Raw genomic sequence first — 144,179 nt, forward strand, 5'->3', positions numbered from 1 at the left:
GGAAAGATAACAGAACCAAGATCCTGTACTGAGATAGGATGAGAATCTGACCAACAAACAACTTCCCAATAGGTTTAGTGTACTCTTCATCTTATAAAGAAGGTAAATAAATAAAGTCAGTTCTTCCCAAGACTCACTCAATTAGGCACTGCTATTTTCAATCTTCCTAAAATAGTTAAATTAGTTATGCCTTGAGAAATAAATGCTCAGAAGCCAAGAAAGGCTCACCAGTCGAGACCATCAGTTTAGGCAAACTGACATACCTCTCTGTAAGCTGATTTGTTTCAGGACTGGAAAGATGTCTTTTTCATAGAATCATAGAATGGTTTTGTTTAGAAGGGACCTTCAAAGATCATCTTGTTCCATCTTCTCTGACATGGGCAGGAATATCTTTCACTAGACCAGGTTGCTCCAAGCCCTAACCAACCTGGCCTTGAATTCTTCCAGTGATGCGGCATCCACTGTTTCTCTGGGCAACCTGTTTCAGTGTCTCACCACCAGCATTGTAAAAAATGTCTTCCTTTTATCTAACCTAAATCTACCTGCGTTCAGTTTAAACCTGTTGCTCCTTGTCCTGTCACTACAGACCTCAGTAATAAGTCTCTCTTCATCTTGCTTTTTTATAAGCCACATCTCTATACTAAAAGGCTACTATATATGGCATCCCCAGGCTGAACAACCCTAACGCTCTTAGCCTGTCTTCATAAGCAAGGTGATTCAGTCCTCTGATCATTTTTGTGGCCCTCCTCTGGACCTGCTCCAAAAGGTCCACGTCTTTCTCGTGCTGAGGACCCCAGAGCTGGACAGAGTGCTCCAGGTGGTGTCTCACAAGAACACAGTAGAGGAGCAGAATTGTCCAGGATGCAGCTGGCTGTCTGGGCTGCAAGTGCATGTTCAGCAAAGAAACTGTCACTCACCTTGGTGTCACACCAGAAAACTTTCTAAGAGTGCATTCATCCTACTGTCTGTGTCATTAATAAAGATATTAAGCAGTACAGGTCAGAATAGGGACCCTTGAGGGACACCCCTTGCTACTGATCATGATTTGGACACTGAGCTGTTGACAGCAACTCTTTGGATTTCACCCTTGGGAAAGCCATGTTGGCTGTTTCTAATTACCATATGCCCTGACATATCTTCCAGAAGGATGCATCAGATATGTTTATGTAATCCACACAGAAAACCTTTTGCAGAATTTACATACAAAACTTTCCAAACATAACTGTCTGATAAGCAAAATAAAACCAGTATGTGTTAATGATATCAAATATTTCCTTGCTAATAGCAAGCTAAGAATGAAGACTTGGTTGCAAATGTGAGGGTATTTATTTTAGAAACATCCTGCCCCCTTATTAGGCATTTATGTTTGGACATCAGATACAGCAAAGCACTGCTGTAGATATCTCTGAGGGATAGATGCCTTAACTATTCTGTTTTTCTATGTGATCTCAACTAATATAACTCACAAGTCTGAACCTGCCTCTCTTATCAGAAGACCTTTGTCAGGTTTCTGTGTCCTGCTAGAAGTAGATCTCACTGTGGAGAAGTTAGACAATCCAACTGTTTCTATTCTTCCCTTGTTCCTTTTTGAATAAAAATGACAAACTCTATTTCCAATGTGCTTAATACTCCCCTCTAAAACATTCTCTCTAATGCAAAGATGCAGAGAGGTTATTTGTTGTTTACTGTGTATATATTTTTCAGTGAAAACAAAGTAGTAGATAATTAAAATCCTAGACGTAGGGATAGAAGAATTCTTCTACCAGTTCTTTATTACCTTCATCGGTGTCCCACTTTTTATGTAATTCACATTTGCATTATGAAGGCAATATTGACTGCTATTTTAATTAAGCCTTTGAATACACCTTATAACACCATGTATAACACCAAATTCTTTTCTAATGTAAATTATGAAAATTCACCTTGGGATTTGAAAGAGGAGGTCTTCTCTGGTATTTTTTCCATCAGATATTGAAGTTCCACAAAGAAAATTACCTGTCTCTGTGACAGCCATTCAAATTCAGGGATGGTTATTAAGACAAAGATGCTATACACTAGATGAAAAAGAACTATCAGATCAAGGTATATAGGACAGTTAGGAATTATATCTACTTGTAAAATAGTCAACCTAGATATGATGACCAAGACATAATGAATCTAGAACTCCCTTATGCTATTTTTGGAAAGAAAGCTTTAAAGACATCACTGCCACACTAGCTATTTTTTATGAGATGCATAGTAAAATAGCTCCAAAATTTCTGCTGACATGTTCCGCTCTTACATTACGTTCGACAGTGTTCCCCTTTGTGAATGATTTACAGGGACTTCTCCCTTGCCAAAGACAGAAGGCAAATGACAGATTTTTGAAAGCTATTCATTCCTCTCCCATTATACATAATGTCCATAATCTCAAAACAGCCTGATGAATGTCTCAATTCAAAACTAACTGTTCTCTCAAGTCTTTCTTAGCTTGGACTTACTAGTTCTGTTTTTTTGCTTTTGTGCAAAATATGCAGAAGGAAAGACTAATTTTGGAGTGCTGCCACAGCAAAGACATGCCTGTGTATAGAAATGTCCAGCCAGGTTTTTTTGAGTTTTTCATGATAATGTCTCCTCAGTATTCAAAATCTTCAATAAAATTAGGTAGTTGTGTCTGAGATGGTGGGCAGTTCTTTAGCGTGTGCTCTGCTTGTAATGACAATTCAGGACTGAACTTCTCTAAGCAATAAAGTACTGTTTACACATGTATTGTACTAATCTAATTTGAATTTTATTAACCTTGCTAAATGAAATTAACTAGTCCCTATCATAGGCATCAATGCACAGATAATGGGCTTTTTAGTTCGAATGTCTTGGATTTCTATTCCTTTGTACATGTCATCTGACAACTTTCTGAAATCAAAACAAACATACCTGCTTATATTGCTGATACTAAGCTTTGCACACACAAAGACAATAATTAGGGAAGATTTCATTACAGATGATCATATGTAAGAAAAGAATTAACTCTGACAGAGTTTCAAATCTGACTGAAATTGCAATAGCTGCATATTTATCTATTTATATCACATTTTGAGAAATCTCACTTTTATAGAAATCTTGGAAGACAAACAGAAACAAATAGAAAAGTTAGAAAAAATATTAAGAGATGAAACACACTATAAATTCAAGAAATTAGAGGGGTTTTGTTTAATTTTCACTACGCTGTTTTAAAGTCTAGGTTCAAGAAAGAAACTACGCCACTGCATCCCGTGAAGCCACTCATATTCAGATTTAACAACATGTCAATGCTCAAGGTTTAAAAAATATTGCTATTAAAACCTTATTGCAAATCCATGATTTGACAAAAAGTCCATTGACATCAGAAGGCTTTGTCTTCAGCTCTCACACAAGAAAACAGTAACAGCTGTCTCAGGTCCTGTAAATGCTTTTCTTCACAATGCTGTCAGATCCTGAAGAGATAGACAAATGTGGTTAATTTACTTCATTTGGTATAGGTATGTGAAATTCAGCAGTCCTAAACGTGATGTATAAGACAAAGCAACCACAAACTACTACTGTCATACACACAGATAAACCCAAAATATTAGATAGGGGACAGGTGGCCACTAATTTTGAATCAACATTACCTGCTAATAAAATTCTAATAATCTTCTTTTTTTCAACAAATTGTCAAGTACTTTGAATCAACAAAAATCTATTTGTTCCTTTATAAATTCAGATCAGAAAACAAAATGTCTGAAAGTTTCCTTTTGCTTTGGTAGTGGGAAGTTGCCTGATTAGAGACTTCAAAATCAGACATACACAGGGTAACTAAATTTAACTAGAAAATTAACTTTTGTAAAAATAAATTCTTACAGCCTGCTTCAAAGACTACTGATGTCAGAAAAAGTCTACAACTCTTGTCTCTAATTAAGTTGGTTTGTTAAAAAAAAATCTCATTACAGACCTGAATCAGAAAATACTCAGAGTTCTTAGTTTCTAGTGAAGTTTACATCCTGTAAAGAATACTTTTACATCTTAATGCCAACTATTAAGGAAAATTCATTATAATTAGGATCCTTTTAATCCAATGCACTGACAAGTGAGTTTCTAAATAAAAATACCTGAACCTTATGTAAAATATGCTTCAGAAAAATCCAGTGTTCTGATTGCAACAAAATTACATATTTTTCAATGTTTGAATGCAAAAAATGACAAGCTATAAAATCTGTTTTAAGTAAGATCTACAGAACAAGATAAATTTGAATAATCTAGTTGCAACTCAATGTTTATGGGAACAGAAGAATCAGAGCGAGTACTTTGTCTACTCAAGCATAAATCAGATGAGTATACTGAATTTTTCTCAGACACAAAAAGCTGAAACCAACCCCTACTTTTTGAGATTTTTCTAATAGTCACTCCTCAATAACCAACCCTTCAATCCCAAATGAATAACAACCAGCTTATAAATATACTTAACACATATTAAGTTTGTTTAGCTTCCTCTTAGGATTTTAGAAAATTATTTATATTTCTTGTTTTACATATGTGACTTTAGCTACCAATTTATGACTAAACAAGAACACAAATTAGCCATCCCACAACAACAGAATTGATATTACTTCAAAAATAATATTAAAAGTAATAAATAATGTGATTCATGTAAACTGCCATTTAAAAATATTTCACTTTTTCTACACTAAATACAAATTACCTCCTTATCTCAGGTTTTGAGACTTTACTGCAATTACTTACTGATATCTCCTTCAATTAGTGTAATTTTTTAGTGAAGGAAATTTTACTCCTCAGCTGATACAGACTGTATTTATTTCTGCAGGTGGCAGAAATCAAAATCCCTAGTGAAACAAATACCCAGGCATACCAGTCATTCCACCCAAAAAAGAAAGGGTTGGGCAAATGCTTCAGTAACCAAGCTAACTATGATCCAGTATCAGAACTGGGCTTTACAAAGAAGCTGTACTGACCTCGTGAGAAAGTTTAATATCAGAGTGCTTGACAGTTTCTAGGGCATTTTTAAAGCAATCACAGTACTTGACTTGCTTACAAGACTTTTTAAAGTATTGCAGAAATGTTCACCTCCACACCTCGGGTCACAGAGTTGGACTTTTTGATGGTCTAGACAGACTCGTGATGTAAAAACTTGGTATAAATGGGCAACCTGTGAGGAAAGGACAGTAGTTAAATGGACATAGGCACCTAATGCTAAGTAAAGGATTTGACTCTCTAGGGGTGCTGATGGTGGTCTGCAGGCATTATGAAAAATAAATTAATTAACAAATAAAACTGGTACTATGGAAAAAATGACAAACAACATGAATGACTGACAGATGGGTGAGAATACTAGTCTCAAATATGCTTTCTCCAGTTTCATGAAAAATAGTAACTTAATCAGGCAGGAAAAAAAAATGGCTAGGATCCCACTGTGTGGAAACATTGTCTAATATCACACATTGGGCAACAACCTGCTATTTGTAACACTAGTAAGATTTAGAGGAAGATTAGAAAGACAGAAACCTCATTCCTTCAGTGTTGCATTTTCCCTAACTTCAACCTTTCCATTTTACTCAGTCTTAGTCACTGATTGTTCCAGGCAAACCCTTAAATGGAGAATAATATTTTCAAAGCCACAATGAGAAAGATCAGAGGAGATGAGAAGCCTGCAAATATGATGAATAAGAGAGCCCAAACCCAGTCACCTCTGTAGAAGGCTGCCCAACCCTAACTAGCTCCAAACTGGACCATCATGCACAATCTGCTTGTGGAAAGACACCAGTTATTGTTCCAGTTGGGGGCCCGGTCCAGCAGATGTTCCCTACCAGCCTGGTGCTGGCTTGCAATGATAACAAGCACCCACTTTGCTATTGGATGGATTCTCAAGTAAGAAGACTTTGCTGTCTTTGATGTGCACCTCCCTGTGTTCCTCAGTATTCTCCAGATCGAGAATTTTTTCAGTTAACTGCTGATTTCCCAGTGATTTTAATCCTCCTGGTTGTTTGGGTGACTGCAGGGAAATGAAGTCCACAGGACTGCACACTTGTCTCCTAAGGTGGAGACCAGAGCAAGCAAGCCTGGTCCGCTGAGCAGCTGGTGCCAGGCACTGGTCACTGCCAATAGCCCACCTGTTTGCAGGAAGAACTTTGACGCTCAGGGTGGCATCACTGATTTCAGGGTGGTAAAAGTGCTTTCAAGACAAGTGCTAACACTAACAATTCAACAACAGTGTAAATCAGCATTCACAGTCCATCACAGCTACAATGTAGGACTGCATTTTGCTGGTTTTCAATTATTAAATGTGAACCATTTAAAGTAATATGCAATTAAAATAAACTACAATACAACAAATGACAGGAGAACAACAAAATGTAGTGGCAGATATCCACCTGGCCAATAACAGATAGTTTATTAACCTGATCTGGGGAGGCCGGCAGTTGGAAGGTGCCTTGAATCTACCTGAGTAGCGTAAAAACCTCCAACCCCGGGCTGATCATCTCTGACAGGAATCACTTAAGAAATATCCTCACCACCACACTTCTGGTGAAGGAGAACTTTTGTGTATTTTTCTCAGTTCCTGTGCAAGGATTCATAAGCAAACTGCCCTTGGAAAAATACAACCAAAAGGAGTTCTGGCGGAAATCCATGGACCTTAATTCTTTTGCCTTGGTGGGTGATTGGACTTATCAAAACATAGCCTTGATGAACTCTTGTAAAAGCAGGAAGGGAGGGAGAGGCTTTCAGGCCACAGTCTGCTCTTCTTCCCCAGCACGATTTTGGGGAGACACTGCCCGAACTCGGTTTATTTGTTCTGGTGACGGGGCTAAGCCTCTCCCATGTGAAATTTCACTTTTCAATGAAAACTTACTCCGGGAGGAGCATCGCCAGTATATTTCTCGTGTGACTCATACGCACAAAATCCAAAAGTCAATAGTCAAGAGTTTATTTGATGGAGGTTTTCTTCTAATTAAGAGGTCATTAAGGGGATCCGACCGTTACTCAGCGCTGAGACGAAGGTCCCCAGCAGCTGCTCCAGCCCGGGAGATGTGCCGGCCAGCACATTTTCCAGAAACATGTTTCCTCTCTCGCCAGCGGCCCCTTCCCCCTCCCCGTCACCCCGTTTTTAGTCTCTCCAGCGCTGATGAGCTAATAGCATTTTTCCTTTGCATACTTTGGCGCTGCCCCACGGCATACTCTGGCAGCCTACGTGTGTCTGAGCGCGCCCGCCCGCCGCAGGCTCGGCTCGGCACGGCTCGGCGCGGCTCGGGGCGCGGGGGGAGACAGGCAGGGAGGGAGGGGGGAGGTAGGCAAGGAGGGGGGGAGGCAGGCAGGGAGGGAGGATGGGGAGCCCCCGCCGACGCGCCGGCCCGAGCCGCTCCGTTCCCCCGGGCCGCCCCCGCACGGGGCAGGCGGGCGGGGGGCGGCCGTGGGGGGAACTGTCAGGGCCGCACGTTTCCAGCCGCATTACGTGAACAAATGGCGGGGGCGCAGCCAGCCCAGCCAGCGGGGCTTGTGTAACTTTGCGAGCGTGCCAGCAAGTTTAAAGTCCCTGGTCTCTCCTCCTCCTCCTCCTCCTCCTCCTCCTTCCCTCGCTCCAGACACCAGCGCGGGCCGAAGGACGATGAGAGGCTGATTGTTTGCTCCGGCTCCCATTCGCATCCCCTCGCCTATAAATACTGGGGAGAAGAAAAGCTGCTCCCGCCGCCTCCCCCGGGCCGCGTTTCCTTTCCGACGGCCCGACCTGCCCGATGGCACCGCCCGGGTGCCGCAGCGCCTGAGACCCCGCTACCCGCCTGACCCTTCCAAAGGTGCAGCCCGCACTCCCCGTCCTCCCGCACCACCCCGCCCCATCTCCAGCAGGAAAGGAGCCCCTCTCTCTCCGCTCGGCCCCCTCTCCCCCGGTTTCTCCCGTATCTCTCTTCCCGCCGGCTCCTAGGAAAGAGGAGAAGATGCGATTCGCGCCGCCAGGGCTCCGGCTCGCCCAGCTCCTCGCGTGTATCTACTGGAGCTGCCTGTGGCCTGCCGGCTGCCAGCAACAGCAGCCGCTGCGCCGGGATCCCCCGCCGCCCCCCGCCGGCTGGAGGCAGCGGATCCAGTGGGAGAACAACGGGCAGGTGTACAGCCTGCTCAGCCTGGGCTCCCAGTACCAGCCCCCGCGGCGCAGGCAGGCGGCGGAGGCGGCGGGCAGCCCCATCCTGCTGCTGCGGAACAACGGGACGGCGCTGCCCCGCAGAGCCGCCACCCGCGCCGCCGCCGCGCAGCCACAGCCCCCGCCCGCCGCCGGCACCCGGGGCGGCTCCGGTGCTCGGCACTGGTTCCAGGCCGGCTACCAGCCTTCCTCCGGAGGCCGCGCCGCCGCCGGGCAGCGGAGCCAAGCGCTCGCCACCCCCGCGGCCAGGAGCGCCTCCTCGGGGGCGCCGCGACCCAGCGCCCCCGCCAGCCCCGCCGGCGGCACCGGCACCGACGGCAACGGGAGCAGCACCAGGGCCGGCGGGCTGCCGCCCCTCGGCAGCTTCAGGCCCGGGCGGGAAGATGTCATGGTAGGAGACGACCCCTACAACCCCTACAAGTACACAGACGATAACCCCTACTACAACTATTATGACACCTACGAGAGGCCCCGCCAGGGCAGCAGGTACAGACCCGGCTACGGCACTGGCTACTTCCAGTACGGTAAGAGCCCTCCTTCCCGCCCGTCCCGTCCCGTCCCGTCCCTCTCGGCCCCGCCGCGCCGCCCCGCTCGCTCCCGAGCACGCCGGTCCCGGCGGGATGCGCTGCGGGGGTCGCCGTCGCTGCCAGCCCCTCTGTTGGGGCAAAACCCGACCAGACGGGCGATCGCCCGGCTCCTGACCCGCGGGAATCCCGGCGGAAAGCCCGGTGGGAATCCCAGTGGCCCGCGGTCCCCGCGGCTGGAAGAGCGGGGAGCTGCGGAGGGCACGTCCATTAGCCCACCGCGGGATTCTGGGTGTCGTGCTTGCGATGTGATCTTTGGGAAAAGCCGAAGAGCCTGAGCAAAGGGGAGGAGAGCGAGGTTAACGGAGGGCAGGGGTCCGTAACAAAACGACGGCTCCTAACGATTGGGATGGTAGCCAAATATCTGCAAACGTGTCCTGGGTTGATCTTGCTGTTATGTGGTTGGTTTGATGAACTGCAGGTCTCCCTGACTTAGTCCCGGATCCCTATTACATCCAGGCGTCCACATATGTCCAGAGAATGTCCATGTATAACTTGAGATGTGCTGCCGAGGAGAACTGCTTGGCAAGGTAGGCATCACCTCAGGCTTTTGCCCATCCACTGTAAGTTCTTGTGTTCCTGTGTCCACTGTGGAGTACCTGTGAACATGGTGAAGAGTGGAGAAGAGTGAGGTTGGAGGCCCAGGGAAACACAACCCAGTTTGAAACCTTCTTCCAAGCTTGTGGCAGATGGTGGGGTATACACATCAGAAAGCAACATTGCCATACTAGAGAGACAAGCTACGGATCTTTTGAAAAACCTACACCTTGTGAAAAGTTATATTACACATTTGTATTGTCGGGCTCATTTGAACATATCTGAATTTTGTGAAATGGAGGCATCCAAAAAAACTATTTGAATCTGGTGGTTTTCATCTCCCTTCTCTAATCTCATAAGATCATATGCAACTCCACTAAGAAAAGACGAAACAAAAACCTATTCTTAACCAGCACAAGTTACTATTAAAATTATAACAAGCTAATTGTTTCTGGGCCTATGCCTTGTAATGTCTCTTAAAACTAAAATCTCCCTGAAAAGTGTTTCAAAGTCTCTTAAGGGGTTGAAATAACAGCTTTGCTATGAAGTTTGGTCTTGTCCAGTTGGCAGAGAGGGATTTTTCCTGTTTTGTTTGGAAAGAAATCAACATAGCTGTTTTTAACCGTTTTAACTTGTTTGATACCTTATCATTTAAAACAGATTTATGTATTTACCAGCATCATTAATTGATATCAGACTTTTTCCAGGGTCGTACTCTTTGTTCACTTGCTGGAAAAAGAAAACATGACATAGGAAGCAGTATTTTTCTGCTAGATTCTCAGTGAATACTAATTGAGATGTTCTTGCTAGCTATCAGTTGACTAAAATATTCCAGTATTTAAAAGATAATAGCTATGTGAAAGAGGATAATACAGCCTGTTCATATATATATGTATTTTTTACAACAGAATCAAACAACTGTTGTGTGATCTTACATACACAGGGAGTTATTTTTGTTAACAGCAACTAATGAATTGTAGTTTTGGTACCAGAGTAATTTTACAGTTTAGCAGTGATCTGCTTTATAGATGAACTCAGTCAGTGGTCCAACTTCCATTTAGAATATTGGAAGTAGATTGGAATCTTACTCAGGTCTTGGTCTGACACCAGGAATTTCCACACCATACGGAATTCCTGTGAACCTCCAATGCATGAAGTTTAAGGGGGCTGAAAAGACCTCTGCTGTCAGTTACTTCTGAGACAATAGAAAGTGTTTTTTTAAAGTGTTTCTTGAATATACTTACACATTTTTCTTTTTTTCCATTATTGCAGTTCAGCTTATCGAGCAGATGTCAGAGACTATGACAATCGGGTGCTCCTGAGATTCCCCCAAAGAGTGAAAAATCAAGGCACATCAGATTTTCTGCCCAGCAGACCCCGTTATTCATGGGAGTGGCATAGCTGTCACCAGTGAGTAAACTGCTCAGTATGAAATCTATGTTTTTCACTAACAAATTGTCACTTATAAGATGACATTTTCTAAAACTGCAGTGAAGCAGAGAAAAGCCATGACGAAACTTTAGCCTCTTACTGTCTGATACATTTTATGTAGCAGTAATTACTCTTTCTATATTCACATGAAACCAAAAGGGATATGAAGCTTATGTAAAAAACTTGTACAAAGTCTAAATTATTTATAAATACAAGTCTCAAGCCAGTTTTGATGTAGATTATAGTCCAGTTACATTTAAGTGTAACCAGTTAATAAAAATCCCAATCATGTTAAAATAAATGGAAACCCTAAAATGTACATCTACTAGCATGGTCCCTATGATATAGCATTGTAAACAGTGACCCATACCTCTTGACCTGAATTTCATGAGTTAGTTCTTGACAAGGAATGCTCTGATAAATATGGAATTGAAAAGCTACTGAATTGATTGATCCTGTCATCAATAATATCCTTATCAGATAATGATACTTTGACACAGCAGCAAAGCTCTAGAAATAGCATAATTGTTGGAAACACAGAAAGGCAAATGAAGTAGGACATTTTCAACATTTTGGGAGCAAGTAACACAGCAAACCTGTATCTTTTCAGAAAACTCACATTCAGCAGTTTTCAGGTTTGTTCTGTTTTTTGCTATTTCACAGCAGAACCAGTTGTAAAATACTAGAAGTACTTAGAATAGTTACTTCCACCTTATTTAAAATACAACTCTGCTGCTACAGGTACATAAATGATAACTTAATATTATTCTTTAAAAAAAATGGCATGTAATGTGGGCTTGATCTGAAGGCCTCTGAGCCTTCAGAGGCTTTAAGCACTGAATGAAAAATCAGTATCATTAGAACAAATTCTTTCAAAACAAGACCAGTATTATTAGTTTATAAAACTTTTAAAGATAAAAAAAGCTAAAAGTAAATCAAATCATAAAACAAAGCCTCCACAAATGCTTTAGTTAACCCCCATTCCTGAAAAAAAATCAATCACCAATAACAAAAATAGCCCAACTCTAGTGCTTAAAAAGCTGATAAATAGATGAAATGGAGAGAGCAACTGAAATCTTCCATTTGTAAAAGAGCAATTTCTTACTCTGCCACAACAGCCTAGCTATTGCTGTCCAGATGTAAAGTGTCTCTGATGTTGATTCAGTTCTTGGACAGAACATACATTGCCACAAAAAAATGCATCTCTCGTGATGATTTCCATAACAGTGAAACAAGCTCATTTGGAAATGAACTACAACTGCCAACTAGTTTGGCTAGCCATCAGACTTCAGTGTTAGTCATCATCATCTGTGGACTGGTTTTAGTGTTCTTAATGCACATGCTTGTGAGACTTGTGTGCTGTTTTGTTTCACCAATACATTTGAATTCTGTTTAATTAGATTTTTTTCATACACCTCTTGAGCTGAAGACATTTGTAAGTAACAGCAGCCAAAGATATAGTGAAGGTAGATAAGACAAGTGTAGTTTGGAAAAAGTGTAATTACAAGAATAATAGGTGTTGAACTCTACAGTAAGAGCCTGAACTCACTTTGTGTGAGAGCAAAAAAAATGCATCACTTTGCCCAGATTAAAAGCATACACACTTTTGCAATAGAGATGACATTAAGTACAGACTGCAAAAAGAGTTGACATGGAATGAAATCTGCATTGCCAGTACACAGAAGCCCACTTCTTTATGCAGATTTTGTTTTCATCACTGTTATGAATGTGTTATATTGACTGAGGACCACTGAAATGTGAAAGCAAATTGTTGGGGTTTTGCTAGCAAGTAGCAAACTTCCCTGGAATTTACAGTATGTAAGGTAAGCATTCCTAGTGAAATTCTGGCTAAAGGCAGTTATAAGATGTACAATTCAAATATGAACTACTTAATACTTGCTACTATTATTGGAAAAGAGTTGAAACAGGAAATTTTGGAAAAACAGTGCTGGAATCTTTCCCATAACAAATTAAAATCTATTATTTATTTACAGAAGATGGCATGTAGTAATTGAAAATCAGAGTAATAAAAATAATTGAGTAGCCAGTAATAGGAAAGTATAATAATGCACAGATTTTGTTTAACAAATAAAATTTGGCCACATTTAATGGGAGGTAGATCAAATAGGAATATGTTAAAATGTTATTTATGTGATCTGATCCTTCTCTAATAATGTATCTCTGGTTTAACAGACATTATCACAGCATGGATGAATTCAGCCACTATGACTTGTTGGATGCGAGCTCACACAGGAAAGTTGCTGAAGGACACAAAGCAAGTTTCTGTCTTGAAGATACCTCCTGTGATTATGGATATTATAGGCGGTATGCATGTACAGCACATACACAGGTAAGAGTTGGTTTGGAGACAAGTTTTTTTCCTCCTCTAGTCTATATTTGGGTAACTTTTCTGCTTATCATCTGACTCCCTGAATTAACTGATGACCTAACTAACTTCTGAAATTCCTCTGTCAGAGGCCAGGATACCATCTTGGAGACATAATTTACCCAGGTGCTGCTAAGTGGGTTCCTCAGTAAAATGCACTGACACTCATAAGCTTAGCACCACTGCTAAATGAACTCTATTAAGACACACCACAAGTTCTCATGGCTATAAGTCCAGTCAAGTGAGCTAAAGGGAACTCAAGACAGCCAGTAAAGAAGTCGCTCCAATGTTCATCCCCCCACAACTGCTCAGTTATATCCTTGGCTGGTCCCAGAGTTCAGCACTAGTATTTTCACCCTTTCAGAGTCTGAAGCTGTAAGGTTCTGAATTCCATTAATACCTATTGCTACTGGCTGGCAGTCTGATGCAGAAATCTTACAGCATTATTTTATGCCTGTATTTAAGGCATGAAAGATATAAAGAGAATGGCAGCCATTTGAACATTATGATGGGTCATGTACAAATGTAAAGCCAGGTGCTAGGGCTTATTAAAGGAACAGATGAAAAATGGAATCAAACATTAAGATAAAAAAATCCTTGAAAGACTCCTACCTTGAATATTGCATCACCATCTCTCAAAACTGCTGCAGAAAAGCTTAAAAAATCCAAACTAGCCAACCCCAGAACAAGGATGATCAGCAATGTAGTATGGCTAAGAGACTTCATTGACTTTTTTTTCCATTTGGAAAACCAAATAAGAACGAAACTTGAGTGGTTCTGGATTGAAAGAGGAAATTGTTGATATTTATTCTTTCTTGCAATACAAGAATTTAAGACCTGCTAGACAACAGCTTTAAAACAGAAAGGAGTGCTCTTTTGACACATGAATGAAGTATTAAATGCCTTGCCTTAGGATGTTGCAGAGGTCAAAAATATTTACATGTGTTCAAGAAAAATTCAGACAAAATAATGGTCACTATTAAACACAAAATAAATCTGATGGTACTCCATGTCTTAAACACAGTTAAATGCCTGGTGGAAGGAATTTGCCTGACATTACACATCCTATTTCTTAGGTTCTTTTGTCCTCAAGCATCTGCTGCTGACCATTGTCAGAGACATGACACTGAGCTTGATGGATCTGTAGTTTAACTCAACGTGGCCATACTTACATGTACATCTGTATCCCTTATTCTGCAGCTTTTAATCTAGGAGGTAGTTATTTTATCACAGAGAAATAACAGGTATGCTTCACTGGCTGACGTGTCCACATTCGAATTTTAACTATAATGAATGATGTGCAATACATAAAGGCTTTGAAGAGGTTTTATAAATATCTTTTCTCCTTTGTAGACTATGACATCTAACTAAGCAACATACATATTTTACAGCTGGAGTATTTGTGTCACTAGAATCGTGGCTGTGTCAGCGTTTCCACTGGAAGCCCATGTTTCAGGGGTTTGTAATTGGACTGTAAAACTTTCCTCCAGCCTCAGACTTGGCACATACATGCTGGGTCAAGAGGGAATTCCTACAGGACTTGGGTTTTCTGCACTTTGTGTGTTGCCAGAACAGATTAGCTTTGCCTAGAGCAATCTGTGTTGGACACAGTTAGAGACACCAGATTTGAACCACTGATACATTCATAGTTAGGGATTCTTACTGATGTTCCCAACAACAAAGAATTTTTCAGAAAAGATTCATCTGGAAGAAAGGCTACATTTTCAGTTCCCTCAGATTCTTGTGCCACTGTATGCCTGAAGAGACACCATTTCCATGCAAAACTCAATGTGAAAATAGTCTTGAGTCTACTGTTCAAAGTTAGCACTTTGGCAGAATACATCCATAGCAAGAAGTTGCATCATTCCTAAGGGTAGAGAGAGGTTCCAGCATAGTGATAGGGTTTGTATTTAAGGACTCCAGAAGCAATTTACTTGAGATTTACAAATACTTATATTATGTAAAGAACAGGAAATAATAACAGCACCAGTCTTTACGTAAAAGGAGTACTGTAGCAAGTGATAATAAAATACAGATATCTCACAGATGAACAAATATAAATATTATAGATGTTTCCTCTTCAGTAGTAAAGTAATAAAGTGCAGTCTATCAAAATGGTATGTTTGACTTACATATTCGATTTCAGATATACAAATAAAATGCCAAGAAAAAATAAGACTAATTTTCTGAGTTAATTTTCTTAGTGAAGTGTGATGGTTAGGTGAACTTCAGTCTGAGTGTCCCTAATGTCTAGAATGTTACTATTCCTAATGACTAATTTTTTTTTTACATCCACCTTAACTTCATTTTTCAGGGTCTGAGCCCTGGCTGTTACGACACTTACAATGCTGACATAGATTGCCAGTGGATTGATATTACAGATGTAAAACCTGGAAATTACATTCTGAAGGTAAGTGTATTGGGAGTGGTGAAGTATGTTTTGGGTTTTTTTTGTTGTTGTTTGCTTTTTAAAGAAGCAAATCATAAGCATACATCCTTTTGAATGTATGTGAGCAGCTGAAACCTGGAAATAGATGAACACTATGCTTTCTCCCCTTAAGGTGAGTGTAAACCCCAGCTATTTGGTGCCTGAATCTGATTACTCCAACAATATAGTGCGCTGTGATATACGCTATACAGGCCACCATGCATATGCCTCTGGCTGCACAATTTCACCGTAAGTACTTTCCTTTGTTTTCTGTCACTGTCTTACATTCATGGTAGTGAAGTTGACAAAAAGATTTATAAAGCTTAGAGATTTACTTTATCTTGAAGAAAATAACTTCCACTATTAGTTCTACTGATAGCAATTTCTTCAGTATTTTGTTTCTGGGGTTTCAGGAATTTCAAAGTTTGTGAGAATTTTGCACTTGTGCCATCAGATTATATAGCACTTTCAAAATTGCTGTTACTGTCTGGGCTGCTAGATAACTACCTCTGGGTCACACCTTCCTTGTATTTGCACTAGAACCTTTCTGTGATCATTCACTACCCATTTATGCCGCCCACACAGAACTGTTCAGCAGTTACAGAGCTGTTAAAACATTCTGTAAAATCCCACACATGTATGTCACTGCGCTGCTGCTGCAGCTTACACAGCAGCCATCCTCCCTGAAACAGTTCTTTCACACACACTCCATCTACAGTTTAGTTCTTCAAAAGTTTAAACAAGGCCAAATGTACATCTCTTTAAAAATCTTTTCTCCAAAAAAGAAAATTAATTTAATAAATTACCTCATGATAGATCTACCGTACCTTAGTATCTGTCAAATACACACACACACACACAAAGAAGTCTTCTGTAACATAGAGGTAAGCAGTTCTCAGGATAATATATTAGTTGCTCATCCAAAATATTAATCAAGTGATTTCATTTTGATTGCATACGGAGTATTAACATTTTATAGAGGTTTATATGAAATAAATTCCAGAGAAGTAAATGAAAAGTAAAATAGATGACCAGTGTAGTCTTATATAACAGCATCAGTGAAACAAATACACTGAATTAATGTGACTAGCTTAATTAGCTTGTAAAATGTTCATTCCTTACTTTGCATTAGGAAATCAGTAGTCAAATGAGGCTAAAGGGAGGAATGTTTTTTCATGCCAGTGTGGAGATTTGTATTTGTAATCACATTTTGATCATACTCATGACAAGTAAAATGGCTTCAGCAAAGTCCTCTGTTCTTGCTGTGTATTGGTCAGACTTCATGAAAAGGAAGAAAAAAGAATAGGTGTTCTGCAGGTTGTGAGAGATTATTTTTGGTGGACCTAAGGCAGGAGCTTTTCAAGCATTTCTATGTAACAGGACTGATTTCTCCTTCTTGGAATACTGCGTGTGCTCGCATTCATGTGGAAGGGAAACTTATGCTTCATACTTTTAACTTCTAGTCTCCCCATCTTACCTCTGAAAATGTTATGGAGTACAGAGAGTAAAAGAATTATTAAGGTTGGAAAAGACTTTTAAGATCATCAAGTCCAACCATCAATCTATGACCACCACATTCATTATTAAACCATGTTCTCAAGTGCCATATTCACATTTTTTTGAACACTTTAAGTGATGATGACTACACTACATCCCTGAGCAGTCTGTTCCAATGTTTTGCAACACTTTATGTGAAATATTTTTTCCTAATATCTAATCTAAACCGCTCCTGACTCAAGTTGAGGCCATTTCCTCTTGTCCTGTGACTTGTTACCTGAGAGAAGAGAGCGACCCCCACCTCCCTATAGCCTCCTTTCAGATAGTTGTAGAGAGCAATAAGGTCTCCCCTGAGGGTCCTTTTCTCCAGGATAAACCACCCTCTCTCTCTCTCTCTCTGTGTATATATATATATATATAATGTACATATATTCGCGCAGGGTGAGGAAACAAAATTTCTCTTACTGTTCGCTGACTTGTGCCTTCGAGCTGATAAATGAGTACTTAGCAGATATTCTTTTTGTACCTGTTTGGTCACCTGCACAAAATTATTTCTTTTCTTTTGACAGATACTGAGAAATGTACAAGAAAATGGATGAGATGGTGCCAAATGTTTTGAACTGAAGTATCATTATATAAACTTCAATAGGATGCGAACACTATAGAAACAAAACTACAGAACATACATACATACGTACACTCACACACCTTATGTGATTTCAAAGCACTCCAGCAGCTTCTCAACCAAAACTTTACTGGAGTTTAAGAATTTAAATTGGCATTACTTGTATTACTATCGAAATGTGTGGAACTGGTGATTAATGCACAGATATTTTACATTTTGAAAACCCAACTCATTCATAAAAACCTGACTAAGTCTTAGCTCCTTGAAATTTGGAGTTTAGATGATAATAGGCTTCAGTGGTAATATAACTGGTGAATGAGTTGAACGTATTTTAAAAGGCAGAAAAAAAGTATGCAATATGAATCAAATAAAATGCAAGAGAAAGTACTAATGTCAGCTATCTCAGAAAATACCATAATGAAAACCAGCTTAAGAGTAATGATACAGTACCTTTAAAAATACTTGCTAGAACACATTGATATGAATGAGAGAAGTATGTTCAGTTTTCAAGGAATATTAACGTATAGCAGAGAAATACATATATATTATATATATCAGTTATACCCCTGCAAGAAAAGTTACGTTTACATTTTTAATACATTAGAAGTTTTTCCATTTTCTTAAGTGAAAAACAGATGGGGTTTTGAAATACACCTTTCCTTTGTGAAAATTAATTAAAAAACTTACCCACCTTTCTATGTTCAAGAGATTTTTCAAGGTGGGGCTTTTAAAAGACTTCCGCAAAATTAATGCGGATAAAAATAATAGCTGTCAAGAAATGGGCTCTTGGAGATGAAGAAGAGCCCTTGATGTGGTCATCTGTGAAAAAAATTCAACTTGAACAGATTAACCATCAAAATAATACTGGCAATTAACTCAGGTGGCACCACAAAGAGAAGTAGGTCAGAATCTTAATGAAGTACTTTTAGTGTGAAAAAGCCTACTACCTGCTTCCCCCTTAAGTACTGTAGTTGACTTTAAAAATGTGTATCTCAGTATTCAAAATAACAAAGTTGAAAATACACTATATAGAGAGGGAGAACAAAAGTCAGTGTAATAACTTCCTACTTTAGGCTATTCAGGAACCAAATGCAACATTGTTAAGGGGAAAAACTTCAAGCTCAAATTAATGTTTTCGTTGAACTGCTTAACTGGTGCTGGGTACACTACTCCTCCTCCTCCCATCCCAAAATTATTTTGCTTTTGCAGTGCACCCTGCTGTAAGCTACAGTAGCTGTGATTTTCGTTTTAAACTGTGAAATGACATATCACAAGGGGATCTGGTGTTTTTTTCAGAAGATTTCTGATCATGTAAAATAAGGATCTACCTTTGAAACAATGGAACCTAGAAATATTGATTGGCATTGGTTAAATGTGATCAGTTCAAAACACCTAATAAAACATGGAAAGCTCAATATATTAAAAAAAAATTGAAAAATAGCTGTGCTATTGAAAATAGTTAAAAATTTAAAAATCTGAGGAGTATGGAGTATTTTTTGTTATCACTACATTATCACTGAGAATATTTCAGGCAGTATTTGGAAATATTTTATGCATTGGAACCCTATAGATTTAATTTGGATGCTTGATGAATCGCCATAATATCGTTTAAGGATCAGCTGTTCTTTAGTACATATATTTATTTCCTGATTATAAAGTATTTCCACCTTAATCATAACTCGGTTACAAATTTGCACAACTAGAATTTAAAAAGGACCTAAGAACCAGCAACCTGGTGATTACTACCCACCAGTGGGAGAGGGTGTAGAATGAATACCATTTATACCTGCAGGTCCCTTTTTGTTTGGTGCGAGATCCATTTTGGCAATTAGTAACCAGTATGAACAATGAACAGGAGCAAAATTCAGAAACTCGATTTATTAGAAAGCCATTTGTTACATATGTCTGCAAAAACGAGGGCGTGTTCAAAGTCTAGGCTTCTGAAATCTCAGCCCAAAGAGCTTTTAAGTTTAAGAGGTGTTGAGGGATGCAAGCGCATTCATCTTTCTATAGACTTAGCAGCTTGGGCAATAGACACAAAAGCTAGTGAATGGAAACTAAGCTGTGGGCATGAGCTGCTTCCTGGCAAGAGGTTGTGTGCTCGTACCTCACTGTGCCTGATGCTGAATGTGGGATATGAGAGCACTAACAGGAAACAGAGCAGCTGCAGAAAGTGAGGTTATCCCCTGGCTCATGAGACAGGAACCTGCTTACATGTCTGTACCCAAACTACTTGCAGAACTCCACTGAAGTCAGCAAGCAGCCAGAAGGCCTTGAGCATCTGTGTAGGTGGAGTAAGTGGAAATGGCCTGGTTCAGAAAGGTGTTGAACGCTGTAACTTTGAATCTTGGGGATATTGTAGCTACAAAAATGTAGCTTTTTTTTCCGTAGCAAAATATTGTATTTGTTTTTAAATGTGTGTTAAGCAACATTACATTGATGTACAATAGCACAAAAACTGCCTAAGATAACATGAACAGTCTATTTAGAAAAACAGGGGATTTTAGGATTAAAAAAAAAAAAAAAAGGAATGTGACTTTAACCCTGTCTATGGTAAATCACAACGCAGTAGAAGAGTTTATTATATAGCATGTACAGAAGTAGTTCTAAATAGGGGAGCACCAACCAGTATTTTCAGTATCTTGGCTCTGCAGATTTGACCCAGACACCTTAACTTACTTTTTTCATACTGGAAAATAATTATGGGATTATGTGCATTTTTGTTGAAAAAAAGTCTATAAACCTGTTTTGATAAAAGCTTTTATTTTTACAGCAAATTATATTTGGATTCCATTTCACAAGACATTGGGTTGATTCCCATCATCTTTGAAAGGCATCTTGCCATTGGTAGGAGAAAAATCAGATTTAGATTTTGAGAGATTTCTAGTATAAATTTGCTGTCTTGCAGTCTCAAATTTCTTCTGAAAAGTCAGACTGTAAAAATGTATGTGAACCAATTACCTCCCACATTTCAAATCTTAACATAAAAATTACATATAAGGAATATGTTGTATGTCGGGTTCATTACAGGAGGGGTTTGTTATATATATTTTTTTTAATCCTGAAACACATTTGATATTTGCATATTTCTAGACAAAAGTGTAACAAAAATGACAGATTGGTCACCAATGGAACCAACATATTGTGTAGATTATGTTTTTGTGTTACTAAAGTCTACTCATTTTCTCTCTGCTCCAGAGTTTACTGTGCAGTGTTGAATGAGTGCAAACACCAAATGTACCTTCTTATAGTCATTCATGCATTGTTTGCAGTGTGCTCATTCAAAAACAGCGGGGTGAGTTTCATAAATGAGACATTGAAAAGTGGTTTATCCTGTGTCTCACACTTATGCCGACAAGGCATTTTCATTTTCTCCAAATCCTAAAAGGTGCTGAAAGATTTTAACTTGAATTAAAACCAAAGAGTATGTTATTGGGAGGTTTTTATTATGCAACTAATGCTACAGATACAGTGAAATGCCACTTGTTTTTGCAACTTTTTAGAAGGTTTTTCGTTATTTCCTTCACCTTTCTTCCAAGAGTCTTAATTTCAGTAACTTTGCATCTTTACCTGAAGAGCTCTAATTTATAATATTCAGGCACTAGCTTTGTATTCTTCATTGCACTTTCATATTCTTGTGTTACATGCCTGTATTATGGTTGCAAGTCTATGTGAAAATGACTTGAATAAAATGTTTCAAGCGTTCTACTTGTCGAAGTATTATACTTACTGTATAGGCCAGATCCATCTCTCTATGAGATTTAAGGTTGTTATATCTATAGGAAAACGAGGAAGATTTTGTCGTGCTGACATGGTCTCAGAAAAAAAGTCACAAGTTAGAAACAAGAAAGAAAAATTACTCCTCACACTACACAAAGGATTAACATGTGAAAGCTAAACAGGACAAGGCATTTGGTTCATCTGGATACAGGATTTCCTTACCATATTGTCTGTATCTGTAAAAGCAGGAACTCAGAAATCACTTTCAGAATTTCTGCTCCAAAAATTATACTTTCATGGGAAGAACATTTGAACAGTACAGAAAGTCTGTGTACTCTAGAAAATTGACTAACGCATTAAATATGCAATTACCCAAAAAATATTTTATCCTGTTATTTACATTCTCTGAGTACAGACTGAAGTCCTGCTGCCTCTTCACTCTGTATGCTAAACTGATGAAATGGTCTGAGTTGTGAAGCAACTCTTGTCCCTTCACTGAGGGACTAATACAGAAAAGCATGGTTAAAAACTTTGGAGTGTTGCTCTAGTAAGAGGTTGTTAAACACTTAAATATAAACTAATGGCACTCTTGGTTTTGAATAAATGGAGACAATACCAATGTAATATCTTTTAACATTCATAAAATAAATGTAGAAATATTTCAGATATGAACCACTTTGAGTAATGTTTCTATAATTTATTTAAAAAAATTGTTCCTATTCTACTACTTATTAGAATTGAGAGCTTCAAATTGAGAATTTCTTCAAGTACTATTCCTAGCACATAGAATTTGGTGTGGATCAAAATCCAGGCAAATACAAAAACGCAGTAAAAAATGCATACAATAATTGCAGAAAGTATATTCAAATCTGTTGAAAATAAAGTATGTCCTAGTTCCAAAATATCTTCTACGGACTATTCTACTGTCTCATTTTCACATTAGATCATCTATCTAGTATCACAAAATGATCTATCACCAGTACACACTTACAAAGCAGCTCAACACATTTGGTGAAGAAAGTATTGCTGTAACTGAATTTTCATTCAAGCCCTCTTTCTCCTGATCTAATCATTCCATAAAAACTGATGTAAGAAATATTTATGCCTCTTCAGAAGCCTTCAAGCTGCTGCTATCAACAGTACACCTTTTTTTTTTTTTAAAAAAACCACCAAATTTAAACTAGCAATGACCATCTTAAAAGACATCGAAAAATATGAGATTGTTTTGCTGGTAATTCTTAAGTGAAAAATAGTGCACCTGAAGCAGCCTAGTAGTATCCAACAGAAGGTACCTGGCTGAAGACATTTCTTTTGTGGTATGGTACTGAACTGGAAAGCATGGTTCAACATTTTTAAATCTAATCATCACAGAATGAAAAAACTTTCCACATCGCTATAAAAATAAATTGGTAGTACTTTGTGAGAAGTCTCTGTCTAAACAGTACTACAGATAACCGAGTTATGTTAAAGTCACGTATATACTCAACATGTTATGTTGTTACAATGAACATAATGTTGATAAACTTTATCAACAACCTCCAGGCAAGTTCATTGGATTTATCAGTTCACAAATAAATTGCCCAGTTACATGTAAAAAATATTATCAAGTCTCCACCATCACTACTCCTTTGTACAGTGTATTAAGGCTGTGATCCAGGTGAGTCACTAAGTATCAACTAAAAGTGGTAGTAACCCATTAAAATATGAAGCAATGCCAGTAACCTAAACTCTCTTCTCTCATGCATGTTTAGTGTATGTTATCTTTTCCCTTTTCTTTAAAATAAGAGCTCAGAAGTGTTTTTGAAGACAAAAAAAAGAGATGTTTTGATAAGTCAGGCTTCCTTCAGGAAGAATTCTGTGGCCACGAATTACAGTTGTAATAATGCAGTAAGAAACTTGCTCAAGTGCCAAGATAAACTAATGCTCCTAGATCTCTAAGCACATGCAAAAAAGCATTTTAGAACATAAGCTTCTTAGCATCTTGGACTTTTTCCAAACTGCAGTCATTAACTTTTTGATCTTTAATGTGAATAACTCTTAAAATAGGGTCCATTTGCTAAAAGAAAGGTAAGCTGCCCATGAAAAATTGTGTTATAGCTGAAAACATCTACCAAAAGTAATTTTCCTCGCCTTTGACTGGAACCAGAGAAGTCTATGGCATTCAGCTAGAATTTATTTACTTATTTTATTTAAAGCACTAAGGGTTAACATCTGCATCTGGAAATCTCGAAGTCTGTATATAACAGGTAAATGCATGGTTTTTTTCTATGAAATACAATCCTTCACTATAAAACCACAGTACACATGTTTCTGTGTTTTATTCTGATGCTTCTGGCCTTAAATATTGTTGCACATAGTACAGTGAGAATAACAGCAACAAAACCCACTGGAAAATGGAAGTTTTTCCGAATTTTGCATTCCTCTGAGAGGCAATGCCATTCAAGAAAGATAGTATCACATACACTGACATTTGCTCAAGATCCAGAAAAGAAAGCCTAACTAAGCGGGGCAAAACATGCCTAGATACTCATACAAAAATTGATGAACTGGGATGTTTAGTCTTCAAGAACTTAACACAGGATGGGAGAACGGGTCTGTTTTTATATGAACCTATCTGAGACTAGATCATGGTGAGCATTTTATCTTTCTACCTGCATTTAGCAAAATAAACAACTCTAGATAAGTCCAACTATAATTCCACTCCTAAAATAATTCCATTCCTCCTTGTAGCCTATTTATTCCATTCTTCCTTGTAGCCTGTTTTATACTTGGAAATCTGGGCTCATTGTCTGGATGATATTGCCTATCTACATATTTGGAGACCAGAGAATACCATTGTGATATTTGCTGGGACTTTAGGGAAAAAAATCCCCGAACGCCCATTAAGACATAAAGCCTGCAGGAGAAGGAGACAGAGGTGGCCATACCAGTAACAGAGTAACATAACATTAAAAAAACTGAAGTTGTTCCTGACATTCGACTCTAATGCCATCACAAGTGGTATTACATCATCACTCTGAGGAATTAAAGAATGACTACATGTTTTAGACAGCTTCCAGTACCTGCCCTATGGTCAGGAATAGATGTGGCAGGAAGAGACTTCTAAACATAATTTAGTTCAAACCCACTGACCAAGCACCCACCCTGAAATGGCTACCCAGGAATAACTCAGTCAAGTTCTGAATGTCTCCAAGGATAGAGACTCCACAACCTTTCTGGGCATCTGTGTACTGGGGAGCCCAGAACTAGATCCAAGACTTCAGAAGTAGCCTGATCTGTGCTTAGTACAGGGCAAGAATCACATCTCTCATACTGCTGGCTATGCTCTTTCTAATGCAGACCAGGAGGCTGCTGGGCTTCTTTGATAAGACATAGAAAAATATTGTTTTTCGTAAGACTGTAATATGTAGGAAGGCCTTCAACACTTAAAGGGACTACATATTCTAAAAGTTTGCATAGATTTAAGAGCAGAAAATCTGCAGAAAGGAAATCCATACGATTATTAAAAGCAATAATCTACAGTATCACAAAATGTCCTGGAGCTGGAAAACTAGAAGCTTGAAGATATCAATGTTGCATGATGTATGACTGTGTGCTCCCTCTATCCTATGCTTAAAACATCCCTTTTTGACTGCTTTACAATACACTAGGCAAATGGTCCTTTGGTCTGATGCAGGACTTTCCTTAGGCATGTAGCGGGTTTACCCTGGCCAGATGCCAGGTACCCACTGAAGCCACTCTCTCACTCTCCCTCTGCAACTGGACAGAGGACAGAAAATAAAACAGCCAAGGCTTCATGAGTTGAGATAACAGCTGGGAGAGGTGAGATACTGATTACCTTCATGGGCAAAACAGACTCAAAGTGGGGATAGTACTTAAATTTATTACTAATAGCATAAGAGCCAAAGAGCGAGAAATAAAACTCTTAAAAAACACCTCTCCCCCACCTCTCCTTCCACATTCTCCCTCCTCCCCCTCAGAGGTGCAGTGGGACAGGGAATGGGGATTACGGTCAGTTGTTGTTTCTGCCACTGCTCAGAGAGAGGAGTCCTTCCCCTGCTCCCGTGGGGTCCCACCCACGGGAAACAGGCCCTGGATGGACCTCTCCGGCGTGAGTCCACCCCTCGGGCAACAGCTCTTCCCAAACTGCTGTCCCGTGGGTCACTCCTCCATGGGGTGCAGTCCTTCATGAATGAGCTGACCTGATGTGGGTCCCCCACAGGGGCCACAAGTCCTACCTGGGAAAAACCTGCTCCAGTGTGGGCTTCCCTCTCCATGGGCTGCAGGTCTCTGGCAGGAACCTGCTCCATCCTAGGCCTCCCATGGGGTCACAGCCTCCTTCAGGCATCCACCTGCTCCAGCATGGGCTCCTCCATGGGCTGCAGGGGCACAGCTGCCCCACCATGGTCTGCACCAGGGGCTGCAGGGCCTCAGCTCCAGCACCTGGAGCACCTCCTGCCCCTCCTTCTGCACTGACCTTGGTGTCTGCATTGTCGTTCCCATGTTCTCATCTGCTCTTCCCTGGTTGGAATTATTTCTGCGCAACAACCTTCTGTTCTTAAATGTGTTATCACAGAGGTGTTACTGTTACTCCTAATTGGCTCCGCCTTGGCCAGGGGCAGGAAGTCCATCCTGGAGCTGGCTGGCATTGGCTCCACGGGACAGGGGAAGCTTCTGGCAGCTTCTAACAGAAGCCACCCTGGTAGCCCCTCCCGCTACCAAAACCCAGCCACAGAAACTCACTATAAGGCATTACAAAATGCTGTATGAATAGTAGAGTGTATTATCTTACATCCACTAGAGTCATTTACCAAGTTTCTGAATTAACTTGATTATGTAAGATAACTATAATTAAATAAACACTGCTAAAAATTAATTACAAGTTCAGAACTCATTTCAATTAAGTAGTATGAAAAGCACTTGAAGAAAAATTCAATGAACCTTTTATGTCACAGCCCAATCAAATGAACTCTCAATGTCAGACAGGCACTTAAAAGTCAAATGTTTCTTAATGTACAAAGACCCTTTAATTTTTCATATTCTTTCACAAAGTACAAGCTGCACATGAAAAGGACTCAGCTGTAACTACCAGAACAAAGTATTAAAGACACTCTTTTGGTTCTTCAAATTGGCAGTATAATCAGAGGACAGAGATCACAGTTTAAAAGGACAATATTTAATTGATCTTCAGAAATTTTCATATCATGCTTACCAGGTGATCAGCTTTTCCAGCTACTTGATACATTCATGAATTTTTGAGGTCTGTTCAAGTTCAAGAATCTCTTACTTTTCCTCAGTTGAGATTTATTTGACAATCCAAATCCACATATAAAATACATTTTTACATTAGAAAAAAAAAGCTCCAAAAAAATCTGTACTATTCCTATAGGGCAAAAATGATGTTCCTAAAAACCATTAATTTGTTAGAGTGTATTTCATAAATGGGGGGACTACGCTATGGAACTTATGAACCAACACCACATGGCCATTACATTTATCCACAGACAGCACACAGAATAAATGAAGCAATCTTGATTATTCTAAGACGGTAAGATATAGCAGTTGCAGTTTTATAGGCTGCAAAGGATATGGACAGTAAAACAAAAATGTTCAAACAGCAGTTGCAAAAATCTTTTTTTTTTTTTAAAACCTGAATTTTCATATAATCTAGTCATCAAATTTAATCTTTTTTCCCTGGAATGCTGTAATTTGAGACACTTGTTCTTTGCGTCTCCTGCTTGCTTCCCATGAAGGATGAAGAGGCTGCTCCAAACATGCTTTCTTATTGTCACATTTAATACCTGAAGCTTTTGCAAATGGTTGTTTCTTCAGCTGTGATTCACTTTTAAGAAAACCTGTGCAAGTACAAAATGAAGCATTAACTACATCATGAACTTTCATAAATAGATGCAAACTACTTTGGGATTGCAGATATTTTCAAAAATTTAATAATAACCCATGGGGAACACAGTCATCTGAGCATTCACAGCAAGATTTCCTCATCTTGCAGCCCAGTAAATTGCCATTCAGTGGACTGCAGATAGTTAGATTTATTATTACAGACCACACTCAAAATTTGTGTAGACAAATATTCAGCACAGTCTAAACTTTTTTCTTCACAATAAACCAATGAGATATTACACAATATAACTCAATATGACTGAAATTATATCCTTGATCAAATGAATTCCAAAATGGTATCATATAGTACAAATGGAATAAAATACTACATTTTCAGGAGCTACTGGAGGAATTACTTAAGACACAAAGTACTAGGTACATATCGAAATCTGTACCTTTACCTGTGTACAAGTAAAACTAACTGCTTGACAGATGGAAAAGCCCTTTCCTCTGTAAACCGTACTTTAAGTATTTCTAATACTAAAAAAATAGAAAAGAGCAGATAATATCCATGATTAAAATGAAAGTTCAACAATTTGACCATTTTAACAACAAATGTTAATATATGTTCCACAAATTTGAAAAGAAAAAAAGTACAGCTTATCGTAACTGCAGAGGCAACAAAATCTCAAGATGATTTTACTCTTGTAATTTTACCAGGTTAAGTAATACATACCTGTTCTTCCATTTTTGAGTGGCTGGTCTTTAGGATTTCTAAAAATAAAAAGAGAATTTAGGATTTTTCAAGAAATTTGTAAGATTACAAAAACCTGTGAATAAAGAATCATTACCACCAAAACACCCATGCAATAACTTTTCAAGCTTATCGTGCGAACCCCTTAAATGCTGTTTCACCTTTGTTAATAAAGAATTAGAAATAGAAGTATTCAGAAGTGACTGAATTTGGATGCAGGTCTAGATAGGAATCTTATTAGCATCAATTTTAGGTAGAAAATTTCAGTTTCAAGAGAACAAGAGAGAACCTAAAAAACCAGGAAAGACACCCTAAAGATTCTGGGGACAGTTTTCAAGGAAGATTTAGAAAGTAATTTGTAAAACCTTTTAGATGCCTTTGGAAACCCAGCTGTAATGATCCTTTTACATTCCCATTTAATTAAAAAATTAGCACATCAGTGCTAATGTTAATCTGAAAAATACTTAATGTCAAGAAAGCGCAAGAAGACTGACAGGTAGTTTCTGTGAACATGTTCTAAGCTTTAATGAACTCAAATTCTCTTTGTTTGGTAAGGACTACTGAAAATCACAACAATTTCCATTACTGAGAAGGAGAGAAGGAATGCAGAACATAACATGGGGAAAAGGTTTACCTTTTTCTGGTTTGAGATTTCTGATTAGAGGTCGACAAGGAACTGCAGAACACTGATTCTAGCCTGATTGCTTTTGCAGGTGGCTTTCTTTCTTCCATGATCAAATCTTGTGCTGTCCCAGGAACTGTGTTCTTTTCTTTCTTCACTACATTTTTCTGAAGTCTATCTTTATCTTTTGTTGAAGAAGGATTAGTTACTGCTGCTGTTTTTTTCTTTCTTTTTACTTTGCCAATGAAGAAATCATCATTGCTGTCACTGTCAGAATCTGATGACTCATTATAAAACCTTTCTTCAGTACTATCATCGAAGTATTCCTTTTCACTAGGATGCTCCTGGTCACTATCACCAATTTTCTCTATTATTGCATTTAATTTGTTGATACTCGTATTTTCTTTCCTTTTTTGATAGCTATGTTTGTTTTCTGTTTTGTTCTCAGTGACTATTTGCATTTCTACTGCCTGAAATGAAGATTTTTCTGGAGCATATGCTCTCTCCATTTCCAAAGTTTTCTGCTCAGATGCACTCTCACAAAGTTCTTCAGCCACCCTGTCAGTCTCTATTTTCATACTCAGTTTTGTTTTGTGTCCACATCCTTGCTGGTTTTGAGCTAGTTTAGGAGCTTGGTCATCCAAGTTGCTATTGAAATGTTGCGCTGCTTTAGGCTGTTCTTCTGACTTAGCCTTTTTCAAAGGAGTCGCTTTGTCTGGGTTCTTTCTTGCATCCTTAAAAGCTTTTACAGCAGCTGTGCAAGGGGCAGAGGAAATATTTTGTTGCAGCTACATGTCAATTTATATAAGTTATTTTTATATAATAAAACACCTTTGCAAGTTAAATATGTTGTTTTGAGTAAGCATATTTTGAATGTCCTTATCAATCATTTACTGAACACATGGGGCAAGACCATAGAGTACAGTATCAACAAAAGCGAGAGAAAGAAATTATTATCAATGAAATACAATGTGAAACTTGGGTTTAACTGTGAACTTTAAGCAAATAATCTGCAGCTGATAATCATGTTCACTTAGGGCATTACTTTGAGTGTAAAACTGCAAACTAATAATAAATTGCACATATATAATTAAATGAGTATTTGATATGCTCTGTTATTAATCGAGTAACTTTGACATTATTACTAGGACTTCACTCTTTTTAGCATCAATTTTAGGTAGAAAATTTCAGTTTCAAGAGAACAAGAGAGAACCTATAAAACCAGGAAAGACACCCTAAAGATTCTGGGGACAGTTTTCGAGGAAGATTTAGAAAGTAATTTATAAAACCTTTTAGTTGCCTTTGGAAACCCAGCTGTAATGATCCTTTCACATTCCCATTTAATTAAAAAATATTCCATTACATTCATTTGATTTTTAGAGTTCCCATTACAAACCCTGTTCGTTCAACACCCTATTTGTTCTTAAATGTCATATTGCACACAGTCACATATGAGACCACTTCAACCAACGTAAATGATTACAAGTTTGTGGCACTTGGTTCACTGCAGCTAGTTAGGGTAACTACAGAAGCTTTTAGGGTTTTTTTTGTTTGTGCAGAAATATACAGGAACAAAGTACCACGCCAGTAAGCTACTGAAGTAATAAACAAGTTAAAATATTTCATACCTTTAAGTTCAACAAATCTGGGCTTTAAGGTTGGATGTGTTGCAAGTCGTGCCATCGCTCGCTCAGTTGCAGTACAATTTGGCTATACAAGAAAAATTCAGGGCATGAAGTCAATTGAATGGTGATTACTTACAGGATTCTGTGTCAGTTATGCTACAATGCATATTAATGTGATTCTGCACCATGAACTGAACAAGAGGAAAGCTTATGATACTGTAATAATTTTATTTTTGCCTGTATTATCATCATTCTAAATGCAGAAAGCTCTGACTGTCTAACCATGATACAAACATAACAGACATGCAGATCATATGATATTTCTCTGGTACTGAATAGGTATAACATGATTTATTTTTTAAAGCATACCAGACACATCTTTTAGTGCTAGCACACTGATTTTACATTTACTATTTCTTACACATGAAAAGCAAATTCATGAACCCACTGAATAAAAGACATCATATTGGTAGAAGGCATCTGCTTGAAGAAATACAGCAGATTGCAAGAAGTGCAGTATGGATGTCATAAAATTTGGCAAAATGACATAGCAGGAAGGAATATGCATTAAATGTGGCTGAGATGCAAGGTCTAACTTGACCATAAAGACTAATAACCTTGAATTTGATGCAGTAGAATACTGGAACTCTGCCAATTGATTCAAAGAAGAAATCTGATCTTGCTTTAATTTTAAGGAAAAAAAGGGAAGAGAAGGAATTCCTTCCTTTCTGACTTTCCCTTTTATATCTTGGAAATAATGTATGACACTTTGTAAAAGCTCTTATTTTCAGGTTCTTGTCTTCTTGTTAGCACTCTTCTTGAAGAACAAAATGAGAGATACCTAAGACTTCAAAAGGCAGCTTTGTCTTCTGGGTTTTTGTTTGTTTGTTTGTTTGTGGGGGCTTTTTGTTTGTTTGATTTTAATGGAGGAAAATGAGGCGTAATACATTTGTAAACCACAAATTTAGCAGGAAGATTTCTTAAAGCCTGCTTTGGGAGAGAGTAGATGAGACATAAATTTCTCTCTTCTCTCTTACAGAGCCTTCCTCTGGCTCTGTAATGGATACATGTTTAAATTGTTGCTATCTGTGATTTGAGCTATAAGCTACAGGAAGTATCACAGCAGAAACCACCTGAATCAACAGATGATAATACTTGTAAAGAACCGGGCAAGTGCCCTGTGACCCAATCTGTACTGATTTTGGTGCCCCTCAACTCAAGAAAATCTGTGGCCTCTCCTGTCCTCAGCAACCACCGCAACAGATGGAGCCCAAGCCACAGGTGTGTAACTGGTAGAGAATAAGGGATGGAGGTACTGGCTCTGCCCTAGGATGGAGTTAACATTCTCCATAGCAGGCAAGATGGTGCTGTGCTTTGGATCTCTGACTAAAACATCTTAGTGTTGGTAACACACCAATATTTTAGTCATTGATGAGCAGTGCTTACACTGCATCAAGGCCTTCTCTGTTTCTCGCTCTGCCCTCCCAACAGGCAGGTGGGGAGTGGACAAGAGGTTGGAAAGGAAACACATCTGGTACAGCTGATCCACAAGGACCAAAAGGACATTCCATTCCATATCAAGTTGTGCTTAGCAATAAGAGCTCGAGGTAAGGAAAAGGAATGGGGAAATGTGTGCGGTTATGGCATTTGTCTTCCCAAGTAACATTTTAGCGGAATGAAGCCCTGCTGTCTGGGTTGTGGCTAAACATTTGCCTGTTGAAGGGAAATAGCAAATAAAATCCTTATTCTCTTTTGCTTGCACATACAGCTTTGATTCACTTATTGAACTGTCTTTATCTCAAGATAGAGTTTTTCTCACTTTTTCTCACTGGATGCTATCCCCATCTTGCAGGGGAGGTGAGCGAGCAGTTGTTGGGTGCTTAGCTGCTGGCTGGGGTCCAATCACCACAACACAAACCCTACCTAATACATCAGCAATGCACATTAAACATAGCTGACTGAATTCACATAAGAGTGCTCAGTGGCAAATGTTACTTGTTTGTGTGTACCTGCTCTTCCAACAGAATCATGTGACTCAGAGTATAAACAATTATATATTCATTGCATAAGGATAGATGGACACTTCCCACCAACTACTAGAGCAGAAGAGTCAGTTTCAGTGCTTTGGTCTGAAGGAAACAGAGCACAAGAAGGCACTACAACTACAGCAGAGTCAGTACTTCTAAATGAAGAAATATTTAATTGGTTTGCAAAATGTAAATCTTATTCCTCAACCAATGCAAAGCAAATCCCATTTTGTATTTCTTTTGCCATAGTTTTATACAAAATATACTTTAGGCACATCAGAGCATATTTCATGTTTGAAGTGCAGAGCATCTGGGAATTCTAGCACTTTCCTTTTTCCTCAAGTCTCAGTTACTACAACATTAGTTCTCTAGGCCAAGAAAAAACTGGAAAAATCTTTTCTCTGAACACTGTCTATAGAACTGTGAACACAGGTCAGAGCAGACAGGACAAAAGATGGGTCCATTTCCAAGGGCCACAGACTGGCTTACTTTCAGGCTAGCCTAGGTCTGAGAACTTGAAATCTGAATTCTAATCCCCATGTGACAATGCTGCATGCTGACACCAGATTCTTGGGACAGAGAGCTCACATTTCTGAAGATCATATGCTATTTTCTTTGGAGATTTTTCTATAGCTGGAAAATCTATTTCTGAACTTAATTAATACACTTTTTCCCTCAGCTACTTCCTGTGGGTTTTGAAAGAATATACCATGAAGTTCAGAAAGCAGCAGCAGCTTCTGTGCAACATCTGGTGTCCTTTAATTCAAATATTTATAGAAAGGGTTTAAGCATGTACAGGCCAATCCATATGGAATAACCACATTTTTTCCTTATAGCAAAATACTTCACAAACACAATTCACACTGATAGACAGTAGCTAACAAACAATATGGCATTCACATTCTTTAAGATTTCCCATTTTTCTGTGTAGTTTGTTTTGGGTTTTTTTTGGCATAGGCAATGCTTGATTTATTTTTCCTCAAGTATTTTCCAGTATATAAAACCTTATAGAAACATAGAGAATAGAGAAAATAAAACTTAAAAGAAAAATGTCAGCTGTCTTTACAAGCAAGAATACCCTCTCCCCACTTCTGCTGTCCACTTTATGTTTAATTAGATACTAGAATTGTACACTTTTATTCTGACATATTCCTGCTACTTCTTGTACTATGTTGCACTACTTATTTTTTTATGCAAGAATGTGCTAGTACTTTCTATATGAACACTCTCCCTCCTTCAGTGCAACTGAGGTGCTGCACAGTGAACAAAGAAATGGAGCAGTACATAGTCACACTTCTTGGTGAGAAGTTGTAAGTTACTGTGATGGTTTTGGCTGGGGTAGAGTTAATTCTCTTCACAGTGGGTTGTATGGGGCTGTGTTTTGGATTTATGCTGAACACAGGGTTGATAGTATGGAGATATTTTTGTTATTGCTAAAGGCCTTTTGTGCTTTTCCTATTGCCACGCTGGCGAGGAAATTGGGGCTGCATGGGAGGTTGACAGGAGAGACAGCTGGGACAGGTGACCCAAATTGACCAAAGGGATATTCCAGGCCATATGTCATCATGCTCAGTGTATAAATCTGTGGGGAAGAAGGGCAGATGTTTAGAGTGATGATGTTTGTCTTCCCAAGTAACTGTTACATGTGATGGGGCCCTGCCCTCCTGGAGAGGTAGAACACCTGCCTGCCTATGGGAAGCAGTGAATTAATTCCTTGTTTTGCTTTACTTGTGTGCACAGCTTTTGCTTTCCCTATTAAACTTTGTCTCAACCCATGAGTATTATGGCTTTTAGCCTTCCAATTCTCTTCCCAAGTATCCTGCTGGTGGGGGAGTGAACGAGCGGCTGCCTGGGGCTTGGCTCTGCCTGGGGTGAAACCACGACAGTTAAATACAAAATCACCTGAAAGTCAGTCTCCTCAATCTTTTTATCTTGGCAAGTATTTCCATATATAATATTGAAACTGTCTATCACCACTGACGTCATGCATGCCCCATAAAAGGGAGACAAACTTTGCACCAAGTGGCAATGACTGGAAATAGAATGGACATTATAAGCTTGCTAAAATAAAAGCAGATTCACAACAGCAAGTTTTGAGATGTGATGGAACAGGGGTCAGAAGCATGGAACGGCTCCAAAAGCTGGCACTACAGGGTAAAACAAAACAACCCAACAGTATAACGTAAACATCAGGCATAAACTGTGTGAATTAAAACTGCTTCATACAACGCAGGTAATAGAGAGAATGAGAAACTGAGCGTCTCACAGTCTCGGAACAGATGGGACTACAGGAGCTGAAAGGCATGCCTTGATAGTACACCTGAAACAGTAGAGCTTCAGGATGAATTAAAGGGCAGAAACCTGTGATTAACTCAGGAGCATGAAATGGAGACTTCTGACCATCGCTTCATTCTGATTAATCTTCCCATTTCAAGACTAATTTTGTTTGTACCCTCTCTGCTGTAGTTATAATTGATAATGGGAAAGAAAGAGCTCATACTTTTAATTTTTCATCTGCATTTTGTGCAAAAGGGAATTGCCTTGTGACAGGTCTCATCAGAAACAAAACTGCTACTAGAAGACTGTACTACTAAAAAGACGACTACTAGAATTTCAGCTGGGTGACAGTGCTGCCAAACTGATAAAGTGTAGCAGTGCTGCATCTCTCATTTCAGGTCATCTGTTATTTAAAATAATGACACTGAAATGGAGACAGTCAGAAACCCCACTAACAAGTATGCAGTACACGGTAAAAACCATGACACAAAAAGCAATCTTGAAGTATGTCATACTAGCTTCTAAACTATCCAGAAGTACACTTTAATGTCAAATGTTAACAACCTGATTTTAAGCAAAAAATGGCAGAGACAATGCTAACCAGAGTAAGCATAAAAAAAGTAAGACCTAATTCTGGGCCAAACCAAGATGTCATTGCAATAGCCTTTGTAGCAGCTTAGGAGAAGAGTTCTCTACTGAAAAAAACCCCAAAACCCCAAACAACTACAAAACCTGTTAATCCACATGTTCTTTGCAGAGCTCTAAGTAATTACAGTTGGCCTTCATAACAGTAGATGTGATTAATGTGAAGTCACAGAGTGGCTGAAGATGCCATATCATGGCTGCCACCCAAGTCCATACTATGTCCTCGTACTACTTTGGAATAAGATGCTTGAGAGAAGTTACTTTCTGACTGTGAAATACAGCTAGTTCTCGTTCTCCCTCTTTCTTTATGTCTGTAAGAAATACAGTATGTGATCTGTGATCATCAAACATGGTGAAGATTTTGGTATGAGAGGCAACTGGTTAATAGTACCATTCATGACAGCATTGCTCTCTCAGCTCCTGACAACAAGAGGTTGTTTATTGACTGTGTCTCAGCTTAATAATTGGACAACAAGTCAACTAAGGGATGTAGAAAACAGGTTACATGTGGCAAGACTTTATAAGAGTGGTTCTCCCAAACACAGAAGTAACAGGAAGTAATCCCATTATAATCAAAGATACTTTAGACTCTGGAAATGGATAGCCAAAACCTGTCAGATCTATAGTGATCTATTACTTTGTTTTCACTCAAGCTATACCAATGTTGCACGTAACATCAAAATGATGGTACAGGTGTTATGAAGTAGCAGTTACACCAGCTTAATAAATAAGACAGGTGAGAAGTTCTTATAGAAATCAGTTCTGTATGGATCTCAGGAAATCATCCAAGCTCCAGCATAATTTTTTTTTAATTGGATGATAAATGATTTTTAAAACAGGCTGATGAAAAATTTTGAATTGAAGCTAAAATACATGTCTTAATAGATCTAAAACCTTTGCAAAAACTCGTCATGAAAATGTCTTGTGGTAGAACAAGAGAAGAAAAACTGAACAATTTCCTACAAAACATCAAGATATACAAGTAAACCTGTTTATTATTGTTTTCAATGCTTGCCACAGTTCATATGAATTTACATGTTTTTCTGTTATTGTGGTAATTCAACCATGAAAATATTTGGATATTTACTTTATTTATCTTGCAAGCTGTGGTGGGTTGACCTTGGCTGGATGCCAGGTGCCCAGTGAAGCTGCTTTATCACTCCCCTCCTCAGCAGAACAAGGGAGAGAAAATACAACAGAAGGTCATGGGTCCAGATAAGGACAGGGAGAGACCATTCAGCAATTAATGTGACAGGCAAACAGATCTGACTTGGGGAAAAATTAATTAAATTTATTGCCAATCAAATTAGATCAGGGTAAAAACAAAATCTTAAATCACCTTCCCTCCACCCCTCCCTTCTTCCCAGGTTCAACTTCACTCCCAGTTTTCTCTTCCCTCCACCCCAAGGGTACAGTAGGACAGAAAATAGGGGCTGTAGTCGATTCATCACATGTTGTCTTTGTCATTTCTTCCTCCTCAGGAGGAGGACTCCTCACACTCTTCCCCGGCTCCATTGTGGGGTCCCTCCCATGTGAGGCAGTCCTCCACGAACTTCTCCAACACGACTCCTTTTCACAGGCTGCAGTTCATCATGAACTGCTCCCACGTGAGTCCCTTGTGGGGTCACAAGTCCTGTCAACAAACCTGCTCCCCCATGGGCTCCTCTTTCCATGGGGTCACAGGTCCTGCCAGAAGCCTGCTCCAGCATAGGCTTCTCATGGATCACAGACTCTTTTGGGTACATCCACCTGCTCTGGCATAGGTCCTCCATGGGCTGCAGGTGGATCTCTCTTCCACCATGGACCTCCAGGGGCTGCAGGGGCACAGCTGCCTCACCATGGCCTTCATCACAGGCTGCAGGGGAATCTCTGTTGCAGCTCCTGGAGCATTTTCCCTTCTACTTCTTCACTGATTTTGCTGTCTGTAGGGCTGTTTCTCCTACACATCCTCACTCCTCTCTTCTCTGGTTGCAATTGTTCCTGTGCATTTGCCCCCCATTCCTTCTTAACGATGTTATCCCAGAGATCCTGGCACCATTGCTAGTAGGCTCAGCCTTGGCCAGTGGTGAGTCTGTCATGGAGCTAGCTGGCTCTGGCTTCCAGCAGCTTCTCACAGAAGTCACACCTGTAGCCAACCCCACTACCAAACCCTTGTCATGCAAACCCAACACACAAACGTTATGAAGAACATTATGAAGCTGAAGACTTGTGGCAACATGGGGTATCCTGGGCAGTCTTGCTGCTCATCTGCAAAGCTGCACACAACAGAAGGCAGAAGTCTGGAAAATCTAGCTGACCTTGTGCTACCGGCAATAACATTGACTCAACTCATCACTGCCTTCCACAGACTCTTGGATCAAGAATCAGGGAGGAGCATGAGATTCTTCTAAATACTATGAAGGTACTTACACTGCCCTAATTTCATTTGAATGTCTGGACCACAGCTATTCTTTTCCCCATAAATTTGTTCACTTACATTCACATTCAGTTCCACATTAAATGTGGTTTGTCTTTTATCAAAAAGAAGTATGATGTATAAACATTGCTCCTCTTTTAAAATAAAAGTTTCAAAATAGGTTACAAATTCAAACAAAAATGGATTTCTTGCTATTCTTTGCTGCATACATGATAAAAACACCTACTATCCAAGCATTTGGAAAAGTTTAAAGGCCCTTTCAAAAGCCTAGAGCTTTGTAAGTGCTAGATGACAATATTTAACTGGAGTATAAAAGGGTCTATAATAGAGTTTCTTTAGATTAATCTGTCACAACTAATTAAGCCAATCATACAAGTGTGAGGTAAATGCTTATTTTTCACATTAGGAAATGGTCAAATAAAAAATGGAGTGTTTCATCTCAAACTTCCAGAGTGATCTACAGCAGAGATTGGCATAAACCCCAGACCTGCCTGAGTACAAATTATGTACTTAATCTTCTACAATTCTTTCTTTCTTCTCTTTATGCAAAGAATAATTCCCATGATTGTTTCAATAAAGAAAAGTCAGAGCAAAAAATTCCAGAATGAAGTAGGCATGGATCCTTAATTATTTCCTCATGGAGAACAGGGTGAACTCTAGGTGTAAGCAGAAACAGCAAGACTGTGGGAAAACTCAAATGCTGCTTCTCCTTTTTTTCCAAGGCTATAGTACTCTCAGTTTGGCATCCAACAAGGAAAAAAATAACTTCTTAAGGTTATGAAAGAAGACATAAAGTGAGCACTGTGACAACTCCTCCCCCAGTTATGGTGGTCTAATTCATTGTGACCGTGTCACTATAAAATATATGCGTCTCACCAAACTGAGTAAAAAATTTTGGGACACAGCACAGTAAAATACATGCCACTAGAAAAACACCCAAACCCCACAAAAGAAAACCAAGTAAATATCCCAACCCAAATAAGGCAAGAAACTAAACTGCATAGCAAAATACAATGAACTAGAAATCTGGAAACAAAATACATACTTCAGGGGGAACAGAATCAAAACACATCTCAGGTAACAGACAGCAGCTGTGAACAATATAGAGAAAAAGTTCTTTGCCACAAAATTCACATAGTCTTAAGAGAAGATAATGAAGTTTGGAGGAAATGTCATACATAAATTAGTTTGACATCCACAAGATATCAGATCTGAGACCAGAACTGACCTTTACAGAAAAGTGAAATCAACAGATCATTTGTCTGTAACTGGCCATCTAGAATGAGGATCTGAAAACTGAAAATAGGCAATTGTTCATTAATGGTGAATAGAGAATTAAGCAGGTTAATATCAGAATGAAATTTGAAAGATAACTTTTGGGAAAAAAAATTAAAAACTGATTATTTATACTTATTTGTTATAGAAAAGAGAGCAGAAACACAAGGGAGACCAACAACATCCAGCCAGCGCTGTAAACAGAGCAGTAAACAGAATTCTCTGACTTCACTGCAACCTGAATGCACCTGAGCTCCCAAGGTTTAGCTGTAAACCCTGGGCATGTCCAAAGATTGAGTGAAAGCACATGGTAGCACTGAATTGGTGTGACAGAGGGATGAGCTCTGTATTATTAAAACTATTAATGGACCAAAAGTTCACAGTATTCTGTTCTGGATGAACCAAAGAAGTTTCGGAATTGAGATACTGTTCTCCTTATGATGTAAATCTGCTGACAAAACTCTGGACTGAACTACCGGGGATGTAGTCTTGATACAGCCTTACAATATTTCACTATAAAACAAATGCTCAAACCTCAAGTTACCACTTGTCAGATGAAGCCCGACACAGTACCATATGTATAAGCACATACAAAATTAAGTTTACAGCAGAGACATTCGACATAGTTGAGATCTTCAAATTTAAACAATCTCCAATTTAATCAGGTATATTTCAGATAATTTACAATGCAAAGGAAAAAAGGTTACCCTTGCCAACAAACCCCATCTTGCTCAGACCTCCACATTTATAAGCATTACTACCAGGGAACATATCTATATATAACTAAAGTACTGTCAGGTCAATGTTTTCAGATAAAACTCTTGGGAGAGACATATTTCTGCTCAGAGCACTGTTGATGGAAATAAATATGAGAGCCAGGGATTTGGAGGCACAGATGACTTAAAGACTTCATGAACAATGCACGCACTAACGAGGGGTAGGCCATGTTATCATATCCTACTCAAAACAAGACAGCCTTTCTTGGCATACCACACTGCAATTTATGTGCACAATTGAAAACAGATTTGGTTTTTTTTAAATATATATGTTTTTCAGACTTTTTCTGAAAAAGACAATGGAAATACAAATTCAGTTCACTAAAAAACTATTAAAACATCTGAGATAGACACACCAGTTCTTTGGCACCAAAATGTAGCTTTTCCATCATTAAGTCTATTGACAATGCCTTTGAAACCTGCTCTAATGATAAACACATGTCCGATATATATGTAAGCCCCGATATTACTTGAGCCTATCCACAGACGATGGATGTAAATTAAATGGCAATCCTGGATGTTCAGATTTTATAGCAGGTATTTCACTATATGGCACACTGAATCTTTATGCTTAGAGGCTCCTGGGTAGCTTCTAGGCCATTACATTATTATTACTTAACTCTGGCATCCCGAGTTTTCCTAATGTGAAATGACCACAAAATCATTCCAATCAGTTTGGCAATTATTCATGTTCCAAACCCAAGAAAAAACTAGACCATCATCTTTTAAATGTAATGCCATTACTAAATGACTGTTTACCTCCCATTTTCTCTTATCTACCAATATTACCATAGAGGGGCAAAGTCCTGTAACCTTATGCTCTCATTTTACCAAGCTCAAACTTTTTAATATTGATGGTCTTAGCAGCTACATTCATTGACATCCCAATAGATGAGATTTTTAAGAACAGAATTCCAGTAATTCAAGAACATAAAATTTTTCTCCTTCTAAAGTTAAATTTTTAAAAGTTCAAGCACTAGTAACTTTTCATTTAGTTTTCCACTGTTAACAAACTGATGGGCTTCATATTGAGTTGAAAGAAGCCTCCTAATTCCTTAACTTCCTTTTTTTAAAATTTTTTTAACTATCAATTTCTTAATTCTGAGTTGCAGCACTTTAAAAACTGATCTGCATAGAAAAGAGAGGAAGAAATCAGAATGATATTGCACTTTATTTCTATATGATACACAATGAAAAACTGATAGAATTTAATTTATAAAAATAAAAGGAGCAAAAGACAATACCAGCTGTTTTTAATTTTTAGAAACATCAGGAATGTCAGATTTATTTTTTTTTCTGATTTTCCAATGCAATTCTGAGCCACACCACAAAGCAAATATACAGAAAGAGCCTTTCCTGAAGTAATGTATGAGTAAGTGTCAGTCTTTAACATAAATAATTACAATTGCTTATATAACATTAAAGACATCTTAACGTTTTAAGTTCTCTAAGCAACCAAAATAATGTTTCAACTCATGTAAATTCTGCCTTATGTTCTCTCTCCTTGTACTTAATTTCTAGATACAAGTGCATTCACTTAGTACACTATCATAGAGTGCCAACTATATGGTGCTTCTCAAAACAAGATCAAGAGGTAATAAAATATGGCTGTTCTTCCCTCAGGGGTACACTGATCTTTGTTTCTTACATGAACACACACAAAAAAGCCCTGCTGGAAGTTAATGCTAAAACAGCTTCATGAACCTTAGTCAAAATTGTTCCATGAGTACCAATACTTACAGGATTTATAGATAGATCACAGAATATGCTGTGTTGAAAGAGACCCACACAGATCATCCTGTCTAACCCTTAGCTCTGCACAGGACACCATGTGCCTGAGAGTATCATCCAAACACTTCTTGAACTCTTGTCAGGCTTGGTGCTGTGACCACTTCCCTGGGGAGCCTGTTCAAATGCCCAACCACCCGCTTTGAGGAAACATTTTGCTTTCTCGTTTGGTTGCACATATCCTTCTCCCTGTCCCTTCATGTGGATCAACTTTACAAACTGATTACTTTCCCGGTGGATACATAAAGGATGTAATTCAAAGATTCTGTCTTAAGTAGCCATATGAATTAAGGGTAATTGAAAACTTTCACTATTATTATCTGTCCTAAATTTGTAGCTTCTCTAATCTCATTTAACATTTTCTGTTCACCAGCATCATTCTGACTGGAGGCTGTAGGACATGCAAGTACCAAACTTTTACGCCAGTTGGAAATTCCAATCAAAATGCTTCTTAGGGATTTTCTTTTCCATTAATATGACTGAGCTGTTAAGACTTAAAATACAGTGCTTCACAGAACAGCACTACTCTCATGCATGTACCTCATATCCCATTATTCCTGTAAAGATGGTAAATTTCATTAATTATCTTGAAGACCTGGTGGAAGGAGAATATCTATTTTATATGTGATGGTATTATATGTCAAATATTCTAGTTTCCCTCCACTATTTTTTTTGGTGCAAGGATTAGTATGGAAGCATTCATAATATACACCCTTTCCCTGTAGCTTAGTATTGGAGGTGTCAATCAACTAGCACTGTAGGCAGTCTGATTTACCTTCATTATTTATCGGATCAAGCTGTTTCATTCTTGGTCTTTCCCTGTATGTCATGTCATTGTGAATATGATATTTCTCCAAGCATATCACCTTCCCCGTGCTTTAAAATATTCCTTTATGTCCTTTAAAGTTTTCAGTGCAATTTTGATTATGCTGCTGGTCATCCTTCCTGTCCAGCTTTCTCTGGCCCCACAAGTACTCCAAATACCTAAATGTTTCATTTTGATAACATACTCTCACCCATGCACTGAGATTCTGCCTCTTAGGCATTGTATGCAAGCCTGAACAATATTTTGGAGAAGAAGATAGTGGACGTCAGTAACTTGGCCTTCCTGAATTTAAAAAAACCCTAAGTTGCCAAACCAACCACCACGAGAATCTTGCCATGCCACATTTTTTGTCCTGCATTTTTTTTCAAGGAAAGCACAGAAACAAGACTACTTCTAATATTTTCCTCCATTGTTCCACTGACAGCTCGTATCCAGAAAGATATTTATATGCATCACTCAAATACTCATTTAAAATAAAAATGAAAGTTGTGAGTTGCTTGTCTTTCATGAGTCCCGTGATATAAATACAAGTAGTACAGCCATGTGCATGTGCAGCACTATGCATCACATCGTCACTACCACAGGCATATCCAACCTCAAAAGCACAGCTCTTCCCACCCACCTTTTCATCCATTTCTAGTCTCTCAAGCATGTTTATTGTATTTGAATTACCTAGATGATCAAAGACAAATATTACTCACAAAAATTTGAATCAAATTCCTCTGAGCTTTACTGACAATAATATGCCTGCCCACATTCTGGTCTGACACACCAAGTAAGTGAAATGAGCATATTCAAATCAAAGGCAATCATATCACTTTTGAGTTTGAGCCTGGTCTAGGGACGGGGCTGTACTTTAATAAACTTGAACAGTCTGTTCATCTAGGCAACAAAATTAAGAAATACAGCTTCATGGGAATGCAAATGAATGGTAGAAAGATTCTTGGACTAGCACTTTAAAATTTGAAAGGAGACAGGCCTTTTGTATCAAAGATAAACAACACCTCTGTGGAAAACTAGCAGTTTATTTCAACACTGAACTTAAAAAATATTCTTTCCAGAATGAACAAAATCAAAGCTGTAGTTAAAATGAGATTGCTGCAACTTCTACTCTGCTATTGGAGATGATGCTAACTTTGGTCTAGTTTACCTCCTTGCTCTCAAACAGTGGTACTACAGCGGCATGTGTGTGGTAGCCTAGTTTGAATGCAAAGGGGCTAATGGAGAAGTGATCTACAAATTGTTCCAGAGACAGTAAGGGGAAGAGTGCGGTGGGGGAAGGAATGGCTGTCCACAGGTGGGAGTGTGACAGACAGAACCTAATATACAGGATATGTACTTTTTCACTGGAAGTCTGGGGATGGATTGATACTGGCTGGGCTGGCAGACAGATGGACAGTCAGGTAGAGAAGTAGGTGGAAGAAGACTAGAGAAAGATTTGTCAAAAACTGACACTTTTATACTAACATAAAACTTCATTTGCAACCATAGCAATGGACTCTAGGCTCTAAAATACAGACTAGTATACACAAAAGCCATGCTAAACAGCAGTTCAGGTGAACAAATTTGTAAGATGAGGAACCTTCAGGAAAAGAAAACAACAAACAATCAGTACCACAGAGAAAGTATTTACGCCTCAATGTGATATTCATCAATAAATGTAAAATTCTTCACTTCATCAGTAATCTAAGGAAGACCACAAACATTCCTGTTTAACATTAACATCTGGTGTTTGACATGGAAAATTCTCAGAAAACAGTGGCTTCATACATTCAGTGTAACTGAATTCAAACAGAGTCAAAATACTCAGGACAAAAAGAATTTAACTCTGTAGTACTGATTCCCAGCACCAAGCCAATTATTTTAGTCTGTGATGCCAGAAATTTTACTATTAAATCAATGCATCACATTTCCAATAAATATTAACATGTTGACAGATACAACTACTACAGAGAGAAAAGCATATCTGGCATCTGATATGCAAATGAACATCTATCGTTCCATATTGAAGTAAGAAGGGAAGATAACACTATAACATGTAGGAAAATAAACTGAATATAATTATTTTACTATTCTCAGAATTCTCAACATTGTTGGAGAACAGAAACATACGTGTACCTATAAGGTAACCTATTCCTTCTGGAGCAAAAGGAAGTAAGATAACAATGTTTCCAATAATTAATACTTATAAAGAAGGGGGAGAGGAGTGAGATGGAGACTGTCAACCATGTCCAGATAGGCAATCATTAAACTATTAAATCATCAGTGTAACAACAGAATTTAGATAAAAAGGAGAATGAAGTTTTTCATGGGTTCCTCAAAAACACCAGCCATTTGCCACCGTATAGCCAAAACTGAACCACAAAACTGCAAAGTATTAATGATAAGCATATTATACCAAGCTTATGGACTATCACATCATGATTCAGTAGTTTTCTCCCTATGGTTTATGGACTGCAAACAAAATATTTCCATAAGCAATGTTAAAAATCCAGGTACATAATTGTCTCCTATTACATGCAGTAAGAACAGAAACAGAAGTTTTATATCAATAATAACATCTATCCTAATCAGTATGTTATATAGTGGAGGGCTGGGGGGAGGAGAAGGGGAGTGGACTGTGAAGAAATCCCCCAAACCTCAAACAAGAGACAGTAACTATTTTGTGCCCGATCCAAAGCCTTTGAAGCTAACAGCAAGTCTTCAATTAAAATACAAAAGGCTTTTTTTAGGGGCCCTTTTTATGATTTAGTGCATTTCCTCAGATTAAATCTACAGTGAGTACAGAGGGGTTATTTTAGATATTTTCCACCAGGGCATACACTTTTAAAATAAATGAAGGCAAAGATCATAAGTGTACAGTTAGGATTTTCAGTTAAAATAGAAACATTTATATTTTTCAAAGTTAGAAAATACAAATATGACTGTTCCTCTATGGATGCAGATGTGTTTAATCAAAAATTCTACTTGATTCCGAAAATACATCTATCTCTGCCACACAGTTCAAGAGTACTAGCAGTATCAAGTTTAAAATTTCCTTAATAAATAAATGTATTCATTAGAACAATGTCTTGTAATCAAAGATTATCATCTAGTGAGATGCTTTGGGAAACCTGATGCTCCAATTATTTACTTACTCACTGTCAATTAATGCCTCAAAGCTAGCAGCCTTTCATAAATCGCCTTTCACAAACTGTTGGTGTGAAAAATGTTTTCAATATAAATCTACAAAGAAGAACAAAAAACAAAGCAAGCACTGTGACTACTCCACCCTTGTTCTTTTTTTGGCTGGTGATGAGAGAGGGGTTGTGGATTGATATACTAATCTCAGGCCATCATTTGCATGGTTTAAAAATTATATGAATCTGAGAAATGCTATTTTGATAATGTGACTGAAAGACTCCTTTGAAAGAAATGAAGTTAATACATAATCAGCCTGTAAAGTTCATCCTTCTTCTTCTTCCTGTCTGTCCTGAACAGAAGCACATTTCTGCCTCTTCCTCAAACCCTTTTTGCCCAAGGACGTCCTTAGTCCTGCACCAGAGATCCAGTGAATTCAAGTAGTTTTGGAGATGAAACAGGGTCTTTTCATATGTGAATCAGTAAAAATCTCATCTGATAAATCATCAAAAACCTTTTCTTATTACTCTTAGTAATTTAATTGGTTCCCCAATCCCAAGTTCACTTAAGCCATACAGGTAAAGATATTAAAATCACTCATCCATGAAAAAATCCCCAGAACTTTTAACTGCAACATATCAGTCTTTGGGCATCTATTAAAAATATCTGGACCTGAAGCCCACGGCATTAACGTACACCCTCCAAAATCATGTTAAGTCTAGCTGTCCTCATCAAGCACTTATATTTTTTAATGATCAAAATCATACTGTGCACATGGTTGCTGTGCATGAGCTGCCTGAGATCCTGTTTCTAAAGTCTTCGAATTCCTTTTAAATTCCAAACAAGACAAAGCTGGTTCCTGAACATGAAGCAATCCCAAATAAGCTTGCCAGACCTTATATTAGCAAGAGAAAAAAAAAGAAAAGAAAAAAAAAGGAAAAAAAAAGGGCTTCTAAGAGCTAGTGATGACTTACATTTCTGGTCTAAAAAAAATTTCACAACACACTTAGAAACTGTAGCAAGCTTTTCAGTAATCTTGAGACTCAGAGGGATGTGGCATTGCATGGCCCCAACAAACTTTTGCTGTGCAGAGTCCTCTTTGCAGAAAAGCATCTGCATGATTCAAACACAGCAGGATTTGAGCAACGTATGAAAATACAAGACTTAGTAGGAAAACGTGGCGTTCTTTTCAAGGATCACAGATCAGAAATCAGTGTAAAAAAAAGCAAAACTACGCTACTAAGGTTATATGAAGATTGAATCTGGAAGCAAAAAATAGAGGTGGCATTTATCATATGTGAATATTTGTTGGTATTTCCGCAAGTCAGAAGCATGTGCTCAATTCAGTCTTTGATAAAATTAATGTACACTGGTACTTTAGTCTTCACTGATAGAAAACCACAATAGTTCATTTCAATTTCAAGCCTCCCCTTGCCAAAATCTTAAAGTCACTCAATTTTGAAGCACATGGACTTTTAGGAAAAATAAGAAGTATTTTGACTTAAAGTAAGATGACACTCCATACTGCTGCTTGTACTAGAGAGTTCCATTATGCTGGAGCAGAATTCTGTTATTCTCAGTGTTTAAAAGACAGGGATTTTTTTTTTCATGTGCTTTACACCAAAAAGTTACTGGAAGAAAAGCTAAATGAGATATTAAAAATGTTAGTCAATATCTGTTATTGCTAGTGCCAAGGCAAGAAAACCGTCTCCAGTTATCATGAAGGTGTTCCCTTTTCTGGAGAAACAGCATACATTATACACAAAATTTTCTAATACTGGAAAAACATTAATAAATATTAATCTATTTATCCTGCCTATCTTAACGTATCTAAAGTACCTTAAATCGATGTTAGCAACAAGTTGAAGATAGCAGTTAAGACCTTTGTCAGTTCCAAATTCAGTTTTCTGCTTGTAATGAATAGCATTTCTAGGACTGGCTTCCAATGTATAACTTCAGTGTGCTGGAGCACAAAATGCCATCACAGCTGCAAATATGAGTTTTTAAAAAAAAATAGACAAAAGCTCTACCACATATTTTTCTAATTTTACTAAGGTCTGGCAAATAAGGTTGCAGAAAATGCACAGCTATGTACAGAAAGCGAATAAAGACTTAGTGAGAACCTAGAAAATACAGGTTCCATTTCAACAGTTGGAAATAGCACCAGCAATATAAACAACAGTCAAAGTTGCATGATACGATTTATTACAATTTTTAAAATAGAATTTTTCACCTGTTGATAACAATGGTGCTAGCTGCAGCAATATTAAAATGGATTAATGTGCTGGTTTAAAGGTAAACCAGCAGGGGAAAATGAACTCAACCCAAAAGAGAGATTATAAATCAGAATAACAATTTAATAAAATAATACAATAAGTACAATTATACAGACAAACAATTGGTTTTAACCCACAAAACCCAAATATATAACCCAGCACCCTGGGCATGAACAGAGTGGTGTTCTTTGGGCCCCCTGAGTCCAAAGAAAAGGGAGAGGGGGAAAACCTGTTGGTGAGAGTGCTGGTGCAGTCTGGTCAAAAGTGGTGACTGCAGTCCAGTCGAGAGTGGTGATCTGCAGTCTTCCTCTGGATCCCACGAGTGATTAAAAAAGTCCCAAGACTCCAAGATTATATATTCTCCAGTTCAGGCAGGAATGCTCAGTACCTCCCTCAGGGTGGGGGGTTCCTTAATGGGTGTGAGGACAAAAGCAACTCCTATCTCGAAGGCCTCTGAGCACCTAGTTTATAGCCTGAGGAGTCAGGCTCTATGTGCAGATGGTGTAAATGGTTCATTGATAACAGTTTCTGGGAAACGGCATGGAAAGCTATAGAATACACAGTTTTGGGTTATACCCATCCAGTGATGAACTGGTCCCAGTTGTTCTAACTAGGACAATTAAAAATATTTCAGCAGAGGTGCACAAAAAACTGTTCACCTGCTGCTTCTTGTCTTACAGCAATGTGGTAAACCCTGTAATGCTTTTATAAATTTGGAAAGGCAGAAGTCCAGTGTCTGGTGACTCTTGCCAACTCACTCTGCAACCATTATAAATCTGATCTGCTTATTAGCAACCATGAGTATAGCCATATTGACAGATAAATCACAAGAGTTCACAGTAAACTGCCACTCGCTAAACACTTAGCACAATTTTATTGTACTTGACTGAAATCTATGCAAACTTTTTTAAAACAGAAAAGTATGCTTATCTTATTCTGAAAAATACTGTGGAAATACAGTAATGGAACATAAAATCTCAGTGGGCAAAAGGAATTAAACAAATATCTTGACTACATGACCACTATGCAAAACTAATATTCAGCATTCCACAGTGAATTAAAAGCAGATTGCATTTTGTCAATGAAAACAAACCTATTTTGACAATGAAAACAGCCACGGGATATTTTCCTTCAAATATTTTGAAATTCGAGTTAATGAAAAGGTAAACAGTGTGGTCTGCATTTCCTGAGACTACAGAATATTGCTAGGGATAGAAAATAAATTTTTTTTGTTGTTCATTTGATAGCTAAATGTGGGAAAATAAGAGATAAAATACTGGAAAATTAACTTTTGTTAAAGCACAAAAGGGATGCTTTCTTTAGCTGGGGATATTCTATGGCCAATCAACAGCAACCAATAAAGTCATGATGGCACAACTGTCACTTGTCAACAGTACTGTATTAATTAATTGTACATATTCTTCTACTGTAGTGAGGTTAAAAAGTCTCTATGGGTTTAAAAATGCATCAGCATCAATCCATAAATTTGATTTGAAACATAAGTTCTATCCACTACAAAGTGTGACATTAACAGAATTTCACACTCCTGAAAAACAGGACCACCCCTGAAAAACAGGACCACCCCTGAAAAATAGGACCAGCAGCAGAAAATAACAGAAACAACAGATCGAATCCCCAAAACAATTCCATGAGGTTATCTGTATTACACATTTTCAAGAATTAAAGCAAAATTAAAGCCTATTTTAAGTAAATATGGAAAGTACACTATCAGTCATGACCATGAATATATAAAAAATAACAGGACAAAATAAAAAAAGTAAGTTTAATTATATTCCCTCAGCATTCTTGGGAATAAAATTGTCCTCTTAGAAAATACAATTCCAACTGTAAACCTATAAACTCCTTTAAAACAATAGCATCAGTTATTTACTTTTGGGGCTCCTACAGTATATGAAACCAGCATAAGGCTTATGCATTTGAAAAAAGGTCACTGTTTGAATTTAGCATCTCTCTTTGAGAACAAAATCCCTCTCCATATGCCCTCACTCATCCAGAGTCTTCACTTCTGCATCATTTCTAATGTTACGGTAACCCATTTCTGACTAGCTCACCTTCAGACTGGAAAATCTTGGTCAAAAAAATTTAGAAGAAGAATGCAGCTTTTTAGCTCCATGCCAGTATAGCTGTGACCTTTTCCTTACTCTATTCTATCATCAAGAGAAGGAAAAGCAGTAAGATGCTTCTACCCAAACACAGCGCCAGAAACACCAAATTCCTGTGATGTTTTCCTATTAACTTGATTTTGCTGACATTAAACATTGAAAATCCTCCTACACACTATGCAGATAACTGAACTACATCATGACTGTAATACACAATAGCATAGTTATATTACAAACTAATGGTGCCATTATACCAGTAAATGACCCAATTCTACAATTTAGCCTTTGGACTATAAGCATTTCAGATTTCAGACTCCCTCAGTGGACCACCCACAGGATTTGAGGATAATGTGAAAGAAAATACACAATTTCATGTTCTGAGATTTTTAAATTCAGAATTGCTTTCTGGCATCACTTCTGCAACACATGCCTTGAAATGGTACGGCTCTCAACATCAGCTGCTTATTTCAACAAGGCACTTCCCACTTTCTCTTACAGAAATCACTACTCAGACAGTTAATATTTAATAATGTACCATCAGTGGGCTTCAAGAGAAATGTTACACTGAAACTAATAAGCCACAGGGGTGTTAAAATTCCACCTTTATTTCAAGCTAATGTTTGTCATGTTTTGTTCACATGTAGAAACTTTTCCCTGCATTTAACAGTATTGAGAGCTTTTTTCCAGCTGTTGTTGAGAGCTTAGATTATTTACACTAACTGAACCATGTATATGTACTATACAAACTAAACAAATCTCTTTATAAACACTAAGAAATCACTACCATGCTTCCTGGTATTCTGTTCCAATTACTAGGGATTAGCCCACCAGGCTAGATGACAAGTGACTTGCACAGATATGCAATTTTTTTGTAGTTATGTCCTAGTGGATAAACTTTCTTAGAAAAGAAAGATCTACAAGGAAGATGCAATACAACATACAGAATACACCGTGCAAAATGCATGTACTTGCAACCACATATGCATCTTTTCCTAAGGAGTGCTCTCGCACTCACAGAGGCAAGGGAAAGAAAACAAAAACCAGCAAGACTTACCTTTCTGCAGACACTTTCAAAGTTAACTTCAGTCCTAAGAGCAAGTCGGGTAACTTCATCTGGCTTTATTTCCTGTAGATGAAAGATACATTTATTCTTCATATGATCAGACTTTAGGAAGCCTTTCTAAGGTTCATCTTCCTCAGGAACATTCTAAACATGGCACCTCCCTGAACTCCTAAAGAAAGAAAACCAGTTTGTTATATGGAGATTTTTTTGGTGTGTATGTGAACACTACTTACTTTTCCAAAACACTACATTATACCTAATTATAACTACATTATACCTAATCTGACTGTATCTACTACTGCGGATGGCAAGAGATACTTTTCAACAGCAAAGGATGCAGAAGGGTGGTTTTATTTACAGAAGTGTATCAATTGCCCATACTGCTGAGATACAAATGAACTTTGGAAGGCTTTAAATACCCCACTTATCTTAGACTCTGAAATTATATGAGAACTTTTCAACATATGTGAATATATAAGTTTAAGACAATGAAATTGAAATAAAGAAGAAAAAAATATATCTCTTTTCTAAAGAGACTGACTACACATGTACTTTGCATTCCTGGACTCAAGCATTTCCATTGGCAGCCAAAATAGAAGAATGGAAATCCTGGACAAGTGGATCCTGTTAAAAGCTGAATATTTTATGAAACACACCCCCATGACAGATTTCTCGCTGTTTTAAGACACATATTTTATATATGTTGTACTACAAAATGACCTATTAACCTTATTAGTTGAATTATCCGAATATTGTTTTTTTCCACCTAGGGCACTGGGACAAAAAATCATGTTACATACCAGTTGTTTCTCAGATGGCCATTTTAAAAGCAGTTTAACTACTGTTATGCAGAACCAAATAACTTCCACACATTCACAATACTGGAAAACTGAAAATTCCATACAGAGAAATTTAGTTATTCTGATAGCTTTCATATTCAACAACTATATTTGTTACTTTCTCTTTTTCCCTAGTTAACCACCTGTGAAACCTATTCCAACACCTTCATTTTACATTGTGCTCCACTGTTAAGTTCCGTATTTTACCCTTTTTTTTTGTCCTAAGTCTGGAGCAGTCTGCACACTTCCTTAGATGCAATTTGACAAAAAACTAAGTAGCTTACCTTCTTATACAAGGTCATACCTTGCATCTCAAAGCCTTCTATACAGAAGGTACCTTACAGACAGTTGCACATTATCTAGATCTTTAAGGTGTTGCATGAATTTCATATGTTTTAAAACTATAAGCAAGTATCTTAAGTATATTAAGCAATGGGGAAAAAAGTAACAGAACTATATTATAATAACAACAACAAAAAGAAGTATCTTTTTGTGAATGTCAGAAGAGCTTCCTGACAATGAGGTCTAGAATCTGCAAAATCATCTCCAAAGGGTACTACCGGAAGCCCAAACACTTAGAGGACAGAATCCACATTGAAAAAACACCAGTGGATGTAGGAAACAATCTCCTACTGGCAGATGAACAGTTGGATGATCTAATAGAAATGAAAAAGACCTATGATTCAATTTTCCAAGGCTTTTCAAAGTGTTTCACAGATGGTGAAAGTAGGACATGCTGGTTACGTGACACGCTTACTGTCACATGGTTGGTTGTGGGTTACAAATGAAGCTCTGGAACCCAATACTACTCATTAAATCAAGCTGTTGCTTTATTAAAAAAAAGGTCATTCATCCCAAACAAAACTGCCTATTTCCTGTCTCTTTAGGATTTAAATGAAGCAACCTGTTTCAGAGGGGAAGCAGGTGAACTTCAGGAGTCCTTACGCGAGAATGTCGAAGGTTTAATTTTTATATGACAATATTGCAGAATTCCCGAAACACTGCAGAATCACGAATAATAACAGAGAATGAGTTACACTTTGGAATGTGAAGTCATGAATGCCTTCCTGAAATGCCTAGGATACAGAATGAGGACAAGAACCTCCTTTTAAGGCTTAAATCTCTGAATTTAAAAATCATCTCCTTCACTTGTCTTAGACTTAAGGCAAACCAAGCATTTTTGAATTACATATCCTTCAGCAGCCCCCCGTTTTTGTAAAAGCAGCCATGTGAGTCAAATTATTATAATTAGTAGACCTTTATTCTGTGTCTACTAATGACCAGCAGCAGAAAAAAAAAAACAGGAAAGGGATATAAATGTCTTTTCCTCATCACAGTTTTCTCAACTTTGAGAAGCACATAGCTCAAGAACTCACGACTCAAAACCTTTGTATTGAGTATGTATAATGAAATCCTCTTTCACCAGTTATGTTAAGGGATGTTATAAGTGGCTGCCACTTCCTGTATCTCTGAGACCAGTCCAGGAATTCCTCCTGCCCTGCTGCTGCAGCCCAGCCCGCTGCATCCGGAGATCTGGAGGTATCTGTCCCAGGTCAATACATGTAGCACTTGCTTTCGTGTCGACAAGTTCAACCAGTAGTGAAGCTCAGCTATGCTGCACGAAGGACTCTCAGGACTCACATGAACTTAAGTACAGCCAGCCAAGACCTCTTCCTCCTTTTTGCCTGATCAGGACTGAAACTCACTATTGACCGTACGCTGCTCCCCACCCCTTCAAAATGCACAAACACATGAGCATTCTTGGATCCCTCAGTATATGCACAGTGTATCCTTCTGTCCAACTAAAACCTCTCTGCCTAGGTCCAGAGCTCTTTCCATCCATCCAGAACTCTTGTATCCATCTCATGGGCCTCCTGCTTGCTGTCTGGCAGCAAGTCGCAGGCAGATGCAGGCACTCAAACTTGTCTCACAGGCAAGCGCACGCTCACAGGTTCCTCCCAAACAAACACCAGGCCCTCTACCCACTTGATACCTCTTCCAGACCATAGAATCATAGAAACATGGAATGATTTGGGCTGGAAAGGACCTTAAGGATCATATATTTCCAACCTCACCATTGGGGCAGGGACACCTTCCACTAGACTGGGTTGCTCAAAGCCCCATCTAATCTGGTACTGAACACTTTCAGGGATGGTGCATCTACAGCTTTGCAGGGCAACCTGTTCCAGTGCCTCACCACCCACACCATAAAGAATTTCTTTCTAATATATCCAATCCTAGCCCTACTCTCAGTTTAAAGCTATTACCCCTTGTCCTATCAGTACATACCCTTGTAAGAAGTCCCTTTCCCACTCACCTTAGCAGTGAGGTTTGCTAGCGCATTACACATGCCAAAGAGGTACACATGCGAGGTCAAAGCACATGAACGTAAGACACTCTGCCTACCCCTGTCAGCAGCAGGCACCAGGCACACAGTCTGTGACCTGCATCCCAGTCCAGATGTTGTACCAAGAGCCTAACTTGCATCACTCACCCCAGTCTCACCCACAGCTGCACCTAGGACACACAATGTCCCTATCCTTGCAGTTGGTGCAAGTGCTGTTCCTGCCCCTGTGGCTGGACCTAAGACTCTCACCCACTGCTGCTGCTGCTGACACCACAGGCTTGCCCCTACACCCCAGCCTGACTCCTGTTGCTGGCCCCATACCCCCTTCCACCAGTCCACCAGTCCTCCCAGTAGCTGCCACCTCTCCTTACAGTTCTCACATAAAGGGGACAAAGAAGTGAGATGACACAGTTAAGACTTATAAAATGACAGACTGTGGTGATCAGTCACAGTGCTTGGTCAAGCAAGTCTATGACTAGCACTGGTTGGGACTGGCCCCTTCTGATACTCCCACTTATGCCCCCTAAGCATTGCTTAGTAAGTTTTGTACAGTCCACAGGTCCTCCTATACTCACAATCCTCATGTTCGTATTGTTCTCCCTTCTTAACACTTACAAAGTCCAAGCTGGCCTTCCCCAAAGCAGTATCAATAGTTTATTAATGACCCATTACTTAGTGACTGGAGACCATTTCTTTGTCCCTGCCTCTGTTTATCCCTTGACCACCAGCCTGCTGCTCTCCATGTTTTTGTTCATCCCTTCTCCCTTCACTTTCTATCTCCTTAGCACAGAGAAGGTCCACTACTGGAGGCTCATAACAGAAAACACTCACTGCCTTCCATACACCCTTTACAGATTACAGCTGTTTTCTGAGATCATGTTATTGCTTGGTGTCATAACCTCCTGTGCCAGTAGGTTTCCAAGACTGATGAGGTGTTATGTTCCAAGTGAACAAGGAATACAAAAGAGGGAACAAGATAAGTATGCTATTTTATGAAGCATCCGATCCACAATAATTCCAGACTAGGGAAATACAGACAAACCCCCCCTGTGGACACACTCTTTCTCCTTGAAAATAATCTCTGACAAATGTTTTAAACAACCTCCAAATATTAAAAAAAAAAAAAAACAAACCAACCCAAAGCCTTAAAAGCAAGATGTTGACCTACTGACTGCCTGTTGAAGGATGATAAAAAACTGTCAGGATCAACAGATCCTTCTCCCCTGCAGACTGACAACATTTTCTCTTGTGGGAGAGACAATTACAAGAGAGACAATTACAAGAGGTAATACACTGCCAGCACTAATGACATCAGTGCTACCACTGGCAAATGCTGACATGCTGATGGATAACAGGTAGTAAGCAACAACGCAAGAGATTGTTTTCTTTTACTAACAGACTGAACCCCTATCTCAACTTCCGTCACAAAACCCTTTAAGAGACAGGGACATGAGTGAGGGAAGACTCTCTGCAGGCTGACATACATGACACAAAGCACAGTGATGTAGCTCTGTCCCAGTGCCTGAGCTGAGTCAAAAGCAGCCACAGTAGTAACCAAGATGAGACTAGAAGGAGGTGGCAAAAGTGACAGAGTTGCAGCAGCAGGACCAGCCTGACTCAATTTTTTCAACAATTTCCACAATGTGGGGACTGAGGCTCCTCCAGGCGCTCACTCTAGCAGGCACTGGAGGGACGTCAGGAGAACTGACCCATCAGCCAGCCTGTTGTTTCCCATCAGGGCTGCAGGCAGGTGACCAGGTCTTACCCTGGGATTAAGCTTAACAAACAGGATGCGTAAAACTACTGGTCATAAGAAAACTGCTGGCTGCAACAGATAATGGAAGAAGCTGAAGAGTGGATGGATTTTACTGATCATCAGAGGAGAGTTATGTGAGAAACAGATGAGCTTTGAGGAAAGGTGGTGTACAGGGTAGATTTCAGGGGTGGGATATCTTGCAAGGTACCAAGGTAACCGTAGTGGTACTGGCACAGGGAGCCAATATTGCCTACAAAGTCACACTGAAACACCATATTTGCGTAAAAAGTAACAATGGGTGGACAAAGACTGGCCTGTGTTGAGAAAATGAGTGCTGGGGCACAGGAAGGGGCAGCTGCAGGGCAGCCATTCTGCTCTGAACTGAACAACCAGAGGAGCAAGCTTGCCCAAGAACTCACAGAAACTTAGAAGCGCAAAGTTTAGACTTTTTTTAAAAAATAAACCATAACTCTATCTTACACAGAAAGACAAGACTATATTGAAGAGAAGTATGTCAAGCATAAAGGGCATATGAAAATATGATTTCATGCTTAAATTGATTGTGGTAGCTTCGGACAATACTTTAACCAAATGATACTGAGGAAGATAAACGTTCTAACTAAAAAAGCATGGAAATGCAATTTATTGAATAGCCTTTGGAAGACAGCAAGAACAAAATACCCACTGTCAGATGAGGCTTCAACACATCTCAGAAATGCAAGATTTTTCACATAAAATGTATTCCCAGCTATGCTGTCTCAAGCAGTTTTAGATGACTCAGAAAAAAACCAGTCTGCCAGTAGCGGCCTGTAGGAGCAATTTAGGAGCCCTTACCCTATTAAAAACTACACAGTTTCAATTTTGTTTTGACTAGTATTTTTCTTTTACCTCTACATGCAATTTAATAATTTTCCTCATTATTTTTTTACCTTTTCTTAGTTGTACAAGATTTAAGCCTTCCCTTATGAAATGATGATTTTTATGCTAAAACAGAGAAATTTCTACAAAAATAACCAATAGAATTAGGGTATAGATAACAGAACACTCTTACCAAAAGTCAAATATTTCTGGTGAAATCTCAATTGTAGTTTGTTACCCATTACTACACTTTCAACGTTTTAAACATTAACCTCATTTTTACCCTTAAATGTGTTTGAGACTACTTTCTCACAAGGTTTCTTGTGTTTTTCAACAGCATTCAGTCTTATTTTTTTGCTTTCTGTCATTTTTCTAGGTCCCTTGGTGAGGAGGAAGGCATAGGAGAAAAAAAACAAACTTCATTTCAGAACAGGTTTTCAGCTTCTTTTTTTCTACAATTTAATCCCTGCATGGTTTCCTGTCATCATTACCAGTTTCTTCCCATAAGTCTGTAAAAGTTCAGTATTTTAGTCATTCAGAACAAAAGCAGTCTTAGACTCAAGAGTAAATACTACCATTGTAAAGTACACAAAAATAGTTCATTTACAACATAGCGAAATAAATCAGCCATGGTTCACCTGAAAGCTTATATGCTTTCCAAAAAGAAACTAAATCAATTATAAGAGTAGAAATTTGTTTCATTTATGGAAGCCTGTTTTCAGGAAATGCAGTACTCTTAATTGATTATATCAAACTGATTGTAAAGAAAAAGTGCAATTTTTTCCCCTGAGTTTACAAACCCAAATCCTTTGTCAGTAACTGTGACCGAAATATGTACACAAGAGTTTCTACAGATATAAGTCACACTAGTGGACCACCATATCAAAGTAAATAGTATTCTGCTATATAAAAAAGTAAAATAAATACACCCCAAGACATATCTCACCAAGCTCCAATTTCAGCAGATGTGAGAGCAAGATGAATAGCAATGCCATGAGGAGAATCTCGATGAAATTAATAAATAAACAGAATAATAGTACAGAAAATTTAAACTGATAAGTAAAATCTGACATTGTCAAGTGTGGCTTAAGCTTATTAGCAAGTTTATTAAAAAGATCACTGCTACACTGCCATATCTGCTTTATTACAAAACCACTATGTAGTTTTACCAACAGACAAAACTAAGCACTTTCAAGTAGCTGGTTGCCTTCCTGCTTCTCAAGCCCCCTTTTGAGTAACTGAATGTCTTGAACTTTATCTACCACAGAGTAAAAATCTGAAGGTATGTGAGCTCTGCAAGTATTTTCTGCATTTGCTCTCATTTTTTAACTATGACTTTAAAAATAGGAATAAAATGAGAGGCAGTATCTGTCTTGGTAATATCACACAGAAGAGGAGAAGTCTCATTCTAGACAAAGAGCCTGCAGTCTTCCTTACTCCTGGAAATTTCATCTTTCATTTGGCTCTAGTTTTTTCCTCAATGGAATCCAGGCAATCCAGGTCACTCTCATCTTTATCCATCACCTTTAAATTACATAAAAGCCTTCCAGAGAGGTCTACTGATTTGTCTCAATTCCTCTAACTGTAACCTGATGATAAGTAAACTCAGAACACTGTACTTGCTACTCATTTGTGACTGCACCTTCTGCAGTAACACGTTTAACACCTGAAGACTCAGACTTTTGTTTTAATGATTTCCTGCTTTGTTGACTGTGACAAATAATCTCTCAAAATAATTTATCTCCTCTGGCTGAATGACAACATGAGAACACCCAAAGGATGCAATTGCACCACTTATTTCAATTGGTGCTAAGAAATAGATTGGATAATTGTTTCATTCATTGCATTTCAGCAATTCCAAAACCACCCACTGCTGCCTCCTGTTGCAGCAGGCACATCTGTGGATGTGAAAGCATTACACCACATTTACCAAGAGTTTCAGGTTACTGCTGAGGAAGACGGAGGTTTTTCAACCCACAGGTGAGAATCCAACGAGCGCCAGTAACAATCTTGTCAGAGGTAGATTGATTTGATAGGAAATCCAGGATAGTGTGTTGAGGCCATCCCTGTCATAGGTCTGAACTTGACTGATGACCAGAAAATTATGAAAGTATAGAAGAGTGCCAAGCCACTTGTTCTGAATATTATTGCCCTTCATGAATCAAGTAAGTATCTGGATATCTCCATGCTAAAAACCTTCCTCTTTTTTAAATTTTATTTTATTTTAACAGTCATTTGGAAAAAACCCGCACCCACCCATTCCGGATTCATCAGCTCACTTGCTGACTTATGCAGCTGAAATAGGGATTTATTCTTGGAGTTCTTGGGTGAATCACACTTGGGGCTCAGGGCAGAGCATGGGCTGAGAAACTTCAGCACCTCTCAGTTTCCACAATCTACTCATACCACATAGAGAAGGGCCTTGCTTTGCCTAGTAAGCCACACCCAGTTCATGCTGGATTTAAATAAAATGTAATTAAACATTGTTTGTAGTACTCGAAAAAGACACAGAAGCATGTTCAAAATCCTTAGGCAAAGAAATAAAAGACAAGATATGCATAATCTACATGAAGGTTAAAAAATTCTCTGCCTTACTCAGGTTGATTTGCCATTTTTCCTGGTAAGACAACACTTAGGATTTTCAATGTTTGTGCATATTTGTGCCAGAGCCTACACCTTTCAGATAGAAAATACGAATGAGTCTATTTTTGGGAGCTATTGTAATGGTTTCTTTGGTGATTCACTGGCATAAATTCTTGCTTTTAAAATTACAGATACACACAAAATCTATGTGGTGCTAACATGCAAATCTTTTTAGAAAACACAGTACTCTACTGGGTAGTAAAAGAGAGCATGAAAGACAGTAACTAACCACTGTAGGGTGAATGTGTGTAGGATGATGAGATTCCAATTCCTTTTTATCTCATATAATGTAATATTCTGAGAAACTAAAGACTGTGTGTTGAGATGTAGAGTGCACACAAAATTAATATAAACAAATCAGCATATTATTAATGTATTCTTTAAGAAAATTACATGTCACATTGCAATGGAGGCAGGAATGTCTTTCCAACTAGCAATGCTTTGCATGTTGTGGGAACTTCTCACTATTGAACTGTTTCCATTTTATTAGTCTTAGAAATATTTATTAATATTTTTTGAATAAATACTATTTCAGAACTTTGCACATATTCAGGAACAACATCTTCTTTTAATAAATGATTTCAAGAAGTTAAATCTTTGCTAAGCTTACACTCAATGTACCAAGTCTGATAAAAGTTCAAAGACATGCACATGTACAGATTCAGCTTTCCACAGCAGTCAAGTTTTACTGTAAATACCTGTGTCATAAAGGACAGACAACTACAGGAAAGCAACACCACAATAAGAAAAAAGATTCCATGGGCTATTTTTTTCCCCCATCAGCCTATCCAACAAAGTTTTTCCCGGCAACCTGACTGGATGACTTGATTCTGCACCATCACAGACTGAAACCAGAGGTTTTATACAGTAGAAATGAAGACATTATCTCTCTAATTGAAGACAAGTTAAGTGAATTATAATTTAAATACATTCCCCTGTATCATTACGGTTTAAGGTTATTATGATGTTCTACAGTAATTATAGTATTTTTTTAAATATAGGACCTGTCTCTTAAAAAAAAACAAACTTCCTTGAAATCATTCATTTTCAATGTTGTTGGATTAATAGCAACCTGGTCAGGAACACTACAAAACAGATAAAGAAAAAATGGTAAAATTCAATTCTTATTTTAAAATAACTAAAAGCATCACCAGAGGAAATTACCAGAATAGAACTTCCCAAAAAAATCAAAAGCTTGAGAACCATCTCGCTTTAGATGAAACATAGGGCATTTGATTTTGATGGGAATTAACTATTACTAACCTGTTAAAAAAGAAAAAAAAAAAGAACACTCCAAAACTACAGTTAATCTTTGGGAATGCAAGAATGTACTTCAAGTGGAACTTGTCTCGCAATTGTTCTTTTTGTAAACTACACTGGTGTCAGGTTTTTGCTGGCATCAATTTTAAACATTACTAAATGTCTACAGTATTGCTGTCTCAGTTTAGATCCAAGTGAAATTCTATGTCAACCTGTGAGTTTTCATCTAGTAAGTTTCACACTACAAAATTTTATCATTTTCTGGTTTTATTGTTCTCTGGAAAATTAAAGTTATTAAAATACTCGTGTAGCAAAACTACACAATATTTCTATAAATATAGTTTTGTCCAGATGGGTACCTTCTTCTAGATACCCTCATTCTGCTATGCTGCATAACCTCTTTTAAAAGCAGAGCAGGCAGTTGAGGGAAAGCCTATTTATTCATGCTTTAAAACCAAACAAAATGAACAAAAACAACTCCCCAAAAGAAGACTTAACATGGCTAGTTGCTTAAGCTGTTGTAAAATACCCAGACTTTATTTGGCAAGTATAGGCTGCTCTTTGCTGCCACGTTTATAAACTAATTTAATATTTCAAGAGGTATGCAAGTCAAATGCCAGCAATTACATCAGTCTACTGAGATGAACACTGTGAACTTGGCATTTTATTTAGTCAATTAGATTAAATGAATTGTTTCATTTTGGAGGTTCACATCTGATTCAGTAGTCACATTCAGGGAGCAAACAGTCACTGTTTTCAGCACATTATACAAAAACAGCAAGTCTGCAATCTTGTGACGATTTCAGAAGTAAAAGGTATTAGGAAAGTTAACTACAACTACAAGCATATAAAAGAAAAGTTACAAAAAAGGAAAAAACTAAGCTTAAAGTACAGCAAGCATGATGATGCCACAACAGTTATTATTTAAATATTCTTTTTTCTTCAAACATCTTTTAGTTCTGAATGTCAATGTTCACTTGGACTGTAATGCAATCTGTAAATTCACTCTGTACTGACAATTTGTTCCACAATGCTTTTCTAATATTAAAATAACAACCACATGCAATTTTAGGGTTAATATATTTCCAAGCAGCCCTATGTTGGCTAGAACTGCCTTCGGTTTTGAATTACTATCCCTGGTATTCACCACGGCCGCCAACCCTGCTGCTGGCTGCCAGATGATCCGCTCTTGTGAAAACTACGGGAAAGCAGCGGCACCTGCCAGGAGAGGGCGCGAGGCATGCCTGGCACAAGGCACTGCTGTCTCCTGTCCTCTCCTCTCCCACCCGGCCGGAGCATCAGCCAGCTACCAAACCAAGGCAGCCAGGGAAGGGACGTGCTGTATTCTCACAACATTCTCGAAGAACAAGATGGTGGCTGACAAATGGGTGCAACCCACCTAATAATCCCCACCCGCTAGATTCTGGATTGAAATAGATGAGAGAACAGAAATGAAGACAGAACCTGGAGAAAGAAATGCAGGGTGAGGTGGAAGAGCATGAATTTACAGATCCATATACACAACCCCCTTGTGTGCTTCCAGAAGGTATAAATGAAAGAGTTCAAAGATTAGACACAATGCAGAAAGAAAGAACTTCCTATTTCCATTCCTTTTCCCAGAATGCACTATCTCCAGGAAAACTACTCCTCCTCCAGACTTTTCTTCAAGAACCATGGGGAAGAAAACAAAATACTTTTTGTCATTTCCTAGAGATCATGAAACTTCAGCAAGACAAACCTGTCACCTGATTTGCCCAAGGTGAAGGATAAAGGTGGAGAAAAGAGATCTGTTAACAAAATGTGAAACAAAGAATTTTGCTTTTAGTATCTCCAGATTTTCAAATTGGCTGTTAAAAGCTCCTGAACAAAATACTGGTACGCAAACTGCAAAAGAATTATCCATGACAAATACACAAACTGTGTAAAACTCCAACATCAGTAGTTCACCTTGTATCCTAGGGAATCCTATTCCAATTTTGTTACACCTTCTATGCCATATTTGATCATCCTTGACACTTTTCTTTATAGTTTTACTAGGTTTTGACCGTTTTTTACATACACAAAGATGATTTATGCAGTATACGGTAAAATGATTGATTTTAATAGGAACAGACTGTCTTCTGTCTGAAGACAAGAGCAATATAGCATTTTCATAGATTTTTATGGTAACTCCTATATCCACTTCCTAGTACCTACTGGTAATAGCCAATTTTGATCCAGTGAAAATGAACTACTGTAAATCTAATTCTTACCTTAACCTTACCACCACCACCAAAATATTATTTCACATTTATTGCCATTGAATTTCTTTAGTCATCTCATTGCCCAGTTAGTCAGTTTTGTAATATTATTCTGTAGTGTTTTCGTGTTAGTATCTTCAATATTCTGAAATTTTGGAATCACCAAGCTCTGTCATTCATTCTCTTTTTCTGAATCATTTCCAGCACTGATCTGCACAAAGCTCCACTGTTAGCTTTCCAACACTACAAAAGCCAAGCATCTATTCCTCTCTTCACTTACTATGTTTAATTCTATGACTAAGAGAAGAAAACTTATATTCACGAACAGCTTTTAAAAAAGAAAAACCAAAACAAAACCACAAAAAACCACTAGAGGCTTTGGTGAAAGCTGGACAATTGCTTTTTTTTTTCAAATTTAAAACACTATACAGACTCAATCAGCAACATCCACTGGGTATTTAATCCTTCAAAGAGCTCCCACTGACTTGCAAGGCATGACTTTCATCTACTAAAGGTACAATTATTCTGCCTTATCCTATTCATCCATGTATTCACTAAACTCATATTTAATAAAAGTGCCAATGAGTCTATCCAGCACTGAAGTCGTGTTTACATTACTACTACATTCCCAGAACAGACTTCATATTTTATTTAAGCAGGAGGCAGCCATGGGGGAAATAAGATCCTACACACAAAAGCATCAATTGGAATAAGGAGTCATAGCATCCACAGTCACAGTTCTGAATTAATTAGTTTCCAAGTGACTATAAAGATACTTACAGTAGGTCTCCGATTTCTTCACCCCCTCCCACAACCCCTTCAATTAGAAGAAATAAAACCTTTACCACAATATTAAAGATAAGTTTCTTTTAAATCTGTGAAGAATGAAAGATCTAATTTCTGTGGGAATTTTCTTCAGGAGAAAGAAGATAAAAAAGGACAGTTGATTAAGGATATTGAGACAGTCTAATATTGATCCACCATACAAAGTGTTTACTATTTACTGGAGATATTCTTCATAACTTCTCCATAATAAATTAAATACAAAGACCAGCTGTCATACAGCAAGAAATTAATTAGAATTGCTTCAGAGATCTCACAAGGATCATCTTATCTGGCAACTACTATTACACCTCAGCATGGGATGGTCAAAATATAAAGGAAAGGCATGTAGTACTAACAGAAACATTCTGTTTCAGGTTCTCATGAATTACACAGAAGGTTAAGAAAAAGGTCCAAGCTGATGTAGTAAAGTGAAATACATGTTGTTATGATGAAAGATGTCAACAAAAAACCCCCTCTATTTTTAATACGCATAAATATTTTCAAAATGAGTGTAAAAACATGATCACACTTCTGTCATTTGACATAATAATAATAATAAGCATTTTGGTTTGCTGTCACTGTTCCATTTTCACATACATTAAGGCATATGGATTGCATTATTTCTTTTTTTTACTACAGCAAAGGTGCCTCTTTATTAAAATAAACAACAAAAATACTTAAGCAGAATTCAGAAAGGAGATGAAGTTTCATCTGCAAGCCATATTTCTTTAAAAAGTGAAAATAGCTTATTCTGCATCCTCACCAAAAAAAAAAAAAGATAGTAAAATTCTTATGCAAGACTTGATAGGAAAAAGCTTTATCTGCAAACCATACTTTTAAAATAGTTGACAACATGTACTTAGAATCTACTTTAATACTTTCCTTAAGTTGTCTCAAATCCAACAAAAAGCTGCCTTTGTGACCTGTTTCCACTTTGTAACTAGGAATCTAGCACATATGAAAGAAAATACATGATAACTGCTTCTATTTAAGCATATTGTCAACAATAAAGTCTTCAAAAATGAAGCTGATATTTTTACCGATTTTTATATTTAAGAAGCACAGTCCTTTTTTCTTTTTTTTTTTAATGCAGTCCAGGGCAGTATTTTGGTGTAAAAAAATTAAAAATAATTCTGTTACCATAATGAAATAAGACAGTAGGAATGGCTGTCAGGTTATTTTCTCATTCCAAATGAAAATTGTACAATACAAGATCCCATCCTTATTTTTCTTTCAGTTTTTCTTACAATTTTAAGTATTTTTATGCTCTCTACTTAGGAAAAAATGTTTCATATTCTACAGCTTTCTTATGTTGGGATTGTTAAGACTGCTCATTTAAGATATTTTGACTCTGCCAGAGAAGCAACCAGGAGATTGACTTGGAAAAAGTTAAGTATGGAGTTTCTCATTTTAGCATAAACATGAATGTAAGCAATGTATCAGTGAAAAGAACATGAAATTCTATGAAGATTAAGAATAGAGCTCAGCCAGTGACTGAGTATACCAACCTGCCTTCTCACTATTTTAAGAATCATGTCAGAGAAAGGTGATAGGTAGGAATATTCAAGTAAAGCAGGTATACCGAAAAGACATTTATGTAGTTTCCTCATGAGCCAATCCTTCACCACTCTTACTAATCAATAAAAAAAGCATTAAATATCTCACCCTTTTCCAATCTTCACACTGAGCCGTGGACTCTTACTTTCCTTTAGCTTGACTTCTGTTCCCAGTATACCTAGAGAGTCCATTCCTGCAGAGCTTCACATTCCTCACTAGTCGAAAATCTGAGTTTTGTATTTTCTAACTCTGTCTGCATTCAGGCAGTGTCCCTACATTCCTCTCAGGCTGTCTGTTCTTGCTTCCACCTTTTGTGGACTTCCTTTTCATGTCTGGGCTCAAGAACACGCTGTTTACCATGCCATCTTCTTCTGCATTACATCAAGTGGTCTTTACGTTGTGTTTCCTGAGCTTTCTACGTCAGCCCTGACATAATCTGAGACAGCTGCTAAATGAATATTCAGACCTAGTTTAACAAAAATAATCCTCCTTGCTAGGGCATACATTACCTAGAGAGCCACATAGTGCCACTGGCAAAGTATGCTTGTGCTATTGACAGCACAAGCAGCAAATCTTAGTATTACCTAACAGCACCTGGCTTCTTGCACTTGTACATCCGAGCAGTGTACCACCCAAAAGCCCCAAGCTTCCTGCAACACTGCAGAGAAATGCATCACGCATGGATAAAAAGTCAGACACTTGCCAAAGCAAGGATCTGAACTGCTCCATTGAAGGAGGGCAGAATGACTTTGAGCTCTACCTCTTCTTCCTCCCATGAAACAGGTCTGTCAGTGGCATCCGGCCTACTCCACTGCGAAAGCTGGACCACCCCTGCCTCCATCTTTTCATTGAGAAGCATCAAGGACTGTTCTTAAGCTCATTACACTAAAGTTTAAGAGCTTTCTATTACTCTTTCAAAAATCATTAGAGGTTAAAGATTCTATAAGATCAAGATGACAGTCTGCTATCTATTATGAAAGAAAACATGCAAGACTTGTTGGAAACACATGCTAGCAGAAAGAAAAAGCAAAACTACAAAAAAGTGTATTAGTCCTCACTCTTATTTTTATTTAAGACAATTTTACAGCCAGATGTTAGCTGAAACCCAGGCTACAGAAGATGAAAGCATTAACCAAAAAAGAAAACACTACCAGTAGAAGAAAATTATGCTTTTCAAAAAAGCCTGGAATTTCAGGATACAAAAATTCCATGAAAAAAGACTATTCTAAAATAAAGACCTATCAAATTCCTTAAGGTGACGTACTATAAAAATGATCAGTAACCCAGTCCTGAGTAAAAGGCCCTTCTCACCCTTATCACTATTCTTTTCATGAAATTGGACGACTGCTGTCCCAAGGCCAAAGACTGTGAAAACATCCTTCAGACTGAAGCTCTACCTTTATAAAACAATTTGGCTTCCAAAACATTAATAATGGAGTTCACACTCAACTATACTTCTGTTTATACCTTGCTAAAATATAAAGTTGAGAGGAAATAACTTAAAGCATTATTTTTTCCCATATCTCTCATACTAAACTCATTATTCTGTGATAAATATTGTGCCTTAAGTGTATCAAAAAACCTGCATTGTATTAACTTATCTGTTCCTGCAGTGACAATCTTCAGGAGAGAGAACGTGTCTTTCCAAGACATTTAACAATGGTTGCAAACAACTGCTGCTCATTCCTGAAAACTGGAAGATATTTTTTCCTGCAAGCAAATTGCCTTTTGTCTATATTTCCTTAATGGGCATCCTCCAAATACAATATTGCTATAGCAACACCTGCCGTAGTGCCAAGGTTTCACTGTAAGATAAAGGCAAAAACTACTCCTAATTACATTATAAAGCAATGCTAAAGTTATATTAAGACCTAATTTCGGCTAAAAAATACAAACAATTCAAGACAAACTACATATTGCTAAGAAATCATTACACAATCCACTATTTTTGTGTAAAGAAGTTTTCAAAAATATAATAGCTTCCTAAATATGGTAAGAAGTACTCTCCCATGGATAATTAACCCATTTTGACTGGTCTGACAAACAAGTAAAGAAATTCCTGTAAGTATAGACAATTTTACATTTCAAAAAAGCAGTATCGTAGTAGAAGAACTAGAAAGGATCATACTGTTCTTTTTTCCCCATCTTTCATGAATTGTTAAATGAATATTTTATACGGTTTTGGCAAAATGAAAGCCGAACTCAAAAAACAGTGTATTATTCCAATAGCTTTGAGAACTCCTGCAAACAATTAACCCAGTTCCTCCATCCACGTAGCTGGAATTTTTAACTGCTCTCATTTCTCACAATGTTTACTTCTGATTGTTGTGCTTGAGACATTTTTAATTGTATTTGCCAATTAAGTTATTTTTATTATCCAGTTCTAACAATGAAAATATAAAGAATAAAAAATTTAATGTCATTCTAACAATAATACAATATATACTATTTGTAAATTCAAATAACAAAAAGTTTCTTAATACAGTTTTCAGTATATGCAGAACTGCGCATGTGTGACTGCGTATAGCATATTAAAAAAAAAGTAGATACAGAAGAGTATTTAATCTAAAAAGGAAGCACCTAATACTGTCCCACTCCCAGGAAATAGTGTATTTACAGTGAAATTATGTAAGCACTGCCTGTTTAGAATCTACTTGAGGACAGGAAAAAAGCATCCCCAAGAGCTAGTGCTATGACAAGAGTTATCAAACAGCAAACATTTTGTCTTTCCTATTATATCAGACTGTAGTTGCTAAAGATCCACAACAGAAAGAGAACTTAAGATCTTGTAAATGAAAGTTCATGTTTGTGTCTCATTGAGAAGGACAGTAGCTCTTTCATATGTCCTGCTAAGCTGCAGGCAGCCTCCAAGCACTGTGCCATCAGGCAACTCATTTTTTCAGTTTTGGTCTTCTTTTTGCTATAGCCGGTATGAAAGATAACAGCTGTTCACAAAATGGCAGCAGCCATACTGAAACACTCTGTTCACCAAGAAACAGATTCCCCATGTAAATGAACCAGTACAAAAAGTTTGTGGATTTACAGGCAGCTGAATGTAGAAACGTAATTCTTAAGAAAGCAAAGAATTCTCCCTGATTAGGATTTCAGCCCATCAGATTTTTTTTCCTGAGTAAAAGAAATTTAAGCCGTTGCATTAAGAACTTCAACAAAACAGACAACAGTCAAGGCCCCAGAATTTCAGTCTTTCTTCCCTAAGCTCAAAACAAATTCCCTGTAAAATGGAATCCTCCTCTCATGCCTTCACAAAGATTTTTTTGATGCCAACAGTCCCAAGAGGACTTTTTTTTTCCTGGTTATGTGATAGTGGGAAGGGAGATCTGGGTCTGTTCTTGACTGATGGAAGAAAAATACATGTTTAGAAGTAGGTGTCTTTTGCAATTGAGAAAAATTCAGAAAAAAACCTGTGCTATTTTCCTTTTTTTTTCAAATATGCCTTTTCTTCAACCTACACCAAGCCTTTATGCCTCCAACCAATAAAGAATTTCCAAAAGTTGTAAGGAACCATTTCAATAAATGTTTTATCCTGAAAATACACATGCTGTCAGACTCTGGGGTAATATCCACTTTCTGGCTTCAAACCACTTTGGCTGGTGTAGATATTTTGTTGGTTTTTTGTCTTTTCAACCGAACTGCTTTTTGCAGTTTGCAGCTCCTCAAGACTAATCATTCAGTATGAGAGAAGACAGATATTTTTTCTTACATAGAACATGTGAGGAGAAGTTCATGGACTTCTTGGTGTAACATGGAAAATGAACAATTGCTATATCCTGCACATAGACAGGCCATCAGTTTTTAAAGGATTTGAATCTCCTCTGACGTGTTTGAGATCCACACAGTGAAAGTGCTAGAAAAGCGCAGGCTTGTATTATCCAGACTAAGTTGCAACTTCATCGACCATTTACCATTTCTATTCTGTCCATTCTTTCCCAAAAATTCTAAAATACCCACTTGGGTTAAGCGAAGAGCTTTTTATGAACCTTTTGATCAATAACTTAGATCAAGAGGCTGCTGGGAGTGAGGTTACACCAATATAAAATTTTCCATGATCTCAGATAACACCACTGGTTTGTTTGAAAGCTGTCTTTTTACTTTTCCATGCTGAATGAGCAATATTTCTATGCCAACACTAAAAGGTTCTCTTAGCCTAAAAATCAACAGTGGTGAAAAAATATGTAAACAGCTTGTGCCTTTTAGGTTGTGATTCATAAGAAAGAAGAATTTTTCTTCCATCTAAGAAATATACTGTAGACCTAGTATGTGTCTATTTGTTCACATTTAAAGACTAAAAAACTCCAAGTAACCCACCCTTTTTGCTATATTATTAATATAATGGTGCATCGTTTTTAGTAATAAAGACAGCATGCAGAACTTATAAGTTCACATAATCAAGTGCCCTATCTGCTCAAAAAGTGGGAGAGTTTTCACTCCTTCTCAGCTGCTTACTTCGAAGACTCCTCCTTTTCTATAAACTATTTCAAAGCAGATTTGCCTTCAGTTCTCCAGATTACACATCTATTCTCCCTTGAAAACCACTCTTAAAGTTACCACTTAAAAGTCCTGCATTAACCATGTCAACTGAAGAAACAGCATGACTGTACTTGGCCAACACATTCTTGAGTGTAGGTAGGCTTTAAGTTCTCTGCATGAGCCAATCCTGGAAGGAAAAGCACAATAAAGGACAAAACAAAGACTCTTGGTAATGTGTGCAGAACGAATCTTGCAGTGAAACCCTCTCAAGAGCACTCACAGAAGCCCCATAAAACATGGGCTCATGAAATCAGTGCTGCAGCACACCTGATTGCTTGATAAATTCTCTTAGAAACTGAGACACATAAATTTGCCATTAAAAAAAAAAAAAAAGACAAGAGAGAAAGGAGCAAACATAAGGCCAAGTTTAAGGCTGATGGCAAGTCAGCAAAGCAGAATGCCTCAATATTACTGCCATCATACCTGAGCAGTGATTTACCCTTTAATATAGTGCTGCCCATTTTCCCCCATACTAGTTTGTGAGGACTCTTACTTTGGAAGTACTATGTTAAAAATCCATGATTCCATCTAATGAATCTGGCACAAAGCACATCTAAATTGGTCAATGAAGCCTCTCCAGTTACCTTTTTTGGAAGACTAAGATCTGTGCAAGGATGAGGAAAGAAAAGAAGAGACAAAACCCCAAAAAATATCCAAAAGAGCACACAATGATAAGTGTGATTTAATCACTACAGTTGTCAAGGAAACAATCAAACCAGCCATATTGTCTGAAAAAAACAGTCTTAAAACCAGCCTGTGCACGACTCCTGTGCTCCAGTCTTATGGCTGGAATCACACCTCCTCTTTCAGCATGCAGTTTGGTGTACTATCAGTTGAAATTGAGAGATCAGTACAAACCATTACAAAGTTATAAAATTGCTGAAGCATTTTCTGATATGTCATACCATAACAGATACACAAACTGTATCAATTGACACGAAGGCTGAAAATAAAAAAAGGTCTGACTCAAGCATCACCAGTCTATTGCAGCTAAAATTTAAAACTACTATAGAACTTTGACATTGAAAGTAAAATAAAAGTAGCATTATACTTAGAGCTAGGAGAACAGATAATGAGGGTACTGTACTGTCAGACACACAAAATGCCTCCCATACTCCCCAGCAGCACAAGAACTTTAATTTCTGCCATTCAATGGTTGCAGTAAAAAACTTCAAGCATCACAGATCACTAAATAAATTCATGTTTAGCCTGGAAAGTTTAAGACTCAAACTGTCACTTTGACAGATACAAGTATTCATAATTTTCTAGTTGTGTGACAGCAATGTCCAAGCTGACTCCAGAAATACTTTAGGTTTCATTAATGCAGTTGAAGAAAACAGATAAGGCTTTTAGTTACTAGAATTATTGCCTCTAATATAGAAATATCTAAACATGGCATTACCTTCATTGCATGGATTTCTTCTATTAATCTGTCAACTCGTTTTTGGTTCTTTAATTTCAAGTCTTCTGAGCCCCTGCAAATGAAGACTGTCTTTATTAAGAAAATCTGGACTTTGTTCACTTTATTTCCCTATGGGCTAATATGAAGTAGCAAATTAAAAAATTACAAGACAGAGCATAAACACATTGCCTTGTTGTCAAAGGAACATTTTAGCAGAGAGCTGAACATAACCTAATGCTTTTGCTGTTCTGAACAGAGAAGAAAATACTGAGGATTTACCAGAACAATATGAAAGACAAATGTTACTGTATTAGAAATTCATATCAATTCATATCAACAATAGGAGACACCAATATCTCAAATATATAGATATACTTTATATTTGTTACGTATTGCATATTAATACATATATACATTTTAGGATCTGTAATATTCAAATATAAAAGTTCGTTGGGTTTGCTTCTTATTCTGCACAACTTGTTGAAACTGTGAGAAGAGTATGCCCAATTTACACTTTGAACACAGTAACAGATGTATCTCATACTACCTCAAATAAGACACATTGTAAACTACTTGGGGCCAGTAATCTTTAAAAACAATCTACAAAACATTGTTTTAACTGTTTATGTAAGTACTAATTAATACTATTAAAAATCAAGTATGAGCCGTGCATCTATGCCAACGGAAAACGCTTTTTGCTACAGAACCTTGAAGACAACTGCAGTGAGAAAGCATTGCACAATCTGAGTTCAACAGCAGAACAGTTCAAAAGATCACGTCTGACACTTTTAAAAGTGCTGTAAAAGGTTCTGTAAGTGATTCAGATTAGATTCCAATGCACTAAATCCTGTTAATAAAGTCCTCCCAATTCTTCTATATGAAACTGCCTTTAGTTAGTATTTCTAGTCTATCTAAAATGATGTCAAGGTAAGTCAAACACAATCTATATATTTTAATACCCAAACTTTTAAGTGTAGTACATTTTTCTTCCACTTCTCCATTTTTGGGAAAACAATTAAGATCCTGCCTGATTTACAAACACTGATTCACAAGAACGCTGTATTTAAAACTGACTTTTTCAACTTTAATTTCCCGATGTGTCTGGTTAGTCTGCGAATAGTCAGGACTCTGGCCTTCTTCACATCTTTTCTCATCTTCACAACCTGTCAGAAATATGGAAGACATTATGAAGTTTGTTTTCCTTTATTAATTACCATATACAATACATTCATTATATTAACTTAAATTTTAGAAATTAGTTCAACAAAATGAAGTACTTTTGAAAATAAAGTGCATTCCCTCACTAACCAAATCCCAGTTCAAATGAATGCAGATTTCACTTAAAATCAAACTGCTTCCATAAACATCTGAGGAAGAACAACCAACAGTCTAAAAAATGTGTCTGAGGTCTAAACAGAAGACAAGACATTCCTAACTAGCCATACTTTAATATTATTCTTAGAGCTAGACTCAGCTAGAGATTTGAAAAGACTCACCTTTTGCCTTCACTTTGCTTATTTTTGTCCCGGTGAAAAAGCACTAGTACTTTTCCATTGGTACATAATATGTAAAGGCATTTTCATTATGAAACATGTTGAAATATTAAAGGAAAAACTCTCAAAGTAAATTTTATTTGGTACAGAACAGAATTTGAGATATGAAATTCTTTTTCTACATTCAAATTCATTTTTGCTGAAAAATGAAAATCCAAGTGATTTCCAACTCACTACAGTCTATCTCAACTTGCCATCCTACCCATCACTCTGTTCCCAAAATGTATTTTAAAGTAGGTAGTTGTAAAGAAAACTTGACCATGATATTTTGGTTTAACTTCTTGCCCCAATAATAAAGAAACAGAATTCTAATTAGTATTAGACAGATAGGATAAAGAAATCTTTGGAATCTTTTGCAATTAACTTCCATCATGGAAAACCTTAAGCCCAGGTGTCTTGTCCATGATGAATGTTTTGGAGATATAGGGAGTCAATAATGACTTTCTTTTTAATAACTAAACCTTCTCCCTTATTTATTCATATATATTTTACTACATCTACTAAGATTTTGTATTTAACAGTTAAACTTAGAAAACATGAAATATTAAAACAAACTAAGAAAAAAAAAATCAGTCTTCCTGACAAAAGCCAAATTTATCTTAAATTTATCCAGTGGGCTAAGTTTCAAAATTAAGTTGGTAACTCTTTCTCAAGGAAGTTCTTTACATCAGATTTCTACTTTATCTTCTAATTTCTCAGGGATAACACCAAACCAACAGATTGATGGTGACTGCACCATCAAGTCAGTTCCACCAGGAATATTAGTACTACACACCTACATCAAACTTGAGCAACAAAAAAGAAAAGATAAATCTTCAAAGCTCACTGAGTAGTATTTCACACCTGTCTTGGGAAGCCTGGCTAGTATATATACCCTGTGCAGTGACCATACAGATGAAACTATATAACTTATGAAAAAAAACCCAAAAGGTAAACATATTTTGCCCACCTGATTATGTTTGTAGCTCAGGTAACTGACATAAGCAAGTTTTTAAGCCCTCAGCTGTACTCAGGAGTGGCTTGACTGAAGGCTGAATCAGTCAGAGCAAAACAATTCCTGGTGAGGGGCTTATGCTGATTGGCAGCCTCACCTCTGCCAGGAAAGGGAAGAAACGTGGAGCTGAAAAGCACGGAAGGCAAACCGGGAGGGGAATCATAGGGAGAGCAGCGTTACTGTCATTTGCACCAAGAGAATTGTAAAGGGGAAGGTTTTTGGGACAAGAACAACTGACCTAAAATTGGTCTCCTGTTCCAAAATTGTTACAGCTGAGGTCAGTACTTACCTTAGTCACACTAATGAAAATAACTGTGCACACGGGCCTACTTACAAAAGCATTTCTACTTCAGTTAACAGCAGAAACCATATGCCAAAAAGAACCCTGTGCCAAGTCTCTGCAGCACTGCTCAAGTCTTAACATGCTAAGGAACAAATCCTACCATTTGCCATCTAGGCATGCAGACATTTCTTTCTGTAAGATTGAAATTATCACAGCTCCCGATGTTACATCTTCTTCTAAATGGAAGAAAGAAAATAATGCATCTTCTGGTTGAATACTTCTTTGATAGTACGTACATCAACAAGTTTGGAACTTCAGATGCAAACTGTGTATACCTTCTTCGAAAGCGTGGGGAGGTTGGGTTTGGTTATTTTATTACCATTAAAAACATCCACAAGCTACAAATATATTTGAATTTAAAAACTCATACCTTCCATATTAGTTACTGGGTATACAAACATGAAGTATATTTAACTTTCTCTCAAAAATATTTTGTCATGTATTTTTTTTTAGAAATATTAATACAGACACAGCATGTTTCCAGGGCCTACAAGAGCCAAACTCCAGCCTTCCCTGCTGCCAGCCAATGAAGGCTGTATAGACATGACAGCAGGACTGAGGGAAGGTATTCGCTCCTTGGCAGACTAGGCATATCAATTTATGTAATCCTAGTCACTTCTTTCACACGGGACAGTATGCATCAACTGTGTTCTTGGAAGTACTCATAAAGTTCTCAAGAAAGCAGTCAGCTCTTTGGGAAAGAAATCAAAAAAGTTTAGCTTCAGATTTGCAGTGTGCCTGGAACAATGGGGCTCAGACCACCAGGGTGGCTCCTAGTCTCTATGTTACAAAGTGAGAGAGGCAACTTTGTCTTGAGTGAAAAAAAAAACAACAAAACCTACACAATCCCCCACCAAGTACAGTCATATCTAAAAGAAATCACAGAGGAAATGAATTCACTTTTAAAAAACAAGCCTAGGTACTAACACATAGCATGAAAGTACATAAGCATGTTTCCAAAGTTATGGCTATGAATAAAAATCACATCCATTCTGCACTTTCACTTACAGGATAGTATTTATACAGTATTTATATTACCACAGATCCTAAACAAAGATGAAATGCAAAAAATTCCACGACTGCAGGTATTCCACAAAGAAAGGCATCATCAGCCTTAGAGCTTGCAACCTGCAGTAAGGATTGCCACAAAACATGATGTGTACCAGCCAACTACACACAAACCAGTTCAAGCCATAGGCAGACAGCAGCTGCCGCTGTTTCAAGAAAGGGGTAACGAACAGCACAGCAGGGGATCAGCAGATTAGAAGCCAGACAAGAAATAGAAACTCTCTCCTGCAATTCACCTTTTCCAGTGAGTGCACATTACTGAGGGGGATTATAACAGGAACTACTGATTTCAGCACAACCTACATTCAAGTGATACTTGGCACATGGCTACTCCTGGAAACATCTGGCAATAAAATCAGCCCTGATCTGAATGGATGGGTACAAATGACATGGTACAAAGGAACAAGAGGGTACATATCAAACCAAGGGGGTGACTTCTAGCAAACAATCCATATAACAAGTGTGTGTTTAAAGGCATCACAAGAACTGTACTTAACCCAGAATTTACAGCTGAGAAATGAAAAAACTAATAGCTTCAGCCACTTTGCCTTCCTATTCCAGGTTAACCCTGAAGGGTTAATAAGTATTCCCAGGGATTTGAAGTCTTGTGTGGTAGTCTAATCAGGCCTTCTGAATCCTCAGCATATCCAAGCCCTTCTCATGCCCAAGCAGAGGGAATCATGGCTAGGCTTCGGGAATGAAGATTTGGGAACAGAGAGAGAAACTGACACAGGAGTACTTAATTGTACCTTTGATTTCTAAGTTTTCTTCTTTGTTTGTTTTGTTTTGTGGTTGGTTGTTTTTTTTTTTTCCCCACGAAAATACTTCAGTTTGAACACTGGTATTTCACTCATAGTTACAAATTAATTTCAACCAACAAAAGTCTTGGAAGGGTTGAATCAGTGCCTGAATCAGTATTAGACTGTCTGGAAAGGGCTTCTGACATCACAGACATTATCCCTTTTAAATTGATGGGACATGATTATTGAACATAATAAAAGACAAGACACGTGTAATAACAGAAAGTTATTTTAAGAGCCTCCTACATAATTTAGCTGTTCCAACAAAACTTGTATCAAGATCTTCAAGTTTCTTTAAGAGAAACCTAAGGTATTTTTTGATAAAACAACACCAAAAAATCTGGGTTTGGTTCTGAAACCCTAAAGAACCACAGAATGGTCCTCATATTAGGAGGACCAAGGAATGTGGACAAAACGACAGTGCAGGTGCAATATTACATTCAAATTCACATGACTAGTCAAAGGTATTTGCCTTCACATTTTTTAAACAGCAGCAAAGTTCTCAAAGAAACATTACATTAGAATAAAATGTTATACTTGGCCACTTCTGAAACTTGTTTTGAGGTCTGTACAGGCAACATGCCTCCAAACTAACCTAGTGTTCAGCCAGTTAGAAAAAAATAAAGTGTGGCTAAAGATTTGTAGATGTATCAAGAAAGGTATGTGACTACTCTGAACTACAGTATCAACTGTACTTGACAAAAAAAAAAAAAAAAAGACCAATACCATTCTTTAAAAAAAATCTGATGGATTAAGAGAAGCACTAACATGTTTCTGCCTATGATTCATTTAAGTATATTCTTTTCAAAAAGCACTGAAATACTCAAGCAACTGTGAAAGAAAAGTGGATTTTCATGTTACCATATACAAAAACTAATACTGCGCATGAAAATACCTGAAGGACTCAGAATGTCTTAAATACTTCTTAACTCAAAGTTACTAGAAGTTAACTTGGGCAGTCAGCCTCAGCTATCCAAAATGCATGAAAGCCAATAAACTGATGGACATGTCTTTTTCCTCTAAGCAGCCTGAAGCACATACAACTGTTCTTCTTGGGCTTCAGCCCACGAGGTACTGAATATTTTGGTCGTGACCCAATAATGCACTTAAATTATTAAATCCTTAAACAACCAGCACTAGACAGACCAGAATTTCTTCATCTACTTCTGCTTTAAGCCAGCACACAGTCTAGTCCTAGTTCTAGTATAAGCAACCAGAAAAGACAAATCATTTTGTTCTCCTCAAGTAAATACACTGCATCTAACCTCACCTAAAAAAAAGAATTGTGAGAGTTTATAACATTGTGAAATATCCATAATGTTGTACAAACATACATCCAGAGGTCAAACAGAGGCCTCCAGACTTTCCCCCAGCATGGTAAAGTCTCTCCTCTGTGAAGATTGTCTTCAAGGCCCAGACACAACTGCAAAAATATTTCATTTACAATTTGAAGATATCATTTCTAAAGCAATGTTCTGTAATCTTACACAGACATATCCAATTCTACTTTGCAATATAGGGTCTCTTATGTCTTTTCTATCACTTGGTGCCTGGAAAAAAAAGAGGGTATTTCTGAGCTTGCTTTTCCACTTCATTTTCTTCCTGGGCTCTCCAAGCTAACAGGACTTAACTGTCATAAGCGTCACACCTGAGAGTGGGATAAAAAGGAGACAACATCATGAACCTACCCTGTAAATTCTGTCTCAAGAAAGGGTCTATTTTAAATATAGCTGATCATAATGCTATTGACAAATTACCATATACCTGCACAAACTGGGTCTAGTGAATGAACAATAGGAAAAAAATGAAAGTGTAGGTACAAGATATACCTCAGTCCTCGTGGATTCCCTTTATGCCAAGAACATCCTTGCAGGTTGAAATGAGAGCCTCATACTATTAAGATCAAAATTACTCAAAGCAAAAGGGAAAAATATTTGTATCTGCCCAAAAGTATACAATAGTTTTCTGATTTTACTGCAATAAAAGATTTACTTTTTAACTCCCTCAAGTTTAAGCAATGCTGCTAAAGTAGAAAGGGAAAGTCATTAAAAACACACTAACATCAGTTGTGTTTTGTACAATTGCTTTTTTAAAAAAGTTTGCAAATTGCTTAAATTATACATTAACAAATGTCAAAGCAAGAAATCCAGCTTAAAAAAAACAAACCCAACAAAAAGAAAGTGAAATGTATTTAAGTTGAGTATTCAAGCTCTCTTCAATACAAGAAAAACATTGAAGTAAGTAATGTTTGAGTTCTCACTGATCTTCTTTCCTTTCCTCGTTTTAGGGCACATCAAAAGCATTGGTTTCATTTTATAGTTTCTTGGCAGTCTTCTAACCAAGAAATTACCATGGCAACAGTATTCTCAATGTTAATTTTTGGTGCTATTTGGCAACAGCGAGTTTTAAAATTCAAAACACCTGCAGCTGGATCACATATTAGCCAGAACTAACAATAGTACATAATCTTTTGAGTGAATAATCTAAGTGAAAAAATGTTTCTGGAACTTCATTACAAATATTTCTCTCTATTATCTGGAATGTCAGCTTGAAAGATCTAATGATTTTTAGATTCTTAGGAAAAGTTAGCAATTGCCAAGTTTCCTTTTTTCTTTTTTTTACAAAAAGAACCCCTATATTACCGTATATATTTTACATATGTGAAAAGATGTGGAAATAGGCAATTATAGACTTACAGCTTCGTATATTTGCATTATAAAAACACATATGAGTAGGATGATAAAGGCAACAAGAACAACATAACACACCTGTGTGGAGTATCAGGGTCCAGTTCTGGGACAGTTTTATACAAATATATACCACAAAAAAGAATGTATAAGCAAAACAAACAAAGTGAATTTTCAGCCAGATCAGTTTCCTGAACTGTTTTCCCTTATGGTCACAGGAATATTAGCTAGTTCCAGGGCAAAAGAGCAAAACAAAAATGTACAGGAGGAGATAGAGATGGACTACAATAAACTAGAGTACAATAAATAAGCTATCCCTTTATTTGATATACAGATCAAATGCCAGATAGTGCTAAGGAACATAGTTTTTCAGTTAGTTTGTTCCATATCAATGTGGTGTTAATCTTGCTTTTGCCATCTTCACCTGCATGCAGAAACAGGTGTGAATCAAGTGGATTCAATTAAACCCCCATACATCTAACAAAATGCACAGTTCATGAAACTTGAGGAAAATTCTTCTGGATTCAACTATTGCACCCTGCTGCCCAAAGCAGGCAGAAGTGCCACCACTAGCTGGAGGCATCCATAAAGCCAGAAGCTTCTCAGGCCTCTGGACACTCACCCTGTCAAATTCCCAAAGTGGGTTGCTGAAGATGAATGGAAAAAAGCACACTGCCCACTTGGGCATATTGCCACCTTCCTCACAGGAAGAGTACCACACATCCTCCTCGTGAGTTACTGTCAAACCCTTCCTCCACAGTGTGCCCATGCTGCTTTCTTTGTACTTTCTCAACTGAACCACTGAAATATGAATTTCTTTATTCAATATAGCACTGTATTTCCTCCTGCATGGAGAACAGTTGTCATTTCTAGCATAATTTCTCCAAGTGGAAACCACAGTGAGTACTCAAACTGCTAGAAAAGATCATTTTCATCTCAAGGTTTTACAAAGCAATTCCAAATATCTAAGATAGTTGGGAGGGAGTAAGGCCAGCCTAGAATTACTTGGTCATTGCCAAAGACCAAAATTTAACGGATTTACTGCTTCAAAGTCAGTGTTTCACTGCATGGAGTCAGACTCTATGTAGTAGTTCAGAAAGCACTCAAGTCCAAACCAGAATCATGAGCTGGCTAGACACATTTCTAAACCCTACATCAACAGCAGTAGCTGTAAACGTCCAGATAAGAAAAACTGTGATACACTAGCCTAAAGATGTGATATTACATATTACATTTCATATCTAACCACATGGAAATAAAAATTATACAAGTCTTCCAAAACACAGGACTACTTGAAGGTGATTTCTAACTCTGTATTTAATTGATCAGCTAGATTAATCAGCTAGAGTTTGAAAGCTCCTAGCTAGCACTCTGCTAAAAATATTTCCATGGAATGTTGTAGGGGGATGTGATCAAGGCAGTCAATACACCAAAGCTCAAATTAATCCTATGTCTAGGATTTCTTAATTAGACCAGAGCTCCAGCTAGAAGCTACATGTGAATTTCATGCCTCCTTAAGCTTTGACTTTACAAGAAGACAGTAACAGTAGTGACAAGAATTATTAGGATGAACACACAAAAATAAATAATGTGAGTGCTGAGGGCTTTTCCCCCTCTTCAAATGATGAATGTTTTAAAACCAGCTGGAAAGGAGCACTGCTCCCAAGGCAACATTATGAACCTCTACGTTACTTGCATAATCTAAAGCATAATCTAAAGCATAACACCATACCTTGCCTATTCTGACTCACTACCAACCTTACATTAATTATATGGGTCCCGAACATGATCCAAACCTGCAGAGTTGAACTGTCACACAACTGAGTAAGACATCTTTTCCATAACAAACACAGAAATGCAACCATTGTGTTTCCAGTATTAATTTGGAGGTATGGTTGGTGGTGTGATTGCTTTGGCTTGGGATTGTTATTTTTTCTCTTTTTTTCCCCCCTCCTTTAAGATGCATTGTCATGTTGCTACTTCATCTTCTTCCACTTCAAGTAAAATAAGCACCTTTCTGTAAAACTTCATGGTTGTCAAAAAAAGACAGTCAAAGAAGTTCACAAACTTATACCTCTATTCTAAGGATATTTAAAAAATATAACATGACTCAGGTTAATGTGTAGGTTTTAAAGATTAACCTTCTTATACCTAAAAATGACTTGAGTAACACTGCTGAGCACTTGCCAACTTTTCACTTTCTACAATTCACAAACTGCAGTATTAGGGTAACCACTGGTAGGCAGCTAGAGCTCTCTCTTCTGACCATTTGGTACTAGATCACCAAATGTTTTAAATACAAGTTAAATTCAATTTGTCTGTCAAGGCCCCGAAGCATAAAGGGATGGGTTTCTCTGACAGAACTAAGAGATATTACTAGACCTACTGTTACCAGCAATTAAGTATAAATTCCTTTGCAACGAAATGTAAAACTAAAGCATTTCACTAGATATCATTCCATCTTGCATGAAAAGCAGTAGCAGAGTTGACAGCTCAGCTGACAGGACAAACCAGTGCATCAGATCATTTTCCCCTCATTCTACCTTGGTGTGATTACCTCAGACATAGGTACCAGTCACTTGAAAAAGTGCACAGTAGAAATATTTACAAGAGAGGAATGGTATGAGTGCATAAACTTTGGCAAACCGTGAACACAGCACTCTTTCCCTTATATTCTTCTCTACCTTTTCTCATTTACATTTCCTTTTACATAGCACTTAACTGTTGAATATTTACAGAATCACAAAACTGTTTGGTTGGACTCAGTGTTTTGCATGGACCCCATGCAATGAGTAGGATATCTGTAACTACAACAGGTTCCTCAGAGCACATCCAATCTGGCTTTGAATATTTCCAGGGATGGGGCATCTATCACCGCTCTGGGCAACTTGTTGAAATGTTTCAACCCTCTCATTGTAAAAAAACTTCTTCCTAACATGTAGTCTTAATCAAACCTGTTCTAGTTTACAACCATTACCCCTTGTCCTATTGCAACAAGCCCTATTAAAAGATCTGTCCCTATCTTTCTTATAAGCCCCCTCTGAAGTACTGAAAGGCTGCAATAGAGTCTCCCTGAAGTCTTCTCTTCTCCAGGCTCAACAGCTAAAACTCTCAGTTTTTTTCTCATAGGAGAGATGTTCCATCCCTCTGATCACTTTAGTGGCCTTTCTCTGGACCCACTTCAACAGGTCCATGTCTTTCCTGTACTGAGGACCCCAGAGCTGGATGCAGTGCTCCAGGATGGGGCCTTACCAAAGTAGAGTAGAGGGGCAGAATCCTCTCCCTTGCTCGGCTGGCCACACTGCTTTGGATGCAGCCCAGGATATGACTGGCTTTCTGGGCTGCAAATGCACACTGCTGACTCATGTTCAACTTTTCATGACCAGGACCCACAAGTCCTTCTCCATAGGGCTCATGAGTTTTAAAATAACAAGTTAGTAGATTGCACTTGATTAAGTGCGCATTTCAAGGGTCCTACTATCATTTGTCTAGCCACCTAGTTGTTCTTTGCATGCTACAGTTAACTTTCAAGAAACTACATGACTTGGGCATTCATGGATCATCCATCCCTCAACAACAGGCCTCCAATGTTCTATGGTCAAACAGCATGTCAACAGTCACACTGTCTGACTCAGATTAGCATGCACCTTTGCTCTGTCATTAAGTAAAACATCAAGATTCATTTCTGAACCACAACACAGCTGCTCAGCTTCCGCTGTAAGATGATCACTCTGCTTGTATGAGGGTACTAACTGAAGGTGGGATGGAAATGGGAAAACAGGGACAGCAGCAGCTGCACGTCAATTAGCCCAACAAGAATATATGTTGCCCCCCTCTTTTTGCAGTGGTAGAACTTATCTCATACCATTTACGCATTCATTTGTTCTGGCAGTGCTTTGGACAACACTCATTGACATGATCTGTACCCAGAAAGGTGACGCAGTTTATGATGGACGTAATAAGTAAGCTGACAATCAGCATCTGAGCTAACTCAAAGCTTAAGATGGAAATTCTGAAGACTGCCAGCCAAGCTGATTCTTCTATGTATAATTTTGCTTTTCAGTAGTTTACTTAGACTTTAAATTCTTTATTATCACATAAATTTGTATAACTACTTTTAAGTAATGCTTATGTTATGATAAATTACATGCAAAAAAAAAATTAAGGAAACCATATCCTATCCTACATTTAAAACATATTGTGTCCATGTCAACGTACAAGTCTCTCTTTCTTCACTTTTTTTTCCAAAATTTAGATCTTAAAAATTTCTTAGTTGCTCAGTATTTCCAATTTAGTTTAATTAATGATCTTTTTCTTTTGCTAATGATCTTTTTTCTTTCTATTGGTCTCCTAAGCCACCATAACTTCAAGAATTAAGTGCCAGTATGCTACAACTTTTCCCAGGTATTCTGAAAGAGTGGAATGTTAAAACTGTATATTCCGAAATTACATTTATTAGCCTGATTTCTGAGGAAATCAGGTTTGTCAGTATGTTGTTTGTCAGCATCCTTCTCCAGTAACTTACTTATTAAACAGTAACCAAGGTTGACAAAACAGCATAGGCCAGAGCTCCAACACATTTTGTGAAGACTAGTAGCCAAGTAGAAGATAAGAACTAAAATTAGCATGCCTAGCATGGAAGAACTACACAAGGAGAATTCAAATCTTTTCCATTTTGGCTGCCAAATAGTACGTGCATACTCATTTGCCAGCACGTCTGGCCCCAAACCAGCCACAGAACACCAGTCACATCTCCTGATCGTCCAAACAGGTGGGAAATAGGCCATAAAGACAGCTACAGAGAGCACTCAAAGTGAGTAACCCCAAGCATAATACTCTAAAAAACTGCAGAGACAGAGGAATAACTCAGGCTAGCCGTATGAAGTTTTAAGGAACATTGGCCTCAAAGTTGTAACATGCCAGGCATCATTGGTTTTCAGCTTACACACACAACACATTTTATTCTTACCACATTCTTTGGACTGATGTTTTTAATCTGGTGATTGAAACTTCCAGGGAAATTAGAACCCTGACAACTTGTTGAATGGAATAGAAGAAGGAAAAGTTCTGTGCAAGATACTTCATGTAAAAAAGATACTTCTGTAGTAACTTCGATTACTCTCAGCCTACACTAGTCTCAAACACCAAGAGGCCAGGGAAAGAATGGGAAGCCTGTGCAATGTTATAGCAGCACAGTATTTGCCAAATATGTAGTTAGACTAATCCACTTCAAAATTTATATTTTAATGTTACTATATAGTTGTAATCATGCAAGCATAGAAGAATCATTAAGGAAAAATGGTTTTAAGTTCATCAAACAAATAAAACAAATCAGCATTAGCTGAGGACTGATCAAGTTGGAGAAATACCTACTATATCATTTCTCCATTTCCCTACAAATCTGAAGAATAAAAAAAAAATAAACTAAATATCTCAATTTTTAGATTGACCATAAATATAGGTACAGCCTGCATTGTGAAAACTGAAATTAAAAGTTACTGATCTTACTATAAGAACAATAAACTTTTTTTTTTTTTAATTTAAACTATTTTTCTTCAAACTCCTCCTCTGTAAAGTTTATTCCTCTCCATACAACTAAGAAGAGGCATAAGTACTGGAAAACCAAAAGGCTAGAAGGTTCTTTAGGTATGTGAAAACTCCCATCAAAAAAGGTGATCAACTACCAACAAAATTAACAGCTATCAACTCCTGCTGCCAAAGTGAAACTCAGTTTCGCTTCTGGATAGAAGCAAACCAGGACTCAAGTCTTGCAACAGTTACAGTTAATTTTCATCATATAAGTAACTATCACCAGTATTGATACATTTTGGAGGGATAAGCAGGTCTGTACTACACTCTCCTCACTACCTGAAGAAATTTCTCTCATGCAAATATATTTTAAACTGAGGATAAAATTTTCTCCTGTCTCTAATCTGTAACTCCCAAGAGAGTCTGCTTTCTTGTCAGATGTTCAGATATGACACTTATAAAGTTTAGAAAGAAAAAAAATCATCTATATAAATAGTTGCAATATAACAAAACACACAGTAAGTAAGTAGAGACGTATGGCATGGAATAACAGAGAACAATAAGGAAGCAAGGAATGATGTTTAGTCTAATAAAATTATCGAATAAAAGTTAATGAGTGATGTTCCAGGAGGTGAAAAAAAACATAAGCATTTTTTTTCCATGTCTGTTAAAAAGAACAGAAAAGATATATTTGTAGTATTAGATGTTCAAAGTATTTGGTATCTTTGGATATCTTCTTAAAAAAAAAATCTGTCTTCTCCTTATGGAAAAAAAAAAGCTAACAAAAGCAAAATATTTCAGACTTTGTTTACCAATGGACTATTAAGTCTAGCTTTTCATACGTCTTATGGTGCCCCTAGCACAAGGACAATTGGCATGCATATAAAATATAAGTATCACAACACATTCAATGAGTGCAACCCCTATTCAGACCTAGAGTACTCCATTGACTAGCAAAAGCCATGGCCTCAGGAACCACACTGTGATAAAAACTGATATAGGGGAAATCCAAATTTGCATCACAGATTTTTCTGACTTACACAAGATGAACATTCAGCCTGTGTCAGACTACTAAAATCACCAGAATGTGAACTACTGTTGGCTTCAAATATGTTCCAATACTATTGGCCTGACTAACTCTGAAACACTATGCTACTTCTCACATGAAAACTGCTCTTCCATTAAGCTGATTTCTACTATAATGTCTCTATGACTTAAATTTTTTTGTAGGAACTTTTTTCCAGTTAGCAGTTACAGATTATGCAAATAAATAAATAAATAAATATTAAAGAGTGGTACTACCGTGTAAGTTATTTTTCAGTCTTTTTGGAAGGACAGGAAAAATTTTTGCTAGCGGGAATGAAGAATTATCTTGCTACACCAGTTAGTGCTCCTTATTCCCCCAGAACAGTTTAAAAAGACTAATTTCATGATGAGAATTTTTCATAAGCACAAACACATGGGGAAGTCAGTGTTTAAAAGAAATAAAATCTAATCATCTGTATTCTTCCTGGAATTTTCTTCATGACGTAAAATAGAAGCTGAGGAAAAGGACAAGTATGAAAAGTAGATGGAATAAAGAGCTTACAATATCACTGCCAGATGTCTGACATACACTATTCATTTAAAAACTGTACCTTCAAACAATTAGTTCTCCATCAGTTGCCAAGACATCAGATCTACAAGAGATCTACAACTATCCCAGTATTAGTTATTTACAACTCAGAGCAATGCTCAAAGGTTCCTGCAAAATCTTCTTTGTTGGGACAGAACAAGTGCTCCCACATTACCCATCTGCCCAATGGTATGTTCATTCTCCAGCCATTTAAAATTTCTCTTCCACACCAAGTGCTCGTTCTGCTGGAGAATTCCCTTCTTCTTCAATCTCTAGCTTTTTCTTATGGAACATAGGTTTCCCCCTTTCCCCTGCTTATGAGCTCTCCTCATTCCTCATCCTATTTTCATCTTGTTCACCCACCTCTCATTTTGACTGCTGGAATATTTAAAGAATTACCAGCTATCTCTCTATTCCCATCCTTCCTTCATTATTCCTCAACTGCTTCATGAGCAAGTAATCACCTTAACTGCCCTTTTGCTTTTCACTGTCTGGAATTCATATCTTAACATGCATATAAGTTATGCCCTCCTGAGCTACTAATTTTCTTTGCTGCATTTCTCCAGAGATATTTGCCTCTGGATGAAATCCCCTATTCATTCCTTTGAAGCAGTTGCTATTCAAAACAGTCCTTGCCAGCCTCTCATGCAACCAGTCTCTACTCACTCATCTCTTCCTACATTAGCATACCTGTACATGACCTTATATTTTTTCTAATCCGCTCTCAAAAAGCAGCAAAGAGGATTCACAGAATCATTTATGTTGAAAAACACCCTTTAGATCCTAAAATCTAACTATAATCCAAATACTGCCAAGCCAATCACTAAACCATGTCCCTAAAGTGCCAGATCTACACGTTTTAAATACCTCCAGGGATGATGACTCAACCACTTCCCTGGGCAGCCTGTTACAGAGCATTTCAACCCGTTAGGTGAAGAAATTTTCCCTAATATCCAATCTAAACTGTTCCTGACACAACTCGATGCCATTTCCTCTTGTGTTGTTCCATGGCAAAAAGACCAATACCCACCTCACTACAACCTCATTTCAGGTGGTTGCAGAGAGTGATAAAGTCTCCCCTTAGACACACTTCATTTGGTATTAAATATCATATGAATAAACAGTTATCATTGTGACCCACCTTCACAACGGAAATAATGTAATGGTAATTTTTTTTTGTATAAAATTAGTATAAGAATTTAAAATTCCTTTCCCTTATATGATTTAAAGGACAATTTAAAAAGTCACCAAATCTAGTAGCTGGCCACTTTTTCTTTAATTGCTCTCCACTACTGACCTTCACAGCATAAGACAAACTGAAAAAAAGTTTATCCTTGCCATACCAAAAGGCAGTTTGCAATGAATTCACAACTTATTTATTCTCCTTCTAGGAACATCCCCTCCTCCAGGCCCCCAAATTCTATTACAAAAACATCTATCACCACCCCTTCCCTTCTACACCCATTTCAGCCTTGCTTCCTTCTTCATTTGGCAGCAAGCTCCAGACCCAGCAATGTAAAGGTTGTAGAAAGACGTCTGCAATGACAGCACCAAGCAATTACGCACATTTTCTGTAACTGAATCTTTTTTTAAATTGTATTTTACTCATGCATATATAGCCATAAATTACATCCGATAAAAAAACTACAGTGTACTGCAAGTATCTCACAGTTCCTTTAAAATAAAAGTTACAAAGTTTCCCATGACCATTTGCATGTTTTTTTCATTATAGTACACTACCACACCAAGGAACCACAGATGTTTTGTTTTATGAGAGCATCTTACTAGCCTACGTGGCCTACCACACACACTTTATATAAACCACTTAAGCTAAGAAAAAGTGTTCATTACTGTCCTGAAGTACAGTAGTTTGATAACGGCTGTATACAATGCTGCCAGAAGCAAAAAACTGCCTAGTTTGCCAAGCTTAATTGCTTCAGTAATCTGCTGAAACAAAATCTATGCGAATAGCAGATCAGAATTTGCTGCTAATATTAGTAAAACTGATGATGTGGCAACTCTAGAAACTTTAGAAACAGCTGTTGGAAGAGTTCCTAGGGAAAAAAAAAAAACCACAATTCCTCCGAATTCTATCTCGCAGAGTATAAGTTTGGAAATTTCATAAGCTTTCAAAAGACCTTTTCCTTAGGACATTTACATGGTCTGTAAAAGAATGTCAGTAATTTAACACTTCAACTGTTTTAAGCAGAAATCAAGCCAAGTGTAGCACAACTTTCTTCTTCAAGAAACTGTTGTGCCTGGAATTATTTATTAGTAACACAACTAATGCAAGAATTTTTACATGCATTTCCATAGAGCTAAAGTGACTGCTGCCAAGTATTCCAGAGTTTAAAGAGAAAGCCATGTTTGCTTTCCAACTTTGCACAGATTTGTAATTTACAGAAAAAAAGCAGTGATTTGCCAGTATACTAAGAAATTAACTGATGGAAAAGATTAGATATTCAGTTTTGAATTGTGTAGAAACTTATCCTTTCTCCGTTCTCATAACTTGTTTATATGCCTTTTGGAGACTTTAGACCGACTTTAGTGATATTTAAGAGACAGTATGACCAGCTTCAAGGAAGTATTTAAGACCACATGCAAGCCAGGGATACACAGATCTTGGCAGTGCCAGTATTCAGCCACAGCTTAAACTCTGACCACAGAGCACCCTAGACACCTGTACTTTTTCAAAAATACCTAGCCACTTTACATTAAGAATAATTTTGGTCTCAGAAGAACCTAAAGCTGACTCAAGTTGTGCAAGAGTCTCTGATACAGCTTAAGCATACTGGTAGATAGCTCAGAACAGTACAAGAACTGTCTAGATGCTGGGGTACTTAACAGAACTGAAAAACCTAATACTACAGACTCAGTTCAGCGTGAGGGAGTCTAGAACAAATGCTTCTACTTCAAGGAAGTGGCCTGGCCAGCATACTGGATAGTATGGACAGCTGGATCAAACAAGGCCCATAAACCACAGAAAAAACAGCAAAAGGGAACTCTGCAGTAGACTAGCAAGAATTTCATTAGGAGTAAACGGTCCTCAGTTTCAGTTTTTCCTTTCAGGGAGCTCATGTATTTTATACTAATTGTTGGATAAGCAGCTCTTGGAGCATTTTCCCTACAGAAATGCTCCCACTGGTGAAATACATGGACCAGGCTCCCTTCACCCCATAAAATCTCCCTTTCTTGCCAGACAGTAGCCCAGTAACAGTATTTGTTAGTATTTGTGATTAGTGCACTCTGCTGGTCATTGAGATCACAGGATTCAACTCTTCTTAGACTGAGGGAACCTATACATCAGCTTTGTCATCTACTGGAAAGCTTTACAACTAAGCCATTAAACTAAAAATTCTGCATTTTCTCCATCAGACAGAGGGGCGTGCCTTAAAAGACAGCATGATATTTTAAATTATGAGCAGTAAAACATCACACAACTCAGTCCAATACCAGACAACTGGTCAGATGCCTCATCTCAAGCCTCCCTTCCCCTTTAGGCAGCTATAAAGTCATCAGACACGAATATTAAAATGCCCTAAAGGAACTCCTAGATAACCGCATAGCCCAGGGGATAGCACACAAACAGATCTTCAGAGAGATGCCTGAATCACTGCACCGGGCTGGCTGCGCAGTATTTTAGACAGCTTTAAACACCGTAACGCCTATAGCACTCCGTCAGTAATTTTTTTGAAAGCTTCAATTTAGGACTCTTTTTTATCAGTGGTAAAGAAAGTCTAGGAATGCACTTTAAAATATCACAACACACCTTAGATAACACTAGCCATTCAGGTTTAAAACACTGAATGCTTACGTCAACAGCTCACTGTGGTGGGACAGTCCATCTCCACCCCTCCCATTTATCTTTGGTCCCACATTCCTGAAGCTCTCACTCCCTAAAAAACACTGCTACCTTAAATATGTAGCAGAAGACTACTCTAGCAAAAAAATTATTATGCTTACAGAAGAGGGAGGCAAAACCATGTGGCTGGAATGGGTGAGGAGCAAGGAGAGTGAAAATCCCTAGATTCACAAACAGTGAGTCCAAGTGCCTGTGAAACCACATTTGGAAAATCACACTCCTTCCAGGGCATGTCATATCTGTCTGAACAGCAAAGCAGTTCTTCAAAAAAAGCTTTGTATGAGAGGCGCTTCAGTTTTAAAAATTGTCCCAGTTTCTACAGTATAAAATGTGGGGTAAAGTAACAGACAATTAATAAACAAAATCTTAAATTATATGTCTAAGTTGTCATCTTAAGTCAACAAAAACAAAGACAGGTGTATCACATCTCAGTGATGTAGCAGTCTGACGAAGGCTGAAAGAAAGACCCTAAGTAAATATAAATAAATACCATGGTGAAGTCAAACTCACTTTGTATAGAATGTTTCTTGCAGAAATCATGATCATTCAATGACTAAAAAACTTTATGTTAATTTCTTATCAACTTAAAAATTGCATTTATACAAGCATGCTGGACCTACTATATAAAAAATAGAAATACACAATACATTAAGGACTAGCATGGGTAAGCAATCAGGTTTTTCATGTTTAGTGACCCTTACAAAAATCATGATGCAGTTCTTGCTTATACAAGTCAATTCAGTGTCAGGAGGAAAGAATGACCCCCTCAAATTTCCCCCTCCCCATTCCTTCCTGATATTCCATTCAGAGCAAATTTTTTGTAATGATATACAGAAAATCTGGTTACCAAAAATTATTTACTTTTAAAAGCATGTACTTGACCTTTCCACAATTTACAAAGGAAGGCATGTATAAATGTAATTTTAGTAACTTTTTTCTGTTTGTCATCAGAGCTGTGTCTGACCACCTAAGGACAAATGACACCTACCAATGCTACACCAAGCCAACACAGTCTTTATATAAGCATCTCCAAATATATGTTTACCTCTGGTTGCACTGTGACAAAAGATTCAAGAGTTATAGATATAATTTTGTATAATTACTGAATTACAGGTATAACTCAAACTGCAGTTTCAGACTTCCAGAGACTCTACCTCAGTCCTTCTTCATGAGTTATTTCCCATGGCTTTTTGTCTATCTTTTTCATTACCAGCAACACTACCCACCTGCGCTTTTGCCATGCACTAGCAAAATTCTTAAGTCAGAGGTCCAGACTGCTTTCTAAAGATGTCATTCATCTAAACTACAGTTCAGATAATTCAAGAGGTGAGGATGTCAGTCCTAAAGCTAAAAGAGCAGAAGAGCTGAGCGTTGCCATGTTGAGCATCACAGCACAAAATGCTGGAATCCATGGAATGGAAATGCTGGAACTACTGAATGGAATTCACCACCTTCAGCTTCATTACTAAGGTCCCTACATAATAATTTTAATTCTGCACTTTGTTTAATAGACGAAAATACAGGGAAAAAGAACACTTCTATCATGGACGACAAGCATTATGCAGATATCAGCTTTTATTATCTAACCCCCCCAGCTTTGTAAATACAGCTCAACCTTTTCTAAGTCAGTATTCTAACTCTGTAACATTTTATAGAGAAAAATTATTTTGTCTATATGCAATTAATTATTAAATACAACTTACCAAAGTTTCCATATCCAAACAAGTTTGGCAAATTTGATTCACATCCCACACGCAGAAACAACTCTCAACTCTAACAACTTGCTTTACATAATATGATGCCTTACTAATATTCATCTTTAGTCATCATAGCATTCATGTACATACACATTAAAACTCTAACTTTTAAAACAATTTATACAGACATCATTTGCATTAGCTTCATGAATTTTCTGCACCGTACCACCCTGAGGTAGCTGTAAGCAGAATGGAATTCAAAAAAAAAGAAAAAGGAGTAGAAAGAGGGTGGGCAGAAAGATATTTACATTTGTTGCAATAATACAATATCGGTAGCAGACTATGACTGTAAAAACAGAACAACATTATTTAAGAAGCACAGTTCTGGAAAAAAAAAAAAAAACAACAAAACAAAATAAAAAGAAAAAACCCACAAATCTGGGTTAGCTCCAATTCTAAAGCTTGTTTTACACTATTCTATATTGCTGATCAACAAGGATAATTCTTCACATTAAACATGACCTATCTCCCTTTAAACTTGCCCTCATCCATGGCAGTTGATGATTATGTGCTGCCACCTAGCAAATGTTTCCAGAAAAGTTTACCTTTGGAAGCTATTCTGTGGCAAAATACCTGAAAATTCTTAGAAAGCTTTTTAAAATGGGGAACATATTTGAGACAGCAACAGGTTTTTAAAAAGATTCCTTCAGCGTGCATGCTTATAAAAGTAAGCACAACAGGACAATACAATTAAGCTTAATACAGACAAACCCTGCAAAAGCAAGATCATATGTAGTGGATATATAATGGCAAAACTGAAATTTTCATTCTACAACTTAGGCCTTCCTTTGTATAAAAGAAAGCGATGAGCAGAAAATGGTAAGAAATACTGCATTTTCCTCTTTCTCAAAAACCCTAGTCTTCACTGTTTCACTTTGTTCTAACTTTCTGTAGCTTTTATTTCCTTCCCACCCTCCCTCCCTGCCACCCAACTCTTCCCTGGGCACAGAATTCAAAATGCAATGACCCCATATAGTAATAAGATGCTTGAATTAAAAAAACAATTGTGTTTCTTAACCCTTTTCAATCTTAATTTTTCAGTCAGGCAGGTACACTGAAACTGTAGCACATTATTTATCAGCAGCTAGATGATGTCTTCCTAAAATTACTGGATCTTGCTAACCATGGGTTCTGCCAAGACCTTGCTTTTTTCTGTTATTACCTCTATATAAATTCAAATAGCGATAAAGGAAAAGAACATGTTAACATGAAAATAGTGTGACTTTCTGAAGCTTTTACACTGCTATAAACAACTTTACACAAAAAGAGAGAGTAATGGACTATCTAAACTAATTATGCTGTGAATAACTCAAAAATTAGGACTGATTTGTTTTTATTTTCCGTCTTATTTCACCTCACCACAACAATTGCAATTTCCTCTTATTTTCACCCTGGATCCTTAACGCTGTACAGTCACCTCAAATCTCTCATTCATACAGTCACCTAAACAGTGCAACATTTTCATTCTTTGTTCCTTATTACATCAGAACAGCTGAGAGCATACTGCTTTATGTAGTATTCTCTAAGCAAATTATAATTAAAAAACTCAAAACCAAGTGACTTTTGAGGTCTCTACTCCTTTCCAATTTCTCTGAAATTAGCCAATGAGTCCAAAAACTCTCAGAAAGGAAACAGACATCACAGTCCTTTATTTGTCTTATTTCCTTGGAGGATTTTCATAATAACAATAATAATAATAATATCCAACTTTCAAGTTTCTTTGGTGATTAGAAGCTAAATCACCACCCAATTAAATTTCCTTTAATTTCAAAGCACATATACACTTTATTTCATTACAATATTTGAACCAAAGGCTTAATTTTTACACTGTACTAACAAAACATTCCATTAAGACTGTGATGTGTTTTTTTCCTGTTTTCACAGCTGTACTAAAACAACACTTGCCATTAAATTACACTGAACTGTACTCTAGTAGGTAGGTATTTCCATTCAGAGATAAGCTAAACAAGCATATCTTACCTGTACAAAGCAGATGCTGCACATCTTTTACCTATAACAATATAGTTTATAGGAATGAAAACAAAAATGTTTTTGGACACTGGTAACTTTGTTTTGTTAGTTAGTAGTATCAAACATAAAACAGAAAGTAACTAAAATAAAAGTCAATTAACATTAATATAAGTGCCAGTGTATGTCACAGAGAACCACTGCTCTTAGACTATTTGCTCTTCCTGTAAACAAAATACGAACTGGTACAGAAAATGTTGAAACCTCTCATCCAAGAATTTCTTAAGACTCCACCATTTTGCAGGACACGGTAGTTTATTAATTAACTGCAGAAATCTTTCTTTGCCAGAATTAAAACCTGAAATACATAAGTATAATACAGCAGAATTTCATAGAATGGTTTGGGTTGGAAGGGAACTTAAAGACCGTCTTATTCCAACCCCCCTGCCATGGGTAGGGATGCCTTCCTCTAGACCAGGTTGCTCAAAGCCCCGTCCAACCTCTACATGCCTTTCTAATTTGTCTTTCTCCAGCTTTCTTTTAGGCTTGCCTTAGACACTAAAGTCCTGTAAATCCAGCTAGGACAAGCAAGTTTATCAGCTCCATAAGGGTCACAAAGTTGTCTCTGCAACAACTATCATCATGCCTATTGGATATGGCCTAATGGGGAAAGAAATTAGTATGATCCCCAGCATCGGCTGACTGAAAAAAGCCAGAGGTGCACAGAATAGAGCACGTGTAATTACAGTACATCTTTCTCTCAGCAAATTGGAAGAATACACAAGAAAAGTTTATTTAATTGATTGCACTTTTCAAAATCATTCCTTTATACATGGTCAAATCCCCCCATTTCATCTTTATTAGAGGAATACATATAGTCTTTACTAGTAAAATGCATTCTTGCAAGGGCATCCCTGTAACAAATACACAGAGGGTATTTGTTACAAAAGTAACAAATACCCAAGTATTAGTAAATAAGGTATTTATTTTATTTATTTCACATTTTATGACTAACAACTGCAGTAATTAACACAGCTCTGACACTTATGAAAGGGCATCGGCATAGAAATGGAAAACACTTTTCAATCTATTCACGCTAGGTCTCCATCCTACTGTAAGCCAGCCTTACCTTCTGTCCCTCTTGAAAAGACAGCATCCACGATTTCAATCTCTGTACTACTTTACATGTTGGATGGACCTGTTACTACAGTGTCAACTTTTTGTTCAAGCTCTGGTGAAAACTCTCACCTCCAGAAAATATAAGAACTTACTTTCAGTTTCCTCTTAGGAAAGGGTTATGTTTGAACTATACAATGAAAAGGTATCCCCAACGTCCTTATTGAACCTATCCAAACTTTTGTACAGAAACTCATTGTATTCTTTTTCTTAAAAACTCCTCAGTCAAATAATGCTTCTGTTTTCATCCTTGTTATACTAATATCTCTGTGGTGAAAGACTATGAAACACCACCTGAATTTGATCAATCAAAAAAAACTCTTCTTCAATGAATGAGATAACCTCTTCTTTGGTGATTTACTGTCATATTTCAATGTGAAATGACTAATTTCTGACCTTATATTTGTGAACTGCAAGGACCAAAAACTTGCAATAAATTACTGAGTAAATATCTGTATTTTACGTATTATCAAACATTTTTCCTGGTGAACATGCTAAATTCTTGATCTGCAAATCAATATGCAAATCAACCTGTCTCCAAGTTACCATGTGCCTCGAAGATAGTCATTTTTGTCCTGCTGATGACAAATATGAATGTTAACCAAACTGTTAATTACGTAGGAATTCTGGAAGTGCACAATGACAGCTGCAGATGCTGATACCACACATAGCTGAGCTGTCAGCTACTTTAAACTGTTGGTGCAATACCTAAAAATGAGGCCACTTTAGTTGTGTCAGGCTTATTGTGCAGGATGATTTGCAAATGCATAGCCAAACCACACCACAAAGCGAAACACCCCTGACTAAGTGAATTTACACCATGGAGTGGGAAAAATATTCTGAAATAAATATTAAACACCAAGTTTCTTTCAGAATAGGAAAAAGTTAGCTCTAACACATTGATTTTTTTATTCTCAGTCCCTCCACCTGCAAGAAAATAAGGCAACATCATATGTTTGCTATCCAGGAGACAGGTAGCCCGGTCTTCGGTGAGTCCATGAGAAACACGGGGAAAACGTCGGTATGAGCGCAAACACAGGAGCGACCAAACGAGGCCCACAGGGAGGATGCCACACTGAGGAACACGTGCGACGGCTGCGGGGCACTCCCCGAAAAGCAGCTTATCCTCACAAATCGGGGGTTTGTTTGCGTCGCAGCCCTTTCGCTGAGCGGGATGCGTTTCCCACCGGGACGGAGGCAGCCATCTGAGGCCACATGGGGCATTCCCTACGGCTCCAGGCGGCCACGCGGGCCTCGGAGAGAATCAATGTCGACCTTACTCGCCTGCAGGGCGACCCGTCGGTGCCCACCCTGTGCCCCGGCCCCCTCCTCCGGCCACTGCCTCCCCTGCGCCGCCGGGCCCTCCCCGACCCGAGCCTCCCGCACCCGTCCACCCGGCCGCTCCCACCGCCACCCCCGAGGACGCGGGGGTCTCACCTCGTTGTTGAGGTTCAGCACGGGAGCCATGGTGCCGTCCCCCGCCCGCGGCGCCCCGCACAGCCCCGCTCGCTCCCCACGCCACAGCACGGGCAGCCAGAACCGAAAGTGCGCGCATGCGCCCCGCGTCCTCCGGCCCCGCCCCGGCCCACCGTGCTCCCGCCCCGGCCCCGCCCCGCGCCCTCCGGCCCCGCCCCGCGCCCTCCGGCCCCGCCCCGCGCCCTCCGGCCCCGCCCCGCGCCCTCCGGCCCCGCCCCGCAGAGCTCGCTCGTGCCCCGCCCCCGCCCCGGGCCGGGTGTGGCCCGTCCGGGCCTCCCTGTTCAGAAAGCGGGGTAAAAAAGGTTCCCTTCTGGTTCTCGGGGGTGATGTGCGGCGTGCGCGGGAGGAGGATCCCGAACCTGACCTGCCCGAGGCGCCAGGGGCCGCTCTTGGAGAAGAGCTGGCTTCGCACGAGGTTAAACTTGAAACTTCCCACCGTGCCCCGTGCTGCGGAGTTGGCTGAATCAAAGGCCTAAAGAGGTGTACTCCCCTAAATCCTTAAACTGAAGTGACGTCTGCCCCTCCGAGTAGTTTATAATCTTAGAAATATCCTGAGATTCTTGCTTTTCCCACAGTGTTGCTGCTGGGTTACAGCGGTGAACGGTCCCCACTGCCGTATGTGTAGACTTTGCTCCATCTCCCCTACTCCACAAAAAAGCCTCCATTTTCAAAGTGCTTTACACTTCTAACATTGAATTATCCAGTAGTGCAGAAGGCAGATTATGAGTTGTATAGAAATTGTGCCTCCTGAAGCTTTTGTTGTGCAAAATTTTATATAAGTGGGTAATTTTAAGTAGCTTTAGTGATGTGTGGCTGAGCACATGTTTTTGGATTTCATGATGTCTCAGTCTGAGAAGCTGGGCAAAGTTTCATCAGAACTTTTCTCGTGATTGCCAGTTTATTGTGCTAGAAGGAATTGTTGATTTGAATTGCTGCAAATATTCTTCTATTGAAACAAGACTTTTGTAAAACTCATGCTTAACTGTAGAAAAGTCATAGCATACCTAGAGAATGAATCAGTTATTGTTTCACATTGCTGTTTATCTGTTGCAGTATTCAAAAGAACTGAGATCATATTTGAAAATATTTGGGGAAATTGTTTTAAACATAACCCCATTTTTGTTTATACAAATAAGATCAGTTTCAGGAAATTCTTTGGACATTCACCAGCAATTTGCTGGCCCCTGGATGGCACTGTTGTGCCTGTAATTCTGCTTTGAAGTCTGAATATTTAAACAAATACAACTGTTGTCAGCTGTTTCTGTAATGCGTTTTATCTGTGGGATCTAGCATTTGGATCTTGTTATATTTTGGTGTTTGATTTCCAGCTGGTACTTAGGCATCTCTTGTAAGTGAACTGCAGCTAAGTCACCTTTGACTGTACTTTCTTTATATCAAGTCTACAAGTGAGGTGAGGCAAGGCTAGTCCTTCAAAGTATTACTTTTGAGTTTCATTTAGGATGTTTCTGAAAGTGGTTCTGGATGTTCAGTAGCAGCCTAGGTTTCATTTGGCTCTGCCAAGAGCCAACTGAAACTACTTTGAACCTTCCCTTTATATTTTAGTAAAGGGCTTTTGTTCCAACAGGAGCTGAATTTCAGTAAAGTAGATAGAATGTCTAGACTCTAACTGCAGATGAGGGTGTTTACTGCAGCTGCTGCATTATAAGAAATTCTGATTTGGACAGTTTTATCCAGTTGACCTGAAGTCAGATAACCATCATAGAGTGATCTTTTTTACTGATAGCGAGCAGCTATAGTGTTCTATATGAGAAATAGCTGAATTTGACTATGTCTGAATGTAGAGCAGCCTTGGATGTGATACACAGAATACTATCAAGAGATTCTTAAGAATTACTGAATATGATCTCATATCTAGATTGGATTTGTATTCACTGAGTGTAAAATTGGATGCAGAAACTCCAGAAGGAAAGATCCAAGGAAAATAAAGAGCTGCTTCCTTTTGTGGTGGTTTGAAAAAACCTTTTCTCTGGGGTAGTAATGGTTTGCCCCACTGATAATACTGGACCAATCAATAGTCCACATGTGCCCTACGAAAATTACATACCCACAGAAACAGAAGAGAAGGTGGTGAAGATAGTTTAGAAGGTAGGTAGCCATGATCTGAGCCAGGAGGAAGCAGGGGGCCAGTGAGCCCCTCTGGAGGCCAAGGGCCCCCCAGCCCCCAGCTGAGGCTACGGGAGACCCAGTATAGTGTCAAAGCTGGACCGGGTCCCATAATCAAGAGCTGGAAGAGTTCCCTTACTGTCAGCAGCAGCAGAAGACACTGAAAGCGGCAGCGGAGCAGTCCTGAACAGAGACAGCGATGGCTGAAAGCCAAAAAGATAGCCAGTAGCAGCGAGATAACGTGAAGCCAGCTGAGAGACGCAGAGATGTTCCTGCAGCAGGGAGAGCTGGCAACAAAACAGAGGAAAACTCAACAGAGCTGGTTTGGGGTAAGACTGTGTCACTTTCCCAAAACCCAGAGACTTCCTGAAGAGGAGGGGTGGACTTTCAAACCCTTAGGGAGTCCCGAAATGCAGCAGCAGCTAGAGAGAGGGAGAAAGGAACTGAAAACCCGGAGTTGTCCTGAGAGCTGAGCCAGGACGGAATGCAAAGGAGGTGGCCGTGCCCTCTGCTGCTGCTGCTGCTGTTTCTATCATGCTGGCGAGCTGAGACAGAGCAGAAAAGCTTTGGTAAGACTGAACTGAAAGCTGCCTTCAATGTTCTAACCCAAGAGGAGTGAAGATCTACAAGGAAATCCCCTGAAGGCTCGGGCTCAGGGTTGGAATTTCCACAAAGTAAGAACAAAAATCCTGACTGCCATACTTAAATCTGCTGCCTCAGGAAAATGAAGGACACTAACCAGTGCCACAAAAAACTGAAATGAAGGAACTGTGGCCTGAGAAGTGACAGAAAGACTTTTTTCTTCCTGGACTTTTATTGAAGAAAAGGAGAAATTTAATTAATGTAAATATATATGTGGGTGTAAATAAACCTTTGTAAATATTTTCCCCTTTCCCCAATAACGAATGGTTGTGTTTTGTCTGAAAACTCTCCACATGGGGTGAAAAAGATATCAAGTCCATACCATCACTCAACCCTCTCACAGGGACAAACTGTGGGAGGGGGGCTTGAACTTAAAAATTAGATTCTTGGGAGTTTCAAACCACCACACTTGTATTTCATGCAAAACTAATCCCTAGATATGCCAGTCTTAAATTCCATTGTGCATATTAGCAAAGAGAAAGACAAAAGCAGGACCAGGGAGCCAGCTGTGGTTCTGTGAATCTAACCAATGCCAGCCTGGCGTCACATCAATTAGAGTCGTTACTTGTTTAGTTTACTGGGTCATAACTTCAGTTTTCCTCTGAACACTGAAATAACTTGCTTTGAAAGTTTCTTGTAGGACCTGATGACATACTTCTGGTCCTTCTTCATCCAACGATTTTGTTTTCTTGTCAGTCAGTCGTTGATGAAAATAAGTGATTTTGTTTCTTTTCCCTTTTTAAACCTCAGTGGGCTTCCAGGGTTAAGAATCTTTGTGCCTCACAGCTTCTTCGTTGGCCCTTTGTCATACTGTTTTCTGACTTAAATTCATTCTAAGCCAAAATTTTCTTGTCAGCTTGTCATGGTCAGGATGCTTTGAGGCATTGCCGCATATAACACTTTCATACTTTGATGCTTTGTTCTGACATTTCTTCCTTTCATTTCAATATTTCACTCTGATATTTTGGCATGCATTCTCAGTGTTTGAATGCATTTTTCTGGACCATTTTCTCTCCTTTGAGAGCAGCTGCCTGTGCGCATGTTGCAAGGCAGCATGTATTTATGGGCTGCCAGTACAGTGAAGGGCCTTGAGGGGAAGCCATACAGAGGAGCTGCTGAGGTCACTTGGTTTGTTCAGCCTGGAAAAGAGGAGACTGAGGGGAAACCTCATTGCAGTCTACAACTTCCTCGTGAGGGGAAGAGGAGGGGCAGACACTCATCTCTTTGCTCTGGTAACCTGTGACAGGACCCAAGGAAATGGGAGGAAACTGGCAAAGAAATGGCAGGGGCAGTTTAGGTTGAATTTTAGGAGAAAGGTTTTCACCCAGAGGGTGTTCAAGCACTGGAGCAGACTCCCCAGGGAAGTGGTCACGGCACCAACACTGTCTGAGTTCAAGAAGTGTTTGGACTACACTCTCAGGCACATGGTGTGACAGTTGGAGTGATCCTGTGCAGGGCCAGGACTTGGACTTGGATGATGATCCTTGCGAGTCCCTTCCAATTCAGGGTATTCTATGATTCTATGATTCTATTATATAACTTATATAATATTACAGGAAATAGCCTTCAGTTTTAACTAAACAAGCGACTGTTCAATACTAACATATATAATCTTAGACGAACTAATCTTCCATTTTAAATAAATCTGCAGTCAAACCTGTCAATAGGCCACAAAAGGAGCATGTGCTCAAAGGCTCCCTTTGGGACATTGCTCACACTGCTGTGCTTTCCCAGACAGCTCAAACAGGTGGAGTCTGAGACTTGAGCAACTTTTTTGGCAGGGATTTGCAAAAATCAGAGCAAGCTGACACAGGGTCAGAATGTCAGGTTTTCAACAGCCCTCTCTGCTAAAACCATGGCTGGGATCAACCACATTGCAGATGGCTGGTGCTGGGGGCATTCTGAGAGAAAGCTAATTTTCTTAAGGACAACCCAGCATTTCACATTACAAGCCAGAAACATCTATTTGTCCTAGTTCTTTCCTTAGAGGAAAGAGAGACGGTCATTTCCCTGAAGTTTTCTGAAGTGGCTCTTGTCCCTCCGCTACAGCCTGAACTTATGTAGAAAGTGCTCCTTCTGTCTACTTCACTGTAGCCAGGCCAGTCTTTCGAATGTCTTTAAAGAAATATTCCTTCAGACTGGAGGAATCCTTTGGATTCAGGTTGGCTACCTACAGGCAAACAGTTAAGAAAATAAATGTTCATTACACCTAAATGCAGACTGCAGATTGAAAATTGGTACTGCAAAGCCAAATCGAAGCTGAAAAGGAAGTTGGGGACAGATTTTCCAGGGCATTTTTGGATGTGAAGATCAAACTAGCTCTCTCATGAGAATCACAATTTTAAACAAGTGTAGTCCTAGTTGGCTGCAGGAACTTGGACATAAGAATATCCCAGAGTGGTGCAACCATGTATGAAATGGACTCCATGAAAACCTCTCTCTGCACTAGGAGTCCAGGAGATTTTTTCTGTCTTTACTACAGCTTTGAAAGTGAAGGCAAACTGTGCCAAAACTTTCAGTCTTTACCAGTTAAAATACATTGAAAGGCCAAGTACTTCCTGATTCCCAACCCCTGTCAACTAAACCGCGTACAACAGCAGTGTGCCAGGGAACGCCCCATAAGCCTGACAGTCATTTCTAATAAGTAAATTTTAGAAATTTGAATTAATTTCTTATGTTTCGTGACCAAATTTTAATTTTGTAAGCATAAATTTTCTGTATAGAAAAGTCTGAAGGCCAAAGTTCATCACACCCAATGCTAGGCTTTTAAACAAGATGTTTAATCAGGCAGAAGTCAAAATGCATTAATTATCTCTCCCATTTCTTTTAGAGGGACACATAGGGATACTTCCAGAAATCAGTTAAATTAATCTAAGACCATGTTGCTGAGGATAATAGAAGTGAGTAGATTCTTAGCCTAAATACCACAATTAGTTAGGTGGGCTGAATCTTGGCATGGGTATCATTGTTGTAGCTGTGAAGAAAAGTTCAGAAATTCAGCAATTAAAAGTCAGTTTTTGAGTCAGTGTCATCTTTCATGCACAAAAGCAGTTGGGGAATTGGAGTCTCACCTTCTAAGGGACACCTGACTAACCAATCTTGCTCTCTCTTTTCTTTCCCCTTTAAAATTGATGTAGGAGTTAAGTCTGAAGCTGAGCACAATTCAGCTAGCATTCCTCCCTCACAGGAGTCAAGTCAAAGGAACTCATCAAACTCCACAGACAGAAGGTGATCTGGTGGAGGATTCTCACTTTTAAAGAGAAGCTTTAGTTTACTAATGCAAATGATTAAAGTACAAAGAGTACTTCTTTGGTAACTGCATATTTGCTCAATATTGTTATGTGTTGATTAATGAGAACTATGTTTCAGTGTTGACACTAATAGTTTTGATATATGAGAAAGATAAAAGACATATGAGAACAAATTTTAACAATATAAGTTCTCTGAATTTCTTTCAGTCTGCTAATTAGCACTTATTTTTACCAGGATGTGCAAAAGATGGTTGTGTTTTAACCCAAGTTTTTTTTGAAGGCATTGTTTCCTCATATCCTATTTTCAAAGTAAACTAAATTTACACTAGAAAAAAAATTCTACTTTTTTCCCCAAGAAAATCGGCAGAATATAAACAAAAGTTTAGAATGCACTATGAGTCTTCATAAAGTAATTAGTTATTCACAGTGGCTCTTGCAACACTCACATTTTCTGTCATTGGTTTTCTGACTTTAAAGAAACAGCTGCTATCACTTACGAGCATAATCACAGAACTAATGGAGGTTCTAAAAAGTTTGAGTAGCTAAGAACATGAGTAAAAGTTGCAATATTAGGTGCATATTGCATTTTATGTTCTCATATATATTTCTTCAGCTGCCCTTGTATGTCTTCACTTGGTCATCTGTTACAGCTTTGAATAGGAAACTACACTTCTGGTGAATTTAAGGATACATATAAGAGCTGGGTTGTAGCAACTTCAGAACAGAAAGTTCTACTTTCTGTAGAGTCCAATCAATAGATATTCATTTGTAGTATCAAGTTTTCAAAGATAACTTTGTCATTTCTTTCATTAAAATGAGCAAAATAAAACAGTTTTGGATAATCTCTCTTCAATACCTGGTTTATAAAACAGGCTGTTTTTTGTTTTATACTACCTAAAGGAACAAAAAAGCTGTAAGTCTGGGCTTTAAAGTTGGGCAGTGGGTTTTTTGTTGATTTTTTTTAATGTGATTCTGGCTTAGAACTAATTTACCATTAGTCTTAGAAAGCTGATATTAATACCTAAGCACAATTTTATGATGCAACTTTGAGAGTAAGGGTCTGTGGTGAAAATTCTGATTAATGAATCTCCAACTGCAGCAGTGTTAGCAGAATCATGTTTTTGGGGTTTTAAAAGTGGAGTTGAAAAACACAGATGAAAAATTAATAAGGCTTCTTAATTTACAAGGTTGTTGAACCAGCACAACCAGTAAAAAGTATTTCATTTAAAAGCACTCCACATCACTGCAAGAGTACATTATGTGATTTACTCAGGGTTTATTTAATAACATGTGATCCTTTGGCAAAGATTAAATATACTGAGCTTTCAAGACTCAAAATGATGAAAAAAATCTGATGTCTTTCCCATGTCAAAGCAGTTACTGAATGTTTGCTGTGAAACAAGTGAAAACAACATAATTTCCTGAATTCTAAGGACTGATGGCTGACATGCTGGACAGTAACTCTGCAGGAAAGGACCTTAATGTCCCCGTAGACACTGGCTGACTATGAGCCAGCAATGCACCCTCATGACAAAGAAGGCCAGAAGTCTCCTGGGTTATGTTAGAAAAGGTATTGCCAGGAGATTGAGGGTCATGATCCTTCTCCTCTACTCAGATCTGATGATACACCTCTAAAATGCTCAGCCCATTTTAGGGCTTCCAAATGCCAGAAAGGTATGGACATCCTGGCTGAAGTCAAGGGGAGGCGGGTGTCATGAGAACGCCTATGGGACTAGAATATCAAGGAACAGGTGAAAGAGCTGGGGCTGCTCAGCCCTGAGAAAGCTCAGGGGGATCTTGGCAATGTGTATAAATATGTGATGTAAGTAGTGGACAAGGGGCAGTGGGTGCAAACTGATAATATCAAAACCCAGTATATAAGTAAGTTTTTGGTGTTTATTTTTCTGTATTGAAAGAGAGTATAGGTAAGTGATGGAAAGAAGAGTCTTTGCAGTTCCTAACAGATCAGTGTTTATGATGCAGGTCTCAATTCTTTGGGATTCTTTTGAGCAACTTTAATGTCATATCTTTAGGAAACATACCTATAGTAGAATCTAGTATTTCTGTCAATAAAAGGCTTTGTACTGCAATGATGAAGAGATGTTAACCAACATACTTGAATGATTTGTATGAAAGAGAATGCATTCCTATTTCTGATTTTTCTTTTTCTGACATAATTTTCTAAGAAGGTGGACTTTCCTGTCTGTAGCAAGTGAGTAGAGGAATGTCCTAGAACATGTAAGACTCGTGGATGGTGTTCCTGCATAAATAGTTAAGGCATCTTCCATGGTTTTCTTCACACTTGGAAGAAATTAGGCCTGGCTTTTTGATTCATTGAAGACTATACTGAATAGAGGTTCCACCTAGTGATTTTCAGGGATTTCCTGATTTTTTTTCCTGTCTTCTTTTTTTTTTTAATTGCCTAAATTATATACATCTGACCTTGTTTCTAACTTTCATTTCTGAAATAAAAGCCTGCCTTAGATGCAATAAGCTGTGACACAGAATATGAAAGTGATATCGTCTGTTGGTTTGGGTTATTTTCTTTTTCATTTTTCTTGCAAATACATTGAAGTTTCCAGCTAGCACTCCAGCAATTTTATTAACTTCTGCATTTTAATTTATTTTAGCTATAGGAAGAATATTTGAATTTCTTACTCGCTTTTTTCTTGATTTTTTTAGCATTAGTGAATTTGTTAAGCTTGCTAATAAAACATTAGCTCTTATTGTTTTTCCACTGTTTTGACTATTGTGTGTGTGTGTGTGTGTGCACATATGTGCCATGAATCTGTGACTTTGTTTTGGTATTGCATGAGGGAATAAATAGAAAAGTCTTTTGTATTATTGATAAAAATATTGAGGAATTCATTCACAGGTCTTCATAATGCTGCTGCAACACCTCTGCACAGATAAGTTAGTGCAGGCATAGATTAGTTAGTGCAGCATAGATTTTGTTTCTTTTGAAGCAAATAGAGATGGGAGTGTAGCTAAGTGAGTTACTTGGCTTCTCTGTTGTGTCTGTTGCAACAGAAAACTCTCAAAAGTGTTGACAACAGTGGCAGACAATCTTTCATTCACAGTATTTTTTGTTTTTATTAGTTTTGTATAGGGATGACTGGCTTGATATAGTAAATTTGCATATGAGTTCTCCTGAAAGTGGACACCATAAGTAAATATCCATAACTGGTGGCAGTTATGGTAATATACCACTCTGAATGAATAGCAGTTATTTTAGGAAGAAATACATGTACATAGAGATTTTGTTGGGTTCTCTGCCAATCAACGTACAAAATCTCTATAACCTGTAACAGTATCTTGAGTAATATCTGAATGTGGTTCTTCTGCTCATGGCAGTTCTGCCTGGAAAATCAGCAAGTATATTTGTGATGGTCCAATCAGAAAGGAGTATATTTAAACTGCAATTTTCGAGTGAATATATGAGTAAAAAACTCTGTGAAATGATTTCTCGTTGTCTGATTTCTTGCTGTCCAATATTGCATTATCTACCTCTGGGAGAACTTTAGAGAAAAAGAGTACCATAACAACCATGGTAATAAGGTCTTTTCAGATTGCTCAGTATTTAAGAATTTGAATTGCTAAGGTCCTAAGTGGTTTGCTCAAAGTTCTTGCTCAAATTTGTGATAAAGCAAAGAAATAAATTTCATTTATGTTTTTAGTTTCGTGGCTTATCTATTGCGTTAACAACATTTTAACCACTGGTTTCCAAGGGAAGGTCATGTCAGTCCTTCTGATTTCTGATTCTTCTTTCATTTTGTTGATAGGTGAAGGACCTGACTCTGAATGAGAGTTGTGCAATGCAATAGTTTTGGAAGGGAGATAGAAAGTTGATAGCTAAGCCTCCATATGACTTCTCTGCTTAACTTCTAGAGGGTTAAATAATGCTAATGGATTCTAAATGTACTCCTCACTCTGACATGGAAGCTCCTTGGGAAGAAGCAAGGTCGGGATAGTCCTTAGCCACTGAATTGTTCTCTGCAGTTGGTGGCAGCAGACTATCAGGTTGCTTTAATTTATGTGAGTGTCAAGTAAGCCAGTTACAGTGCTGCTGAAAGTTAAAAACTGACAAAAACTCCTTGCTGAGCATAGCTCACCTGGGAATCAAGAAATCTAGGCTGAAATTGTATTGGAAATCTGCAGTGCAAAATAGGCTTCACATGTAAAGAATTTGACTTCAGCTCATGTAAATTTTCATCCACTTAGCCATATCATTTTATAAAATTCAAGTAGCTTGTTAAAGGTCAAAAATTAAGATTACTCTAGAGTCGATCTGAGTGGTTTGGGATGGGCACAGGATTAGTCTCATTGTAATGATCTGACCTATGGGGATTTTTCTACTACCTTGAGGAGATACTTCTTTTAGAGATGATGAGTTGTTTTATGATACCATAAAAATGAAAAATCAGTGAAAAAGACCAGAAGCCAATTTCCATACTACTTTTTGAGTGTTTATATAGTCATTAAATTAATACATGGGCATCCGTGAACTATGCAAGTATATATGTATGGCCAGTCTTCGCGAGCGAAGATTTGGGAAAGGTCATTACCCTTCGAGCCTGCGCAGTGGATTTTTTAGGTGAGACCCAGTGTGTGCTGAACTGAGCCCACCCTTTAATCCTGAGGTTCATCTGCCGGGGCCGAGCGAGCTTGGACAGTGGCAGCGAGGTCCTCAGGACGTAGGTTTGTTTAGAGTGCCCTTCTCTTGGATGGATGGCCTTACAGGGCTGACGAGCTCCATCTGCCCGGGGGAGTTCCCTGACCGGGAATCAAACCCGGGCCGCGGCTGTGAGAGCGCCACATCCTAACCACTAGACCACCAGGGGGCCCCACTATGCAAGTACGGCAAAAGGAATGAGGAGATTCATCTTGCACACATAGCCTGAAAAACACTGTGTGAATAATTTACTTTTCTGCCTTGGTTTCCAACCAGAAACTCAAAGGAAAAGAGTTCAAACTTATATGGTTAGACATTTAAAATAGTACTTATTTAGACCAATTTTGCACTTATCATTTAAACCATCTTTCCTATTGTGTACAATATTTGGAAGAATGCCTTTATTTACGTCATTGTTTGACAATTTTTTTGAAAAGTCATCAATAAATTACGACTTCTTTATTCAAAGAGGTTGCTGAACAATCTTCATTTTGCTGTGTTGGTTTTGTAACAGATGTCTGAATGGTTAAAAATCCACATTGCTGCCATGTGTGATGCTTTGGATGATTCTGTTATTGACTCATAAGACACCTGCTTCACCTGAGACCCCTGATTTCAGTTATCTATGGTAGATTACTCTTGTAATATTATAATTACTAAGGGATAAATTGTTATTTTCTGATTTTCTAAAAAATTAGATATTTTCAACAGATTTTTCTCTGCATGCTGAACATTAGAGAAAGAGTATGTGTTCTTGATACACAAAAAGATATCTCCTCACATCCTTAATTAATGTTAATTACATTGATATTAAAGTAATTTGAATATTTTCATCAAGTCTGCTATAGCAGCTTAATTTTAAATTTGATAATGCATTAGGAATTGCAGGTTTTCTTGGTTGGTTCTCATAGATCTTGTGTATGAACTTCTGATCTCTTCTAGGAATTAATCTTGTAGAGCATGGTGCTAATAACACCAGGGTTATGGTTTTGATCCCTGTACGGGCCATTTATTCAAGAGTTGGACTCGATGATGCTTGTGGCTCACTTCCAACTCAGAATATTCTGTGATTCTGTGTGATTCTGTGAAATTTACGGTTCAGTACAGTAAGGTCAAGAGTTCAGGTTTTAGTATTCTCTGTGTTATATTCCTTAAGGAATGCATTAGAGAATCTTTCTCACTTTCTTGTGTCTCTATCCCAATAAAAACATTTAAGGAGCAACTGCAGGAAGAAAAAATCCACCTTGGAATATACCCTAACATGATGTTTAGATAGCTATCACAGGAAATAGCTGTTCTAGTACCTATGATAAAGGATAAAGTAGAAATAGACCCAACTATTGGACTCTGGGTAAATGATAGACTCTTTTCTCACTTGTTCTCTGAATTCCAGCTTCTATTCCTCTGGTTTACTTCTCTGATATGAGTAAGTTTAGCAGATTTTTTTTTATAGTTCTAAGTTGGCTATAGCTGGATTTTTCAGCAAATACTTTATTAAAATTTGTTCATGCCTGCAGCATATAATTTAGAAACTCTGTAACTAAACCTCTTTCATTGTTAGGTTTGTAAGTCCAATGGCAAGAAGTATGAAATGCATTTTGAATATGTTTGGTAAATCAAGGAATGTTTATACTGGCAGCAGAAGTCAGTACTTCTGATAGTCTAAAGGATGAAAAAAATGCACAAATCTTAGAAAATCTTATTTTATATGACTGACAGAAAGCCAATTTGCACTTAAGGTAATGCCTGAAAATGAAATCCTACAGAGTTTGTTGTTGGCTATTATAACAAGGAGGTCCAAAACCCAACAACATTCCTTTACATGGATGTTCAGATACATTTTGTAGCATATTTTTCGGGATATGTTGATCAAATGGATTTTCAGTCAGCTTAAGTCAGCAAAGAGAAAATAATTTATATAAATTTTAAAGTAATAGTGACCAAATTCCATCTGCTTTATGAATACAAATCCATGCAAGTGCTTATTAAAGTATGGTTAGCAGGTTTTAAGTCACGTGTCTGGTGTGTGGTAATTCTACGTGATAGGAGTGAAAATAGCCCCATGATACAAGCGGAGGGACACACCACATGTATTGGAAGAGAAGGTGTTTTCTTTCCCTTAAAAGAAACAGTAAAAATGTAAAGCTGATATTTTTAACTTTATGTCATTTAACTGTTAATTAAGGTGGATATGGAAAAAGTTCAGCTTTTAATATCACCAAGCAATGCCTTCAGACATCACTCAACAGTCAGATCTAATCATATATTTCAGCTTTTCTTACAGTTTTGCCCATTAATAAACAAAGAGACTGTCTTCTGTCATCAAAACCTGGAAGCACCTTTGGGAAGAAAGTGTTCACAGATTGAAGAAACCTTTAAGGAGTTTATAAGCATGTTTGACCTATCTTTTGCTCTATTATACTGAAATCCTTTTATTTATAAGAAAGAAAAGTAAGACTCCTGTTGGAGTTGTTGAAGGACTCTGAGCTGCTACAGGGGACAGCTTTCTAAAAGTTCATACTGTTTTTCTCGAATTTCAGGTTTTTTCAGTCTTCAAGGGAAATCTTGACAGCAGGGGCCAGATGCAGAGATATTCAGGTCAGGAGAGAGCCCTTTTTCGAGGTGACAGAACTCTTTACACTTGTGTATTACTAGCTGATTTTACTGCCGTGGAGTATTTTCTCTTAACTGATTTTAATATCTGAGACCCAGAAAATATCCAGACAAGTGAAAAATCTATAAATAATTTTTTGAAAGTTAAATTCAATCACAGGAGTCTTGATATTATGGAAGTTATGAGGTCAGGAGTTTTCACTTTGTTTAGAAAGTAAATATTCTCTAGTGTTACAAGTTGAATATCTGTTCTTCCAAAATGAAGGCTCTGCTTTATTTAGAATATATAATATTTACTTATTATATGCATATATAAGAGCATAGGTATAAAATACATATGTGCTTATAATGTAATGCTTAGATATGATCTTGACTTTAAGGATGTATTTCACAGCTTTTATGAACTAAGCTGTAAAACTACTTTGTTTCATGAGGACCTTGGAGTTTTGTGTGTTGATAGAAATCAGTTTTGTATATACATCCTTAAAAACTGTGCTTTCATTGTAATATAAAACTTTTATTTAAGGAGTCCTCCAAGGTTTGTCTAAAGGTAACTTTATTATTCATCTCCTTATAAGAAAGAAAAAGTACAGTTAGAACTTTGTGATTTTATGAAATATGTAAAATTAATCTTTCTGTCTACAGCCACTGTTATTCAGATTTAAATGCGAACACCAGCTCATGTCTGTAATCTCTAGTTCTCAACGGAACAGGAAATGTGAGGAACAGAATTGTACTAAAAATAATATAACTGTTGATTCCAGGGTGATTATTGCAGAAGCCTTCCATAGGAGAGCTGTCATTACTAATAGTTGTTGGCAGTGTGGTTTGTGGCAAAGAATTTGATGAGCAGTAGCTGCAAACAAAATTGCAACATAAGTTAGAGGGTAGTATTTAAAAGTTATTCAAATGTTTGACCTCTCCTAGAAAGGGCTCTTCACTACTGCATAAAAGATTGCAAAACTCAAGATTTGAATATTTGAAGTAGCCTGTGGGGATACAGACTCTAATGCAGCTCAGCTAACGTAAGAATTATATGAATGGGTCTGTGAAGTAGTCAGATATATAATCAGATATCGCTCAACCAAGGTAAGAAATATATTTCTTCAGTTCTTCCTTTTGACTTCTTTATGAGGAATGATCACAAGCAGTAGTGAGACTGAAGTTGCATTCTCTTCAGAAAAATATAACTGGACCATATCCCCTTGAAAATCCCTTAGATAGCATAACCAACTACCCACAGTCACCTGGTTGCAACACAATATTGTATAAACCCTTTACAAGGGAAGATGTAGAAGTGAGGATTCCATAGGGCCAGTTCTTTTCTCAAACTCATATTGTATGGAGCAGGAAGTATATATAACGGTGTGATAGCAAAGCTGTTTTGCCATACGTGCTCTGAGATCCTCACTGGAGATGTCTCTGTGTTCATCTAGATAAAAAGGGCAGTTAGCTTGCCAGTAGAGATAAAAAAAAGTACATGAATACCCTTGGTTGGGTCAGTCTACGTTGTGATTTTGAAATAAAATAGGGCTTTTGGCTCAGAAAGGTCTTTATGGTCATAAATGAATTTATATTATGGCATTTCACTTACTTTACAGGTACTACCCCCATGGTAGTCACGAGAGCCCCTGCTGTTTCTCTAGAACATAGTGGCATTTCATTGCTAACTCTCATTTCTGTAGTGATTTTGCCTATGAATTTAATTCAAGAATAATTTCCTGTCTAATAACTTACAAAATCATATTACCAAGCTCTGTATTGTTAGGTTAGAATTCAATTATGTAAATCATAAATTAATTAGTTCACAAATAGTTGTTTAAATATTGAATACTGTTTGCAGTACTTTTTACTTTATAAGGTTACTTTTAAAAGCTGATATGTTGTTAGTTTCCATCACTATACTGATATATGCTTTGTAATAATATATTTTTCTTATATTCTTGGGGTATTCAGGATACAGAAGCAAATGGATGTTGGGGCATTTAGTGTTTTTTCAACACTTGTTCCCAACATCTGTTTCTTATTTGAACTTTCTGTACTCTCTTATTTTCCTGCCCTTTCTGGGCCTCACTGTGAAACAGAGCTGCCAAAAGGGAAAAGAAAAAAAGAGAAGTTTCTGGTCCCTTGAAACTGCGGCCAGGCAGCAGTGATCTGCAGTGTTTTCTTTTTACACTACCAAACATGCGAGCATGTACTCGCTCTTATTCTACATTTTTTCTTGCAGGAAAAGCTCTAGCCAACTTTATGACAGAAGAAAAGAAGCAAGAAAGGCTGATAGATGATTGTCAGGTTCCAAAAGATGTTTTAGAGATTGTGGTCTGCAAACAGATCTGGACTAAGTCATGCTTCACAGGAAAATCATTTACCGGTACCCGGTGGACAGCAGCCCTTCTTTTGAGAGTGCTTACCTCAAAAGAGCCAAGATGCTCCAAAGAGTTAAGTTGCAAATGAGTGTTTTAAGGTTGCTTAAGGAATCCCTGGCAAAGGTATTGGCAAAAGCAGGTTTAATATAAAAGAGAAAGCATGAAAAAGTTCATTGGCAAGGTTCACTCTACTACTTACTAGACAATTAAAACACACCCTTTAGAGAGAAAGCAAACAAAAATCTAAAATTATTCAATGTACAACCTAAATCAACCCAAAAATTACCTGTGTGGAGGCTTTGTGGGGTGAGGATTAAATGGGGGAGAAAAGGGTAAGGGTAGGAAATGGTAAGGATAAAAAGGAATGAAGGAAACCTTCCCATTGAGTCGCAAGGTTCAGAGTAGACCCTCTTGCTAAACTGAGTCCTGGACTTGACCAACACTTGCACTTAAACATAACGGCACTTAATTAGTAGCTTAAGTTAAACAATTTAACAAAGGATTCATATAGAATTTACTATAGCACAACAGTAACTCACAGGCTCATCTTACAAATCTAAAGTACTTGAGAATCTAAGAGAGCAACATTCATAGTACCTTTGCTATAGCATATTCATACCCACATGCACACAGACCTGAAGGATACATACCTGTGTAAGATACATACCTGTGAAAAATTCCCCTCAAGTTCACTAAGGTACTCATGTTGGATGTCTTCACATCCTTTTAACAGGAGAACGGTTGAGCTTCAAGGACTGGGGGATCCAGCCCAGGATTCATCATCTTTGGTGGTGGTAGTCCTCCAAGTATAGCAAACTTGAGAGTTTGCTGGCTCTGAGAGGTGTCCCACTCAGAGGGAGATGCTGGTCGCAGCCTGCTGTGGTCCAGGAGAGCTCAAAGGGTCTCACTTAGGACTGCTGTTTATAGCATCACAAGAGAGTGGGATTTAGTCATAGTAATTTTTCATTCTGGCTAGGTCAGTAACTTTCTTTGAAAGCTTGATAACAAAAATGTTATTCTACTTGGGTTGTTATTCAGACAAGGTTGTTCTTTAAAAAACAGGAGCTCATTAGACAGCACTGGTTCCTTGGGAGCAGAGTGCTTTTGATGAGCTCAAGTGGAGTTTAGCCCAGGTGCAGTTCATCAAGACTGAGGCCAACAAATATTTTTCAGATCAAAGTGTGGCCCGAGAGAGACAGCACCACAGAAATTGTCAGGACATTGCGCTCTGCTAGAGTTGGTCCATGTTTCACTAACAAGAACTAGCAGTACTATCCACCTCCTACTTCATCAGCTGTCCAGTGAAACATTTTAGGAACAAGTTAAGGAGATTTAGTGAAACTGACATGTCTCTGGATTTTATTTTTTTTATAAAAAAAAAAGTAGACAAGCATTGTCAGGAAATTAATTTACAGTTAAATGGCATACAAGAATAAAATAGGATATTTTTCTAAAAGATTGAAAATTTTTCTTAGAATTCTGAGAAGGTGAAATTTCTCTAGAACATAGTAGCAGTGATTCATGGGCTGCAGTAAAAGGAACTCTGGGAGTCTGGGCACTAAGAATGCCCTTAAGTGTTATCACAACTGGTGTATTTGCAGCATGGTGCAATACTGAAAGTGAAGTCTGTGCTAGGGGTTAAAAGAGCATACCATGCACAAAATGTGGTTGAAGGAAGGTTGGTCAAGGCTAAAATCTGTTCTGTCCTCACAGAAGTACAGCTAGACACTGTTTTGAGGTATACCAGTCAGCTCTCAACTTTTTTTTTTTTTGTAAACTAATGTATGAGGGCATTTCAGTGTTCTAGTATTTGACAAGGGAAGAAAAAACTGTTTTGAACACATTATGCAATGCCTTTGCATCCATGGTCTTTTCTGCTTTCCAGTTCCTTCTGCAATGAAATAAAATTTTTCTCTCCTGTAGCACCAGCCAGCTTCAAGAGAGAGAAGTTTGTATTGCATTGTGGGAAATGCTGTTTGGGGAGCCTAGGCCAAAATAGATGCCTGTCATATAATTTTCATAATGCAGTATAGTGCCTGGGAAATGCTAGTTCGTATTTTTTATTTCAAAAATATTTTTGGTGCATTATAAGATATGAGTCAGAGAGACCCACAGTGAAATATTTGATTTTGACTTCACATCAGAAAAACAGTTTTTAGGTAAAATAATTCCTGTGGAAAATTCAAATGAGTTTTAGTATTAATATTAATTAAAAAACTGCTTATTCACTAAACATGTGGACCTCTGTTAGCTCTAGTGAAATTATAATCTGAATGCAACAGCCTCCAGGAAGACAAACATTACAGTAGAAACTGGTGATCCAACATCAGTCATGTTCTTCCTAGTTAAAATTAGTCAGGAACTTGTTTCTAAAGACTAGATACAATTTCTGTCATAGAAAGTTTATACTATTAACATTGTGAGTAGTTACATAGAATGTCAAAGAGTGTCAACAATAAACACACAAAAAACGAGTCAAAGACTTTCCCTCCCCCCCAGCCTACCCAAGCTCAGTCCCTATATACAGGATTCAGCTGTTCCAAATTTTGATCTTGAAGCATTTGTAGACATAATTTCCTTTAAAATTACTTAGTGTGAAAATATTTTTAGCTAGAAACTTATGTTTTCAGGCAATAATTCAATTCAGAACTACTGTTCAGTCAGTTCCATAGATGACATCTCCCTAATGTGGATTTGTTTATACACCTTCACACTCTTCAGTTTTGTTGTCACAAGCACGACAATACTGCCCTGTGTAGAGGTATGGCAGTTGTATATTAGAAGTCATCTGCATAGTTTGAAAACAATAGCAGACAAAGATAAAGGATTTTAGGGTAATCCTACTTTACTTCTATAAAATATAGAAAATCATGTGGATAGCATGTAAGGCCTTCAGAATTTCTGCTCAGAGAAGTAGAGAACTGAAGTGGTACTTCAAAAATTGTTAGAAATAGGAGAGACCCAGGTGTCAGACTTAAGTACTTCTAGACATGAACTGAGAAGGAAAAGTGGTCATACTGGCAGATGTCATAGTTCTTACAGTCTGCTCCATGTGAGACAATAATGTTGTGTTCTTCATTGTCTTATGAAAAACACTTCATTGCTCTTAATAGCACTGAAGAATAAACCATCATGAATACTTTTTGAGGCTGTTAGTTATTATCATCGTTTTCAGATGCTTAACACATCCCAAGGATATTAAGGATCTGAGACAGAGCTAGGGAAAGTTCTGAAAGTTCTTGAGTTCCAGTCCTTTGCCTTAACCAGAGGACATATTCAAGACCATATCTTGTGTTTCTGAGTGTTTTCTTAGTACACAGTTGAAGAAACAAAAAAGCTAATTTCTTAACTTTTCCTGTTAAGTCTCAATCTCCTGAAGGTTATATATGGGCTGACTTGCCCACATATATGGATGGACATATGCTACTGGATGGACATCAGGAAAAAAACACTGGTAAAGAAATGGTAAAAAGACTTTTAAAATGAACTTGCTTCAAAAGTTCAAATTACAGTAGCTCTTTTGAGTCAAAGTAGCTATTTGATCAAAGTCTGTGACTTACTACACCACAGATACTAAAAAAGTGGCATATGCAATTGAGCCTACTGTTATGTGTGCAGGAAGTTCCTTGCTCAATCCATTAAGTGTAATGTTACAAGACAACATCTAGAAATTCAGAATTCTATTACTGCCTAATGTAGTATTTTCAGAGACTCCATCAGCAGTTCTGCTCAGGTCATTGTATGGCAACTTTCCACACAGAATCATAAAATCATAGAATGGTTTGGGTTGGAAGGGACCTTGAAGATCATCCAATTCCAAACCCCTGCCATGGACAAGGACACCTCCTGCTAGACCAGGTTGCTCGAGGTGCCCTGGCCTTGAACGCTGCCAGGGATGTGGCATCAAGGACTTCCCTAGGTGGCCTGTGCCAATGCCTCACCACCTTCACAGTAAAGAATTTCTTCCTAATATCTAATCTAAACCTACCTTCTTTCAGCTTAAAGACACTCCCCCTTGTCCTGTCGCTACATGCCCTTGTAAGAAGTCCCTCTCCATCTTTCTTGTAGGCTCCCTTCAGGTACTGGAAGGCCACCATTTGGTCACCCTGAAGCCTTCTCTTTACCAGAAATTTAAAATTCTCATGCAGGATCTGAAACACAAGTGAAGAATTTTTCTACTTAGGCATTTGTATGATATTGCAAAGAATGTGATTTTAAAGCAAGATCTATGTTTCAAAGCTGACTTTTGTGTGTTATAGCTGTGGAAAGAGGTTTAGCAGTATCACCTGGTTTCTACTAGTCTTCCTCCTGTTGAAGAGCTGCTCTACTAGTTTTTGACAGGAAATTAACTGGCAGCCCTGTAAAGTCTTGATTAAAAATTATTGCTGATGCTAGCCAAAAACAGTCTTTTTATTCAGAGTACTTAGATTTTGTGATTTATTATTAAGAAAATGACTGGCAAAAGGAGGTTTTCCCCTGTCCATTTAATGAGCACAGAAAGTGCCACTGAAGCAATTCTCTTTTACTTGGGTTAGACTACCATATCTCAAAATAAACACTTTAATGTTACATATTGTAACTGCTTTTTAATCACAAGTTATAATTCTTTATAAGTATCAAGGTGGCAATTTTCATAGAAAGCCATTGAATTATAAAAGAATCTGGCACAGAACAAAGATATATTCATGCTCTCTGGGCTCTAAGTTTTAAAAAGCAGAAGATTTTTTTTTTTGTCTCACTATTTTCCTTAAATATTTAAAGAATACTTAAATACTTATACATTACCTGTATTGGAGAGTTTCTGAATCACCTGGGGACACTGAACTATTTCTTGAACAACAATAGCTTATAGGACCTGTTTTTGAAGACTTCCACAATGTTTATGTTAGTAGGACTTGTGACTACTGTTGAAGGAAAAAGCATTTGTCACTTCTCCCTGCACTGGTGCATAATTATCAAAGTCAGAAAACCACATTTTTCTTTAGAAACCAATTAAATAGGAGAAAGTGAAATGCAGCATGATCTTGCAGTTACTCTTAGGCTGCCTGTGCTCTTTTGCATGCCAAAAAATACTTTAATCTAGGAGGCATTAGTATACAGTTTAGGCAGGCATCTAGTGTTTCTGATGATGTGTCATTAATAGCTTCAAGCAAGTACAGATAGTAAAGTATCGAGTTAGCTTGAACACAATACTAAGGTCTTTTGGTCTCTTTTTCTCAGAGATGTACCAAAATACAGAAATAATGAAAGCAAAAGGATCAAAGATTCATTAATTCCCCAATAATAAATAATAAATAATAAATGAAAAGCCCCAAACTCAGAATGAGTACTTCCAAAGTGTCAAAAACTTCTTGTATTTCAAGGTAACCAGGAAATTATGCTGCAAGACTTTTCTGCTTTAGCAAGAACTCCTCTATGTAGCTGTGCACTGAGATAAAAGCCATCAAGTTAGTGGTTAGGAGATGTAAGCAATAATTTAGAGAGAGACTCCTCTAATGGTATTGATGGTATAGAAATACAATAGAAAAGATTATAAAGTTACAAAACAGTGTTAGACTGGGCTAAGTGTTTGTAGTTATGCTGGGAGATGTTTTCTCCACCCTGGGCAGCGGCAGGAGTAGCGACAGACCAACACTGGCTGGAGAAGGTGTCAGAGAGCTAGAAGAGATAAGACGAGGCAACAGAGACATGCAGCACTGCAGAAAGGACTCCTGGAAGGAGAACCAAGAAAAAGAGAGTCAGCAGCAGAGCTACAGAGTTTTGGGGGTAAGAACTGAACAAGACCCCCCAAACTCCTTTGAGACCTATGGGAAAGAAGGGACATGGACTCCTATTTTGGAGAGGAGTTTTGGACATGCAGCACCGGAGAGAGAGAGGAGCTAAGAAGCTCAGTCATCCTGAGAGCTCAGCCAGGGCAGTGTGGGAGGTTGGCCTTGGGGACCCTCCCTTGCTGCAAGCTACAAAGAAGCTCACAGCCAGCCTGAGACAGGGCACAGAGGCCCTGCAAGGAGCTTGAATCTCCTGGAGATACCAGACCGTCACAAAGCCCCCTGTGCTCGTGATATGACCGTGGTGGAACGACCTTTGTCTGGGGTGAACGTAGCCCACGGAGGAAGAGCCTTTTGCCTGCATCAAGGGACCAAGGGAGCTTGGATACCTCCCTCATGACTGCTGGCAGAAATCCAGCTATCAGCTGCTGCATGCATGTGAAGAGGACAGATTGCTGCTGTAGAAGATACTTCTGCTGGAAGGGATCTGTCCTTCTTCCCTCCCGGACTTTTATTTGGAGGTGAGAAGAGATCTGATCCATTTTATATACTTATGTCATGGTAGAGATAGTTGTGATCGTGTGTATAATGTATTATAATATTTATTTGTACAGTCATTGTATATATTCCCTTTCCCCATTTGGAGTCTGGTGTGTTTTGTCTGGAAAAAAAAAACAAACCATCTCACATTGGATTGAGATGTGACAGGGGGTTAGGACTAGGGAATTTAGATTTTGGGGCTATCTCAAACCATGACACTGGATATGGGAGAGGACAGAGCAAAAAGACTGTAGTTAAGGAACTCTACAGAACAGCTCTATTAGCTATTGAAGCCTGTTCAAACTTTTGGTTTGAATTAGGCATAATACTCAAACTTTTGCTATATACTGACTACATACTGTAATGATTTTTTTATAGAAGTAAAGAACTGGGACCTTTGGAGAGCTAAATGAGAGCTGATTGAGGTAAGAAATTATGAACAACAAAATAATGAGAACATCCAATTATTGTGAAAGAAAATGTTTCCTAGGGGTTAGCTGTCAAAATTGATAAAGCTGAACAGTGTCTTTGTTACTTGCATATCTTCTTCTAATGCTTTAATAGTTCATGACAGGAGATAAAAATGAACTTCTTTTCCAATCAGTCACAGGAATTTTATTGGGTGACAGTGTAGTGACATTTTGTGCTGCAATAGTCAGTTAAATCTTTGTGAAGTTATGATTGATATTAATCTCATTTGCATTATTTGACCTTTATTACACTTGTGGAGTTTTTTCCTATAAAGCTACTGCATTTGATTTCTTCCTCTCCCAAGATTCTGAAACCTGACCTAATTGTGACACCATGATTCTACAAATAGTTGCTTATCCGCTTTGGTTAGCTGAAGTCCACAATAGCCTGAGACTACATGAAGTATATGCATTAATGCTGGCTCATTATCGTCTAGCACTTTGGAAAATTTTGAGTTCTAGAATAGTCTAGATGAACAAAACCATTTATTGAATTAAAAGTTTATTTGAGTTGGACAGTGCCGTAGAAAAGGCCCATGGTTCCACTTAAGAAAGTCTTGAGCCTGTCTCAGGTTTTAAGTTCTTACTCAGTTCATTAAATGGCGTTATAGTAGAAGCATCTGCCTAATTGTGAGAAAGACTGTCAACACTTGAACATGACTCTTTGTCCCCAAAGTCCACTGCAGAGTCTTGCTGAAGCCCACACGCAGCTTTAGTCCTCACTGGAGACTCGGCATTGTGGGCAGAGAGACATGTGCCAGGCTGAGGGTGGCTGCAGAGATGGGCCTTTCCTCCAGGAACTCCTGACCTTTCCACAGGAGTCTGGGGCATGCTCCGTGCTGCAGAGCACGTCATTACTTTGTTTAGATTTGGATTTCTTCTTTTACTTGCTTCTGGCTGAGCCTGAATCTGATAGGTATTTCCTCTTCATCTGATTCTTGATCAGGGAAAGTCTCTAGCTGGAATTTTGGAAGGATGATGTTACTGTCCAGGTCATGGAGTTCAGGAACTACCTGTTTCTTCTAGTCCTCTGGAGGAGATGGTGTTCCTGTTTTCATTTCAGGGGAGGAAGCTGTGGAAGAAGTGAGCAGACTGTGTAGTGTCAGTGTGGGCAATGAGGAAACTGACAGGGTCTTGCATTTCTTTCCCGCCAGAATTACCCTCACATTCTTTCCATTTTGGTGTATCTGACAAGGCACGAGGGCAGGGAAAAATAATGAGAAAGGTAAATTCTTAAACTCTCTCATTGCAAATTGCCAGAGCTTATGAGAGAGGAATTTTAGGCAGAAAAGAATACTGTGGTATTTGTAGTCAGCTTCCAGTAACCTGTTTCCAAAAGGCATTCCTGCCTCCTTCCTGTACAGTGAGGTGCCCTTCAGCTTCATCCTATAAAATGCTATGTTACATCTTTGAACATCTTTGAACATCTTCAACTTTCACTGGTCTTCCTTGGAGAAGAATATTCATTACTTCTAAAGTCTCTGTGTACTTTAAATAACTAAAGTGAGAGAGTGTGAAAGTATTTTTTCTAAAGCAGACAGAATTTGGAAGGCATTCAGCAAGATTTCCATGGTGACATTTCTCACCCCACCAGCTTTTGTCCTTCTAAATGGCAATTAGAGCTGTTGACTTTTTTCCTCTAACAACAAAGGAGTAAAGAGAGTTACTTTTGTAAAAGATCAGAAATGGTTTATACAGTCTTTGCAAATAGATCTTGGGCAGACAGGATCTAATAAATGGAGTCTTAAATGAGGCTCATGCATGATTTTTCTAAATTATTCAGTATTAATAGAATCATAGAATCGGCAGGGTTGGAAAGGACCTCTGAGATCATCAAGTCCAACCCTTGATCCACTACCGCTGCAGTTACTAGACCATGGCAATAAGTGCCACATCCAGTCTCTTTTTAAAAATCTCCAGAGATGGAGAATCCACTACTTCCCTGGGCAGCCCATTCCAGTGTCTGATCACCCTCTCTGTAAAGAAATTCTTTCTAATATCTAACCTAAACCTCCCCTGGCACAGCTTAAGATCGTGCTCTCTTGTCTTACTGATAGCTACCTGGGAGAAGAGACCAACCCCTACCTGGCTACAACCTCCTTTCAGGGAGTTGTAGAGAGTGATGAGGTCTCCCCTGAGCCTCCTCTTCTCCAGGCTGAACAACCCCAGCTCCCTCAACCTCTCCTCATAGGACTTGTGCTTGAGTCTCTTCACCAGCCTTGTTGCTCTTCTCTGCACCTGCTCCAGTACCTCAATATCCTTCCTGAACTGAGGGGCCCAGAACTGGACACAGCACTCCAGGTGTGGCCCCACCAGCGCTGAGTACAGGGGCAGAATCACTTCCTTGGACCTGCTGGCCACACTGTTCCTGATCCAGGCCAGGATGTCATTGGCCTTCTTGTCCACCTGGGCACACTGCTGGCTCATGTTCAGCTTCCTGTCAATCCAAACTCCCAGCTCCCTCTCTGCCTGGCTGCTCTCCAGCCACTCTGTCCCCAACCTGTAGCACTGCATGGGGTTGTTGTGACCAAAGTGCAACCTGGCAGAGTTATGATGCTAGTAATGAAGTTCATTGGTTATATACCTGACATTTTTCAAAAGCAAAGACAAATAAGACACATTGTGTTCACAGGAAATCAGTGGAGTTTTGAGCCTCCATTTGGTCCCTTCACTTGACATAGTCTGTGATTCGAATGCTCTGGGAATTTTGAGAATGTTATCCTGTTGGTCAGCTCTGTCAAGTAAAAAGGAATATCTCCAGAATAATTTCACTTCTATGAAATATTATATAAAGTATAAATTATACAAATTGTTACATAAATTGACAAGAATTCAGATTTATTTTTGTACTTAAGCTCTTTGACATGTTTCTTGGAATATCCTTGCATCTGAGCAGTTATGTACTTGTCAATGTATGTATGCTTGAATGGAAAATATGAAGATATTTACATTCTGTTCCTTAAACTGTTAGTTTAAAAGCCTCTCTGCTATAATACAGTTGGATAGCCTTAGTTGTTAAGGTGTGGAGAGTAGCAATCAAATCAGAAATCAAATCAATTTAACTCAATCAAGTTAAATGTTATTGACCTCTCCAAAGAGTACTTGTTATTTCAGTAATTCCTGGGAAAAGGAACACAATAATGTATTTTCACTCTGGTAAATGCCACTTTGAATTAATTTAGTGAATTACTTTTTTCTAGATGAGCTCCATTATTCATTCAGCTGTTATTTAAGAATCCCGTGAAGGTTTACCGGGCAGAATAACAACTAAAAGGTCAGGCATTAACTGGTATTTTTCTAAAAGAATTCAATACTGTGTGATGGTGACAAAAGATAGTCGGGCCTTCACAGGAGTTCTCCATCACAGGAACAGTCAACACACACTCCCTCACCCTTGCAATTGTCTCTGATGGGTAATGTTATTTGTCCTAAGATAAGAACACCAAGTGTGAATTGCAGGGGGAACTGTCTGGGTGCTCATATAATGAATGCATTCCTGAGACAGGGAAACTGTGATGATTGTGATTGACTGGTACACATCAGCCTGCAAAAGGGTGTGAAATGCTGCTGCAGACTGGGCCAGCTGGGCCAACTGGTCTCCCCAGGTTGGAGGCAGCTTCCAGAATCACAGAGTGTCTGCAGTTATGAGGGACCTCTAGAGATCATAGAATCATAGAATCATAGAATCAGCTGGGTTGGAAAGGACCTCTGAGATCATCAAGTCCAACCCTTGATCCACTACCACCACAGTTGCTAGACCATGGCACTAAGTGCCACATCCAGCCTCATCTTAAAAACCTCCAGGGATGGAGAATCCACCACTTCCCTGGGCAGCCCATTCCAATGGCTGATCACCCTCTCTGTAAAGAATTTCTTTCTAATATCTAACCTAAACCTCCCCTGGCACAGCTTAAGGCCATGCCCTCTTGTACTAGTGCTGATTGCCTGGGAGAAGAGACCAACCCCCACCTGCCTATAACCTCCTCTCAGGTAGTTATAGAGAGCGATGAGGTCTCCCCTGAGCCTTCTCTTCTCAAGGCTAAACAACCCCAGCTCCCTCAGCCTCTCCTCATAGGACTTGTGTTCAAGTCCCTTCACCAGCCTCATTGCTCTTCTCTGGACCTGCTCCAGCACCTCAATATCCTTCCTGAACTGAGGGGCCCAGAACTGGACACAGCACTCCAGGTGTGGCCCCACCAGCGCTGAGTACAGGGGCAGAATCCCTTTCCTGGTCCTGCTGGCCACACTGTTCCTGATCCAGGCCAGGATGCCATTGGCCTTCTTGGCCACCTGGGCATGCTGCTGACTCATGTTCAGCTTCCTGTCAATCCAAACTCCCATATCCCTCTCTGCCTGGCTGCTCTCCAGCCACTCTGTCCCAGCCTGTAGCGCTGCATGGGGTTGTTGTGGCCAAAGTGCAGGACCAGGCACTTGGCCTTGTTGAACCTCATCCCGTTGGAATCAGCCCAACTCTCCAACCTATCCAGGTCCCTCTGCAGAGCCCTCCTGCCTTCCGGCAGGTCGACACTCCCTCCCAACTTGATGTCGTCTGCGAATTTGCTAATGATGGACTCAATCCCCTCATCTAATTCATCAGTAAAGATATTAAACAGAACTGGGCCCAACACTGATCCCTGGGGGACACCACTGGTGATGGGCCACCAGCTGGATGCAGCACCATTCACCACCACTCTCTGGGCCCGGCCCTCCAGCCAGTTCCTAACCCAGCAGAGAGTGCCCCTGTCCAAGCCATGGGCTGCCAGTTCATCTAGTCCAACCCAACTGATGAAGCATGTTCACCTAGAGTAGGTTACATGAGATTGCATCCAGGCAGGTTTTGAATATCTCCAGAGTTGGAAACTCCACAACCTCTCTGGACAGTCTCTTCTGGCGCTCAGTCACCCTCACAGTAAAGAGGTTTTTCTTCATGTTCAGGAATGTCCTGTGTTCCAGTTTCTGCCTGTTGTCCGTACATCACTGAGAAGAGTCTGGGCCCATTCTGTTAACACCTGTCCTTATTTGTATGCATTGATAAGATTTCCTCTCCATTTTTTCTTCTCTGGGCTAAACAGGCCCAGATCCCTCAGCCTTTCTTCGTAAGTGGCATGCTTCAGTCTCCTAATCACCCTCCACAGGACTCATTCCAGGAGATCCATGTCCAGGTGCTCCAGGTAAGGCCCTACCAGGGCTGAGGAGAGAGACAGGATTACCTCCGTCAACCTGCTGGCAACGCTTTTCCTAAAGCACCCCAGGTACCATTGAGCTGCTTGGCCACAAGGTCACACTGCTGGCTCATGGACAGCTTGTTGTCCACCAGGACCCCCAGGTACTTCTCCACAGAGCCGCTTTCCAGCAAGTCAGCCCCCAGCCTGTACTGGTGCATGGGGTTCTTGTTCCCCAGCTGCAGGACCTGCACTTGCCTCAGTTGAACTTTATCAAGGTCCTCTCTCCAGGTCCTTCTGAAGGGCTGCACAGCCCTCTGGGGTATTGGCCACTCCTCCCAGCTTTGTGTCATTAGCAAACTAAGTGTACACTGTCCACTGATGAAAATTGATGAAAAAAGTTGAATAAAAAAGTCATTGATGAAAAAAGTTGAGCAAGACTGGACCCAGTAGCCCTGAGGGACACTGCTTGTAGTGGGCAAACTGTTCTCTTCAGGTTGCAGACAGCTTCCAGGTGGATATCTCCCATCTCCCCTCTTCCCAGCAGGGACATGTGCGGTGTATGTCCACCCATCATAGACGACTTTCAGATTGGTCAAGTGTGTTTTCTGCTTGGCAGATCCATGTTGAATAGTCCTGATAATCCTCTTTTTCTCCACATTCTTACAGTTGACATCCAGGATGAGTTGTTTTGTCATCTTTCCGGGGATGGAAGGGCTGTCCTGAGTCCTCCTTCTTGTCCTTTTTGAGGACTGGAATGACGTTGACTTTCTTCCAGACCTCAGGCACCTCTCCTGTCCTTCACGACCTTTCAAAGATGATGGACAGTAGCCTGGCAATAACACCTGCCCCTTTCCTCAGCACTCAGAGCCCATTGATTCATGGGTGTCAAGTTTGTCTAAACAGTCACTAACCCAGTCCTCCTTCACCAAGGGAACATCTTTCTTTCTCCAGACTTCCTCTCTTGACTCCAGGCTTGGGGTTCCTGAGGGTTTGTCTTATCAATAAAGACTGCAGCAAAGAAGATATTCACTAACTTCACCTTCTCTGTATCTTTTATCACCAGGGCACCCACCTCATTCAGCAGAGGGCCCACATTTTCCTTAGACTTCCTTTTGCTTCTGGTTGACTTGAAGAATCCCTTCTTGTTGTCTTTGACGTCCCTAGCCAGATTTAATTCCAAATGGACCTTAGCTGTCCTAGACACAGCCCTGCATACTCTGACAATGTTCCTGTATTCATCCCAAGTGACTCTCCTTTTTTCCACATCCTGTTAAATTCCTTCTTCTGCTTGAGTTTTGCCAGAAGTTCCTTGTGCATCCATGCCCGCTTTGTTTGATTTCTCACTCACAGGGGTGGACTGAACTTGATATTGGAGGAGGAAATGCTTGACTACTAACCAGCTTTCTTGGACCTGTCTTCCCTCCAGGGCATTTTCCCATGGCATACTCTACAAAGCAACTCCCTGAAGAGGCCAAGTCTGCTCTCCTGAAGGCCAGGGCAGTGAGTTTGCTGCACACACTCCTCACTGCCCTGAGGATCTTGGACTCCAACATGGTCACTGCAGCCAAGGCTGCCCCTGAGTTTCACAGCCCCCACCAGCCCCTTCTTGTTGTTGAGAGCAAGGTCCAGCCTAGCACCTCTCCTTTTTAACTCCTCTGTCACTTAGAGAAGGAAGTTAGTCATCAAGGCATTCCAGGAGCCTTCTTGTGAGTTAACTTTCTTCATAACATCCCTTTCAGTGCTGGGTTTTGGATTTCTTACCAAAACACTGTTGATTACACTGGTGTTTTGACTATTTCTGAGTAGGACTTTTAGTGTCAAGGCTTTTTCTGTCTCTCACTCTGACACACCAGTAGGTTAGGGTGGGCAAGTGATTGGAAAGGAACACAGTAGGGAAAATTGACCACAACTGGCCAAAGGGGTATTCCATACCTTATTACACTATGGGCATCATTGAAACTGGAGGGGACATGGGTTTTGGGCAGGTAGCTATTACTTGGAGACTGGATGATCATCCCTATCTTGCTAAATGGGAAAGTAGGCAAGCAATGAAGTGGGGACTTACCCACCAGTTAGGGTCAACCCAGCACAGTTTGTTCGTAAATATGAATCCTATTTTGAGAGTTGAAAACCCAATAAATCTCTGTTCTTACCAAACAACATTCAGATATACCACTGACAATTTTTTATTTTTATTTTTAGTGTCAATTATTTGTCAAGGAAATAGTGGAAATGTGAAACCATTATATCTTATCTAGCAAAATTTCACTCCAAACTTAGCTAAGACTCTCAAAAATAAGCTGAGAGTTAATGTTAGATTCAGTGAGAATGGGATTATGCATAAAGTTAAAAATGCATTTTAATATTTTGCTGGACTAGGACTATGTTGCATGTGTCCTATCCAATTTGTGGATTTACAAACAAGAAGGCCACTTTGAAGTCCATATAGTTACAGCAGTAAAAGAAGGAATCTTAAGAAACTGGGTGTATTTAACATTAATTTGATGAAAACATAAAAAGAAAAAAACCCATATCTGTGCAGTTACATCCACTTGGCTGGACTGCAAATGGCTGTCTGGCTGAGCACCAGATCTCTTTTCATTACAATTTCATCACTGTGGGATAGTTAAAGAGTAGAGGAGAAACAGCCCATGTTTAAAGTAATGTTGCTTATATTGCTGCTTAGCCAAGGAATTAATAGCTGGCCTCTGGGGAATGTGGCTGGCATCTGGTTCATGGCATGATTGAGAGCACTGCTACAGAAGTTAGAATACTAGTTATCTTATTAATAAGTTGCCCTCATGTGCACATTTATTATGTACTATATCTTTTGTCAGAACTATTCTTTGTATGCAGAGGCTTTATTTATGGTTCTGATTCCTTTTGCATTATTTATCTATCGTGACCAAAGATGAACACTGAAAGGTAGATGTACTATATAAAAAAATGTCTAGTTGATTGACTGACTGAATCACTATTCATATTTATATTGCATATATCACCCAAGGTTCCCTCAGGGCTTTCCTGTAATTACAAGAAGTAATAAAATATTGCCTTAAAGAGCCAACATAAATGGTAAATCCTGAATTTATTAACCTGAGAACTCTACATCAGCACTCTCCAATTTTAAAAGTGCCAAAGCAAAAACTATTCATGCATCCCAAGGATAGCAATAGCCACCAGGGATTTTTAACTGTCTGGTGGATAGATAGTATGGAAAGAGTAGATTTATAGAAAGAAAATAGTAACATGATTCTACTTCAGATTTTATTTGTTGCAAAGAGGATTTTTATGGCTTCATCTTCATCACAACTCCTACCCCTGCCCATGCTGTCACAGCAAGTCATTGGATGTTATTGCCATAGTGACAGCAAACGGGGGGAAAAACCTGCTATTTAAAAAATTAATCTAACATTGACAATGATCATTTCAGAATCACTGGTTTAACTCTAGTGTAACTCCACCACTGTAAGTCAAATTCAGTTTACCTGGAGTTAGTAAAGTTGTACTGCTCAAAAATTAGTCAAAACATTCAGAACCAAAAAGATGATTGGAAGGGGTAGAAGCAGACCCAGAAAAAGCAGGTATAGAGGTTGAGTAGGTTTTGTAGTGAAAATGGATTAAAAAAGGTATCTTGAGTTAGAATTTCAGGTTCAAACCCACAATTTGCATCTGGTCACATTTTCTTTGGTGAGTCTGCTGGATCTGGACACTGTCAGTCCCTATGGCTGAGCTGTCTCTGCAGTGCAACATCCAGTCTAGGGTGTTCTATAATCTCAAACACCAACTTCTTTAGAAGAAAGGCATATAAACAGTATAAAAGTGAGAAACTAAGAAGTTTTTTCTGGACTAAGAACTGCAGATTCAGTTTTAAATAATCTGCTTCAGACAGGTTTATGTGTGTCTAACAAGTTATTTCAGTGACCATCTTGCTGGAAAGCGTTTCTATTATCAATTAATGAAGTATTTGGTGCTCTGCTGTAACTACAGATTTTTTTTTTCATGTAGTTACTACCTCTTTTCTCAGCTAAAATCTTAGAATCTTCTTTTCATTAAACTTTACTGTCCTTGCACCCCAACATTTATCCTGCCCAATACTAATTTGATTTATGTTTATTCTAACATTTTGCATCATTGGAAGTTTAATACAGCTTTTGACACATTACTTTGTCTTGCAGAAGCAGTGAGAAAAATGTTTGACTAGAGTGACGTAGTGAAGTAGGAACATGCTACGGGCTGGCTCTCATAAACACTTTTATTTATGCATACATACAATCATTGAAAACTGCCAAGCTATGTCTGACATGCCCACTGGGGCTTATGCAACCCAATGGCATGGTATTTCTGTGCAACAAATCACTGGATCTCTGATCAAACTGTCAAGTTGCATACAACCAGTTTCAGGGAAGAAAAAATCAATTAGCTCAGATACAATCTCGAACAGCTCAAATGTTGGCAGAAAAGGTGATAGGGTCAAGGATTAGTCTGCAAATTAATGAGTTAATGAACATAAACACTCAGTATGGAATCTGAAAGCTATTTGATGATCTGAGTCTTGCTGTGGGATTGAGCACCCTTCAAGAATTCTCAGCTTTAACCATATCCCAGCAGTGGGGAGTACCTTTCATGGGGGCATTCTGCCCCCATACTTAATGTCTTCTTGTAAGGAAGAACGTATTAAGCCCTCTGAAGTAAGTGTAATTTTTGTCATTCATTTCAGTCTAATGACAATCCTGCCTTGCTGTAGAAACAGGACTGTATGTAATCTGGTGTAGGACAATTTTTTTCTTTTTTTTTTTTTTTTTTTGCTGTGATCAATGTCCTCCTCCTTGTTATTATTCATGCTCAATGAATTTTTAAAATGCAGGAATGAAATATAAGATAAAACTTTCAAGTAATGAATAAGCAAGGAACAACAATGGTGAGATATCTTATAGCAAAATAAAAGATGAACTAATTAATGTTAGAGAAAAAAGATAAAATCTAATCACTGTTTATCATTTTCTACCCACTGCAGAAAGTAGTCTTATAATAACAAAGATGACTTTCTTACTACAGTGCTTCACCTTACAATAATTTTCCCAGGTTTTGGGTTTAGGATAAAGAAAATGTGAAGCAAAAAGTTTATCTGAGTATATTATTTTAAATGGTTTTTTGTCCATGTGCTGTTTTGACAGATATAAGAAACGTTTAGAAAATACAGAAGGGAAATGTTAAAATTTTATTAACTTCAGTTGTGAGAAGATTTTTAATAAAGAGATGCCAGGATAATTTATTAAAATAAAATTTTGGTATTATTTGGAAGATATGTAAACTACAATATATCAATGTATTTAATAAAAATGTGTAGACATTTCTGTATGGTTATTTGTAGAGTTTGAGTGGTTTTAAGAATTTTTATTATGAGATTTTCCAGAACTTCACTGAATTTAACTGGAATTTTGCCTTTGACCTCAATGTACAAAAGAATTGTCATGTAAAACCGAGGGAATTGGAGTTTCCAAATGTTAGATATGAAAACTGCCAATATAGTTAACTGTATCATGTCTGAATTTTGGACAGAAAATTGACTTGGTAATTTCTTTGTAGATTTGTACTTAAGAGCTTAAAAGTTATATTTTTTATCATAATTAGACCATAAAGACAAGCCTTCAAGATGCAAATCTTCAAGACAAAAATCTTGATATTCTGATCTCTTAAAGCAAAGACATTAATGATTTTTTAAAAAAGCAAGAGAAGTCCTAATAGGTTACATTTTTTATGACATTATGCTTTAGGAGAAATGATCTTGTAAAATGGAAATGGATGGTGATTCACTCTCTGTTTTAAAATGTATTATATTAGTATATTATTATTCTCTGACCTTTTTCACAATTATTACTCACTGTTTATAAATATACCTTTCACATTAAGAGTTTTTTCAAGAACAATTGTAGTAGGTAGTCTATATTGTGAAGGATCACAATAACTATAGCACAAACCCAATAGTATAACATGTAGATACAACTAGTTTCTGTGTAGTTTCTGTGTGACTATGCTGTTTTAGAACAGATATTTACTTTAAATTGGGTAGTGGTTTACTTGAAATTACACTGAAAGTTCAAAGAGAAGCAGACCTGAGAACTAAAATGAATTAAATAACATCTTGGTTGAAAACTCATATTACAATGCAGAAATGGTTTAAAGAATTAAAGCTTCAGCAAATAAGCTGAATGTTGTGAATCAAACTCCAGTTCACAATTTTTGACAAAATAAATGAACAAAGCGTGGGTTCAAATGTAGAATACCATCATGGTACTCTTTTATTTAAAATTTGCAAACCTGATTTTCTCTTTTTAGCACTGAGAAAATTTCAAGGAGGAATATGGATGCCATCATCCATTAAAAACTTAAGTGCATGCTTTCAGGTAGATTTAAAAAAAAATTACTGTATATTTTAATTGCTTCCTTCATCCTCGATAATTATCATGTGACAAAAAATACCGTTAGGTAACCAATACTAATAGAAAGGATGTGTGATTATGTTGTGCCTCATTGGTCTGCTACTGTAATATGTGCATCATTTTGATGAATCTTACCCTGGTCACATCTTCAAAAAGTACTATCAGAGGTTAATCCCAAATCTGAACTTCACTGCCCTGTTTATCACCATGTATTTTTAGTTATCTGAAAGTAACTATCAGAATTATGAATCCATCTTGGCATGTATTATGGTGTATTTCAGAAGAAGTTGCAGTTAAATACTTAGTACTCATGTCCTGCTGGGTGTCATTGCGTATGCAGCATGTGAGGAGAAGTATTGACAAATACTTCAATTCTTATTAATGGGAATAGGCAGAACTTTTCACATTTAAACTTCAACAGTTCATTGCCTTGAGCATCAGCTAATTTGTATTTCTGAACCACAGAATTATACAGAATAATTTAAGATCTAGTGCTTCTAGTCATGCCTATCTAGCTCAATTTTTGTCTTCTTTAATCAAATGTAAAACTTCCCATAAATGTCACTGCTGTCTTTGAATGACCTTGATTTTACTATTTTATTTGCAGTTTGCTGTAGTTGCACAGAGCTGATCATGAAGTATTCTCCTCACATTTATAGGGACAACAACAGGGCATCTGAACTGACAGTTTTCACAGCAACATTTCCCTTTGACATGTTAAATGATAGAAACTGGAAAGTAATTTGGTCATGCCCTCAGCTCTGAATTGGCTCAGTTCCATTTAAATAAATGATTAGGCTAGAACAGTGTTAACTGGGAAGTTTCTTCATAAAATAAAGATAATCTTTCCGAAATCAAATGAGAAGCCCTAATAAAGTATTTTTTTTTTAATGTCTGTGCTGTAACCTCTTTTCTCACCTCTGTTTGGGCTCTGTCTTTCTCTAAATATCCAGCTACTGCCACATATCTCCACTGCTAATGAGAGGAATTCTGATCATACAGTCATAGGAAACCTCCCAATGGAGAAACAAGAAGGTATGTTTTTTTCCCTGGTGAAACAGAACTTCTGGTTGTCAGAGACAGAAGAAAGATATCTTGCTTTGATAACTTATTTGATTTCCTGTCTGTGTACTGTCCCCTGTCCTCCTAGCAAGAGAAAATTCTAAAGAGGGATTTCAAGTAATTTCATGTTTGCAGATGAGCGTGAAGCAAGATGAATGTATTGACTTTACACAGCAGAAGACAAAAAAACTCCAACCAACAAACAAAAAAACCACCCCAAAATGCTGACAGATTCATTTTGTACCCTTTCACCAATGAAAAGTGTGATAGCAAGGAGTTTGCCCTTCTCCCACATACATGCATTGATTTGTATTTCTTTTTCTGTGGGATAACCCACTCTTTCCTTGTGAAGGAAATTTACAAAATATTACTGAAAGTTTTGATGCAGGGATTGACGTGGTAACAGTGCACTGATGACAAGCTGAGTTAATTTTCCTTTGAAAAGCCTGACAGACACAAAATACTGATTGTGGAACACCAGGGGAATGATCCACTGTATTTTTTTCCATGGAGACTGAAACCAGGTTTTGTTGGGGTTTTTTGTGTGTTTTTGTTTTATTTTCTTTTTTTTTGTTTTTGTTTGTTTGCTTTTTTTAATTAGTTTGTCCCATATGTGGCAGAAATCAAGGGATTTGAAAAAATCCTTTAGTAAAAAAAACCAAAGCAACAACTTGTCAGCTGTAATGCACTAATTATGATATGTCAGATCAAAGCAATTTGTCAGATATCTCAATAGCTTGAGTAACACACAGATTTGCAGGTTGATAATATGCGTCATTGCGCTACAGTGAGCATGGGTCTAGCTGTGTATGAACATGGTATGCTAATTTTTTAAATGATTGTCTGAAGAAAAAACCCTAACCAGTTCCTATTCAAGAGAAGTTGTAATATAATTGCACATGTGAAATGCGCCTAATCGTGTTTTCACACTCCATTACGCTGAGCAAAAAACCATTTCTTTTGTTTTCTTCTCTAGCCTCTCAGCCTACGTGAAACAAAGCAACCTAGAGCAGCTTCTCTTCATAGTAGCATAATTATTTAATAATTATTAACACAATTAATAAATCAATGCTATTTAACTAATGCTAGTATTAATAATTAATAATTAATAAGCATAATTATTTAACAACCTGACAATCTCTTTGTTACCTGGACGAAGAGCAGACTGAGGTTCTCAATGACTTCCATGCCTCAGTCTACAAGGCAAGTGCTACAGCCACACCACCCAGGTTGAGAAAGGCAAAGTCAGGGACTGGGAGAATGAAGCCTCCAATCCCACTGGAGGAGAGCATCAGATTCAAGACAATCTGAGGACCCTGGACGTACATGTTCATGGACCTGATGAAATGCAATTGCGGGTCCTGAGGGAACAGGCAGAAAAAGTTGCTAAGCCCCCATCCATCGTTTTTGAAAATTGTGGCAGTCAGGTGAAGTTCCTGATGACTGAAAAAAGGGAAATACAACCCTTATTTTTAAAAAGCTGAAAGCAGAAGTCCTAGGGATCTACAGACCAGTCAGTCTCACCTCTGTGCCAGGTAAGATCATGGAGCAGATTCTCCTGGAAACTATGCTAAGGCACATGGAAATAAACAAAAGGATTGGTAACAGCCAACATGGCTTTACAAAGGGGAAATCACACCTGACAAATCTGGTGACCTGGTATGACAGTGCTACAGCTCTGGTGGATGGGGACAGAGCAGCTGACATCATCTACCTGGACTTACGCAAAGCGTTTGACATTGTGCCACATGATATCCTTGTCTACAAATTGGAGAGACATGGATTTGATGGATGGGCCACATGGTGGATAAAGAACTGGCTATATGGATGCACAGAAAGAGTTGTGGTCAACAGCTCTTTGTCCTCGTGGAGACCAGTAATGAGTACTGTCCTTCAGGGGTCAGTACTGGGTCCAATACTGATCAACATCTTTGTTGGCGACACGGACGTGGGATCGAGGGCACCCTCAGCAAGTTCACTGACAACACCAGGCTGTGTGGTGCAGTTGGGAGACAGAAGGGAAGGGACGCCATCCAGAGGAACCTAGGCAGGTTTGAAAGGTGGGCTGATGGAAACGTCATGAAGTTCAACAAAGCAAAGCTCCTACACCTGGATCATGGCAATCCCAGACACACCTACAGGTTGGTTGAAGAAGTGATTGAGCTGTGGAGAAAGACTTGAGGGTGATGGTTGATGGAAAACTCAACATGAGCCAGCAGTGTGTGCTCACAGCCCAGAAAGCCAACAGAATCCTGGGCTGCATCGAAAGGAGCATGGCCAGCAGGCCAAGGGAGATGATTCTGCCCCTCTTCTCTGTTCTTGTGAGATCCAGCCTGGAGTATTACATCCAATTCTGATGCCTCCAACATAAGAAGGACATGGAACTATTGGAGCACGACCAGAGGAGGACCACAAAGTTGATAAGAGGACTGGAGGACCTGTCCTACAGAGACAGGCTGAGAAGAGAAGGTTGCATGGACACCTCATAGCAACATTCCAGTATCTGAAGGGGGCTTACAGGAAAGTCAGAGAGATACTCTTTGTGAGGAATTGAAGTGATAGGACAAGGATTAATGGGTACAAATTGAAAGGGGAAATTTAGACTGGAAGAAGTTCTTTACTGTAAGAGTGGTTAGATATTGGAATGGGTTGCCCAGGGAGGTTGTGAATGCTCCAACACTGGCACTATTCAAGGCCAGGTTGGATAAGGCCTTGAGCAACCTGGTCGAGTGGAAGGTGTCCCTGCCCATGGCAAGGGTGGTTGAGACTAGGTGATCTTCAGAGTTTCTTCCAACCCTTAACATCCTGTGATTCTATGAAGTGTTTTTAAAAGCTTTCACTCTTCATATAGTCTAACTGCCTGCCAGACTGCACTGTCAGTGGCAGATCAGGACTTGTTATTTTTTTATATCCTAAAAAATCCATTGGCAGACCTTAGCAATTATTTATTCCTTATCCAACAAATCATCACTACACGGGATTTTAAAATGCTATTTGAAGCAGAGACTCCCCTCAGATGGTTTATCAGTGTTCAATAACGCTAGGCTTGAAGATAGTCTTTTGTTTTCATTACACTGTCAGCATCCACTTTACTCTTCTCCTTTGGGCAGCAGATGCCAGTATCTGCTGCTTCCTACTCTTGCTTTGCATGATAATGTCACTGACTATATTGCATGATCCATACTGCTTTTCTGTCTCACTGGACTTACTTTTTCAAAACCTTGTCTTTAGTAGGTTTTGATTTGGTTTTGATTTTATCTCTTTTTTATGTGCTGTGTAGAAATGGGTTGATCATGTTCAGCATTTTGTGTTGAAAGTAGTGAGTGAGCTCATTGTAGTCAACTGTATAAATATATAAATATGTAATTATTTATAAATATATGAAATTTGAAATCTTTTCTTCCAGACTCTGCTGAGGGGCCAATTCAGTGAAAATTCACACATGTACAGTTCATTATATGGTTGGTTAAATACTTTTTGTTCAGTTGTAATATTAACAGCTCTCCACATCAAGGGCTGTGAAGATTAATGTCTTTCAGTCTTGGTTTGCACAATATTTTTTGATGAGTTCAATGTCAGCTGCCCCTTTTGTGTAACCTGTGACAGATTCATGAGTGGATTAAAGTCACTAGGTACAGAGGAAACTGTAATGGCCCAGCATCCACAGAGTTGATAGGGATGTTCCATCCTCGTCCAGCTTAGGTGCTAGATCAGTCAAACCCAACTTTGTGTGCTCCTCTGCTTCTGTGCATTAGTACAACTGAGAATCATGTAGCAGATTACATTAAATGATTTGCTGTATGTTCTTTACAATGCACTGAATTAATCTCCCGTGACACTTTTAAAAAAGTATAATTACACTAATTTTGCACCTGTTCTTCATACATGTATAAGCGAGAATAGATGAGTCCCAGTGTCTCTGTAGAATACTTTTATTTGTGATACTGTCTGTTGATATTTTTAAGTGCTGGAAAATGATTAACTTAAGGCGTGTAGATTTGGTAGCACTGTATTCTGTTATTGTGTTACTTAATGAGCACTGTACCAGTGCCATCTCCTGTTAGTTTATAACAGGGACATATTCATCCTATTTATTCTACAGATGAGGAGCACTGAATAATACTGTTTTGCACATTTCGAAGATTTAGAAGAGGGATAGATGGAGTAACAGATCTTCTGTGTAACACTGGTGAATCTATGTCGGTTCAGTAAGCCTTTCCGATATCTTAGCTTCTGGTCACAGGAAACACAAAAACATGCTGCTCATGGTGGAAGTTAGGGGTGTTTTTGTTTCAGTAACGTCTCCACCATAACGTCTCCGTCATGTCTGCAGAAGCAGTCATCTGATTTGGTTGGTAGTCTTGGAGAACAGAAAGAAAGATATGAAAAGCCTCTGATGCTTATTTTATGTTGAGGTGAGGTTGAAGATTTTTATTGCATTGATGTGATGTACAGTAGGAAGTCATACCACAAAAAAGCATTAATTAGTATTAAAATACTTTTAGCAAAGTGTGAGGGAATAAGGTTATGTTTCTTTCCAGTTTTTTCTAATGGACACTGACAAAAGGATTTCTCTAAGTTTTCCCTCCAAAAATGTAACTATTTATCTCAATAATTCCCATTAAAAAATATAAACCAATATTCATTTGAACATCAAGTCAACTGCAGACTAGTGACCATTGAGAAGGTCCAAGTTTTTTGTCTTTTTAGTATACAGATAATAGTGTCTGGTTTTCCTTCATATCAGTTAAAAGGCTTCTGTTTGAGTTCTGTATGAACAATGTCTTAGGGAGTTCTGAAAAACAGACAAAAAAAATGAAAGACAAATTTTAATTTATTCCTATCACTCCATATATCATCCAGAGTATGGCATGAGGAACTGTGTGTGGTACAGTGCTAATCCAGTGTTGGCAGCACTTCCAGTTACTTAGACATATTTAGAAATGTTTCCTGGTGACTAAATTTGAACTTTTCAAACTTTTTTTCCATTAATGGGAAAACACAGCTTGCAGCTTCATTTAGCTTCATCTAGTGTTGTTTCTCCACAGATATTTTAAACTTGGTGGGAAGAGACAGAGACTTTTCTACTTCTTAATAAAAAGTCACTGTGGTTGCAGGGAAGTAAGTCACTGTCTTTTAGGATTCAGCATAGGGGAATCATGTACATACAAACCCAATGATTTCTCTTTGTATAAACCTACTAGTTAGGTTTCACACTTCTTTCTGGTACAGGCATTTGAGATCTGATATTCCATACTGCTAACATCTCTTAAGATTGTAAGAAAAACTATTCCTTAAAGGTTAGAGAACATTATGAACAATCTTTGACAAACTTAATGACATCTCATTCATTTCAGCTTTTTCAGAAAGAAAACATTGTGGTACTTGTTTGTTTTCTATTGGTATCCTTAATATTTTGCTTATATTGTTCTATTTTCATACAGTGTGCCCATGTTAAGTGTTCTATTTGTTACTTAGGGACAATATGACGTTAAAACTCTTTAAAGTAGTAAACTAGATTGTATATAAACAGTGGTTTTATTTAGGTTGAGTCATGGTAGTGAAAGGATACAAAGATGTGTAACAACTCCCCTTAATAAAAAAAACCAAAACACCCCTCCCCCCAAAAAAATGCATCATTAGTTTTTTATGTAGAAACACAGTAAGAAATTAAATAGGAGTAAAATGAGTTAAATAGCTAGAACATGCATTTCAGCTCTGAACTTTTTGTAATGTGGTGTCTTGAGTTCAATGGCCCAGCATGATGTGTTTGCTCTGCCTGTGCTATCTGGGCCTACAAATCAAGGGGGGTCTGTAGCCTCACAAACTGCTGAGCAAATGTACCATGAGAGTCAGCCAGTGAGGAAACAGAGACCAAAACTGATAGTCTTAAATCTTTTCCATTGGATGGCTTTTGCAAAACATCATGGCCCTGAACCTTATCCTGAGGTTGTAAACTTTTTTCTAAGAGCTGAACAAGCTTCATCCTGAGGCGATCACCTTCTACAGTAGCCAGATTCCTTTAAAGCATCAATGCCCTGTTCTATGGTGCCTTTGCAGTTGCTTGGATAAAGAAAATGTCATCCTGGACTGCACAGGACAGAAATTCAACCTTCATATTTCCATGTAGCATTTAAATCCACAGCCTTCTCAGCAATTCTGACTGGAGATCTTGCCTCTCTAGTCAACACTTACCTGTTTGTGGATATTAATTAACAGGTGAGGTAGCTGAGGTTTTGAATTTTGGTACTTAATTTCCACTGCCTAAATCTGGTACTTAGGTGCCATTTTGGGCATCTAGGTCCTTTTTAGATCTGGATTTAGAAGTTTTATTATATTTTCTGTACTGCAGAAGAGGATCGTGTATTGATGCTCCTTGTAGTTGTCTATCACTTTTTAAGAAGGCTCTGTAATCTTTCAGATCAGCTGTTTTTCAGTTACTTCTTCATACATTTTTAGTTACAGTGATCATCATCAGCTTTGTAGGTTCTGCAATCAAGAAAGCAGATGAACTGATGATATTCATGAAACATCTTTACTTCTTCAGATCCTGACTAATCAATGTATTCTGTATCTGTTCAACTAATTCCATCTTTCTCTCTTTTCTGCAATAAAATGTACTTTGTATAATTTATATGACTGTTTTTTGATCTGTGCCTCTCTGATAAAGAGATGTAGATCAAAAGTCCGACATTTTGTATGAACTCTGTGGCTTCAAATTTGAGGAGAACAGGTTATGCTGACTAGGGGATGGATTATGCCAACTAGAGAATTACACAATTTTCTGCTACAGTTACACAGTTGGTTAATATTTTCCCTTAGCTAGGACCACATGAGGGAAAAAGAGCAAAGGGGTTTCTACATAGTCTGATAACATCATCACAAAGTCTTTCCATCTCTTGCTGCAGGAGACAGGCCAATCAACATAATTAAATATCAATAGGTCTTGTGAGGAAGGTCCTCAGAGTAAGGAGTTTTTCCCAGATCCTGCTGTCCATGGCCTGCTATATAATCTCATCAGCTCCTTCTCTGCTGATAGCCAAGCCCCGGATCCCAACATGTGCCCTTGGCCTTTCCAGAGCCTACCTATTTGCAGAAATTTTCATGACTTGGACAAATTGTTGTTCAGCCCATTAGTTTTGATCTGTTAATCCATCCAAAGTACAAGTTCCTAATGATGAACAGACCTATGAGTATTTAAAAAAATTTTAGAGACAAATGTTTTAATGCTTATACATAGTTGCACAAGGTAAAATAATGCTAGTTATGATCAGAAACCACGTGGTAACGAAGCACACATAAGCAGTAAGTTTTGCATAGAATATTAATAAATAGATGTATGAATAGACTACTTTTTCCAGAATGGATCAACTGGGTGTGTGGCAAAGCATAATTAGTCAGTTCTTTCCACTTTCCAGCTTGTAAACATGGTTCATTGAGCATAACAGATTTTCAGTCAAAGTGACACACTGGCAAGATTTGAATGGTATTGGTCAGAATACCTCCCCTGTTTTTAAAGTTTTAGCAAAGCAAGAGATCATCAAAATGATATGTAATGTTTTGAGTGTCCAGAGTACTATTAGGTTAAATCTTTAGATACCTCTTTAAGGACTTTTACACAATGTTAGGCTATACATTTTCCAACACTCTGCTGTACTGTAGCTGCACAGCAGTTGAAAATAATCAAATATTTGGCAACAAGCATGTCTCATTAGAGGCAATTAAACTAAAGCCTGTTGAAGTCTCTTTGGACTTTAACTTCCCTCCTGCTTTGCTGTCCTTTTTCTTAAATGACAAATACCTATTCTTCCCATCCATCAGAACTGCACTGGGGACACAGGACTTCCCTCACCATTACCTTCCTGCCAGAAGTTGAGGACAGTGATATTCTACTGCTCATGTAGAAGTAGCTGATTCACAGAGCTTTTTTACTTATTCCCAGGGCAATTAAAAAATACTTCCCTCTTTGAAGTGAGACTGTACAAACACTGAACTTTCTTTATGGATTGTCTGACTGGAAAGATGTCATTCAGGTCTCTCCATGCCACTTAAGCCCAGTGATCTGAGTTTAAAAGGGGTTTAAGAGAAGGCACTAGCAAAGCACTCTACATTGCAATGGGACATAAAGTGGGGTTTTTACCATTTTTACCATTTTCCCCTTAATTTCAGTCAATTAATAAGAAACAAGGAGGTGAAGAGGCACACTTTTAAGATAAGTGAATTAATTGGCAGTGCCAGATTCACTTCCCTGTGTGTAAGGCAGGTTGCTCAGATGTTGTTAATGACAGAGCCCTTGCTGAAGCAGGATTTTAGAAGCCTTCTCTTTCATTTTGCAAGAAAATGTCCAGCAAAGTACGGAAAAGCACATAATAAATTCTTAACACTCATCTCTTCCTCATGGAAGCCATGACTGTAGCTATCAAGTAGTATAATTAGAGTCAGAGAGAGGCCAAAAGGAAATATCTAAGACTCAATCTTCTATATTATGTGAAGTGGGGGGAGAAAGAAATTATTTGGGCTACAATGTTCTGAAAAGTTTTTAAAAAATAGATTGTATAAGGTGTTTTGTAAAACGTTTGAGATGACTTGGATTTCCTGTAAAAGCACAGAAGTTCTCACCTTTAGAAGGTAATGTTATGCGTTACTTATTGTTTTCCTCAACTGTAACCAGGGTCCCCATTCTATTTAGTAAAAAGCCCACATTTTCTTTAGTTTTCCTTTTATTATAGATGTATTTGAAGAAGTCCTTCTTGCTATCCTTGACATCCTTACCCAAATTTAATTCCAGATGGACCTTGGCCTTCCTCATCTCATTTCTGCATAACCTGACAACATCCTGTTTTCATTCCAAGTGGTCTGTCTCTGCTTCCACCTCTGCTCCCATGGGATTCTTGCAAGAAAGGCCTCTGTAGAGTTTAGCTCTCCTGAAGTCCATGGTTGTGATCTTACTTGCTGCCCTGCTTCCTTCATACAAGATACTGAACTCCACAATCTCATGGTCACTACAGCCAAGGCTGTCCCCAGTCTTCATACCTCCAACTAGGCCTGCCCTGCTTGGTACTATCTTTCCTCAGTGACTTCTCCATCACCTGTGTCAGGAAGTTATTGCCAATGCTTTCCAGGAACCTCCTGGACTGTTTAGGCTTTGCTCTGTTGTTTCTCCAACAAGACATGCATGACTCTTGCCAAGGTTACCTACCCAGTGCTTAGTTTTCCAAATCTAAAATTCATTCACTTAAATACCTCTGAACGTGCTGTTTGAATTCCCACTTTTCTCCTGACTCACTTATTCTTTTCTAGATACAAGTTAAACTTCAATGCATGCACAAAAGTGAGTGGAAGATGTTGTAATGCCTGACTTTCAGAGTAGCAATGCTGTTGTCTTTGATGAATGTCCCTATTTTAAGAAAAAAATGTTGGATATGTTGAGAATCATATTATGAATGATCATACTGGGTGAACATGTAAACCATAAACTGTGCTTGAATGTGCATTACAGCAACGGTTGTTCAGTCATTTTGATAGTGCAGTGATACTGTAGGCTTTGCCTTGACCTGATCAGACTTTCTGCTGTTCAGTTTAGTCCAAGATTTTTTTCTCAAATAATAAAGTACAACTCAGTGTACTCAATAATTTTCAGTTCAGATATGCTTCTAGTGTTAAGAGATCAGAAGAATCTTAACAAAAGTAAAGTCTTGTCTCAAAAGAAGTGTTCTTATTAAAAAAAAGACAAAGAATTCTTTTTCCAGTGTCATTCCTCTTAGTAGTTTCAGCTAGGAGGTGATTTGAAAAATAAGCCAAAATTTCTTTATAAATTGGGGAAAAAAACCCAACAAAAGCAAACCGGAAGAGTTTGCTTAATTTTAAAATCAGTTGTAGTCAGCAGATTCCCAAATGAATGTAATCAAATTGGCTTAAAATAGAAAGGAAGAACAGAGTGTGTAATATGAATGGAATAAAAGGAAGTGATGGAAGTGAGAAGAGGAAAGACATGAGATGAGCGAAGTGCTAACAAGAAATAAGCACAAGTAACTGCAACAGTTGACATTATGGAAAACAGAATAGCAGTTGGAAATAGATTTGTGTCTGGTATTTCTTGAACTTCTGGGGAGGGAGAAGGTTGTCGTAAAGGTACTGCATTATAAAACCACCAAAAAAGTAGGATAGTAGTAGCATATAGTTTAATAAAAAAGTATTTTCTCTGTATAGAAAATGTGTCACATATTTTTTTACATATTACATTTCTTATTTTAGAATTAAGATTGTGTACAAAATACAGTAAAAAAGAGCATCTGAATCAAGTTCTGGTTCCTTGTTGATCCTCCTGTGCTTCACCTATTTTTAGGCAGAATCTAACTCTCTGTTTTCAGGTGTACTGACATGGACTCACTTAGCACTTAATTTGGACTTGCTTTGGCACACAGACTGTAGGTATTTAGTACAAGTCTCCAACTGCCAGTGCATTGTCTTAAAAATGCAATTCTCTCTTTTTGCCTTCTTCAGCATATTAAAACATTCAGTTTGCATAGTCACAATGGCAGAAGTTAGGAAATGACAGAGTTAAAACAGAGTAGAAACTCTCTCCTACTGTTCATTTGGTTTAAGAAGGCCTTGGTTATATCACTGCAATACTATTCTGTTGCAGAATTTCTCATTTATTCAGAACACAGGACAGGTGATGCTCACCTAAAAATCAGATGTTTAATATTGCATTTTATCTTTATTGCTCAGCAGGTATCAGAAAGAGGAATAATTAATTTCCTGAGTCTTTTCTATATTAATTATAACTATAATATCTGGTTCACAAACATTACTTACTGATCCAAAACCTCAGGAATCTGAAAGAGTGTTTATTCCCATTTCAGAGGCACATGCTTTACAGTTTTCTCATCATCACACATAAAGGTCAGAAAGTGTATAGTCCTCCCCAGGGCCCAATTTTAAATTATTATACATGCTTTAGATTTTTTTTTTAAGCAGTTCCTACAATCTTCAGTTGCAGTTGTGGTCTGTTCAGCCATTCTTAAAATCTGAGAACAAGTAACTCAGACTCAAAGAAAGATCATATCTGATAACATTTTTAGGTGACTTTTACAACAATATATAGGAAATTGAATAAGACAGCTCCAGTTCTCTAGGACAGTATTGGCTGTCTTAATAATTTCCTAGTTAGCTAGTCTTTTAACTTTCAGGGAAAATGAAACCAATAAAACCTAGCAAAATTAATTCTGAAAGCACTACCAATGCAAATATTAATTGTTAACGTGAAGTCATAATCAAGTCAAATAAGTTTTGCAGATAAATTCTTTGTTCTTGAACTCTTGATTTGCAACTGCTCATTCAATATTAAAGAAGGAAACAGAGATTCTATGGCACACTGTCACACTAGTATCAGTGTTATTTGTTACAAGAATGAGGACCGAGTCCTGTTTATTACCCCTTGAGGTAATAAAATTAATTTTCTCCACTGTACTTCATCATTTGAATGTGGAGCAGCTGTAAAGAACTTCCGTGTATTTTTCCAGTGCTTCCACAAATGTGTTCTGATAGCAGAGGAACATCTTAAGGGTCCTGTTTTCCCTTCAGACTCTGGACAATGGCATAATTTGGTGGGCTTTGTTATGTCAATTGCCATCCAGCTTATGAACTCTTCCCATCTGTTCCTGTCTTGTTTCCTTGTTGCAGATGCACTAATGAAAAGCACTGGTCATGCACAGCTGCTCTGTGCATTCATCATTAGGAGATAGAATCAGTAAATAGATAAGCAGTTAAACTCTGCCAGGTCTTCACATAGAATGTGAAAATGATCTCTTCTTGTCCCAAGAGGACTATTTGGGGCAGTCTTTGACAGCCCCAGGGAGAGCCAGAACAAAAAAAAATAGGGTCCAGAAACTGCAAACTGTGCAAAGCCATCAACAATGGGATTATGATGATTTTGCAATTAAATACTTCACATGAACGGCTGAACAGGTCAATCAAGAAGAGAAAATTTTACTGGCCCACCCAGGAGTGTACATGGAGTAAGAGGATTATACTGCTTATAGGCAAGTGAAAACAGCAGAATGATTGTCCTTTTGGAATGTTCTCTGGAAGTATTTTAAGCAAGCCATTTTAACTCTTCTTTTGAGATAGTTTCTTTGCAGAAACTGAAAACAGTGATACAATAACAAGCTAATCAGAGGTTACACTTCACTCCTTTTTTACAGAGGAAAAAGGCAAGACATAAAATATTTTATTCTGGAATGAGAAAAGAATTAGTTTTATCAAATAAAATTTTTGTGTATTTTATCTGTCAGGAAAAAAAAAAATCTGTACATGTTGATTTGAATGTTTTGTCTGTATTTCTGTTCAGCTCACCAGCTGAAGCAGCCGTGAGTGTTTTGCTGTCTTTCCAAGGACATTATTTTGTTTACATTTCATCCCAGACTTAATTTCTTCTAACTGTAAAATGAGGTAAATTAAAATGCCAGCAAGTTCTGAAGTAACTTTGTGATGCAACCCTCTTTTTGACTTTAAGGCATGTGGAGTAAATATGCAGCAGAGCGCAGAATGAAAAATTGTCATAGCATGCTGAACGTCATGCTGAATACATATGCTGAAAGGAAATATCTTCAATTTAATTGGCTCCAGTTCCTCTTCTGTGGTTTCCATCTTTTCTCTCTAATTCTGGCAATTTAAACTGTACTAAAAAACGTACATTCAGGTTCTAATCCCCATTTGAAAGACCTGTAATTATTATGAACTCAGCCACATAATAGTACAGCTATGTACTTGTTTGAGCTTATTTCCGAAATGATCTGAGTAATTGTACTGATTGATTCCTTGCCCAGTTGGACATCATCAACAGATATAACATCCCAAGGTCTCTTCTGTCTCTGTTGCTGTTTTAAGCATGCTCATTAAAAATCAGATCTAGCCTCATAAAAATACAATATCAAACAATATTGCTTTTAAAAATAAAACAGGCCTAAATAATAAACAAATAAAGAAAAGAAAGAAAGAAAAACCCCTAAACCACTAAACCTTTTTTGTGATATTACAGAATGCAGCAAAGCACACTGAAATCAATTCACTTGTATTATCAAATATCCAGTTATTTTATTACACAATAAATATTAGTTGATTTGTCTGTATTTGTAGAAGATGAAATACAGC

At 38.2% G+C, this 144,179-nt stretch overlaps 2 protein-coding genes across 3 annotated transcripts; one reads left to right on the forward strand and one right to left on the reverse strand.

Annotated features, from left to right (window-relative positions):
• Positions 1-7,458: 7,458 nt before the first annotated feature.
• On the forward strand, positions 7,459-19,644 carry LOX (lysyl oxidase). Of its 2 annotated transcripts, XM_051789438.1 has the most exons (7): positions 7,460-8,667; positions 9,149-9,257; positions 10,537-10,674; positions 12,889-13,045; positions 15,396-15,491; positions 15,643-15,758; positions 17,576-19,644. In XM_051789438.1, exons 1-7 carry the CDS (start codon positions 7,944-7,946, stop codon positions 17,580-17,582), a joined length of 1,347 nt encoding a protein of 448 aa, XP_051645398.1. In that variant the 5' UTR covers positions 7,460-7,943; the 3' UTR covers positions 17,583-19,644. The 2 variants fall into 2 exon arrangements, with proteins under 2 accessions (XP_051645399.1, XP_051645398.1); XM_051789439.1 differs by lacking the exon at positions 17,576-19,644 and having other exon boundaries at positions 7,459-8,667; positions 15,643-15,762.
• A 6,709-nt stretch (positions 19,645-26,353) lies between these two features.
• On the reverse strand, positions 26,354-95,987 carry SRFBP1 (serum response factor binding protein 1). Its single transcript, XM_051789416.1, is given in 9 exon segments — positions 26,354-27,206; positions 27,929-27,966; positions 28,581-29,322; positions 30,197-30,278; positions 50,797-50,868; positions 71,081-71,153; positions 72,155-72,243; positions 95,870-95,968; positions 95,970-95,987. Coding segments are annotated over 9 exon segments (1,401 nt in total). The 3' UTR covers positions 26,354-27,018.
• Between the last annotated feature and the right edge of the window lie 48,192 nt (positions 95,988-144,179).

Source organism: Manacus candei, unplaced genomic scaffold (genome assembly GCF_025592945.1).
Source record: "Manacus candei isolate 608988 ecotype Guabito, Panama unplaced genomic scaffold, ASM2559294v1 h1tg000027l, whole genome shotgun sequence".
NCBI lineage: Eukaryota > Metazoa > Chordata > Aves > Passeriformes > Pipridae > Manacus > Manacus candei.

Bases quoted from the DNA above. Each gene is read 5' to 3' on its own strand.
- LOX (XM_051789438.1), top strand. From the start codon at position 7,944: ATGCGATTCGCGCCGCCAGGGCTCCGGCTCGCCCAGCTCCTCGCGTGT. The intron at 10,675-12,888 runs GTGAGTAAACTG...CTGGTTTAACAG, and splicing joins GAGTGGCATAGCTGTCACCA to ACATTATCACAGCATGGATG. The intron at 15,492-15,642 runs GTAAGTGTATTG...TCTCCCCTTAAG, and splicing joins CTGGAAATTACATTCTGAAG to GTGAGTGTAAACCCCAGCTA.